At 35.0% G+C, this 144,179-nt stretch overlaps 11 protein-coding genes, 1 long non-coding RNA gene and 1 pseudogene across 15 annotated transcripts; 6 read left to right on the top strand and 7 right to left on the bottom strand.

Moving 5' to 3' along the window:
* Positions 1–3,525: 3,525 nt before the first annotated feature.
* LOC115985000 (F-box/kelch-repeat protein At3g23880-like) lies at positions 3,526–4,722 on the bottom strand. The gene has a single exon (XM_031107976.1). The coding sequence runs from the start codon at positions 4,720–4,722 to the stop codon at positions 3,526–3,528; it is 1,197 nt and encodes a 398-aa protein (XP_030963836.1).
* A 29,658-nt stretch (positions 4,723–34,380) lies between these two features.
* On the bottom strand, positions 34,381–35,535 carry LOC115984999 (annotated as a pseudogene).
* Positions 35,536–38,276: 2,741 nt separating this feature from the next.
* On the bottom strand, positions 38,277–39,470 carry LOC115984998 (F-box protein At3g07870-like). The gene has a single exon (XM_031107974.1). The coding sequence runs from the start codon at positions 39,468–39,470 to the stop codon at positions 38,277–38,279; it is 1,194 nt and encodes a 397-aa protein (XP_030963834.1).
* Positions 39,471–50,405: 10,935 nt separating this feature from the next.
* Positions 50,406–51,239, top strand: LOC115984996 (uncharacterized mitochondrial protein AtMg00310-like). The gene has a single exon (XM_031107972.1). The coding sequence runs from the start codon at positions 50,406–50,408 to the stop codon at positions 51,237–51,239; it is 834 nt and encodes a 277-aa protein (XP_030963832.1).
* A 6,681-nt stretch (positions 51,240–57,920) lies between these two features.
* Positions 57,921–60,002, bottom strand: LOC115983849. The gene is made up of 2 exons (XR_004090273.1): positions 59,776–60,002; positions 57,921–59,681 (listed from the first exon to the last, which is right to left on the bottom strand). It is a non-coding gene; the product is annotated as an uncharacterized LOC115983849 (long non-coding RNA).
* Positions 60,003–63,181: 3,179 nt separating this feature from the next.
* LOC115984995 (F-box/kelch-repeat protein At3g23880-like) lies at positions 63,182–68,852 on the bottom strand. Its single transcript, XM_031107971.1, has 2 exons — positions 67,613–68,852; positions 63,182–63,511 (listed from the first exon to the last, which is right to left on the bottom strand). The coding sequence occupies exon 1, from the start codon at positions 68,850–68,852 to the stop codon at positions 67,659–67,661; it is 1,194 nt and encodes a 397-aa protein (XP_030963831.1). The 3' UTR covers positions 63,182–63,511; positions 67,613–67,658.
* Positions 68,853–78,086: 9,234 nt separating this feature from the next.
* On the bottom strand, positions 78,087–78,662 carry LOC115984994. Its single transcript, XM_031107970.1, has one exon. The coding sequence runs from the start codon at positions 78,660–78,662 to the stop codon at positions 78,087–78,089; it is 576 nt and encodes a 191-aa protein (XP_030963830.1).
* A 206-nt stretch (positions 78,663–78,868) lies between these two features.
* Positions 78,869–83,730, bottom strand: LOC115983304 (F-box/kelch-repeat protein At3g06240-like). Of its 2 annotated transcripts, none has more exons than XM_031105950.1 (2): positions 82,506–83,730; positions 78,869–79,157 (listed from the first exon to the last, which is right to left on the bottom strand). In XM_031105950.1, exon 1 carries the CDS (start codon positions 83,605–83,607, stop codon positions 82,540–82,542), a length of 1,068 nt encoding a protein of 355 aa, XP_030961810.1. In that variant the 5' UTR covers positions 83,608–83,730; the 3' UTR covers positions 78,869–79,157; positions 82,506–82,539. The 2 variants fall into 2 exon arrangements, with proteins under 2 accessions (XP_030961810.1, XP_030961811.1); XM_031105951.1 differs by having other exon boundaries at positions 82,511–83,730.
* A 3,780-nt stretch (positions 83,731–87,510) lies between these two features.
* Positions 87,511–105,462, top strand: LOC115987320 (dol-P-Man:Man(7)GlcNAc(2)-PP-Dol alpha-1,6-mannosyltransferase). Of its 2 annotated transcripts, XM_031110849.1 has the most exons (20): positions 87,512–87,698; positions 88,225–88,266; positions 88,415–88,460; positions 88,899–88,985; positions 90,193–90,248; positions 91,334–91,451; positions 92,687–92,745; positions 93,947–94,018; positions 95,777–95,840; positions 95,967–96,070; positions 96,644–96,715; positions 98,135–98,221; positions 98,581–98,648; positions 100,714–100,782; positions 101,353–101,435; positions 102,179–102,278; positions 102,972–103,037; positions 104,805–104,898; positions 104,989–105,079; positions 105,156–105,462. In XM_031110849.1, the coding sequence occupies exons 1-19, from the start codon at positions 87,570–87,572 to the stop codon at positions 105,067–105,069; spliced, it is 1,497 nt and encodes a 498-aa protein (XP_030966709.1). In that variant the 5' UTR covers positions 87,512–87,569; the 3' UTR covers positions 105,070–105,079; positions 105,156–105,462. The 2 variants fall into 2 exon arrangements, with proteins under 2 accessions (XP_030966710.1, XP_030966709.1); XM_031110850.1 differs by lacking the exon at positions 104,805–104,898 and having other exon boundaries at positions 87,511–87,698.
* Positions 105,463–106,503: 1,041 nt separating this feature from the next.
* LOC115987964 (PRA1 family protein F3-like) lies at positions 106,504–107,359 on the top strand. 2 transcript variants are annotated; one of them, XM_031111580.1, is made up of 2 exons: positions 106,504–106,926; positions 107,089–107,359. In XM_031111580.1, exons 1-2 carry the CDS (start codon positions 106,748–106,750, stop codon positions 107,336–107,338), a joined length of 429 nt encoding a protein of 142 aa, XP_030967440.1. In that variant the 5' UTR covers positions 106,504–106,747; the 3' UTR covers positions 107,339–107,359. The 2 variants fall into 2 exon arrangements, with proteins under 2 accessions (XP_030967440.1, XP_030967438.1); XM_031111578.1 differs by having other exon boundaries at positions 106,507–107,359.
* A 2,096-nt stretch (positions 107,360–109,455) lies between these two features.
* Positions 109,456–110,165, top strand: LOC115983593. The gene has a single exon (XM_031106314.1). The coding sequence runs from the start codon at positions 109,603–109,605 to the stop codon at positions 110,125–110,127; it is 525 nt and encodes a 174-aa protein (XP_030962174.1). The 5' UTR covers positions 109,456–109,602; the 3' UTR covers positions 110,128–110,165.
* A 2,144-nt stretch (positions 110,166–112,309) lies between these two features.
* LOC115986731 (pentatricopeptide repeat-containing protein At1g02150) lies at positions 112,310–116,507 on the top strand. The gene is made up of 2 exons (XM_031109994.1): positions 112,310–112,785; positions 114,719–116,507. The coding sequence occupies exons 1-2, from the start codon at positions 112,408–112,410 to the stop codon at positions 115,976–115,978; spliced, it is 1,638 nt and encodes a 545-aa protein (XP_030965854.1). The 5' UTR covers positions 112,310–112,407; the 3' UTR covers positions 115,979–116,507.
* A 24,120-nt stretch (positions 116,508–140,627) lies between these two features.
* On the top strand, positions 140,628–142,229 carry LOC115987095 (cyclin-U4-1). The gene is made up of 2 exons (XM_031110551.1): positions 140,628–141,040; positions 141,769–142,229. Exons 1-2 carry the CDS (start codon positions 140,706–140,708, stop codon positions 142,043–142,045), a joined length of 612 nt encoding a protein of 203 aa, XP_030966411.1. The 5' UTR covers positions 140,628–140,705; the 3' UTR covers positions 142,046–142,229.
* The last annotated feature ends 1,950 nt before the right edge of the window (positions 142,230–144,179 follow it).

The following is a 144,179-nucleotide window of genomic DNA, read 5'->3' as shown; positions in this document are numbered from 1 at the left end:
CGCCAAAATGTAAGAGTATTTTTTTTTAGCACACAGGCCCAAGGATCCTGGGCCAAATAATTATAGTTTGGTGGACTGGGTTTTGGTTCACCGCAGCTAAAGAGCTATTTAAGAACCAAGTGGTGCACAGAGCATGCTTCCTACAATACACATAAACTAGCAAACAAGAATATTTGTATTAAACAACAATGAAAACAGCAAAAGTAATACAAAGCAATCAGGAAATACACAAAGCAATGGTTAGGGATCCTCAAATTAATAAGAAATACTTCATTAAATTTTCTTTATTATGATTACAGTGTGCTCACTAAGACGTGATACAAGGTTCAAGTAACCTCAAAAATTACAGACTTAGATGGCTATCCAAGCCTCTAAGACTTACAAAATTTGAATCCTTTTGAATCCAAGTACACGCTATAGTGGCTGTTTCTGCGATATCGGGAGATAGTTTTCAACTTTCTTTGAGTTTTTTCGATAGAAGTTTCTTAATGATTCTGTTGTAATTTTCTATTGCTTTCTTCACAAAAAATTCCTCCCTTTTTCCGGCTGCTTTCCCCACTTTTTATAGCGTTATTCTAGAGTCCCGGGGAACTATTGATTCCCATGTTTTGCTCCTTGGGTACCAGAGCCTGTTTTGTGCCCATCGCTTAGAAGGTTGAACCTTTTCCTGTTTCTCATTTTTTTCTTCCTTTTGGTATTGTTTCTTTGAAAGCCCATGGCTGACTTTCCATTCTAGAATGCACTTGTTTCTGATGTCACGTTCCTTATGATTTAGCTTTTGGTCGTCCTTCCTCTTTGTCATTTTTCCCAAGTGGGCGAAATCCAACTATGTTGGTTCAAAAGTTTTTTGCTGCTACTTCCCTTTTTATAGCTCCTTATTCTGGTTCCACGAGGTACTGTTCATTTGCATTGTGAGAGGTCACTCTAGGCTTTCTCCTTTTTCTTGCTGCATCTCTGGTACCTGAGAAGGACGTATCTACCCTTTGTTTCTTGTGTTCTTTTGGCGTTTTCTTTGACCTGTCTAAATCCTGTCTTGGCTATGCTACACGCCTCGAGGATCCTGAGCCTTTGGCAGCCTTTCAGGGATCCCAACTCAGCTCTTTACGCTGGTTCTTCTCCAATCTTTCGATCTGAGCCCTTTTTTTTTCTTTTTCTTCCTTCTTTTCTCGTAGGCTTTAGGGCTTGTCTTTTTTTTTTTTTTTTTTTAAATGGTTTTTGGGCTTCAAGCTTTTTTTGGGCTCACCTCCTCTTTTCATTTTCTATGGCCCTTTGTGCTATTTCCTTGGGCCTGGGTGTTGTGATTTTTTAGACCTCAACAGACCTCAACACCTTGTGAATTAATTTGTTGAGAAACTTTGGAAGTGGAATACATTATTTGTGAGGTTAAATACTAGACTTGCCTAATTAATTGCTTAGTTAGCAATCTCTAATTCATAGCTAGATGCAATGTCAAGCTTTATGCTTATTGTGATAGGTTTGCTTCGTATTGTTTAGGTTTTAGCTAAATTCATTTGGAGCTTGGAAAATTAGGCTTCTGCAGGTTGCGAGGTAAGTAACTTTTTAATGGGATTTTCGAAAACTAACCATGTTGCATAAACATTGTTTTTGGGTTAAACACATTTTGGAAAATTATTTGTGGAACTATGTTTTCTTAAAAAGTATTGTGTTGTGACCCTATTATACATGACTATTTATGAATAGTGCATCATATTTGGTAATGTATATGGGGAAATGCATGATTTGTTAGCATGAAAAAGAATAGTATCTTTGATTAAATTCTTGAGAATGGATTTTATGGATTTATTGCATTATTTGCAAAATATAAAGATGCTTTATCTTGATCTATGTTATTTGGGAAGTTAATACAAAATCTTTTTGACAAGAAATGAGTTGAACGCTTTGAGAACCTTGTGACTATCTTGGGTATCGAAATATTTTATGAAACTACTTGGAAGTGAATTATGTATTTTGAATTAAGGTAATTTGTTATGTTCTACCCATGTGCTGTAACATGTGATTACCCGATGAGTATCTAGTTAGATACTATAGTCTGTGTGACATCGGTATCTTAGCACTCATCTTTGTGATGGTTAATGAGTTCCGTCTTTGTGACGGCAAATTAGTTCCATCTATGTAACAACATTGTCATGTGGCCTTGGATTTGGAATTGTATTGTTATTGCTCACAAAACATAGTATGTAGTTTCATGGGAGCATTTTGAGATGTTTTGTGCCATATCATTATAATCATTATTGTCATATTATTTTTGGAAATGGTTTTGTAGAAATTATTTGGAAATTCTCAAATTATAACATGCTTTGTAAACTATTCATCATCATGAAACTTGCATTTCTCCTTCCCCCATTAATTATTCAACTTATTAGGCTCTGTCTCATCCCATTCTTTTACAAATTTTTTAGACTAGGCAATGACGTTTTAAGAAAGGTTTTTTTTTTTTTTTTTTTGGGTGGCTAGCAGTAGTTAGACCAACTACCAATGGAGGCTGGACTTTTGTAATGGAGATATTTAGATGTACATCCTAGAGTAGGCTAGACTTATTCTTTTGTATCTAATAGTGGTTATGACTTCATTTCCATTGATGGGATAAGTTAATGATATGTAATTACATTTATTCAAACCTCCATTCTTTTGTGGCCAATGGTCATTGTAGTTATTGCATAGAGCTTTGGCTTACTTTGGGAGTATTATAAATGAAATTATTATGATAATTCTTGATATTGGTACTTGACATGAATTATTTGGATTGAATCATCAAAAATGATAAATCTACAGGTACCATTGAGATGTTTTTTTCATGCTTTGGACCTTTTTGGGTTTGGGGCATGACAAGATTGTTTTCCAACTTAGTTAAAGTTGCTACCAAACATTGAAATATGAGATAGTTTTATAGAAAATATTTTTTGTAAAATAACTCATTTTAAATATTAACGTAGAAACAGCCAAAGTATTAAGTATGTAGTTTAAGATATGATAGGCAACAACTCTAGAAAAAGTTAGGATTATTACGAATTAATAAACTAGACTTTTATTAACCAAAAACTTTGTAATATCAAAATCATCTTAAAAAACCAACAACATTGAAATATAAATGTTTCCATAATAGAAATTTCAACTAAAACATTAGATAGTTAACTCAATTGATTAAATTTCTTGTCATCGAACCGAACAATGAATCGGGTTCTAATTGGAAATACGAAGGATGTAACCTCTCCTTCGATATTCGATTAGGAACTTCCTTCCAAGTTCTCTTCCCTACTTTATGGTTCTTCCTTCTCGCTTTCCTTTCATTAACAATTTTTGTTGAATAAGAAATTTGATTTCAAACACCGTTTATATCAAAAACTGATTGTTGCCTTGACCTAGTGATAAAGAGTAATTATCCTCGAGAAGGCCCCATAGGTACTATTCTGCTATCAAATCTGAAAAAAAAAAAAAAAAAAAAAATTATTATTAATATTAAGAGCCTCAAATAACTCTAGATAACCAAAACACTAAGTACTAAGGTTATAAAATACAATACCTTCTGATTATTTTATATCCGTTTCTTTGCCATAATACATGCATAGATGCACCATTTATGTAATCACCTCTTCTACTTGGCTTGTATTGAAAAACTTCCAAAAATCTATTCGGCTTTTCAATTTTAAGATTCTTAAACTTTCCAGTGAAGGGATCCCATAGTACAAGGTGCCCTTCTTTGTTTTCCGTGAACAAATTACCATTCCTCCAAAATCCCAAAGGACGCCCCAAATCCATTGTAGGTCCAATGCTAAAGAGTTTGATCCAAGACTCGTTAACACCAAATTCAAGCAGCACCCATATATCAATGAATGTTGTTTGCTCTTTAGAAGGGAAGAATATCATAGCAAAGCAATGTCTTAACTCCGTAACCAGCCTCCACCACCACCACTTGTGGCGGCAGTTCCCATTGTTCCCGACACAATATTCATTTGGCACCAATGCCGTGCGGAAAGTCTCTTCGCCCATATTGAATGCAACAATCTCGTCATTGAGGACATTGTCGCGACCACCAGAATCTGCATACCAATAAAAAACACCATCTCTATAAAGTGTCGATTTCTTTTGATTTAAAAAGCCATATGGTAGATCTACAAAAAGCTCTTTCAGAGAACTGCAGTTTAAGCTATGCACCTGAACTTCCTGCTTTATCTCCTGATTTGGAAGCCATAACTCGGAAGTGAGAATTCTCACCAACTTAAAGTCATTGGATCTAGCGTCAAAACCGAACCCTACACGGTCACTTGTGATAGACCAAATGGGATAATGGGACACAAATCTTGTTGCCTTGACATCTAATGTGGAAGGATTCCACATAATAATGTCAAAGCCTAAGTCATAGTAAAGACAGAGAAAACCGTTGCAAGAAGCAATGATTTTGACACAAGTATAAGGTAGATATATAGGACTAGGAGTCTGAGTTGGCACACATTCAAGGTTTTCATGAAAGAGAAATGAACAAACTTCTGTTTGAATACGGGATTTATCTATGCCTTTGAAAAGGAGGAGCTGGTTTTGGGGGGTGCTAAGAATCGAGTGGTTGATAAGATTTTTGGAGTGAAAATCTGGGTTCCCAATGAGAGAAAGCCAAGTTTTGCAAACAGTCTTGAATTGTATGAGAGATTTTGGGGGTAGCCATGACAGTATATGCACCAACAACTCCTCAGGAAGATAGGTTGACATTGCTTTCATTCATGAATTATGATGAGCAATATTTCTAGTTTCTGTGTGTGAGAAAGCTTGGTATTCCTACTTCAACTGCAAGTCTTTTTTTTTATAGGGAAGAGAGATTTCATAAAACTAGTAGCTAATTGATTGTTTACCCTATTTCTTATTTTAGAGATTGTACCAAATAAAGACTTTCATAGAGATAAACATTAGAAAGAAAGAAAAAAATTGAAAAAACACTTTTCCTTAATTCACAAGTCTCCTTTAAATTTTATAATTGAATAATTTCTCTCTTTATATTTTGGAAATGAGTAGATTTGACCGAATCTTTTTTATTCTTGGAATATTACATAGTAAAATTACTAAAATACCCCCCTGAGTTAACAAACTTGCCAAAATACCTCCATTTTTCAAATAACTACTCAAAAAACAAAAATTAATTCACCTTCTTAATGAGCATTCCAAAACACATATCTAAATCTCATCCTTCATTCTTTAATTTTATCAATACTTCTCTCTTTTTCATTTTCAATTATTTTTTAAAAAATGTATATCTTGGTTTTGTTAATTTTCTCTCTTAGAGCCCTCAAATAGTTCCTATGATTTTAGGTTTGCTATTACCCAACAAATTACCAAAGTTCTAGAGATCTAGTCAAGGTGCAAAGCAAGAATCTATATTAATAGAGTCTAGTTAATGGGTTCCCTTATGGTATTTGTTAATTAACCATTTTAGTTAGAAAATTTTTTATACTACTTTTACCGAAAATATAAAAAGCTGTCAAAAAAATAATTACTTTTTTCTTTTCCTAGAAAAAAGTTTCTAATAATATTTTATAAACCAATGCCCTTAGGGTATCTGTTAACATTTCCCGTATTAATATTCTTAGTAAAGGCAATGTAGACATTGAGACCATGGTATTTGCCAAAACCTATTAATTACTAGAGGGACAAATATCTACTCACTTGCCACTCTATTGTTTCTCTTTTCTCTCTCTATAATATAGTTCATCTTTGTTTCCTAATTTTATGACCTTCAATTTGTCATGTGATTTATTGGACTTGTGTGTGTGAGAGAGACCGCAAAAGTGCCTCTCAAAAAAAGAGATTTTTGGATGTTTTGAAAAACACCTCTCTTTTTAAGTATGTGGTGTGGAGTTGCCACTTATATTTTTTTTATACAAAAAAAATAAATAAATAAATAAATACAAAATACATGATTGAATTGTTCTATTCTCATTGATTGAATAAAAAAGAATACATGTTTGATAAATTGAGTATTACATGGCTTTGGGTCCTAGTTACAAACTACCAAAAAATTACATGGCTTTTTGTCCTAGTTACAATCTACAAAAAAAAAAAAACAAAACAAAACAAAGATAAAGACTAGATCTACCTATCCAAAGACACTAAATTCGGAGGCTAGGTTATGGAATGAGAAGGTGTTAGGCATCCATTCCACCCAGATAGAGTCTGGTCTTCTAGACTCTTATGACCAGTGTACCCCTTTATGCATGACATGAATGATATGTTGTACACATGAACAAAACTAAATCACATAAGTTTATTTATGAATGCATCACTTTCTTTATTAAAAATTCATATCTGTGTTGTGATAAAAATTGATTTTGGTTTAGAAAAATGAGATATGTCTTTTATGTGTAGAAAAAATAGTTTTTGAAGAGAAAATTTTAGATCTGTGTTTATTAAATAAATCAAAGTCTTTTGGTTTTAAAAAAAAATATCAGATCTATTTTTTAGAACTAAAAAAATGGGTTTTCGGTGAAAGAAAAATCAAATATGTCTTATGATAATAAAAAAAAAAAAAATCAAATTTGTATATATTGAAAAAAAAAATCAGATTTGTTTTTATATGTGTAAAAAAAAATAAGAAAAAGATTTTTTGAGAAGAGGACTGTATTAATGAAATAAATCTATGCTACATGCACTACACAAAACAAACACAACTATTCATGATCCCCTTTTTTATTTCAAAATCTGCTATGCTAAAAAATTAGATCTACATCTAAAGAAAACGTAGATCAATTTTTTAAATAAGAAAAATTTAGATTTGTATCTAAAGAAGATACAAACCAGTTTTTGATTGAGAAAAATTTAGATCTATATCTAAGGAAGATGCAAATCAATTTTTGATTTGAAAAAAATTCAGATCTACATCTTATGAAGATGCAAATAAGTTTTTTTTATTGAGAAATATTCAAATCTGCATCTAATGAAGATGCACATCAGTTTTTTGATTAAGAAAAGATTTTAAAAAAAATAGATCTTAACAATAAAAACATCATAAACATATTATAATAAAGAAAATATTGACAACATATGACATGAGCATTGCAAAATCAAATTAACACATATTTATTGATGCATCACAAAATTAAAAGAAATAAAAGAAGAAGTAAAAAGAAAAAGAAAAAAAGAAGCAACCTCTTGCATGGACGTACTCTTTTTCTCGAAAGAATATTTTAGGGTTCAAAGAAATTTATGCAGTTGTCTTTGAAATCTAAAACTCCTTGCTCACAAAAAAGAAATTCTTAAGACTAAAGCCTTCAAAATCTCTTTAACATAAGAGAGAGAATATCAGAAAGTGGAATCAGAAATATGAGAAATTTGGGAGCATGAAAAAGTGTGCTAAATTTTGAATGCAATCTCTATTAGGAGACTTGAAAAATAGCTTAGACCATAAGAATACAAACCGGGACGCATCCTTCCACTAAAAGTCGAAAAGAATGTGTTTTAATGTCACTTGAAGACCATCGGGCCAAAACCCTAATGTGTGCCATTCGACACTTTGAAAGTGTCGTTCGGCATTCCAAAACGTGTTTTTTAATTCGTATTCTAAAATTTTAACTCTTTTTTGAATAATTCAGGTCTTTTCAACAACAATTATCTTGTAGACTAATACTCTAAAATAAATCTTGATAAAGTCTAGATTATCCACAATTTTATTGTTATCCAACTATCTCCTTTATTCTCATGCAAGCAATCCTATTTTTGACACTAACTATCAACCAATCACAAAATTATTTAATTAATTTTAATTGTTTAACCAATTAGAATTAATTTAAATTAATCATGCATGGTCGACTCTACCTAGACACAATGCAAGCTGACCGTGCAAACTTGATCAAGCGATATCTTTTGATCCAACGGTCTAATTTGGAAACCGGGCATACCGTCGTGACCGTTAGAACCTTGAGATCATTTTTATGATATGCAATGATCAAGTTAATTCATGTAATGCAATCATGATTTTTGGGTACATGGATGGTCATTCTAGTCATTCTCCTTGATTAAATCATGGGTGCAAAATCGAGTGTTTACAGAATACTCCTCATTGATAGAGCTTGGAAAGTGAATGTCAATGTAAAACAAAGACACTAATTTTAGTAGCCATGATTTAATTGATGTTGAATTTTCAAAAATTACTTAGCCTTCGAACCTAAAACTTCGGAACACGGAACTAGTGCATTACCTTTAAAAAAAAAAAAAAATTCTTAACCTACTTGATAGCTAATGAACTTTGAAATGATTCTTGATAATTGAGGTGACCGAAAAGGCTTTTCTATCTCGGTCTTGAATGTGGATGGTAACCAAGGGGTTTTTCTACCTTGAATCTTGATAAAAGGTAACCAAAAGGCTTTTCTACCTTGGAACTGGAGCTGTGGCGACCAAAGGGCTTTTCGACCTCGATCTAAGTTGTTAAAATGTTGATCAAAGGGCTTTTCTACTTCAAGAACTATTGAAATGGCGATCAAAAGGGCTTTTCTACTTCAATTTGGACTGTTGAAATGTTAATGAAAGGGCTTCCCTACTTCGATCTAAACTTGCTAGCATGTCGATCAAAGGGCTTTTCTACTTCGATCTGAGTTGTTGATATACGTTTTTAGACCCCTTAAAACACAAGATGTTTAACCTAGTTATTTAGCCAAGTGATTACTTAGATAAATTATTCAAATCTAGGTTAGCACAATCAAACCATATCATGTAAGTAATGCGGAAATATAAAGAACACACGATATGTTAACCCAGGAAAACCAAACTGGTAAAAAACCAGGGGAGAATTTAACCTAGCTATCCTCATGGTAAAACAGATCCACTATGAAAGAATTGAAGTTTTTACAATAGAATTTAGACCACTAACATCCTATTGCTACCTCGTGTAGAAAATTTACTATCACGACCACGTGACAGCTCCAAGTCCACGGACTACTTCTTTCCTTGATCCACTGCAACCACAAGTACTCCCACTTGTGACTTTGAAACTCCACTTAAAGGTTTTAGATCTGCTTTAAATTCTTTATGCAGCAACTGAAGCAATCACCAAGTTCTTGACATAATCTTGATCTTGATAACCCTAAGTGTGTACAAAAGTAAACACCTCTAGATCTCACAAGAGATTCAACACACAACACATCAAAGACTTCTAAAACGTAGTTAGGGTTTTTCCTTTTATACTTGGAGTAAAATATAAAACCCTACATGTCAAACTGAGCTTGGGCTGAGTTGGAAATTCTGCAAAAAAAATAATTTGCACGTGGTTAGATTGATCGAGCCTAATTTTTGATTGATCAAGCCTTATAGATTTAGACAAATAAATCCTGTAATTACTCGATTCCAACTTTACAAATAAACACACTTTGAGCAACCTAAATCTAGACTTTAAGTTTTGATCATGGTTTGCCAACACATTACACATTGAAGTTCTAATACATTAGTTCCTAAAGTCTTAGAACCTAACAAACTCCCCCTTTGGCAATCCGTGACAAAACACATCACAAAACTGAAATGCTCAAAGTTACAAATACCCATTAAAAATTAAAATGCCCAAAAACAATTCAACCTAACTACTATCTATCAATTGCCAGTGTAAACAGTAGCACAATTGAATAAAATTGTATATTCCTGAAACACTTAACAAACACATAAATGCATGTGTGGAAAATACAAGTAAAAACAAAATAAATTCTTGATTTCACAAAATAGAAAATAAAAGACATATACCATGATAATGTCATAATATAAATCAATAACCAATGTATCACATGTGAAACAAGAAACAATAAAAGAAACATAAAACATAGTGTCTCCCCTTAATAAAACTGAAATGCATCACCAAAAAATACATCATGAGCCAAAATATAAAGAAATACATCAAGAAGATCCTAGATAAAATTTATGTACCCTAAAACAAAAACTACCCCTATCTCCATGCACAATATGTACTCCTCCTTTTTGTGACGAATTACCAAAGGGCAACTAAGGCTCATCATCAAAAGGAGGTGGTGGAGGAGATCGTCGAGCACTCGCTAAATCAACATGTAAAGCCTGAAGCTTTGCAAGCATATCCACCAAAATCTATCCATGCCCTGAACGATCATGACAGTGTCTAGCATACTCCGTAGAGAAGCAACACTCGAAGAAGAAGGTGGAGGATCAACAACGACGGTAGGATCGTCAAACTCCTCAGCAAAAGGCTCAACAAATGGAGGAGGCCGAGATGCATCGCCTGTGGAAGACTCAACTTTGGGGCATTTAGAGCTAGCTTTCATCTAAATTGCTTTTTGCCTAAGGAAGGTGGCACCTGTGGGAGCGATGATATGGATAAGCTTGGATGCAAGAAAATCCTTTAAACCCAAATCTAACAAAATCCTATGAATGAAAACCGAAAAGAAAAGACCATGCCCTATCGAACTACTCCTATGAACCTCAACAAGTGATCGAATGAAAAGAGTAGGAAAACTCATAAGAGCATCAGTGACAAGAGCATACAAAAATGCACATCTCTCAATAGGAATGGTGTGCAAGTGAGAGATAGGTTAAATAGAATGACAAGAAATCCAGAAAAACAAATAGTTAAGCTTAGTAAGCTCATGAAAGGTGACACGAGGATCAGTACCCCACTGAATGGAAGTACCAATGATGTAAGATATAATGTCATCGAGAGGAGGGACCTTGGTGTAAGGATAGACAGGCTACTGTACCAAAGGTACATGAAGAGCAGAGGCCACTACCTCAGGGGTAATGACATACTTTTCACCCATTATTCAACTCGTCACATTCTGGACATTGGAATCATCAGAGTGGACAGAGAAGTTCGAGTAGAACTCTCTAATCAAAATAGACGGAGGAGGATGATCTACATCTAAAAGAGGCAACCAACCCCTACGATCAAAACACCTACGAATCCCTGGATCAACCTCATCTAGAACCACTTTACGCTTAGCCCACACCTTTTTATAAACATTTAGATTCTCATGGGTTTCTTGGTTTTTCGGGGTTAGAAACCTATCACTCTGGAAACCAGGGGTAAAGGGGGTGGTTTTCTTCACTTTAGTCTTTCTAACCATGATGCTAAGGGTTGGAAAGAAAAGATAGAAATAGAAAAAATAGAAAAAGAACCAAGGGCAGATTGCATTACAGTAGGTTAGAGCACAAAAATCTCAATAAATAACAATTTATATGATGCATGTAATGAATGCACAAATGATGCATGCTCTAATGCATTGAAATTTGTTCAATTTTACTTCAAAAACCAGCAATTGACTTGAACATATAGTTTTAGACCAAAAACACCAAATTTTGAAAAACCAAATCTCAAAAATCTCAACAAATTGATCAATATATCATTATACTAGTTAGATAACATCATATAATGACGTAATCAACCAATAACACAAGTCAATTTCATCTATGTTAGCCCAATTGAACAAAATCCCCAATATCTTAAAGTTTCAAGCCCTAGAAATTTCAATTTTTCCCAAATCACAAAATTAATCAAATTAATGCATGGAAAACATGTTAATAGCATCCAAGAACAAAAACCCATAAACCAAAATTGATTACAAACAACTGATTTGAGCAAAAATCCCAAAATCCCTAGGTTTGAAATTTTCAATAAAAAAATGCATGAAAATTGTGATTTTAATGAAAAAGAAAGGGTAATTAGGTCTTACCTGCACTTGAGGACAAAAACCCTTAAGAAATTTGAGGAAGAAAACGACAAAAATGGTTTAGATTGAATCCGTCGAAGAAGAACAGTGAAAAATTGTTTGAAAAGTTTGAAAAAGTATGAAGAATACGTGAGAAAAGAATCTTTAAAACACCTTCTGACCGAAATTTGATTGGTCGAAAATAAGCCTTGATTGATCGAAAAACATATTCGATCGATCCAGCATCAATCGAGTACCAATCGAGCCAGGCAAATTCAAACCTAAATTTTTATCACATTTTCAATCGATCAAGCAACAACTTCGATCGGTCGAAAATCTGGAAAACTCAATTTTTTGAAAAACAGAGCAATTTAATGCAAGAACTCCTCAAAGTATAGTGTTTCATGAATGAGATGCATGAGTATGAGATTAAAATTTTTTTCAAAAACACTTAAATTCAACCCAGATCTTCCAAAAACACATTTTTGAATCAATTTGTCCTCAAAAACTCAAACATAAAACACATTTTGCATTAAAAACAAGTAATATATAATCTTGGATGGCCAAAACAAATTCACACACAATATCATGTACTAAGTTTAGCAAAGAATAACTTGTGAAGTGTGTGTAATTAGTAAAAGCATGAGATACATGTGAGGTGATAAGTAGATAGTGATCAATCAAAATTTATACATTAGTCATCACATAAATTTGAAAGTGGCTATCACCTAAAGAGTTACATCATATAACTCTCACATCTCCTTGAAAACAAGCTTGCAATCATGTAAGTTTCTTGTTTTGCCTCATAATGTACACTCTAATTTTAGCTTTAATCCGAGGCTACACCTTATGTTCTTTTTGTGCATGTGCTACACTTTTTCGAGTACAAGATCTTATGATATGCACTAAGGTGTTCATGATTGGCTATTAAACAGTGGTGAGATAGTTATTTATGCCTTTCTCTTAGGATTTTTTAGTCCTTACAATCAAAAGCATGTACTTCAAAATCAAGATCATGTGATTAAAAACTATAAACAATTCCCACACAACATGCATTACATAGCCAAAACTAGCAAAGTACAGTAAAATTAAGCTCATCCAAGCTAAAAAAGGTACACAAGCATGTTATGTAAAGATAATATGGCCAACCTTGATTACAAGTCCAAGAGAAATAATGCAAAACACATTTTTCCTCCCTTTCCCTTTTTTTTTTTTAAAGGAATAACAAAAACAACCTATCATAAAATGCATGAATGTTATGCAATGCAAATCCTAAAAAACAAAAAAAAAAAAAAAACAAAAAAACAAAAAAAAAACAAAAACAAAAAACAAAAACAAAAACAAAAACAAAAACAAAACAAAACAAAATAGCAAAAGGAGAATGGTCACAAAGAATATAGAGATGAAGCACAAGGACCATTTCAAAAAGACTTAATTAGATTGAGCCTTTTGCAACCAAAACTTAGACACTAACATCCTATTGCTATCTTGTGTAGAAAACTTACTTCCATGACCACGTGACAGCTCCGAGTCCACGGACTACTTCTTTCCTTGATCTACTGCAACCACAAGTACTCCCACTTGTGACTTCCAGACTCCACTCAAAGGTTTTAGATCTTCTTTAAATTCTTTATGCAACAACTGAAGCGATCACCAAATTCTTGACATAATCTTGATCTTGATAACCCTAAGTGTGTATAAAGGTAAAAACCTCTAGATCTCACAAGAGATTCAACACACAGCCCATCAAAGACTTCTAAAACGTAGCTAGGGTTTTTCCTTTTATACTTGGAGTAAAATATAAAACCCTACAAGTCAAACTGGGCTTGGGTTGAGTTGGAAATTCTACAGAAAAACTAATCTGCACGAGGTTCGATTGATTGAGCCTAATTTTCGATCGATCGAGCCTTGCAAATTTAGACAAATAAATCTTACAATCACTCAATTCCAACTTTACAAATAAACACACTTTGAGCAGCCGAAATCTAGACTCTAAGTTTTGATAATGGTTTGCTAACACATTACACATTGAAGTTCTAATAAATTTAGTTTCTAAAGTCTTAGAACCTAACAGTTGAAATGTCGATCAAAGGGCCTTTCCACTTCGATCTAGACTGTTGAAATATCGATCAAAGGGCTTTTCTACTTTGATCTGGACTTTTGAAATGTCAATCAAAGGGCTTCTCTACTTTGATCCTGCTGTTGCCTGCAAAAAGTCAAAATTTGGGATCAGACTTTAAATGATAAAGGCTTTGTGGTCCCACTATTTTTTTTTTTTTTTTTGAGATGCATGATTTTCATTTGTTTGATTCGAATTTTTTCATTCTTATCAAGAAAACTTTGATTTTTGTAGTTCCCTGAAAAAGATTTTATTTTTGAAACTTGAAGCTTGGAATTGGAAATTGGAAATTTTGAATTTGAAACTTTGAAAATTGAAACTTTGGAATTTTGAGACTTGAGATTTTGGGTTGAAATTTGGAACTTGAAATTTGAGATTTTGAAATTTTGCAACTTGAGATTCTGAAAATTGCAACTTGAGATTTTGAAATTTTGATATTTTGAAAATTAGAATTTTAAACTTGGGAATGAAATTTTTAAATTAAAAATTTGGATTTGGAATTTGAAAATTTTGGAATTTGAACTTGAATCTTTTATCCTTAATCCGCTCCAAGAATTTTTTTTTCTCTCTCTCTCTCTCTCTTTTTTTTTTGGAAATCGATTTAACCCTTCTCTTTTCATGATTTGATTTTTGATTTTTGATTTTTTAGAACAAGAAAATAAAATAAAATAAAATAAGAAAAAAAAAATTTACTCAACCTTCCTTTACTCATCTCCCTCAATATTTTTTTAAATCCTTGTGTTCTTGAGCACTTTTGCTACACACCCGTTTTTGGTGAAACCCATTTTCAAACCCATCTTTTCAATGCATCAAAATGTCACTTTCTTCCAATGGACCCTCTTTTCTCACTTCTCATGGCAAGAAATATCATCCATCATTTGAATGGAATGATGAGGAGAGGCCCCTTCAAGACCCCAAGACTCATGCTCCATATTCTCACTTGGACATCAAGGTGAGATTTTCTTTGGTTTCTTTGTTTGTAAAAATGTTGTTTCATGCTTCTTTGAAAGTTTGATAGTGAGACATTGTCATTTTGTTGTGTGATCTTGTTGGAATTTGGGGCATTGTATGATTGATCATGTTGTAATGTTGGCTTTGGAGCATTTTTGAATTGTTGTATTTTTTTTTTTTTTTAGTCATGGTGTAATTTGGACAATGTTGGTGACTTATGGAATTTTGGTAATGTTGATAATTTGTGATGTTGTTGGATGAATTTTGGCTTGGATTTTGAGGGCATGGACATGGTGAAAAATTTGTGTTGTAGGCTTGGATTAATTTATTCATGATGTATGTGGGAAATTTTTGTTGGCATGTGTAAATTTTATTTCATGAATAATGGCGAAATTTTATGGGTATGAGTGTGTATAAATTTGTGGGTCCGGAAAATTTTTGTGGATATGGAATAAATTTATGAGCATGAAATTTTGGCTATGGAAAATTTTTGCTGGATATGTGATGTTAGATCATGGAAAAATTTTGTGGTTATGATTTTGGACATCTTGGGATTTTTTTGGTTGTGCATGGACATGTAGGAATTTTTTATGGTCATGGACATGTAGGAATTTTTTTTTTTTTTTTTGGTGATTTTGGACACGAAAATTTTGTTGTTGTTGGTCATGGTAAAATTTTGATGGGACATTGATTTTATTGGTGGGACAAAATTTTTTAGGCGTATTATTTTTTGGTCATGGGAAATTTTTGTTGGTATGGAATGAGATTTTTTGTTGGCGTGGAATGATGAGCTAAATTTTTGTGTTGCAAAGCCTCAAGAGTCAAGGTAGTCTCCAAATGCTGAAGAGCATATAGGAAGCATTGTCTCCTGACAGTAGGAATATCATCAATGACGCGGGCTTTGGTACTTTCTTTGAACCTTTATTAAATCAGGAGACTCATGAATACAAGGACCTCCAGCTACTCCTTTCCTTGTCAGAGCACTTTTGGGACACCACATGTACTTTCCATTTTCCGGGCATTGGTGAGGTAATGTTGACACCTTACGACTTTTCCATCATCACTAGCTTGAGGTTAGGTGGTGAAAGAATCCATGTCAATGACTCCCTTACTCCAAATGAAATTAAGAAACTTCTAGGTGTAGTGCCTTCCAAAATGAGGAGTAAAAATGTCCCTTTGATGTGGCTATGTGAGAACATTGCAAAATGTGATACTGTGGCAAAGGGTACCCCCATGTTCATGCTTCTTTTCATTTGTACTTTCTTGTGCCCAGATTTAGGTAGTACAGTGAATCTGCGTTATTTATGGAGCTTGAGAAACATTGAGCAAATCAAGAATTATGACTGGGGCAGTATGGCTTATGCTACCCTTTTGCATTTTATGACTCAACTTTCGAGGTGGAGTCTCTCAAGCTTGGGTGGTGCTCCATTCGTGTGGCAGGTGAGGTTTGGAATTTTTGGCTATGTATAGGTTTTGGAAAATTATTTCGGCTATTTTGTAATGGTGTTGTGAAATTTTTTCAGGTTTGGATGTATGAATACTTTGGAGTTGGTCCTGAAATTCGAGGGGAGGTTAATGACATTTTTCCTAGATTTCTCCGTTGGTTTCCCAGATACCGTTTGTCAACGCCCTCTAGGCATTCTTTGGAAATTTGGCATATGGTGATTGACAATTTGACTATTGATGGTATGAGTCCTTTTCTTTTGTGTGGGATCTTTCGTGTTTGATTATGGCTTGGTCTATTTCTCATTCTGGGGTTCTTTTGTGATTTTTCAGATGTCTTTAGATCTTTGGGTTGGATGTGAGGAGTATGATGAGTGTGAGTGGGATTTGGAGCTGAATAGCCGTCAGGCATTGTTTGAATGTTGGCATGGGAGGTATTGGTATCTTGGTGATCGGGTGTTGCCCCAAATTCAACATGTGTACCCTCTTACAACAATTCCAATTCCTCCTTGTCCCTCCATCTAGTTGGCTGACCTTCTGACTAATGAAGAGATTGCTCGGGCTCTTGTTGGCCTTGTTGTTTTAGGGGTACCAGGGACTTATTCTGAATTTATTCGAACTCATTTGCAAGGTTGGTTGGCCGGCATATCGGTATCTCTTTTCCCTTCAGAAGTTAAAGTTTCATCTTGCATATTCCTTTTCCATATTTCTGCTTGGTGACAACATTTGCATGTTGGATTTTCAGGCACCATCTTTTGAAGGAGAGGAAGAAGGAGAGGGAGAGGAAGAGATTCCCTCTCCTCATCATGTTGGTAGCTCTTCTAGTTCTTTCATGGAGACTTATCCTCATTTTCTGGCATGGCAATATGAAGTGATGAATCTTGATGGAACATATAGTTCCATGCCTTTGGATAGGCTAGAGCACACTTCGAATGTCCCTTGGCCCGATCCGGTGTGTTCTTGAATTTTTTAGTTCCTTGCCTTCATTTCTTCTTGGCTCATTGAATGGCTCATGATTTGGTAGATTTGTGCTTCAGGTTGATGTTGATCTTGTGGAGGAAAGTATGCAAATGATTGGAGGCTTGCAACTGTTGGCTTGTACTCAGTCTTCCCAATATATGATCAATGAGATGAGTTGGGTATGCAATAATACTTTCTGAGTCTCTTTTGCTTTATTGGTAATGGACCTAACACTTGACTTTGTTGACTTTTCAAGCAAGTCGAATGGAAACGGCTGATTCCACTAGAAGAACTTTGGAGGAAAGGATTAGAAACTTGAGAACCATCAGTATGATCCTTGATTCTATGCAAGTCAAGAGGGAAATACTGAAGGTGGCTCCTCTAGAGGTGGGTCGAGGAGGTCTTCGCGCTGGCGGACCCGGAGTCTTAATGATGTTTGATTTGAATTTTTTAATTTATCTTGCAAAACAAAAGGAAGTGTTTTTCAAACAATCTTGTATTAATTTCCATATTTAGCGCTTTGTCCTTGGAATGGCCTTGGATCATGTAGAAACTTTAACTGAGACAAGTTTAGAATTCACTTTATGAGGTCTTGTAGCACCAATTTAAACTTATCTTGATTGGTTCTGATGGAATCTGCACTTACTTGAATGAGGCGAAGCCAAATGCCCCTAGTTTAAGGATGGTGATAATCCTGTTTCTTTGATCTTGGCAGAAACTCTTCTAAAATTGGATGTTGTATTTCAGGGTGGAGAATCTCGAAACTTCCTTGGGAGTCCCTTGACTTTGCAGATATGGCTGATGGAGCAGCTGGATATGATTGTCAGGCCTACAACTAGTAATTATGGTCCTAGTAGTTTTCTTAGTAGGACTGTCATCAAAACTGAGTGCCAAACAAAGAGTGACTAGGTGAAATTCTTAAACAAGAAGTCCAGTGCCTTAATTTGATGGAACTGTTATTGGTGGAAGTGCCCACCCCCTCTACTGTTGTCTCCAGGATCGGATCACATCTTCATTGTTAGATTGCAGAAGGCCACCTTCTATAAGGTGGATAGACTCTTGAGGCAATTCCAATATAAGCAAGGACTGCTCGGTGGAAAAAGAAGAATAACTTTCACTCTTGTGGACACAAATCCTACTTCTATAAGGAACATGTTGTTGGGCTTAAAGATGGCTGACCAAGTGGATCAGTCTTTTGTCAAGGTTCACTTTCATAGGATGACTACAAAATACTCTAACTGGTTGGTGGACAAGATTGCTAACAAGGAAGCTAACATGGTTGCTATGAGAAAGTAGTTTCTCAGAGACAACCGGGAAAGACATGATGATGACAACTATGAATTTAAAAGAACAGAAAAAGATGACAAGGTACCTAGCACAGAAGAAATCAACGATCAACTAAAAGAGAAAAAATTGAAGACAAATTGACTTTCTTGTTTTTGGCTTTGAACATGTTTATTTTAAAACTTGATGTGAAACTCTTATGTTTAGGAATTATTTAGGACTTGCAGGTTAAGGATTCTATTTAAGGTTCATGTTCTTGGGGTTTGGTTTTTTATGGTTTGGCTTAGGGTTTGGGTTTTTGAGGTTTTTTTTTTTTATGGTTTGGGTTCTTGGATTTTGTGTAATGACATGGTTTAATGGAATGGTTGAATTTTGGAAAGAAAAAAAAAATTAGTGGGCAAATGGTGGTTTTGGGAAATTGTGACCAGACCAATGCATGGTTGCCAACGTACCCTCTTTGTAGAAGGATCAAGTCATCACGTAGTTCATTGATTTTTTATTTTGCCTTGGCCGCCCTTTCGAGTTTTCAACCTAGCTGACTCTCTCACTCTCTTTTTTTCACTCTCCTTTTGTGTAGATTGCCCATTTGGGTTTTCAACCTACCTCTTTTCTTTTCTTTTCTTTTTGGTCAAGCCTAGGAAGGGAAATAACATGATTTACAACCACTTCAAACGTGGTGCTTTCAAACTACCACCTTAGACGTGGTACTTCTTCAATTGATCCATGTTGGTTGGCTCAATGAAAGGATTTGCATCTAAGTCCATCAAGCTTACTACTCTCCTATAGTATATTTACTTGATAATGTATGGGCCTACCCAATTTTTCTTGAACTTCCCTTTGCATCTTAAATCGGGGCTCGGATTTCTTTCAACACTAAATCGCCCAACTTCAAATCTCTAGCTTTTACTTTCTTGACAAAAGCTTTACTAAGCCTCAGCATACATAACTAGTCATACCTACATTGCAACCAATCTACTTTAGGGATTTCACTTTCCAATACTATCCTTAGTGAACAGACACCCATTTCAATGGGAAGGACTGCTTCCATCCCATACACCAATGAATAAGGAGTGGCTCATGTGGAAGATTGAATTGATGTTTTATACCCCCAGAGTGCATAGGGCAATTACAGGTGCCAGTCCTTCTAATTTTTTGTGCTCTTATTCAAGATTTGCCCTATATTTTTATTAGCAACCTCAACTACTCCATTAGTCTGAGGACGGTAAGGTGAAGATTTATTGTGCTAAATGTTTAACTATTGCAGCAGCTTTTCTGTTTCTCTCTTGAAATGTAGCCCATTGTTAGAGATAATTTCATATGGTACCCCATATCTGCAAATGATATTTGTTTGAATGAATTGAGCAACTTTATTTGAATTTAGAACCTTGTATGAGGCAGCTTCTACCCATTTAGTGAAGTAATCAATGGCTACGAGTATGAATTCATGGCCATTGGATGTTGTTGGGTGAATCTTCCCAATAATGTCTATCCCCCATGTAGAGAATGGCCAGGGTGACGTCATGGTATGTAATGGCATTGGTGGCATGTGCTTCAGATCTCCATGGACTTGGCATTGATGGCATTTTCGAATATGAGCAGCAAAGTCGGCTTCCATAGTAGTCCAGTAATAGCCTTGTCTCATTATCTTCCTTGATAGCATGTGTGCATTCATATGTGGCCCATAACTTGACTCATGAACCTCTTCAATTATTTTTTGTGCTTCCTTGGTGGTTACACAAAGGAGATGAATTGCCTCATTTGATCTTCTGTAAAGCCTTTCACCATAAATAATGTAATTAGTAGATAACCTCCAAATGGTTAATTGATTGTTTTTGTTTGTAGACTTCGGGTACGTCCCATCCTTGAGGTATTGTAGGATGTCTTAATACCATTTACCTTCTCCATTCTTTTCCTCATCCTCTTCTATTGTCATGCAATAGGTTGGTTCTTCTTTCTATTCCACCACTATTGGTCTGGCTACATCTTTTGGCCCATCCATCATGGATGCCATGGTTGCTAAAGTATCAACAATCTAATTCTGCATCCTTGACACATATTGATATTGAATCTTGCTGAATTTTGATGGCCACTTCTGAAGACATTCATGATAAGGCAACAATCTTTCTTCTTTGATCTTCCATTTATTCTAAATCTAGGAGATTATCAAGGCTGAGTTTCCATACACCTCCAATTCTTTCACCCTAGTCTTAGGGTTGCTTGTAACCCCATGATACAAGCTTTATATTCAATGGCATTATTGGTGGCAGGAAAGTTAAGACTGCCAGAAAATGGGATGTGTGTCCCTTTTAGGGAAATTAAGAGAACTCCAATACCACTTCCATTTGATTTATTGCTCCATCAAAGTATATCTTCCATGATTCTACCTCAATCCCCATGATATCTTCATCTAGAAAGTCTCCTTGGATTTCTTCAGCTTCTTCTGGTGAACAATGGGCTAAGTGATCAACAATTGCTCTCCCCTTCACAGATTTCTGGGTCACATACTTAATATCAAATTCTAACAGAAGCAACACCCATTTAGCTGTCTTCCCATCTTGCACAAGCTTTTCCATTAAGTACTTCGTAGGATCTATTCTTGCAATCAACAAAACCTTGTAAGCAAGCATATAATGTCTAAGTTTGCGAGTTGCCCATACAAGTGCTATGCATGTTTTCTCTAGTAGTGAACACTTTTCTTCATAAGGTAGCATCTTCTTGCTAAGCAAGTAGAGCCCCCATTGCTGTATTTATAGTGGTGAGATACAACAATAATGGCTTTTCAGGTATCAGTGGGACGAGTATTGGTGGTTTCATCAGATAATTCTTGATCTTTTCAAAGGCTTCTTGGCATTATTCATTCCATACTGTAGGAACCTCCTTTTTAAGTAGTCGGAAGATTGGTTCACATGTCATGATGAGTTGAGCTATGAACTTGCTAATGTACTGTATCCTCCCCAGAAATCCCCAGATCTCCTTTTCGGTTCTTGAAGGCTTCATCTCTACAATGGCCTTGATTTTGTCAGGATCAACTTCAATTCCTCTCTAGCTTACAATAAACCCCAATAGCTTTCCGGATGTGACCCCGAAAGTGCACTTCTTTGGATTTAACCGCAACTTATAGAACCGGATTCTTTCAAAGAACTTCTTCAAAGCCGGTATATGCCCTTCATGGTCCTTGGACTTGACTATCATATCATCAACATAAACCTCTACTTCTTTGTGGACCAAATCATGCAACAAAGTGGTGGCTACATGTTGGTAAGTAGCACCAGCATTTTGAAGACCAAATGGCATAACCTTGTAGCAATATGTCCCCCATGGAGTAATAAAGGAGGTTTTCTCCATATCTTCTAGAACCATCTTAATTTGATTGTACCTTGAAAATCTATCCATAAATGATAGCAAAGCATGAACTATTGTATTGTCAACCAGAATGTCAATGTGAGGCAAGAAAGTCATCTTTTGGGCTAGCCTTATTCAGATCTAAAAAATCTACACATATTCTGACCTTCCCATCCTTCTTTGGTACTGGAACCACATTGGCTAACCACTTTGGATAGTTGACCACCCTCAGGAATCCAGCATTGTACTGTTTCTCAACCTCTTCCTTGTTCTTAAGAGTCCACTCTAGTTTCATTCTTCTCAATTTCTGCTTGATTGGCTTCATGGTTGGATCTATTGGAATGCAATGCAGTACTATATCTGTATCAATCCTAAGCATGTCTTCGTATGACCACGCAAAAACCTTTTTGAACTCTGTCAGCAGTGCCACTAATGCATCTTTCTCAAAAATGGTTAGGGTATTGCCCACTTGTATCATTTTAGGTTTATCATTAGTTCCCAAGTTAATGGGTTGGGTTTCTTCTTTCATGGGTTCTAGGTGTCCTTATTTTAATTCCTTATTATTAAAAGTTTCTTTACCAATTTCAGAAATAAAAACATTCAAAGCCAACAAATAAGCAGAATCAGAAATCGTATTATAAGGAAAAGAGTTCTCAACAGACTCGATAGACTTAACTAAATCAAACTCAACTGAAATGCTATCACAAATAGACTTAACAGGAATAGAGATACTAGCAAAAAAGACTCAATGGGGACACAAACAATCTTCTTGGTAGGGGTGACTGGCTTGACGGTCTTGATCTTCTTGGCAAGAGTGATTGACTTAACGATCTTGATCTTCCTCACAGAGTTCTCCATGGGGTGAGCGGCTCCCTCCTATGCTCAATTCTTCAACTCAGTTATGGCTTCAGTGTTGGCAAGCATCTCCCAGCAAGTTCCTTCCTCCCTCAGCATCAGTATCAAGGGGTCTTCATCCATATAATATGTGGCTTCATCATCAATTTCCATATCTATGGGCTTGTCAGTCTCCAAATGTGGGGGTTTGAAGTGTCTCCCCCCTTATGATGTGGGCAATTTTTGTTGGGTCATTTAGATCGATGTCTTGGGTTTGAAGTGTCTCCCCCCATTTGTGGATGTTGGGCCATTTGATTGGGTTCAAAGTGTCTTCCCCCGTTGGTAGTTATTAGGTTGTTTAATTGGGCTTCAAAGTGTCTCCCTCCATTTATAAGTATTGGGTTATTTGATTGGGGTTTGAAGTGTCTCCCCCCACTTATGGATGTTGGTTGATTTGGTTGGGGTTTAAAGTGTCTTGTATGTCAAATATGGGACTATGATGTTGCAGCAGTGGAGTATCTTCTATGCTTATGGGCTTCAGTACCATAATGGGAGTGATAGGCTTGGAACTGGAGCTAATGGCTTGAGTGTCAGCCTTAGGTTCTCTTTGCAACCTTCCTTTAGATCTTGACCAAATTCTCCCCTAATGACAAGTTTGGTCGGGTTAATCAAAACTAAGTCCCCATCCACATAAATCAATCAACCAAAAAAACACACACAACATGCAATGCAATTTTAACATGGACCGGCCTAAGGGTATGTTCTAAGTCATTACGTTGTAGGGTGGGTTTGTTGTTTCATTGTTTCCCATAGCTAGGACGTTACACCTCCCAACTTTTAATGTAGTGAACATTGCGTTGGTCCAAACGGCATGGTCTGTCCTTTACAGTCAACAAGAAATGATCCAATGACTTTAGACTATGAGTTGGTGAGTTCGCCAATAGGTACCCGAATCTAATGAAGACCAGTGATCCATGGTTACTACCACCACAAGTTGTTGAAAATGGTGCATACATATTGTTTTGATAGCACACACTATGATAGTTAGGGAAAGCTTTTAACAAACAATACACACAACAAAATATCATACAACAAAGAATCATACAACATCTCAACAAACATGAATAAACAAACAAACAACAATATCATGCAAGACCATGCAAAACAAAGGTACATATTTGCTCACTTAAGTCTAATACAAAGCTTAGCCCTCGACATCCCTAGTGGAGTCACCACAAAAAGACCGCAAAAGTGCCTCTCAAAAAAGAAAATTTTGGTTGCTTTGAAAGACACCTCTCTTTTTGAGTAAATGGTGTGGAGTCACCACTTATTTTTTTAATAAAAAAAAATAATAAGAAAAAAACCTAAATACAAAACACATGACTAAATTTTTCCATTCTCATTGATTGAATAAAAAAAATACATGTTTGATAAATTGAGTATTTCATGGCTTTGGGTCCTATTTACAAACTACCAAATAATTACATGGCTTTTTGTCCTAGTTACAATCTACCCAAAAAATAATAATAATAATAAAAAGATAAAGCCTAGGTCTACCTATCCAAAGACACTAAATTCGGAGGCTAGGTTACGAATAGGAAGATGTCAGGCACCCATTCCGCCCAGACAGAGTCTGGTCTTCTAGACTCTTGTGACCAATGTACCCCTTTATGCATGACATGAATGATATGTTGCACACATGAACAAAACTAAATCACATAAGTTAATTTATGAATGCACCCTTTTCTTTATTAAAAATTCAGATCTGCGTTGTGAGAAAAATTGATTTTGGTTTAGAAAAATGAGATTTGTTTTTTATGTGTAGAAAAAATAGTTTTTGGAGAGAAAAATTTAGATCTGTGTTTATTAAATAAATCAACGTCTTTTTTTTTTTTTTTTTTTTTAAATATCAGGTCTGTTTTTTAGAACTAAAAAAATTGGTTTTTTGGTGAAAGAAAAATCAGATCTGTCTTATGATAATAAAAAAAATCAAATTTGTATATTGAAAAAAAAAGAAAAATCAGATTTGTTTTTATATTTGTAAGGAAAAATAAGAAAAATATTTTTTAAGAAGAGGACTATAGTCATGAAATAAATCTATACTACATGCACTAAATGAAACAAACACAACAATTCATGATCCCTTTTTTTATTTCAAAATCTGCTATGCTAAAAAATCAGATCTACATTTAAAGGAAACGTAGATCAGTTTCTTAAATAAGAAAAATTCAGATTTGTATCTAAGGAAGATACAAACCAGTTTTTTATTAAGAAAAATGCAGATCTACATCTAAGGAATATGCAAATCAATTTTTGATTTGAGAAAAACTCAGATTTGCATCTAATGAAGATGCAAATCAATTTTTGATTTGAGAAAAATTCAGTTCTACATCTAAGGAAGATGCAAATCAGTTTTTTGATTGAGAAAAATCCAGATCTGCATCTAATGAAGATGCAAATAGTTTTTTTTTTTTTTTTTTTTTTTTTTTTTTTTTTTTTTTTTTTTTAAGAAAAGATATGATAACAAGAAGATTTTTGAAATAAAAAAATAGATCTCAACAATAAAAGCAACATAAACATGTTCTAATAAAGAAAATATTGACAACATATGAGATGAACATTGGAAAATTTATTCATGCATCACAAAATTAAAAGAAATAAAAGAAGAAGTAAAGAAAAGCTACCTCTTGCACGGACGTACTCTTTTTTTCTCAAGAGAATATTTTAGGGTTCAAAAAAATTTATGCAATTGTCTTTGAAACCTAAAAACCCTTGCTTACAAAATAGAAATTCTTATGACTACAACCTCCAGAATCTCTTTAACGTTAGAGAGAGAATATCAGAAAGGGGAGTCAGAAATATGAGAAATTTGGGAGCGTGAAAAAGTGTGATGAATTTTGAGATGCAGTGTCTATTTATAGAGGTTGGGAGACTCGAAAAATAGCTTAGACGATTAGAATACAAACCAGGACGCGTCCTTCTTCTAAAAAGTCGAAAAGGATGTGTTTTAACGTCACCCGAAGATTGTCGAGCCAAAACACTAATGCGTGCCATTCAGCACTTTGAAAGTGCCGATCGGCACTCCAAAAGTGCCGAATTGCACTTTTGGATGCCAATCCCGCTTTTGTGTTCGAGTGCATTTTGGACTCCTTTTTTAGGTTTTCTTGAGCTGGGACTTACACTTAGACGTGTTTTTAATCTGTATTCTAAAATTTTAACTCTTTTCTAGATAATTCAGGTCTTTTTAGCAACAATTATCTTGTAGATAAATACTCTAAAAAAAATCTTGATAAAGTCTAGATTATCCACAATTTTATTGTTATCCAACTATCCCCTTTATTCCCATGCAAGCAATCCTATTTTAGAAACTAACTATCAACCAATCACAAAATTATTTAATTAATTTAATTTTTTAACCAATCAAAATTAATTTAAATTAATCATGCGTGGTCGACTCTACCTAGAAACAATGGATGTTGACCGTGCAAACTTGATCATGCGATATCTTTCAATCCAACGGTCCGATTTGGAAACCAGGCATACCGTCACGACCGTTAGAACCTCGAGATCTTTTTTATGATATGCAATGAACAAATTAATGCATGTAATGCAATCATGATTTTTGGGGACATGGATGGTAATTCTAGTCATTCTCCTTGATTAAATTATGGGTGCAAAATCAAGTGTCTACACTATAATAGAGTTCCAAGAATATACTTGAGAAATTGCCTCAAAACACACCGCCTAACAATTTGGAATATAAAAAAAATCCATCAACAATTTGGAATATTAAATGCAAGTACATCTTTTTCTTTTTAGGGATCATTATCAATGGCATTCATTCTTTCTATTTAACAAGGACCTTTACCACTTATCTCAGTGTCACTAAGTTAGTGAGCAGTCTATAGTGCTTGAACCATTAACGATATTCTTTTTTTCTCAATAGTTGAATACAATTGACACTCATCTGGGATTAAACCCATTCTGTCGTAGTGCACAGAAAACACTTTATACCTATTCCTACTACATATAAATGAAAACAAAAGAAAGTAAAAAAATTCATCCATTTGCTAATGAGCTAAATCTAATGAAAAACAATATAAGCATAATTTGATTAACGTTAAAAATAGACCAAACCAAACAAAACAAAACAAAGAAAAACTTTTGTAAAGAGAATGAAACGGAAAAGATTCAGAGACAATGTTATTCAATTCTAACTCCGAGGTTTTTGGTAAGAACAGACTAACAAGAAAAAAGATTATTATATATATATATATATATATAAAATAATAATAATAATAATAATAAAAACATAAAGAAGAAGATTTGGAGGTAGAGGTGTACCGGATCAAAGGAATTGTGGCAAAGATGAGAGATAGTTACCAATGAGACATTCCTTGCCTTTAAACAATGGCACTCATTAATCAACAAAAATAAAATAAAATAAAATAAAAATAAACTTACAGTGAGATCAATCTGATGAAGAAGAAGCAGATGAGTGGGTCGAGATGAGTGGATGAACCAAATTTCAAAACCCAATGGATACCCGACCCGTTGGCAGGAAAGAATGCGAGTAGCGATGGCAATGGCAAGGCAGAAGACTAAACCTGGGCTTGGGCTAGGGCCGGACCTGAAGAGAGTGGTAACGGCGAGGACGCAAGGTGGCGGCAGCGGAGATGGAATTGATGGCGGAAGCTTGGTTATGGCGCCGAAGAGATTTGTGAGTGAAGAGATTTTAAGAGAGTGAAAGAGAGTGTAACAGCACTAAGTGAAAACCTAAGTGGGAAGGGAAAAATAAATAAAATAAAAGCAGAGGGAAATTTTGGGGCAATAGAGGGAAATTTAAAGGTCTATTGTGACGGTCCAACCTGCCGCTATAACTAAGAAAAAGCACCACAAAATAGGTACCTATTGCGGCGGTCATCTCAACGTCGCTACGACTTACATATTGTAGCAATTTCCTATACCGCTACTATAGTATCCCAGTAAAATGCTATATTTATTATGGTAGGTTTTTGGAGTAACACTATATCTAAGTTACCGCCACTAAAACACATATATTGCGGTGGTTCTATGTACCGCCGCTGTAGTACACCACAAAAGACTAGAACTACTGCGGCAGTCCAATGGAACACTGCAATAGATCTCATGTACATAGGCAGTTTGAAAAAATGCCGCAATATGCAACATATAACCGCAGTTTTTGCACCCACCGCAAATAGCTCTTTTTTCTTGTAGTGGGGATCATAATTTGACTCTTTACAACCACTCTAAAAACATACCCGCTTGATGTGATGTTGAAAATCATAAAAGATTTGAGAGTGTCTTCCTCATCACCAATTAGTTTTGAAGTAAAATGGCATAACTCACGGTTCGACACTTTATAATTAAACCTGCTAATAGTCAAGTTATTGATTACCTTTGAGACACAGTAACAAGTGACAATATCAAAACTTGTAAAACAAAATTCACATAAGAATCTAGGAAATGAGCACACACATAAGCTTTATACTATAAACCAGAAACATAAATAAAATAGCTTCTAACTTATGTTTCTATACTTGCACCACTGGATGTCATATCGTGATAGCATCTTCACCTTCCTACACATCTATATGTATGTCTTCCTCGTCAACTTCAATATGGGGATTTTCAAACCAGTGCACGATAACCTAAATGTACAACCTGTCCTCAGTATGAAAGATTAAAATAATTAAAAATAATAATATTTATAAATAAATAAATAAATCTAAGATAGCTATACCAAAAGGAGAAAATTGGTGAGACAGTTCACATAAAATTAGACATCTATTTAAAATCTCGTAACTTTAGATGAGATGTCAATTTAAAATCTAGTTGGATTTTCTCTTCACTTTAGATGAGACGCACTTGATGATGGCTAACTGTCACCTGCAGGAAGTTGTTAGCTGGTATGAGAAACGTGAAGATTAGGGGTTGTGTTTTCCATGTTATGTGATTGTGTGTTCTTTATTTGATTTCAATAAAAGTCATTTTTGAGTCAAATTAGGAGATTTGATTAGAACGTTGTTGTTAACATTAAGGTTGTTATGTAGTAGTCCGAATCTTTAATATTTGAGTTTTAGTGGTTCTTTTATTTTGGGTTAATCAGTTATCCATATTGTATTCAAGTTGCTGAAGTATTTTCAAATAAAGGCATCTGAATTATCTATCAAAGTGAATACTAAGGAGGCCGGATACCTCAAAACAATCCAGTTATTATTTTCATTGTGTTCTCTCAAAATTTGATAGCCACCATAGGTAACGATAAGGAACCATACGTTCCAAAGTGGTATCAGAGCCTAGGGATGGACCAAAGAGTGGAGTAGATGGAACAAAACACCAGTTCTCTGATGAAAGGACAGCAATAATTGGTTGAGAGGATGATAGAAGTATTTGACAAGCTTGCCACACTCTCAGCCAATCGAGACGAAGCTGATGGGTCACATACTGCCTCTGGGAAAAGACCAATGGGACGAGATTATCAAGAGGGAAATCACTTTGGGGGCAGCCACCATTCATATGCTCCCCATTTGGTGAAATTAGATTTCCGCCAAAATTGAACGGAACCGAAGATCCAACCAGTTGGATTTGTAGGGCCGAACAATTTTTTCGTTTCCATGATACTCCAATCGAAAACCAAGTGGCCTTAGCTTCCTTTCATCTGGAAGAAGAGGCTCAACTTTGGTATCAGTTGTTGCAGCAAGATATTGAGATAATTACTCGTGGCTCGCTATGGACCAACCCAATTTTATGACTATTTTGGGGAACTCACTAAGTTACAGCAAACAGGTACAGTGAAGGAATATCAGTCATGTTTTGAGCACCTTTTGGCAAAGGTGGGTCACTTACCGCCCACACGCCAAGTTAGTTGTTTTGTAAGCGGACTGAAAGAGATGATCAAGGCTGATGAGTTAGCGGGACTACCCTAAGATTTGACAACTGCCATTGGGCTGGCGTGCTTGTTTGAGGCTCGAAACCAATCACTTCGACACTCTTCAGAATCAATTTCCACTGTCAACAGAACTACAACACCTTCTACTAAGGAGGAAGGCAGTTCCCGGCCACCATTCATGGTTTGCCGAATGTCACTCGTTGAGCTTAAGGAGCGTAAAGAGAAAGGCCTTTGTTATAATTGCAATGAAAAGTTTGCTCCTGGACATCGGTGCAAGAAGTTGTTCTTAATTGAAGCTTGTACTGCAGAGGAAGATGGAGACATGGTTATGGATGTTGAGTCCAATGATGAACCGAAAACACCAGGCAAATCTTTGCACGCAATCAGTGGTGGTAATTCTCTTAACACCATGAAGGTACTAGGTAGCATTCAAGTGGCCTCTACAATGGTTTTATTGGATTCTAGAAGTTCCCACAACTTCATCAGCGAAGGTCTTGCTCGGAAGCTTGGTTTGCAGCCCACAAAGAATCAAAGCATTCGTGTAATGGTTGCTTCAGGTGATAAACTCACTAGCAAGGGAATTTGTGCTGGAATCGCTATTAAACTCGGTATGTTCCTCACTCATGCAATTTTTTATATATTGCCTTTAGAAGGCTATGATGTGGTTATGGGAACTCAATGGTTGCGTACATTACGGGAGATATTATGGGATTTCTCCAAGCTCATTTTGAAGTTTAATGGTGCTAGAAAAGAGGTTACGCTTATAAGATTGTCGGATAAATTCTTGGAAGGACGAGAAATGGAGAAGGTAGCCAAGAGACAACCTACTACTACAGGGGCATTTATTCAAATTTTGGCTATGAATAGGGGAAAAATCATAAATAGAACAGAGAAGGAAGAGCCTGAAATATAGCAATTGTTGGATATTTTTGTTGGTATTTTCAGGGAACTTACTGGCTTACCACCGTATCGAACTCAAGATCATCACATTCCTCTACAGCCAGGTAGCTCAATGGTTTATTCAAGACCTTACCGTTATCCTTATTATCAAAAGGCAGAGATTGAGCTGTTGGTGATTGAGATACTTTCAACTGGAGTTATACAGCAATAGCCCTTTCTCTTCTCCAGTTATTTTAGTCAGAAAGCAAGACGGGACGTGGGGTATGTGTATTGATTATCAATTCTTGAATCAAATTACAATTAAGGATAAACTTCCGATTCCAGTTATTGAGAGTTATTGGATGAGTTAAATGGAGCTATGTTCTTTTCGAAGTTAGATTTGAGCTTTGGGTACCATCATATTCAAGTCCAAGCTGCTGATGTGCAAAAGACTGCATTCTGAACTTACCATGGGCATTTCGAGTTCCTTGTCATGCCATTTGGCCATACCAATGCTCCATCCACCTTCCAAGCTTTAATGAACAATGTGTTCAAGGAACAATTATGTAAATTTATTCTTGTGTTTTTTGATGATATTTTGGTGTACAATGCAACTTGGGAAGAGTATCTCCAACATCTTCGAATTACCTTGAAAATTTTAGGTCGTCACCATCTCTTTGTTAAGAGAGAAAAATGTCAATTTGGCCAGATTGAGGTTCATTATTTGGGGCATGTTATATCCCAGGAGGGGGTTCATGTTGGTCCTGAAAAAATTTCAGCAATGGTGCAATGGCCAAAACCCCAGACTCCAAAGGCTATGAGAGGTTTTCTTGGTCTAAAGGGTTATTACCGCAAGTTCATACAAGATTATGGTAAGATTGCCGCACCACTAACACACATGCTGAAGAAAAATTCATTTAAATGGACTGCACTTGCAGAGGTGGCATTCCAAAAGCTCAAGGATATATGCCATGACCAAAGCACCGGTATTGGCTCTTCCCAGTTTTAATCACACTTTTGTGGTTGAATGTGATACTTCCAGATCAGGCATAGGGGCTGTTTTGAGACAAGATCGCCCTATCGCATTTCATAGCCAAGCTCTAAATGGGAAGAATTTGCTGATGTCATATGAAAAAGAAATGTTAGCACTTGTAATGGCAGTGCTTAAATGGAGGCATTACCTTTTGGGAAGGAAGTTTGTAGTTCGGACTGACCAGAGAAGCTTAAGGTATCTTTGGTCTCAGAAAATCGCAACAGAGGCTCAACATAATTGGCTATACAAACTCATAGGTTTTGACTTTACTATTGAGTATAAGAAGGGAAGCGAAAACAAAGTAGCTGATGCTTTGTCTCGTCGAGATGAGGTTCAAGAAGAAGAGCAATTGATGGCTGTATCAGCACCATTACCTCAATGGCTGGAAGTAATTCGTGAAGAGCAAGCAGCCAAACCATAAGTACAACAGCCAAATCTAAAGGTTACAGCAGATGAAGATGTGGGTCCTTGGGAATTAAGGAATGGATTCTTTTCTTTAAGGGTCGGATTTATGTAGCTTCAGATTCGCCCATGCGAAGAGACATAATTCATCAGTTCCATGCTAGTTCTCATGAAGGCTTTCACAAAACCTTCCATCAAGTACGTGAAAATTTTTATTGGCATAAGATGATGGAGGGAATTAAGGAATTTATTCGAGAATGTGAAGTATGTCAGCAGCACAAGGTGGAACAAATGTCTCCTGCCGGTCTACTCCAGCCACTGCCAATTCCAACCCAAGTATAGGAGGATATTTCAATGGACTTCATTGATGGATTGCCAATATCACAAGGGAAATCAACTATCATGGTTGTAGTGAATAGACTTTCCACATACTCTCACTTCCTTCCTATTGCACATCCCTACACCGCTGTAAGTGTTGCTCAAATATTTTTTGACTATTTTTAAGCTTCATGGCATGCCCAGGTCAATTGTTTGTGATTGTCATCCAACTTTTACTTGTGGTTTTTGGACTGAGTTATTCTGTCACAATGGCACTTGCTTCAATTTCAGTTCTGCATACCACCCTCAAACTGATGGGTAGAGTGAGGTGGTTAAAAAAAACATTGGAGATGTATTTGCATTGTTTCACTAGTGCTAAACCCAAACAATGGGTAAAATGGTTGTCTTGGGCAAAGTTTTGCTATTATACAAGTTAGCACTCAACTAGTAAGCGGACTCCCTTTGAGGTGGTGTACGGTAGGGAACCTCCATCCTTGCTAGCTTACATTACCAAGAACAGCTAAAGTTGCAGCAGTTGAAGAGGAATTGATAAGAAAAGATCAAGTTCTAGGGGATTTAAAGGAAAATTTGTAGGCTGCCCAAGTTAGAATGAAAAGAAACTATGATTCCAAACACAGGGAAAAGGAATTTGAGGTGGGAGCTTGGGTGTATGAGTCTTCAACCTTATAGACAAGTTTCTGCAGCCCTTAGAAGGAATGCAAAGCTAGCTCCACGGTATTATGGTCCATTTTAAATCCTGCATCGCAAGCATTGGACAGGTAGCTTACAAGTTGGACTTGCCCTTGGATTCTCGAATTCACCCAATTTTTCATGTATCACTATTAAAGGAGAAGTTGGGATCCAAAGTTTCAACACAACCACAACTACCACTTCATATGGAGGGTCAAGATGAATTGCGAGTAAGACCACAGGCTGTTTTGGATAGAAGAACAAGGCAAAATAAGACAGAGGTTTTAGTACATTGGCAGGGGTTACCAGCCACTGATGCTACGTGGGAAGATTTGAACAGCGTGGTACATCAGTTTCCTCAATACACCCTTGCGGACAAGGGTCCTTTCTAAGGAGGGAGGAAAATGTCCCGTGCAGGAAGTTGTTAGCTGGTATGAGAAATGTGAGGAACAGGGGTTGTGTTTTCCATGTTATGTGATTGTTTGTTATTTATTTGATTTCAATAAAAGTCATGTTTGAGTCAAATTATGAGATTTGAGAGATTTGATTAGAACGCTGTTGTTAACGTTAAGATTGTTAAGTTGTAGTCTGAATCTTTAGTAGTTGAGTTGTAGTGATTCTTTTATATTGGGTTGATCAGTTATCCATATTGTATTTACGTTGCTGAAGTATTTTCAAATAAAGGCATCTGAATTATCTATCAGTGAATACTAAGGAGGCCGGATATCTCGAAACAATCCAATTATTATTTTCATTGTGTTCTCTCAAAATTTGACAGCCACCATTGGTAACGATAAGGAACCATACGTTCCACTAACTAAATTTTTTGTTTACGAAAAGTTATGAATTATTTTGAAAAGTCATGTTGTTTAGTGTCATGATTCTGCATTGTCTATAAATTAAGGGCTTGAATCATATTCAAATACACGACTTCTCAAGAAACTTACCCAGTTCCTCAACAATGTTTTGCTTAAGTTCCTTCCAAATTTACACACAAGTGTGTGGATTAAGATAAGACAGCTTTAGAAAAAGTTAAGGAACTCCGAATTAGTATATAAGACAGGCTTCTATCAACCACAAATTTCTTAGTAGTGTCAAAACCTTAAAAGATCTACAAAAAGAAAAACACATAACAGTGAAATCTATCGTTTCAAGAACTGAAATTTCAATTACAGTCATTGAGTGTTGCGCGTCTACGTTTCACGTTTTTTGCCTTTTTTTTTTTTTTTTTTTTTTTTTTTTTATTCTCCCCAGCAGCAATTGTTGACCCGGTCCTCTGTGAGGAGTGCATTTGTACACTGTTCACAGGTCCCACAAACTCCACTTTTTATCAACTTTTTCATTAAAAATGAGTCCCACAGTACTATTCATACATTTAAAAATTATTTTGCTACAGTGTTTTCAGTTTTAAGTTTTCAGTTTCAGCAAAATAAGTTCTATCCAAACAGACCCTAACAATCACAAATTAACTCCAAGTACTTATGCTACAAAATTATATAAATATCTTGTGATCATTCTAAGATCTGTTTCTTCCCCATAATCTTTGCTGCAGGAGTTTTTATGTAACATGAGGCATCACCTCTTCCACATAGTGTATGGAAAGACTTATAATGGTCTGCTCAGCCACATTAAGTTTCTTGATCTCTCCCGTAAAGGGATCCCACAACACCAGGTGCCCCATAGTGTCAGTCAGAAAGAACTTACCGTTCTTCCATAGCCCCAACGGACGTCCCAAAGGCGATGCAGGTATAATGGTAAAGAGTTTGGTCCACGACTCCATAACACCAAATTCAAGCAGCACCCATAAATTAAAGGTTATATTACTCGATTCAGAAGTGTAGCGTATCATAGCAACACGTTTTTTTAACTCCGTAAGAGTCGTCCACCGCCAATAATTGTTACTCTCAACACAGCATTTATCTGGCACCTTCGTCATGCTGAAAGTCTCTTCGCTCATATCAAAAGCAACAATCTCGTTTTTGAGAACAAAATCGTAATCACTAGGAGCATACCAGTAAAAAACCCCATCTATATAAAATGTGAATCTCTTTCTATCTAGAAATTCATATGGTAGATCGACACAAAGCTCAGTCCAAGAACCACGGTTTACGCTATACAGTTGAACATCCTGAACAGGTTTACCTTTACCTGGCATGCGCAGGTAAGTACGAATTCTCACCACCTTCAAGTCATTAGATTTCAAGTCCAAACCGAACCTAACATTTTCTTCTTTTATGATAGATCCAGTGGGACTTTTACAATCAGAGAAGTTCCATGGACCCTTGAATACGTATTTTGTGTAAGGGTTCCATATAACAATATTATCGTAGCATGCATGACAGTTTAGACAGAGAAAGCCATCAAAGGAAGCCACAATTTTGTCGCAGTGAATGCAACATAAGTTATAATCGGGTAAATATAGAGGAGTCTGAGGCGACACGCCTTCGCCTTCGAGAGTGTCATAATAGAGGATCGAGCAAACTTGTCTTGCACCAGTGAATTTATCCCTGCCATCGACAACGAGGAAACGATGATCATCGGGGTTTTCGGGGCTGATGATAATGGAGTGGTTCAGGAGGTTTTTGGAGAAGAAATCTGGGTTTCCAATGAGAGAATCCCAGGTCTTGCAGACAGATCTGAATCGAATAAGAGATTTTGGGGGCTGCAATGACAGTATCTTCACCAACAGCTATTCAGGAACATAGGTCGACATTGCTCTCTTTCGTGAAACGCACGCACGCATAGCTTCAATGGAGGATTGCTCTACTAGTCTCTGTATCTAATAATAAATAAAGGAGCCTAGCTAAGGGTATAAATAAATCCTAGTCCATCTTAAATTCTTAATCCTACTTTAAGCTGACTTAGTATACAAGTAAAGAAATCCTAATTCTACTAGAGGCACAACTTTTGTAGTTCTATCAACCTAGGGTTTGATTTCTTATATAGGAATGGCTCAAGTAACAGGCTTAAAGCCCAATAAATAGGCTTTATTCAATAGTATTTTTTTTATTAAAAAAAGCTCAATCTTGACAAATAAATAAATATAGCCATATTCTATGAGGAAATAATTTGTTTTAGTAAAAACTCAATGCCATTTAAAAAGGAAAAAAAAAAAAGCCTCATCACAATAATTATTTTGGCAAAAATATTTTTTCTAAAATTAAAATTGATAATACGTTATAAAATTTTAAATAGAGAAAAATTAATAAATAATTTTTTATGTCAAGAAGTGAGAATAAAAATTACTAATTAAATAATTATAATAATAATAAACTTCATTAAAATTATCGTCAGAGAACTCAAATTATATTGAGTCAATTATGCGTCTATAAATACCCTACTATGGGTCCATTGCAATACATGGTTTCTATATATAGAAAAAATATATATTTATGAGTATTTCTACATAGACGTAGGTTGTCAAGACTGAACCATATAAATTAATTAACACCCTTTCACTTTCTTTCTAATTAATGAGTCATTTACATTTTAATAGATTTTGACCTAGAGTAAAACAAAAACACTTTAATTTTAGAAAATATAATACATACATATATTGAGTCACTTGTGGGGAATAACATGATTTTTTTAAAATAATTTTTAGTATATTAAAACACAAATTTTTGATATATATAATCAAATGTAGAAAATCTAGTGATAATTTTTTTTTTTAATAATTAACACATTGTGATTGGTATAAAATAAAATTGATGTAAAATGATGTAAGTCACTAAGTTGTCATTGCATATAAATTGGTGCTTTGCACCAAGAAAAATCGACCGCCTTAACCAATTATGAAATTTTGGTGCGTATATATTCACAAGAATAAGAAGATTTTTGATGAATCCAATTTGTTTAAGTTATTACAAAAAAAATTATTAAAAAAATAATGCAATGCACGGGGCCAGTAACTATAGGTGTAACAGAACTTACGTGTGGCTTAACAAGTTTTAATTTGGGCCTAATGATTTCAGTACAGATAATGGGTTATACTTCAAATGGGTCCAATTTTAATCTTCAAGCCCACACTATGAGTCATTTTGAATGTGTGGAATTTTCAGGGGAATAGATTAAAAAAATGGGCTTAGTCTTATTAAGCAGGCCCAGTTCAGTTTGAAATCAAATCCAGTAGCCCCAGTCACAACAACAGTCTTCAAGAAATCACATAATTATTATTATTATTATTATTATTTATAGACATGATAGAAATTCTACTCTAGCATAATTTAAGTGTATGTGTGTGAAATTCTCTCCTAAATACTTGAACCTTAGTTCTTATTCCCCCACCCCCACAAGCACTTATACTTATAGAGTGACCATCGCACTAACGGTGTGCGATGGTCAAATCATAGTAATATTAACTATTCTTTGATGGGATATATAAAATTTTGATTATTAATTTTCCTTTTATGAGAATTATAAAAATTTGATTGTTTAATATATGATATCAATTTGAACGACAAAAATGAAATTTAAGCGTTTGATATTTGCAGTGAAGAGTGCAACAAGAATGACCCAATAGCACTATTCAACATATGATGAATAGTCAATATGTGTTTCACACCTAATCCTTTTTTTTTTTTTTTTTTTTTTTAATGACAAATAACCTTCCAAGGGAACTCCATGCAGCCTGGCACCACTCAAAACCTCATAGAAAGAATTTTGCTAGAAAACAATTTATCCTCCACGCATGTTTGGACCAAGACCTTGAATAAAGAGTTTGGAAGAATTGAGCAAACGTTTTTGGCTCCTAGTCATGAGTGGATAGCACAAAGTGTCTCGTATCAATTGTGAATGTGAAATTGACGCTGTTTGAAGTAAAAATTATTAAACAATTGTTTGAAATCTTTCAAGGTTTAAGTTCTGCTCTAAAACAATTGTTGTGCTATACGGGTCTCCTATGCTAATGTGCATATAATAAGTTTTTTTTTTTTTTTTAATTGAGAAAGATGTGCATATGCTAATGTGAAGCACATGAGAATGAGCATAAAATGAAAAAATAATGAGTGATTATTAATAAATAAATAAATGTTATTAATAATAGGTCTAAATAAAAATAAATAAGAAGTTAGTATAACTGTAACATTATTCATAATTATGTTCAACGTGGCCACAAAAGGATGCTTTACTATCCTTTGACAACATATGTTTGAACAAACAAAGGAGAAAGATGCTCTACTGTCCTTTGAAACAGGAAAATTTTCAAAAACTAGCATATTTCTTATTCTCTATATATTTTACCAATGTTTCAGGCATATCAACCTGGCCTCAAAAAAGAGAACCACGAATTCTTTACTTGTCATCACGTATAAACATCAATCAACCCTTCTCTACATTTCATCAAAATTACGGAGAGAAGACACAGATTCAGCTCACATAAAAAATCCCTTAATGTCATTCAACCATTTAATATCAAAACCTATATAAAAGATGGCAGACACATTGAACAATACCTCAAGCATTGACTAAACTCAGTGTGTAGGGAACAACTCGTACCGATCCCTTATGCCCGTCAAGTTGAACATTTTTGATTGCTTGTGTAAATGGATCGTACAATACCAACTGCCCTTTTGTATTTTCCATTAAAATCTGCCCACTCTTCCAAAACAGCAATGGCCTTTTCAAACCTAACGAGGGATCAATTGTAATAAGCTTAGTCCACGACTCCTTAACACCAAATTCAAGCAAAACCCATATATCAAAACCCGAATTATCCGAAACACTAGAATAAATCACCATAGCAATAAACCCGTTCAACACCAGGAGACTCCGCCACAGGCCAATAACGCTTTTATCAGGAAGCGGCGTCATGTTGAAGACCTCAGTGCTAAAGTCAAAGGCAACAATTCTATTATCGTTGTAATCGACTTCATCTACAGTCAACCAGAAAAAGAGTCCATTCATGTATGCAGTCATATGCCGATAGGGAAGAATACCAGAGATCATTTTTGGATCATGTTCGACCTGTCTCCATGAACCACTGCTTAAGCTATACACTCCCACTCCCTTCCTAATTCCCACTTCGCCAGGGTATAATTTACGTGTGAGTCCGGCCATGCACTCCGCAACACAATCACTATAAATCCTGACGATCTTGAAGTCATTGGATCTTGAGTCAAACCCGAATCCCACGAATTTGTCATTGAGCATGTAATGACCACGGGTCATGGGAGGGAGAACCTCGAGTTCTGTGGGGGTGGCGGCATTAAAGGGGTTCCAAAGGTAGATGTTGCTGTGTCTGGTATAGTCATAGAGACAGAGGAGACCATCACAGGAAGCGACTATGTTCAAATTGAGATATGGAGTTGGATATGGAAGATTCCAGTGGTGTCGAAGGACAGGACGAAGTGGGAGATTAAGCGGGATTCGAAACCCACAGTCGAGTAGTGTGTCGTAGGAGAGGAAAGAGTATGTATGCTTATCACAACGTGGTTGGATCGTGGATTTGACAAGGAGGAGTTGAGGATTAGGGTTTTGGGATTTGGTGGCCAGAATGGAGTGGTTGAGGATGTTTTCAGAGACAAAATCTAGGGTTCCTATGAGAGCAAGCCAAGTTTTGGAGACACACCTGAATCGAATTAGGGTTTTGGGGAGCAAGCGTGAGAGTATATTTACCACCAATTCCTCAGGCAGATAAAAGGTTGACATTGTTGCTTTGGGGCTAAGATAAGCAGATAGATGAGATACAACGTTTTTTTTTTTTTTTCTTTGGTTGGTCGAAGGTAAGAAGACTTGGAATGGTGAAACGGAATTAATAATGGAAAAGAAAATTGAGAGAATAAAAGAAACCTAATTTGTATGGGTTTCTAAACTAAATAGACTTCAATTAATAAGTAAGAGTAGATACGATGGAAAGCTTTTTATTTCTTTTATTTCTTTTATTTTTATTGGTATTAGAAGACCGAAGATGGAGTGGTGTTATTATAGTTAATAAAAATTCTTCGTTTTCTTTCTCAAAAAAAAAAAATAAAAATAAAAAAAATAAAAAATCTTTGTTTTCCTTGTCCCTCCATCTAAAGGCTTGGCAATTGTAAATAAATAGATTGTTGTTTAAGTAGGCCCAATAAGTGTGGAAGTAAGGGGAAACAACAAATAAGGCCCACTATTATACTAGAGGGGTCAAGAAGTGAAGTATCAAATAAGGGGACTATGGGCTTAAGTGAGGGGTCGTGGAAAGAAAGGGCAACACAAAGCCCATTAACTAATGTAGATCCACCATTGGGTGTTGGGATTGGTATGAACAGAAAGCCTGAGAGTTTTAACAAAGACCTAGTTGACGTGAAAATGCATCAAAAAAAGAAGAAGGTGGCTGAGGTAAATAATGTTGCAAGAGCGACGGAGGTTGCTGGGCAACCCTGCCGAGACCAATGAGTCTCCTAAGCTGGAACTACCGGGGGCTTGGGAACCTCCGGATAGTTAAAGCCTTAGAAAAGGCGATTCATAAAGAAGAGCCCAACATTGTTTTCTTGATGGAGACAAAGTCAAACAGAGAGTGGATCGAGAAAGTAAAAGAGTGGTGTAAGTTGAAGCATGGTTTAATCGTTCCTAGTGATGGATGTAAAGGTGGGCTAGCTATGTTGTGGAAGGAAGGTATAACAGTGGAGATTAAAACATATTCTTAGGATCACATTGACGCATGGATTGAAGGTGGATGGGATGGAGGTTGCTGGCATCTTACGAGGTTTTATGGGAACCCCAATACAGCAAAACGATTGGAGTCATGGGCCAAGTTAAAATCCCTTAAGGGCATGTCATCATTGCCTTGGCTCACTATTGGTGACTTTAATGAAATTACAAGTCTCACGGAGAAGGAAGGAGGACAAGCAAGACCAAGGAGGCAGATGGAGAATTTTATAGATGCCATAAATTATTGTGGGTTTAAGGAGGTGGCATTGACAGGGCCGAAATACACTTGATGGTATCAACAGGCAAATGTTACACAAATCCGAGAAAGGCTTGACAGGGCGTTGGCCAATAAGGAATGGATGCATTTGTTCCCCGCAGCAAAACTGTACCATCTCTCTTCATCGGCATTCAACCACTCACCACTCTCACTTCATCTTGTGCCAAAAAAGAGGAAGAAGAAAATAAGGAAGACATTTAGATTTAAATCAATGTGGCTAAAGGATTAGATGTGAGGAGATTGTTAAAGCTGCATGGGAAGAGGGGGTGCATGCAGGTGCGAAGGGTGTTCTGAAGAGTTGCTTAGAACATTGTCGACATGACTTAAATGCATGGAATAAGGAATAATTTGGCCACGTGGGAAGGAAAATTGCCAAGCTCCAGAAGAAACTGGAATGGCTAGAATTACAGCCACCTAGTTCAGACATGACTATGGCAATGAGGTCCACTAGAACTAATCTAAACTGTTGGTTGGAGAAAGAAGACGAGATGTAGTGTTAGAGATCAAGATTGAACTGGTTTCAAGGGGGTGATAGGAACACTAGCTTTTTTCATACAAAAGCTTTGGCTAGATACCAGAAAAATTATATTAAAGGTTTAGTTGATGATCAGGGGAGGTGGCAGGAGGATGAGTTGAAGATTGAAGAAGTGGTTGTGGCCTATTTTGACAAGCTTTTTACTTCAAGCAAGCCAGATGACTTTACCGAAATTTTACATGCAATCCAATCGAAAGTGACAACTTCTATAAATGATGATCTAACCCGAGCTTACACGGCACAAGAAGTTAGAGTGGCTCTGAAGCAGATGTATCCCCTAAAAGCCCTTGGCCCCGACGGTATGCCCCCTATTTTTTTCCAACATTTCTGGAGTACTTGTGGTGAAGTTGTAACAAGCATAGTCTTGGATTTCCTCAATCATGGTATGTCCCCTCCAAATTTTAATGAAACTCATATTGTGCTTATCCCAAAAATAAAAGAACCAAGACATATTTCTAACTATCAGCCGATTAGCCTTTGTAATGTAGCTTATAAGAGTGCTTCTAAAGCATGCAATAGCTAATAGACTGAAAAAATTTCTCTCATCCATTATTAGTGATACCCAAAGTGTCTTTGTGCATGGAAGGTTAATCATAGATAATGTACTAGTAGCTTTTGTGATATGCATCATATTAGTCATAAAAAAGGAGGTAAACTAGGTGACATAGCCATAAAACTTGATATGAGTAAGGCTTATGATAGGGTGGAGTGGGCTTGTTTGGAGAAAATAATAGAGAAATTGGGTTTTGATGTTAAATGGAGGAAGTTGTTCATGCAATGTATCACCACTGTATCCTATGCAATTAAGATCAATGGTTGCCTTAGGGGTCGCATATTCCTTCTAGGGGTATCTGGCAAGGAGACCCCCTATCACCTTATCTGTTTCTGTTGTGTGCAAAAGGGTTATCAGCATTAATTAAAGCTTTAGTGTGTAATGGTAGCATGGAAGGGATTGCTATATGTCGTGGGGGTCCTAAGCTCTCCCATCTAACTTTTTGCAGATGATAGACTCATTTTCTGCAAAGCATCGCTAGCGGAATGTGACTCATTACAAAAAGTTTTGGAGGTCTATGAACGAGCCTCGGGAAAGTAACTGAATAGAGCAAAAAACATCCCTGTTCTTTAGCAGTAACACCCCCAAGGAGATCTAGGAAGAGATTAAAAGAAGATTTGGTGCCCAAGTAATCAAGCAGCATGAGAAGTATCTAGGTTTGCCATCTCTTGTGGGCAAGAACAAATGAAGCACTTTTAATGATATAAAAGAGAAGCTTGGTAGGAAATTGTCTGGATGGAAAGAGAAGATGCTATCCAAAGCGGGAAAAGAAGTTTTGATCAAAGCAGTGGCTTTAGCTATAGCAACCTACACTATGAGTTGCTTTAAATTGCTAGATAATCTCTGTAATGAGTTGACAGCTATGATAGGGAAGTTCTGGTGGGGCTAAAGAAAGGATGAAAACAGAATCCATTGACTAAGTCGGGAAAAGATGTGTGAACCAAAGTCAAATGGAGGTATGGGTTTTAAGAACCTAAAATTTTTTAATTTAGCTTTGTTGGCAAAACAAGGGTGGAGACTCTAAGTAGACCAAGATTCTCTGATCTATAGAGTTTTGAAGGTGAAATACTTCCCAAGGTGTGAGTTTATTCATCCTTCAATTGGCAATAATCCATCATACATGTGGCGTAGCATTATGGCAGCTCAATCACTAGTTAAAGAGGGCTTGAGGTGGAGGGTTGGAAACGAGGCAAGTATTCGCATATGGGAGGATAGGTGATTACCTAATCCATCAGCACATAGAATAATTACCCCTAGACTTTTCCTACATGCAGATACCCGGGTGGAAGAGTTGATCAATGGTGCTAATGCTGAGTGGCGTACTGAGATAATTGACACTTTAATTTGTTCCTACCACATAAGGCTGAAGTTATTAAAAGCATACCTATTAGTTACCCACTGCCACTGATAAACTCATTTGGCTGGAAACAAGAAATGGGTTATTCACGGTGCGAAGTGCATATAAGCTGGCTGTGGCTCGATTCTCATCACCCAATAAAGGTTCCTCTTCGGATGCTAGCAAATTGGGATGTTTCTGGAGAAGGATATGGAGTATCCTAGTGCCACATATAATCCGCCATTTTGTGTGGCGAGAATGTCGCAATGCCCTGCCGATGAAGGATAATCTGTTGAGTCGTAAAATAACCCAGGATGAGCTATGCGATGACTGTAAAGGGGCCTCGGAGTCAATGGGTCATGTCCTTTGGGGATGTCCAAAAGCGAAGGAGGCCTGGGAGTGCTCCAAGTTGGTGTTATCAAGTTCTGTTGAAGCAAACTTGTCCTTCCAGGACGTTATGTAGAAGTTGCTCATGCATGAGGACGTGGGTGAGGAACACGTGGCACAAGTAGTCACTACTGCATGGGCACTGTGGCACAACCATAATGAGGTAAGGTGCGGCAGAGTAAAGGAAGTCAGGGAAGCAAATTTTCAGATGGGCGTCAGACTACCTTAGGGAGTATAGGTCGGTGGTGTCGCAAGACAGCCCAGTAGCCTCCATGCCTCATCAAGGGGTGACATGGGCTCCTCCACGGGGTGGACACTTCAAAATCAACGTTGATGGGGCAGTTTTTATGAAGTAGAAAGTAGTTGGAGTTGGTGTAGTAATTCGAGATAGTGACGGTAGGCTCGAAGCAACTCTAAGCAAGAAAATCCTGTTACCATTAGGCGCAGTTGAGGCAGAAGCAAAGGCTTTCGAAGTGGGTCTGCTTTTTGCCAAGGAGGTTGGCGTACGTGATGTTTTACTAGAAGGTGATTCTATGATAGTTTATAATGCTCTCTGTAACTATTCTCTGGCCCCATCTTCAATTGCTGTTGTGGTCCAAGGTATTCAAGACATCAGTGGTGACTTTCGAAGTGAAGGTTATTCTCATGTTAGGAGACAAGGAAACTTACCTGCCCATATTTTAGCAAAGTATGCATCTAGCATAACTGATTCTGTTGCATAAATTGAAGAGAACCCTTACTGTATTATGCAGGCTCTTGTTCATGATGTAAACTCTATTTCACAGTTGCCATAAAAGTATATCTATCTTTCCCATAAAAAAAAAAATAAAAATAAAAAAAAAATATATATATATATAGACTGTTGTTTTTAAAATTTAAAAAAAAAAAATACTATTATTTGTGGATCTTAAATAGTACCTTTACATGATAGAAACAAAGAGATAAGATAATCACCTATCCTAAACTAATGCTCTATTTTGAAAATACAAAACAGAAGATAATTATTTAAAAACAAAACCTATCAACTAATAATCCTAATTTGTAGCAAATGTCCCCTGTCCCCAGTACCCACGTAACATTCTAGTTCTAGAAGAACGAAGTCGGTGAGCTAAAAGTCGAAAATTTCCTTCCTGGTTCGTGGTCAATATCCTTGCTTCGGTTCTAGTTCTAAAAGGAGTAGGTCCACGCGTTAAGATTAGGAAATTTCCTTCCTGGTTCGTGATAAGATGTGCAATTGAGGAAAAATTGTACAGTAATTGCTTTATTTATAATTGTCTTTTACCTCTCTTTCTTTTCCACCAAAGAAGCATACACCATACAATACACTTCCTCTTATCTTCTTACGTCGCTTTACTTTCTATTCTCTTCAGTTTCCTTATCTAATTTCTAGGCTTCACTGCTATTTTAGTTTACTTGTACTTTGTTTCTCAATTGGGTTTACAAATACTATATTGGATATAGAATATTTGAAGCAAAGTAATGGCAGGAGGAGCAGCTCTTGGGGCAGTATTTGGAGAGGGCTTTGCGGTGTTTCATTACACAGTTAAGGATGTGGGAAGCAAAGCCCTTATGTTACACAACCCTTTCTCAAAGGCCTCGAATCCCAGCTAGGTGGTTTGGCACCAACGGTCAATGATATAAATCGATTAAGCGAACAACTTGATCTCCCACAAGTGGAAACAAAGAGCTTGATTGAACAGATGAAAAAGGGCAAGAAGCTGGTTCACAAGTGGATTCAATCAGGAAGACAATCCTTGAAAACCGGCTTGCAATGGAAGAATGCCCAAGAGCTTAGCCTCTAGGTCACCCTCTCTAAGATCTAACTACAAGTTACAACTCTTTTGATCCGCAAGAGGAGGATGTCCAAGAGCTTAACTCCTTTCGAGATCCGACCACACAATCACAACTCATTTGATCCCATACTCAATGAGTTACGTTCGATTACTCGACATGGTGATTGGTTCTAATACTAAATGTTACATACTCATGAGTAGAACTCACCTTTAAAATTCAACTTGAAAGAGAATGATGCTCAAATCTTGGAATATGGGACACGAGGTATATGTAAAGTCCAATCTTGGAAATGCAGTTCTTGATTTCCAAGATTTTGGTCACTTCAAGAACTGTATTGCCAAGATTTGACTTTGCTGGAAGTACTTCAATCTTGATTTCTAAGCGCGATTTGGCTCTGCTAGATTTTCATGTTTAAATGCTGTGTGCTTTTTTGTGTGCCACATGGCAGGGGAATATTTATTTTGTGGGGTGAAAGATTTGAACTCTATTAAGTAATTAATTATTGTTGGTTTACTCAAAAAAAAAAAAAAAATTTATTATTGTTGGGCAAGATCCAGTATCTTTTGATTTGTACATATGTACCCTTAAGATAAGAGGATTAAAAATCCCATTCATGGAAAAAGATTTTCCACCAAATTTTTTTCCTTTTTAACTGATCCTAATCTTATTTACCCAAAACCTACTATTAACTATGCCAAAAGCTAAAGAGACATATAGTTTAAAATGGGTTTGACTTACGTTTAGTACTTTTTTAACTAGAATTTCTTTTTGTTTTAATGAGAAACTGACATATTATTCACTAATTAAATAAAATGTGGAAATTAAAACTTACTACTACTTGTAATTGTGTACTAAAAAAGTATTTAAAATAAACCAAACCTGTTTAAAATAATATTTTATCTTCCACTTTGTTAGTACCTAACAACCTAATCAATGCATGCCTGACTTCTGGTCTAACAGATGGCCAACTGATGAGTTAATAAGTGACTGTTGGTACCAATCAAGCGAAGGTTCCTTCCGCCAACCCAAGCCTCCCCCAAAGTAAAAAAACAAAAAAGGTCAGTTCCATGACTTCTATCTTTCATTTACGCGGCATAACATGGAGGTGTTGCAGGGTTGATCACTTTATCTTAATTCTCGTGGACACAAAAATGACCCATATGATTAATCAACACTATTGTGAACATAATAATTTTCGTACTTAATTTTACAATTTATTAATTTGTGTGATTATGTATAATCGAAAAAAAAAAAAAAGTAAATCGCACAAGTTGATAGTGGACAAAAAAAAAAAAAAAAAAAAAATCAGCGCGCGAATCATAAAAGTGTGAATTTAAATATTCGATTGAAACGTCTCTTAAGATTATTCGTAATCAAGTGACATAATTTGACCAGCCTGCCACCGTCAATATAATTCGGTCTCAGTGGGGAGCCCCAAGCCAGGAAAAGACTTTGGGCAGTTAAAGTAAGTCAACTGAGCATGTAAAATGTTCCTTTATAGTTTACCAAAAAAAAAAAAAAAATGCTCCTTTATACTGATATATTAATAAGTAGCAATAAACCGAAAATAACTAAGCATATAAACCGATATTCGAAACTCCCAGCAATAAAAATAAAAATAATTACTGTATGAAAAAAAAATTTACCGCACTTGGAGAAGGATTATACCAGTTCAAATTTTCCATTGAGAGCCAAATGAAATGGGTCCTTGATAATGGCCCATGGAGTTTTGAGAACCAGCTCTTGGTGTTGAGAAGATGGGAGAAAGGGATGACGCCAAGATCAGTAAAGTTCACAACGGTTCCAATGTGGGTGCAAGTATGGGGTTTACCCTTCGCCCTCATTAATGAAGATGTAGGGAGAGATATTGGAAGCAGATTAGGCCGAGTGGTGGATGTAGACTCAAAAGCTCTCACGGCAGACCAAGCAAGATTCCTCAGGATTCGGGTGGAGGTTCCATTAAACACACCTCTACGTCGAGGCAGTCCGGTGATAAGTCCGGAGGGGGATAAAGCACTAGTGGCATTTAGATATGAGAGATTGGTTGGGTTGTGCTACAAGTGCGGTATGTTGGGCCATGAAGAAAAATTTTGCATGGTTTCACCGGAGTTGGTGGAAGGGGAGAATCCTTACGGAGAATGGATGAAAGCAGGGTACAGAGGTAGCCAGGGGAACATGGGGAGACGTCCACAGGGATTTCAACAGCAAAATGAAAAGAATGGCAGGGCGAACCGTCGCAGAGGTCCGGCACAGGGGGCGGCAAATTCAAATTCAAATTCTGGAGTAATAATCATTTATGAGAATGCCGAAATATCAGGGATTAATGATGAGGCAAATAAAATCCCATCCGTTTTGGAAGCAACTTCAACAGAAACAGAGTTGATGATGGTTGACCCTACAATTAAGGACTCTGTTTTAGATGAGGGGAACAGAGTATCCTTTGAAGCCGCAAATCAAGGTATTAACCTTTATAATGTCCCTCTTAATTACGGCACTAACTCTATTCCTTTTAGAACAGAAACAAAGGCTAAACAGAGTACATCTGGGCCACGTGACTCACCACATGCTGAAATTCTGCCCATGCACCCAATCGGCCCAATAAACCAAAAAGCCACAAGGAAGAAAGGTTTACGTAAAAGTGAGGCGGCCAAACAGGAGGAAGGGAGTGTTGATAAAAAAATAGGTTTGAAGAGGGAGCATAGAGCTTGGGAAGATGTCGCAGAGCCTGAAAAAACAGAGTGCAAGAAGGCAAGGATTGAGATGCAGATGGAAAAAACAATTAATCCAACGGTGGAGGCTGGATGCCAACCCCTCCGATCGCAACGAATGCCCTCAGCTGGAACTGCTAGGGGCTTGGGAACCAACATGCAGTTAATGTCCTCTCCAATTTGGTGAGGGAGAAGAGACCCAAAATTATATTTCTCATGGAAACTAAGCAAACGGTTGATGAAATGAGAAAGTTGAAGGAGGAATTACACTATCAAGCGGGGTTGGTAGTACCATGTGACAGAAGCTGGGGAGGAAGACTGGGTGGCCTAGCGATGCTTTGGAAAGATGATGTTGAATTGCATATACAAACTTACTCTCCGCATCATATTGATGCTATCATTCAAACACACTCAGGTTCTCCGTGGAGGATTACTGGATTTTATGGGTACCCTGAGGAATGTCACAAACATGAGTCTTGGATTTTGTTGCGCCATCTCCATTCTAGGATGTCTTTGCCATGGGTGTGCATAGGAGACTACAACGAAATCCTATCCTCTGATGAGAAGCAAGAACGGCTTGAGAAGGCTTTTTCACCAATGTTAGCTTTCCGGAATACACTAGCTCATTGTGAATTGATCGACATGGGATTTCAAGGAGGTAAATTCACATGGAATAATGGCAGGCCTGGAGTGGAGTTTGTCCAGGAGAGGATTGATAAGGCCTATGCAAATCAAGCTTGGAGAGACTTATTCCCAAGGAGTCAAGTATTTCATCTCTCTGTTTCTTATTCGGACCATATCCCAATTATGTTGACTATACAAGCAAGCAGCGAAGTGAAGAGAAAAAAGAATATTCCCAGGAGATTTGAGGAAAAATGGGCTTCCCACCCGAAGTGTAGACTGGTTGTTGAAGAAGGATGGCGACAAAGGGTAGAAGGAGGCAGTCCAATGTTTTGTCTTTTTCAGAGGATAAGAAATACACGGCTGGCTTTGATTAAATGGGAAAAGAGGGCATTTGGAAATACCAAAGTCATCCTTCAACAAAAGCAACGTTTGCTGGAAGAGCTGACTTGTAGGAATGATCCAACACTGTTAGAAAGGATAAGGGAAACGAAGGCAGAAATTAATAACATTCTGCACCATGAAGAGTTGGCGTGGAAACAGAGATCTAGAGCAATATGGTTACCTGCTGGGGATAAAAACATTAAGTTTTTTCACCAGAGAGCCACCTAAAGGAAACGTAAGAATCAAATTTTGGGAGTTTTTAATGCAACAGGGGAATGGTGTACGGATGATGAACAGATTGCGGACACAGCTGTGGGGTACTTCCAAAATTTATTTACATCAAGCCAACCTGGAGATGAAGAGATTGGCCATGTCCTTGAAGCAATGGATAAACGGGTTACAGATGACATGAACAATGCATTGTTTGAGCCTTACACAGGGGAGGAGGTACGGAGAGCTTTATTTCAAATGCACCCCTCAAAGGCGCCAGGGCCAGATGGTATGTCTCCTTTCTTTTTCCAAAAATTTTGGAATATAGTTGGGCATGATGTTACTGATGCTATCCTGTCTGCTCTTAATTCGAGTCGCTTACTTCGTAAAATGAACTATACTCACATTGTTCTGGTGCCCAAAAAGAATGATCCGCAAAGTCTAGGTGATTTTCGGCCCATCAGCCTAGGCAATGTGATCTCTCGCCTTTTCTCAAAGATCCTAGCCAACCGTTTGAAGCAAATTCTACCAGGAGTGATCTCTGAGGCTCAGAGTGCTTTTATACCGGAAAGAATTATTACGGACAACACTACCGTTGCCTTTGAAGTACTTCACAGAATGAGGAATAGAAGGAGGGGAAAGGATGGTCAGATGGCAATCAAATTGGACATAAGCAAGGCTTATGACCGTGTAGAGTGGCTGTTTTTAAGGAAGATGATGATTAGATTGGGGTTTAATGAGAGATGGGTGACACTTGCAATGGAGACTATTCATACAGCCTCTTATTCGGTCCTTATAAATGGTGAACCTAAAGGTTATGTACAACCCACAAGAGGAATTAAGCAAGGCGATCCATTATCACCATACTTGTTCCTCTTATGCGCTAAGGGTCTTTCAGCCATGATAAAGAGAGCCGAGGAGCAGAAAAGGATACAAGGAATACTTTCTTGCTGAGGGGGAGTTTATGTATCTCATCTCCTTTTCGCCGACGATTGCCTGCTATTCTGTCAAGCCAAGATTGAGGAATGTTGTAACCTTCTACGCATATTACACAGTTATGAAATAGCATCCGGTCAGGCCATTAACAGAGGGAAGACAGCCCTATTTTTTAGCAAAAACACAAGGGCAAATATCAAGTTGGCCATGCAAAACATGTTGGGAGCACAAGTTTTTCATGACTGTGAGCAGTACCTTGGTTTACCCATGATTGCCGGAAAGTCTAAGACAAACACCTTTAAAGGTGTGAGGGAAAAAATTTCAAAGAAGGTAACCGGGTGGAAAGAGAAGTTTATCTCAAAGGCGGGGAGAGAAATACTCATAAAAACTGTTGCCCTGGCGGTACCAACGTATACAATGAGTATTTTCAAAATACCGAAGCAAGTATGTGAGGATATCAATTCTATCTTGGCTCGATATTGGTGGGGTCAGCTAAAGAATGAGAAGAAGGTTCATTGGATGAGTTGGAGCAAGCTGTGCAAGTCGAAGAAGATGGGCGGAATGTGTTTTCGGGATTTACACGCTTTTAATTTAGCCTTACTCGCTAAACAAGCATGGAAACTGGTCCAGAAAACGGACTCTCTGTTTTACCGTATTTATAAAGCCAGATACTTTCCAACCACTACGTTTTTGGATGCTGAGATGGGCCACAATCCATCGTATGTTTGGCGCAGTCTACTCTCGGCGAGGGAGGTAATCTTGGCTGGTTCAAAGTGGCAGGTGGGCAATGGTGAAACCATAAAAATTTTGTCCCATGAATGGCTCCCTCAACCCCCGGAACTGATTGGAGATATACTGGAAGATATGTGCGTGAAGGAGCTTATTGATCAACAAACGAAGCAATGGGATCGAGGTAAAGCGAATACTCTGTTTTCTGAAGCTACTCGCCAAGAAATTTTGGCGATACCTCTCACACGGGTAGAGGAAGAGGATAGAGTGATTTGGAAGGCAAATAAGGTCCATGACTTCTTTGTTAAGTCTGCTTACTAGGTGGTGTTAAGGCTAGCACATCAGCAAATTGGAGAAAGCTCTCATAATCAGAGTAATGAAAAGGTGTGGAAACATATTTGGACTTTGAATGTACCCCCAAAAGTCAGGAACTTTCTGTGGCGAGCATGCTCCAACATATTACCCACCAGAGAGAATCTGCATAGGCGGAAGGTAGCAGTGGATCCACTGTGTCAATTCTGTAAGAAACAACCCGAGACAGTTTGTCATGTGCTGTGGGAATATCCATTTGCTCGCAATACATGGGCTGTTGTAAGGGGTAGATTGCATAAATGTCCAAATGAGTTTACAGATTTTTTCGTACTGCTTAGAATGCTACAGGATAGACTTGATCATAGTGACATAGAAGTCTGGGCTATCACGGCTTGGGCCCTATGGAATGCTAGAAACAAGTTCTATTTTGAAAGAGTACAGATGCACCCAAAGGTCATTGCGGATGGAGCCTTAGCCTTGCTAACGGAGTATCAGAAACTTATGGAAGCACGAACCAGCCACTGAATTCTTGCCTCAGTATTGTATTGTTTTTTATTTTACTTTGTATTGTTTTTCTTTTACAATCCCAGCTAAGCCCCACGGGCGGCTTTTTGGACTGGGTATGCATGTCTGCTGCACTGGAAATATGTCTCCAGTTTACTATTTTCTTTATGTTTCTTTTATTCAGTCTTAAGCAATAAAATCTATCGTATCTTTCTCAAAGATACCCATTACTGGAAATCTAAAAAGTAAAGTTAGAAAATGAAGTATCTGTCTACAAACTTCTTCCCAAAATTTGGTAAAGCAATCCCTATGAAACAAAAACAAAAATCTTAAAGCTCGTCTCTTTATCTATATTTCTTACCGTATGTGTTTATCTTGCTTTGTGTCTTGCACCCTTGAAATTATAATGGCGCCCTTTTTGGAGTCACATATTTGTGATTCAACCCCACCTCTTCACTACACTACTATCTACCCATTAAAAATAAAAATAAAAATAAAAATAAAAAATTACTACATTCATAACGTTTTTAAAACAAATCTTAATTGGTATATTATTACAAATTTTTAATTTGAATCTACTATTGAAATTACTTCCTTACCCACCAATAACAATAAATAACAACCTCCCATATAAAATTTGTTTTTTCATAAAAAATAAATAAATAAATAAAAACCCACAATTATCCCAACACACTTATCACCACATCCGGTTATTGCCACTTCACTTAAAGCAAAAGAGCACTTGATATCAAAAACTAAAAAAAAAAAAAAAAAAAAAACTTTTTTTTTAAAACTCTAAAAAAATCATTGAAACCTAGTGTGTCCAGAACTGAAAACCCAATTACAATTATTAATATTTACATTCTCAGACCATCTCCTAGATAACCAAAATTCTACAATCTTGACTATTAACTATTGGGCCATTTGGGTTCTTTATGTTAGAGATATTGATACCCAATCCTTAATGAAAACCATATCATATACTATATTAATTTTTTTTTTTTTTTTTTAGAAAGCTATATAATAAAAGTTGGACTTAGAAGTTGTAGTTATGCAAAGTGATTCCACCAAATTGCATATATTTTTTAAAATTTTTAGAAAAAATAGATAAAATTTTTCCTCCCCTATAATTTCTAAGTTAATAAAAATCTTAATTTGATTACAATCTAAATTCTATCTTAATTTGATTATAATCTAAATTCTTCATCTAATCCTTTATTAAAAACCAAAAAAAGAAGTAAATACGATAGAATTAGTCGTATCAAACTATCAGCCTACATTTGAGTTTTCTTTTTCTTTTTATTATTTTTAGATAAAAATAAATATATATTGTGTATCACAAAACATAAAAGCAATAAGATAAAATAAAAAAATAAAAAAAAAATAAAAACGAAACAAAAGACAAAAAAGAAGTAAATAAGAAAGAATTAGTCTATTGCATATCAAACTATCAACCTACGTTCAAGTTTTCTTTTTCTTTTTTCTTTTTTTAGATAAAAACAACAGTATATTTGTTTTTATCAATTTCTTTGGATAGAATAACTATAACTGTTTTAACAAAATATGCCACCTACGTTTTGTTTATATCAACTTCTTCTTTGTTTATTTGGATAAAATAACAAAACATGCATAACTTCCTCACAATTGAAAATTCTCTATATATACTATTTTTTATATATTCCTATGCACAACTCTTTTTTCTTTTTATGGCTTTTTTGTGTTTTTTTTTTTTTTTTTTTTTTTTTTTTTTAATAGAAACACTACTTATTGTTCTAACCAATTTTTTTTCTCTCCTCCATTATCAATAATTTTCCTTCTTTTATAATTTCTATATGTTGATTAGAAATCTAACTCTCTTTTTTTTCTTTTTTTTTTCTTTTTTTTTTTCCTTATAAATTAGGCAATTCGACATTTGAGAAATCCATAGTAGAATGCTCTTCAAACATGCCATCCACACTATTACAAGTAGGTATGACTCTATTAAGGATCCATTATATAGGGTTTCATACTTATTTATGGGTTGTATTTGTGTTATGTTTATATATGCGTTATTAGATTAAATTAATTTTTTGAATAGTAAAATTTTTTATGTTATTATTTCCCTTTTTTTTTTTTGTTATTAGTTAATATATGTGTAGAAGTGATTGTCTAACATTATGAGCATGTAAAATTTCACTGTAATTATTATTATTATTATTTTGGTTTTTACAATATGTCAATATACATACCTATATTTAGCACCCACAAGACATTTGAAAAAAAAAAAAAAAAAAAAACTAATACACAGCATGTTATGAATATCAACAACACATTCCTTCACAAGATTGCTATAACCAAGTAATATTAAATCCACAACTCAATATGATCTTGCATTTTTCCTTGAACTAATAATTTTTTTTAACAATTGTCTATATCCTTTTTCTTCCTTAGGAGTACTCCTTTAATATTAAATTTTCACAACTCTCCACTCATCTTTAAGGAGATCCCATTTAGATAAAAGAGGTCATTAGTGTATCAAACCGTAAGTATAAATAAATGTTTGAAAAAAATACCATATAGGCTATGCACACAATTTAGATGTAATTAACTACAAATGTCATATAAGACAATCAATAAGTTAGAAGAGAATATGTTTTTTTCTCCTTATATAAATATGCTATGAGATTGCTTGAGACCTTTAATAACAGTACTTTATATACAATTTATATGATCTAGACTCAAGTGATTATTAATTTATTATTTCTCAATAAAATTGTTATAAAATTTTATAGCCAAAACTGTGCAACTTAACGCATGGGAATAATACTAGTGTAAGTGTATTATATAACTATAGTCTATTTAGATTCATTATATCAAAACTTATTTGGAGTACAAGTAAAGTATTTGTATTCTTATTTGGAGTGCAAGCAAAATAATCATAATCATAATCATAATCCTACTTCTAATTCAAGTACTATAATCATGGTTTATTTAGGATTTAACTTACTATAAACACCCTTCAATGGAAATGGCCATCCAACCCCTAATGGCAGCAGGTTGCCAAATTTTTTTTTTTTTAAGGAGAAAAAAATAAAAATAAAAAAATAACTAAGTTCTCTCTGCAGTCTCTAAGCAAAAGTAACAACAAAGAAACTAGGCTAAAAAGAATAGTGAAAGGAATTCCAACAAAACATAAAAAAACAACTGGGATAGACCAGTTTTTTGAAGCGTCTGGATAGACCAGTTTTTTATAGTGTGGGGACCATAAACAATGCTCAAGACTAGTATCAACAATGTAAGGATTAGGATATATTTACAAGGGTGCCATCTTCAGATGTAAACGGAAGCAGTAACAAAAATACAACCAGGAACACAGCACCAAACTAGTTCTAACTTTTTCTGTTTTTTTTTTTTTTTTAATAGGTAAACTAGTTCTAACTTCTAACGAGCACTTTAGTATTTCACAAAAGTATAATGCTTGAATCAAAATATAATATCACCATGTTGACGACCATAACACTCCTCACACACCTGTTGAACCAAAGATGCAGGGTAAGAAGTGATCATCTTGAAAAAAAAATAATGCCCATGCCAGCAAGTGTTGGGAAAAAAAAATATTATGATGCTTGTTTCAGGTAAATGGAAATGAAAATTCTCAAAAGAGAATGTTGTCAACTCCAAAGATGTAACAGTATCTAAACAGCGTTTTTCAGGTTTTGTAGGCAGCATTGAGAGTATATTTACCACCATTTCCTCTAGCAATAGCTTGTCACTATTGGTCCTTGTAGTTCTGCTATGCTCTACTGACTCTCTGCTTTGCTTAATTGTTTTATGAAAGGAAAGATATTATTGACAAAGCCAAGCCAAGCCTGAAGGAAACTTTCCAAATCAAAAGAACCTACAAAATTACAAATGCAAGGACCAACTGGCCAGCATATGAGCAGCATTGTTATTGTTTGGCTCTCTGACAACCCAGCTGAATGAACAATTACCAACCTGCTCAGTTAGGATAGGAAGGAAAACTCCAAATCCGTGTATTCTTGATCCTCCACGGCACTCCAGAGCTTCATTTAGCACTGCTTTATGTTAAATTTTTACACTTGCAACCGGAGCAAGTGACTAGACCCTCAAATACTTCTAATGTGGAACCTGAAATTGGTCTCTATGAAAATCGTACCTAGAAAGATTGGGATAGCATCATAGCACTGAAAGTAGTTGTTGTTGAACCACATAACCCATCATTCATTTGTCTCTTTTTTTCTTGATTTCCTTATAAAAGCCATAAATGTCTTCCCTTAGCTCCACTATACTAATCAGAACTTAAGTGGTACAAGATCATAGCAATCCACAGCCATTTCCAGCACATACTTTTTGACAACATCCAATAGCTCATGGAAAAATGGAGGTGGGTCTGGTCCTAGTCTTGGTGACTATGCTCTGGGCAGGAGCTATGGCTCAGTCAAGTTGTACATATGTGAATATGTGATCATCAGTATGTCAACGTGCCTTAACTACATTACCGGCGACCCCTCAACCCCATCTTCAGGATGCTGCTCACACCTATTAAAATTCTCATTTTAACTTTTTATCCAAGTAATTTTCCCATCAAAAACTGCTTTTATAGTCTTGTGGATGGATGCAAGATTCTCCCTTTTGGAGAAACAGTATGTTACAGAATCTAAGGTGATCGTTGTACTCAACATCATTTTCATCTCTGCTAACTTACTTCCTGTATTCAGCAGCTGCTTCACCTGCCGACTCTCCCTCGGGATCACCAGAATCTTCAAATACGGTTCCTTCAGGTACAAACTGCTTCATCATTTGTTCAATTGCATGCAAAATTTCATAATCAATCAAATTTTGACTTATGCAGACCACATTCTGGGTTTAAGAAGTTCAGTCCTTTCAATGAACCTTAAGAAATAATTGGCACAAAACAAGTTTTATTTATCTTTTACTTATCAATGTAACATCAAAGAATTTATTTATCTACTTTTTTCGTTGCTGTTGATGTTTACTTGTGTAGGAAGTAGATCTAAAACTGTGCCGTCAGCAAAAGGGAGTACATCAACTGAAAGCTCCATCAAGTTTTCAATTTCTCATATCTTCTTCCTTATATGTGCTGCAACAGTGGCTTCAACCTTCACAACATATTGATCTTCTCATTTGTTATCCTGCTTCACAGCACTGCATTCCTACCTATTCTTGATGATTATTACTGTATTCCCCATTTATTATACAAGTTCTCTTAGGCTGTGGGGTTATTGTATATTTATTTATTTCTTGCTATCTTCCTTTCTTAATAAAGACGATTTCTGGCTTATAAGTAATACAATGGACAATCCAACATATTACCCTGAACTCATACAGTATCACCTTGAGATTAAACAATTATCAATTCAACAATGAGATGGTAACACTTACCAAAATGAAAGGCAAAGATTCTAGAAGTTCTTCACTGAGAAGATTAACTTTAGCAATCTTTTGGTACTAAAGCGTGCATTACCACAAGAAAAACCAAATTTATATACTTATCAAAGTTCATTATTTCCCACTCTAGTCGGTATTCTGAACATTTTCCATATATCAAAATGATTAACAGCTGAGACAAACCTCTAAAACACTAAAGTATAACAAACTAAAATCAAAACCGAAAATGAATGACCCTGTATATGCTGCAAATGCATCCCTATTATTGTTCAATGTTGCCTACCAAAATAAGTTGTTTTCGTCATCACACATATTCCATCATCACGTCTATGCAAAAGGTAAAATAATTGATTAGCTACTAGTACGAACAAGAAGCTGCTTTCTCTAAACACAGTGCCAAACAGACGAAAAAGTGGGACCAGCACCCTGGCCAAGGAGCTCACCCCCTTGATTAGTTAGGAAATGAAACATCCACAGATTCTTTGCCAACCAGAGATAAATGTACTTCCCAATTTCGTCACAAAAGACTACTCATCATTGGTGAAAGACTTCCATAAACACAAAGGCTCCTTAGGAAGGCATACTGGCAAGAGAACAAATGTCTTTTCCTTGATAAGTACAGGAAAGATTTTGCTTTTTTTCTTTTTTTTCTTTTTTCCTCTGATAAGTACCAGAGATTAAAAAAGGATTCAAAGTGACTATTCATATATGCATAACAAGTAGAAAGTCAAAGAAGCTGCTGCAATTAAAGTAAACCTTGATATGGATAATTGGAGATAAATAGAACTACAATCCTACACATGGGATAATAGTACAAGTAGGCCATCTGAGAACAAAAGTTATGTGACATATCAGCAGCAAGAAGAGTTTTGATCCCCACAGATGGGTCGTTGAAGATTACAGTCGATTCCTTTCAAGTTTCACCTATGTTCAAGCAAGTACACACATATTTGCACTCATCTGATCTAAGATAATTTTTGGTCCAAGTTCGAACCGGTATGAAAGTCATGTCAGGAATCATTGATCCGAATTCTAATGTGATGGTTCAGGAAAAATTGATCAGAGATCTTTTACCAATTGTTTCCAAGTCAGTTTGAACTAAAATTTAACAACCAGTTATTAGTGAAATGAGAAGGCCAGTTGTACTTGATACCGTGACAAAATTTCTTTTAAAACCAAAAATACATCTTGCCGGACCAGCAGGCAAAATTTCATACAACATGAGAAGGCTTTTTTATAGCAAGTGTTAGGTGTAAAAAGGTAATAGTAGGAAGGTTCAAAAGATCATCTCATATCAATCACCCTTGCCTGCCTACCCCATTAACATCAAACATCTGTCTAGAACTATTTGGCAACTATAGCTATGCTTTTCTACTCAATGATCAAAGATGAATGCAGTCTTCCCAGTCAATCAGCTTATTAGTGTAAGGAACGGAGTTCTATTTCGGACTGCTCAATTATATTTTTCTTTCCTTACAGTTCAAATTAATTTGAAACACAGCTAATAACGTTGCAGATCATTTAGAGTTGAATTATCTTTTACTTTGAGCCACACCAGATAACAAAAAGAAAGAGCAGGGGATATTTAAATATGCTTAGCTTTTTTCTTTTTTCTTTTTGATGATTCAATTGTTACAACCAGTGAAGGGAGGATTCAAACTCTTGCCTCAGATCAAATGACAACACCTTAAAATGAAGGGTCTATTCTAATAATACCTATTTTCCCATCACCTTATAAGCTACGCATCAATATTCTCATAACCTCAACTAATGACTTATTCGCTGATTTTCACTCTTTGGTAGTGTTTTATCAAAGGTCCGGAAAATATCAGCTGACATAGTTTGGTGAAGTTCCCAGCTACTCAATTACAGATCTAAGTTGAGCTTGGCTTTGCTTCAAATTGGTTTGTTAAGAGCATATTGAAATATACCACTACCAAGCTGTACACAAGTTGTACGTGAAAAGTTTGCGATTTAACTTATCATCCCTAGTCTCTAATATGTGTATGAAATGAATTCCACAACATTGACAACCATAACCAAAGTATACTTGGTGAATTAGGCTTAGCTAATGAGAACATAAACTAATCTGTTGAGACTTGCTAATGAGAAAATAAACTAATATGTTGAGGATCTATACCCAATCCCAAAATTTTGGGACTAAGGCTTTGTTGTTGTTGTTGTTGTTGTTGTTGTTGTTGTTAGCACAGGAACTAGGATTGTGCTCAACCTTTTTCATTTGGCAAATAAGCTTGAACTAACTCTCATGAAACCAAGCAGGAAAATCTTAAGATATTCTTTTTGCAAATGTAATCAATCTATTCCAATACCAGAACTACTAAAAAAAAAAAACAGAGTTGCATTGTGTACAAGGGTCGAAAAAGCACAGAAACATTACAAATATTCACGCAACTTATCTAAAAAATCGGTGCACATCAAGAATATGGTGACGGAACAAATTGTTCAAGTATACCCCACACTTCCCTCGCTGCAGTTTTACCTTGGTGTCACTTATTGTTGCTAATTTGTTCATTCAAACTGTACATTCGCATCAAATGTTAATAATACATTGAAAGAAATCAAAGCGGCAAACACAGATTTTAAAAACCCACTCAAGCAAAACAATACTCACCGAAATGATCATTAGATTCCACTGCTTCAAAATTTTTGCTGACTTGGAATTGTCATCCTCAAAATGCATAAAATAGTTTTACAATGCTTTTTTTCTTTGGACCCAGCCTTGTGGAGTAAACCATATAGACATGACCTCACCTGCGTCCATTGTCTAATGGATAAGATAGACGTCTTCTAAACCTTTAGTATAGGTTCAAATCTTATTGGACGCGACGGATTTCCACATATTTCTTTTCTACTAACTAGGAATTTTGAATGATTTAAACAAGAGACCCTTATACTTATTTATGTATTTATTTTGATTATTTATTCTTAATAATAATTTTTTATTACTATAAAATTATTAATATAAAAATATATAATAAAATAAAAGATTAGATTATAGAAATAATTATTTCTAAAAAATTAGAAAGTTATTTAAAGGATTTTCTTTATACTTGTTCCTAAAGTAAAAAGCGTTCTATTTGTTCTAGAATAGCATCGAATCGTGGGGAATTGCTGATGGAAATCAAACCTAGGATGTTTGGTCTATAGCTCATTCTAAGCCTCCAACCACCAAGCTGCACCTTGATAGGTCGCTTTATAATTCTTGTGTTTCTAATTTATATGTCAAGAAAAGAATAAATAATGGACGAAAAATGGATCAAAATCTATTAAATGAACCTTTTGTTATAGATCCACGTAAAATATTTTTACTAATTCTTACCTCTTATTTCACAAGGCATGTCCAAGTGTATCAAATCCAAAGAATATAATAAGTAGCAAAGGAACAAAACAAAAAGAATATAATAAAAGTCTCAAAGGAGCATAAACAACTTGTGGTGATGATAGCGCACAACTTAATTAATTGACAAATCAATTTTAAATGGCATGATCTTGTAGATGGGGGAGGGTTCTCACTGGAAAACCCAGCTCATAAGAATTAAGAGAAAGGCAGTGAAGAAGGTTACTTATTATTTACCACATGGTCCACATCATAATAAAACAATTAAATTGCATCTACAAGAGTTTCTTTTTTAGGATTCCCACAACTTGTCACAACAATCACAATAATTAGCCTCAGAGATAAAAACAGGAAATGGAAACACATATAAGGAAGAGCAACAAATTTTTTTAATAATGCCACTTGGAAAAGCTCCAAAAAACCCAAACATAAGAGACCACTTCTAAAACTAAATGTCCATTTGAGAAAAGTTTATTTAGCTAAAACTAAAATAAATAAATAAATAAAAATTTGCTGAAAATATGCTAAAATATGCTTGAATCTTGAAAAAAAATTGAAAATGTGAGAAAAGGTGGAAAAGAATGAGATTTTAAAAAACTATATATAAAAGCAAAAAAAGCTAAAAACTAAAAACTAAGTTTATAAGCTCGTGCAAAACACACTCCAAATGTCTCCTCAACCAAACACTTTGAATCTTTTATGTTGTTGCATACCACAAAGTCATTCCCTATTTCCAATACACCTATCTAGAATATAATCTTCCTAAGGCCAAAGCCTACAGATCCAACACCTCCTTACAGTGGTAAGCTGCTAATTGACATGGCAGTATTAAGCCTAATATATAGCCTATGGTTCATATTGCTGGAATATTTTGTTACATACAAAAAAATATATATGTTTAACCACAAATGTATAAAGAAACTAGGGTAAAGATGCTTTAATCACTACAAAAAACGCGGGCTATAGCCGCGTTTTTTTTAGCCGCGTTTACAAAAAACGCGGCTATAGCTTACCTATAGCCGCGTTTCCAAGAAACGCCGCTAAAGCCTCAAGCTATAGCCGCGTTTTCCAAAAACGCGGCCATAGCTAACCTATAGCTGCGTTTTAAAAACGCGGCTATAGATCCAGTCAAATAAATTTTTTACAGAGTGACCTATAGCTGCGTTTTTTCAAAAACGTGGCTATAGCTAACTTTAAAACGCAGCAAAAGGTTTTCTATAGCTGCGTTTTTTAGAAAAACGCGGCTATAGGTTCAAGCAAATAATTTTTTAGAGGAACCTATAGCTTCGTTTTAAAAAACGCGGCTATAGGTCCAGTTGTAATAAATTTTTAAAACGGTTGCCAATAGCCGCGTTTTTCCAAAAACGCGGCTATATGTAACAGCCAAAAAAAAAAAAAAAAGGTTTTTCTGCAACTCCCCACGTGCCAACCCTTTCACACCTACATCCCCACCTACCCCACTTTCATCTTTTATTTCTTTACTCTTTCTTTCATTTTCTTTCTTCATTCTTCACTCACTCCACCGTCTTCACTCTTTAGGTTCTTCTTCTCTCTTTTTTTTTTTTTTTTTTCCTTCCTTCTTCACATTTGGGTAGCACTTTTTTTTTTCCCTTATTCTTTCTTCCTTCTTCACATCTAGGTAACTCTTTTTTTTTGTTTTTTTGTTTTTCTTTCTTTCTTTCTTTCTTTACATCTGTGTAACTCTTTTTTTTTTCTTTGATTCTTTGGAGCTACTGCTTCTTTTTTTCCTCTTTCTTTTTTTTTTTCTCCGTTATTCACTCTAGCACAACTCTTTTTTTTTCTTTGATTCTTTCCAGCTACGTACTTTTTTTTTTCTTCATCTCAAGCACACTGATTTGTCTACAGATCTAGTTTTTTTTTTTTTTTTTTTCTTATTTTATGTTTAGTTATAAGAAAATGGAGGAGATGTTGAAAATTTTGATGAAGTGGATAGCCCGCATATTTTGAATTTTCTGGGTATGTTTGTATTGTGAGAATGTTGTGTTTAATTTTGAATTTTTTGAGTGTGTTTGTATTTTGAGTATGTTATGTTTGATTTTGAATTTTCTGGGTGTGTGTTTGATTTTGAATTTTTTTTATTTGTTCAATTTTGAATTTTTTTATTGGAATTTTGAATTTTCTGGGGAAAAAAAACCCAGAATTTTTTTCTTTTTTTTTGTTTTTTAAAAAACCTATAGCCGCGTTTCAGACGCGGCTTAAAGCTGGTCTATAGCCGCGTTTCCAAAAACGCGGCTATAGGCCGAATCCTATAGCCGCGGTTAGAAAACGCGGCTATAGGTCAGACCTTTAGCCGCGTTTTTCAAAAACGCGGCTATAGTCTTTGAGCTGCGGTCTTTAAGCCGCGTTATAAACGCGGCCATAGGAAACGCGGCTCAAAGCCTATAGCCGCGTTTTTGGGGTCTTAAGCTGCGTTTTTCAAACGCAGCTTTAGACCCATTTTTTTGTAGTGAATGTCCCTTGAAATAGGAAAATTCCAAAAACTAGCATTTCTATTTACACTTTTACTAATGCTACAGCCGTATCAACCAGATCACAAAAAGTGAGCCATAAATTCTTTACTTGTCTTCTCATATATCAATCAGAATTTTTTTATTAAAAAAAAAATGGAAAAGTAGAGAACTTCATTGAAAAACGAAGAAATAATACGGTGAACCAAGTCCAAAGCACACAGGTAGTGTAATATGGAACCAGCAAAATGCCTAAACTAAACTGCAATGAGAGTTCAACAATCAAGAGAATCAGGGAACTAATTAAAAGAAAAACACCTGCACCATTTGTCCATTTAAACAAAGCCTAGAAGAAAGAAAGCTTCAATTCACAAATCGATCTCTCATTCCCTTCAAATTCGTAGTTCTATGTTTGTTGAACTTGCCCAACCAGCTAGTTACAAGCTCCACAACACCATTTGGCTATGAACCCCAAATTGTGAAACACCATGTTCTGTAGTTCTGTGTTTGGTAGAATAACATGTCTCCTTGTGAGTCCATCCCTAAAATAGATAAAATAGTGAATGACAAGGCAGAAATTTTAGAAACTATTTGGCTCCTGTTTTGATAGGTAAAACTATGTGGTTCTATTACTAGGATGTACTTATCACTATGTACATGTTAATCAAAATGAATTACGCAAATAAGAAAAAGGCAATCATCCAGTAAATATAGAAATAATACCAACAAGCAGAGTTACAAACTAAGCAATCAATGTCAAAGCTATAACAGGATTAAAACAAGTCAGATCTATGACAGAATTTCGAGTCCAAAAAACCTATGCAATTTTTTTTCCCTAATAGGAAACCTATGCAATGTTATAGCTTTGACAAACAGTATTGCCAAGCTATAATAGAATTAAGCTGTGTCAAAGCTATTGGGTAACAGCTTCAAAGCTATATAGTTTCGTGGTTTCATAGTTTCATAGCTTCATGGCTTCAGATTAATAATATTTATAGCATAGCTTTGGTATTACTCAGTGTCCCTCAATTTCAAACCTGTAACAAAATCTCAAGTCCAAAAAATCTATTCTTTGATTGCATATACAAGTTCTCCTTCTATAATAGAATTACGCTGTGTCAAAGCTATATAGCTTCGTGGTTTCATAGTTTCATAGCTTTATGGCTTCAGATTAATAATATTTATAGCATAGCTTTGATATTACTCAGTGTCCCTCAATTTCAAAGCTATAACAGAATCTCAAGTCCAAAAGATCTATTCTTTGATTGCATATACAACTTCCCCTTCTACAAGAAAACAACTTTTCAATAAAAAATGCACCAAAGCTGAAGTAATTCCAATTTTCAAGCCCAAAAATGCAGAGGCAATTGTTTCTCAAACGTGCCTTAAACTTCCCTAAGAAACTCTCAAACACCTCCACTTCCTCTTCACTTCTCCACTCTTAGTCTCACCCTTTCAAACTCTCTTGAGGATCTCAAGCTAGAGTCTTACAGATAGCAGAGTTCCATTATGAGACTAAATTTCAGAGCCCTATAATTTCTTGCGCTAGCTCAGTGTCCACAAATACCACCAAAATAGCATTCCAAAGGAAATCCATGGAACTAGAACCTCTCAAAACCTCATAGATAAAAATGACACTAAAACATCCATTCTTCCTCAAACTTCAAGACAATTTTCATCCACACCTATTCGGATCTAGATTGAATAGAGAGTTTGGAAGAGTTGAGCAAATATTTCTGGCTCCTAATCATGAGCACATCTCACAAATGTAGGATTCCAATGATTGCTCCATTAATGATTTATCAACTCAGTGGAATCTAACACCATAGTCTTTTTATTAATAGCTAAACCAAAGCCCACAAATCTAGAGAAAGATTCCCTTTCCTGCTTGAATTTCCTTCCAAATACCACAACTATAAGAAAGCCATACAGGACTATGAAGTTAAACCCCTGGCCCATGCTAACTCACCATATTTAATCCACCTCCTCCATTAAAGATCACCTTCCAAACCAAAACACCAATGCCAATGCCAATGCCACTTCCCTTATAAGACCTGATTAAAAATGGTCAACTTTTGAATCCCTAATAAATGTCCAAAATTGAGAAACTATAGACGATAACATAGAAAATAAGATGGAGCTCCACAATTAACTCTTAAAAGTCACTAACAGTTCATAGATTTTTACATAACCCAATTTAGGGTTTGTTTGGATACCGCTTATTGTTAAAAACTGAAAACATTGTAGTAAAATAATTTTTAAATGTATGAATAGTATCGTGGGACCCAATTTTAAAGAAAATTTTGCTGAAATCCTTACTTACGGGTCCCATGAACAGTGCACAGGACCCACACAAAAAATGCAGCCGCCAGACACAACCTATTTTCAGTGCAATCCAAACATACACTTACACTGAACAAGCTTAAAACTAAGGACAACAGTTGTAGCTGTCTAATAATGAAGAAAAAGATGATCAGTTGATTCTCCATAAGATTTGCACACGCAACACCAATCGTAAACTTTAGTGTGATGTTTCCTCAGATTGTCTATAGATAGAATTTAACCCTTTGTAGCTGTCCTACTCCTAGTAAAGAAAGCTACCCATGTTGGATCTCTAACACACCAAATAGATCTCCGTGGGAAATCGTTGTCACCTCCTTTTCTCAAAGCCTAATAATAATTATTAACACTAAAACCATGGCTATTGAAAGAGACCAGACCAGATTATCATCTTCTCCCAGATTAACTTTAGTAGAATCTACATCATTCCAAAATTATTCCATGGACTCTAGCTCCCAATCTTCTTGAAAATATTGTAGTAAACCAAGCTCAATTTCAAGCTTCAGTTTCATGTCTCTTGCTCTTTTAAGACCTCACTCTCCCTTATTCTGAACGACATTTCACTTCATAGTTCATTCTCATCTTGTAGATATGGGAAGCAATAAATATACGTATATTCTGGTACTTTTTTTTAGGTGAGTGTGCTCTAGAAGTTGAGAAAAATATTAGAACATACAACAAAACAAAAGGAAAAATCAGATAGAGAACTAAAAGAAGTTGGAGGCACTCACTATAAAAAACCATGAAATGAATAATAATCTCATTGAAAGTGATATATGATCAACATAAAATCTGAAACACAGTAATCCTTTCCCTTAACTTTTCTCATATTCAATTACAAAAAACAGTCAAAGTTTTTAATGGAAATTACAGTCCAAATTGTCCTACTCTGAATTGTTTTTAAAGCCAGTCACTATTGATAAGTGCAAAAGAACATAATTGACTTGTTGTCATAATTGATATGGAGAAATCAATTTTACATGTCATGGTCTTGTGGATGAGGGAAGGTTCCTCACCAGAAAACTCAGCTCCCAAGAATCAAAGAAAGGAAACAAAGCTACGACACGGATACGACACAAATATGACACCCCAAATGAAGTGTCCATGCACCCTAGCTTATTACTTACCACTTCGTGATAAACAATTAAATTGCTTCAAATTCAGCAAAGAGTTCCTTTTTAGGATTCCAACATCTTGTCTCAGTGACAGTGATTAATCTCAGAGAAAAAATAGATGGAAACACAGTGACAGGGAAAGAACAATGAAATGTTTTAATAATGCCACCAGGAAAAGCTCCGGAAAATCCAAACATAAGAGACAGTTTCTTGCACAACAAAGTCATTCCTTAGTTCCTATACAGTTATGTAATATATAATCTTCCCCTGGCCAAAGCCGACAAGTTCAACACCTTCTTAGTTCTTACAGTGCTAAACCACTAACTGACATAGCATTGTAAAACCTATTATAGTCTATGGTAGTGCTGGAATATCATGTAAACTATATGTCAAAACAGAATTATGTATAACCACACACGTTTGAAGAAACTAAGGAAAATATGCTACTGTACCTGTCCAAATTCCAAAAACTAGTTGCATCTATACATTTTTAACTAATGTTTCAGCCATATCACAAAAATAAAGAGACTCAAATTCTTCATTTGCCTTCTCATATATCAATCAGTCTTTCTCATTATGGGGATCTGATTCAAATTCAGCTCACAATATCAAATCCTTATGTCATTCCACCAAACTGATTTCAGCCTAGGAACATCCAATACGAAAATAAATGCCAACAAATACCAAAACATGTTTTTTTTTTAATAAGTAAGAAGAAAGTATTATTAAAAAAGGAGTAGCAAGAAAAATACAAAGAGTTCACGGTAGTGAACAAAGAAATAAGAAACAGGAAGACACAAACAGCAACTAAGCTATTCTAATAAACAAAAGAAAATCCATAAGAGTAGAACAATCCAAGAGACCCAGCATCGAGACCAATCAAAGAGGGTCCGTTGGCATAAATCTACTAACTGAATCACAGTTTTCCATTATCCTCAAAAGAACGCCGATTCCGTTTAGTCCAAATAGTTCACATTAAACAACCTAGAACCAAATTCCAAATATCATAACTATACTTCTCAAGCCAATGATACCAACAAAAGAACAAGTCAACAACTGATCCTAGCATGACCCAATAGAAACCCAAAACAACCAAAGCATATATATCCTCAAAAAATGAGCTGCCGGACAAAAAAGTAAAACAAATACCAAAACATGTATAAAAGAATAAGACACATTATACCATACCTCAAGGATTGACCTCCTTTTTGAGCTCAATATCTTCTTTCTGCGTCTATGGAACAACCTGGAAGTTATTTGGAAACAAACAAAAATACTCTTCAATACCAAAATACTCTTTAATCCCATTAAGTTGAAGATTCTTCTCTATCTTTGTAAAAGGGTCATACAAAACCAGCTGACTGTTGCCATTCTCTATGAATAGCTCCCCGTTCTTCCAGAACCCCAATGGCCTTCTCCAAGTTGATGGGGCTGTAATTGTAAAAAGTTTATTCCATGACTCCTTAACACCGAATTCAATCAAAACCCATATATCAAGAAAATGAGGCCATATTTCAAAACAACTCCTCATCACCTCCTGATCGTGAGGTATAACCAAAATAGCAACAAAGCTGTTCAACACCGTAAGTTTACAGGAATAATTGTCAGCATTACCCATCTCTGGTAATGACGTAGTTTTGAAAATCTCGTCACTGAAGTCGAATGCAATAATTTTCTCACCAACCTCCTGATTTGTCCACCAGAAAAAGACTCCATTCACGTAAGTTGTGTAGACCCATTGAAAACCTTTCATGTAAGTTGTGGAGACCCATGGAATACCAAAAATGACAGGTCCGATGTCGATCTGTCTCCACGAACCACTGCTTACCCTATAAACCTCCGCTTCGATTTCTTTCCTAAAACTATTAACAGCAAACCTTTCCACAACCCTGACAACCTTGAAGTCATTGGATATAGGGTCGAATCCAAACCCAACAATTTTGACGTACCAGTTGCGACGAGGGCTCACAGGAGTAAGACGGCTGAGTCCCGATGACGATGATGATGACGATGAAGACGAGGACGACGTGGTGGGGTTCCATAGGTAGACAACTTGGTACTGTCTGTCGTAGAGACAGATAAGACCATGACAGGAAGCGACTATTTGAAGGTCGAGACGACCTGGACTGCGGAAGTCAAGCTGGAACTGGATATGGAATAAACAGTCAAGGGTGTCATAAGAAAGGAAGTTGCAGATATGTTTTCTGTTGTTAAAGGCTTTCACGAGGAGGAAGGGAGGATTAGGGTTTTGCGCGGTGTTGTTGGGGACAAGAATGGAGTGATTGAGGATGTTTTTGGAGAGGAAGTCGGGGGTTCCAATGAGAGCAAGCCAGGTTTTAGAGACGCATCTGAAACGAATTAGGGTTTTAGGTGGGAGGCGTGAGAGTATGTTTTCTACAATTGCCTCAGGCAAAAAGCTTGTTGACATTGTTCGTAACGTTGTTCGTACTTCGTAATGGTCGATGTAGATCTTCTACGATAATAATATACAGTACTTAGGTATAGGTTTTAGTTTTTTATTTGGGTGGAAATATTATTTTTGTCCTTAATTTTTCAGTCCATTCCCATTTTGATCCCTTTTTTTAATTTTATCGTTTTTAGTCCCTATTTTGAAAAACGCATTTTGTTGTGGTCTCTACCGTTATCTCAGTGATAGAATTTTCCTAGGTGACAAACGGCGAAATAAAATATTGTTTTCTTTATTGCAACATGTTAATGCACTCTCTCTACCTCAGTTTCCTGCCATTAACAGACCCACATGAGCCTCACATGACTTCCTCTCACGTGTGTAAGGCTCCTCTCCCACATAAAAGCTCCCAAATCAGTTGAAATCCCTAACCCCTAAATTCACAACCCCAACTCCTCTCACACAGCACTGCCCAAACATCATCCTCATGATTTGAGCTCAAGGAATCAAGCTCTATATCAACTGGTGGAAGCTTGAAGAAAAGAGGCCCAACCACATGCTTCTACTCTAAAAGACCTGTGCTAGTGGTATCATGGACACCTGACAACCTTGGTAGAAAGTTCTACGGGTGTCCAAATTTCTGGGTAAGTGTATTTAATTGATGTGTATTTGAGTAATGTGTATTTAATTTTTGACTTTCAATGTAATAGGTTGAAGATATAGAGGGCGTTTGGCTACTGTGTTTTCCTGCGTCTACGTTTCCGTTCTGCGTTTTCTTTGTTTTTTTTTTTTTTTTTTTTTTTTTTTTTTCTTTTGCCCACATATGTTGACTTTGGTGCACAAAAATTACTGTTTTGCACTGTAGTATTCATGTACTGTAGCAACACTGTTCAAACATTAAAAAATATTAAAAATGGGTCCCACGGTACTTTTCACACATTTAAAAATTATTTTGCTACAGTGTTTTCAGTTTTCAGTTTTCAGTTTCAGCAACAATAAGCTCAATCCAAACGGAAGATATAATGGGTTGAAAGTGATGCTTTTTTTTAGGTTGAAAGTGACTTCCAATTAAGTTTTCTGATTTAACCTGTTATAGTGATTCCATTGTGCTTTTGGATGTAAGCTGGACGTAAGTGTAAATTTTTCCAATGGCATGATGATGAAATCTGTGAGCGTGGTAAGGTGCTGATCCTAAAGCAGAAGCAATGGATACTAACACTTGAAGCTGAGGTTACAAGCTACAAGAAGAGAGAGAGGAGGTTGCTCATCTGTTTAGTGTTGTCTCTAGTGATAAGTGGGATGATGCTCTGTGTGATCCTATCTTTGGTTGGTTAGATGGGCAGGGTGAACATGGTTAGATAGGTGGGTAGGAATTAGTGTTGGGATTTAGTAGAAAAAGCCAAAATTTTTAGGGTCCTTTTATAGGTTTTGGCAGTTTGTTAGGAAGTGGTATGTGCTGGAAAGTGATGCTCTGTTTTGATATGGTTTGGTATGTGGTTGTATGTTTTGGCAGTGTGATTCCAATTAGCATTGGAACACCTAATTATCCCTATAATTTGAACTATTTATCAATGGAACATCTATATAATATTTATGGCAATGTTGCCAATTTCTGTTGATAATTGATGTGTTTTGAGGGTAATATTTATTAAGATAATATTATGATGATTATGTCTGCTGAGTATGCATTTTTTGACATGTAATGTTTGAAAATTTGGACCTAACATCACCAAAATTACTTTCAAATTTTGGTTGGACCAACATTACTTTCAACATTAATTCACCACTTTGAAGTGTTGTTGTACCTGTTATGTATGCATTTTTGACTTGCTATGGTTGAAAATGTGAACCAAACATCACAATAAAGTTCTATTGTACCAAATCATGAATTCATCACATCTGATTAGATGTTGTACCTATTATGCATGCATTTTTGACATGTTATTTGCCCTAATTGTGGACTTAAAAATTGGACCTGACATCACTTTTAAAACAATTATAAAACAAGCACATGACATCACTTTATGAGCTTAACTTCACTTTGATTACTCAACAATGTCAAGTTTTGGTGCACCACAACAATTACAAAACAAAATTCAGATGTTTACCCATAAACAACGTACACCAAAACAGCCAATTAGTTCAAGCTTTACATATATGTACCAAAAAGCCATATTTCAGGCAGTAAAAAAAACAACAAAATATTTCCCTCAACACAGAGCACACAAAAAAGAGGTCATCATTAGTTTGATTATCTCCCAGGATCATGGACAGAGGACTGGCTCCCAGCAAACCTTACTACCTCCATATATCTTGTTGCATTCCTAGCTAGTTGCATTAAGTGTCTCAGAGGTGACTACCCTCCTCCTCTTCTTCCTTGGATTGGGTTGGATATCAGTTGAGGGTGGAGGTACACTTGTGAACACATTAGCATCGAAGGTTAGTGGTGCACTATATATTGTTGGCTCAACATTAGAGGTTGGTGATCCAACAGTTGGGTTGTTTGCATTACCTTTCTTCATAGGCTGCAAACAGTCAAATCATAACTAATCAACACATAGACCAAATAACAATAACCATCATTGAGCAAGCCACATAGTAAGTAATCAACCCACAAATCAAATTTACCTTCCTAGTGGTCCTTCTGGCTTGGTTTGTATTCCCAGGTAGGGAGGAGTTCCCTCCTACTTCTTCCTTGCAACTTCTTCTATTATGCCCTAACTTCCCACATGTCTTGCACTGCTTGGAAATGCCTATTCCTCTATTCTTTCTATGATTTCTAAATTCATCAAGCTCCTAAACCCTCTTCTTCTTAGGCCTGCCAAGAGGTCTTTTTTTGATAAGAGACTACACAGGTAGCAAACCACTGGGTGTCCACATATTTTGGCCATTGATGGGATCTATAATGGGCTCATAGCAAGCAATGTATGCAATCCTCTTATAACAAGGATGGACATACTTTTTAGCATCTTCCTTGTTGAAAAAGATGCAAGAAATGGCATAGGCACATGGTATGCCAGTTATGTCCCACTTCCTACAAGCTACAACTGCACTTGGATTCAACGAAATCCACAGTGAAACTTTCCAGGTCATTCTTCACTTCAAACTTGCTATGACCAGCCCAACATACTAGCCACCTGATGCAGGCCATCTTCTCCTTATACAATCTTTTCCTTATCTTAGGACACAGCTCTGATTCTACCTTCAAAATCATATCCTGGTTTGCTTGAAATCTAGTCATTAAATACAACCTAATGCACTCAAGTTGCAACCACATAAAGAGAAAGGGGGAATTTATCACAAAGCACATTTAGAAATCACGATTCACACTTCACATTTAGAAATCACAAAGAACATTTTAGCACATTTATATAAAGTACATTTATAAATCACAAATTATAATCAAACTGTATAGATGGCCTACCATGGTGATTGTAGGTTTATTCCTAAATTTAACTATCCTATTGTTGAAGTTTTCACACATGTTGTACAGGACTGTGTCACTCTGACCATCACTTCTGAACATATGCCGAGCCCAAATAATTATTGAGTAAGACTACAACCACTTGTATGCATCTTCATCAACTTCCTTTAGTTCATTCATTGCCCTCACATGTTCTTGTTGATAAGTAGCTTTGGTTGCTTTCCAAAAGAGGTCTCAATAAGTATACCAGGGTGATTCTTCCTCAAATTATTGTATAGATGCCTACAGCAAATTCTGTGCTCCGTATTGTGGCCAATTGTCAACAAAGGTCTGCACTAATCCCTGCAAAGAACAAACATTTATTACATATCTGCTAAAGCTTCTAACCACCAACATTAAAAATCAAATGCCTGTAAAAGGGCAATACACACCTTCCATTGATAAGATATGAATACCCATCTTTGGCCATCCCCTATGTCAGCAAATATTAAATTCAAAGTCCATGAGTCCTTGGTTTCAGCAAGTCCATGAGTCCTTGATTTTAGCCTCAACAACTGCATAGGCAAAGGGGAAGTATTCATCATTGGGATCTCTGCCAACAACACACATCAGCTAGCCACCTGTCTTGGTCTGCAAATGGCATGCATCTAATTCATTGATTGGCCTGCATCCAATCAAGAAGCCCTTCTTGCAACCATCCAGGTAAATGAATAATCTTTCAAAATATGGTAGCCCAACTACCAAGCCCTGTTTAGCCGCCAAATCACCATCATTGTGCAAATGAACAATCTTTCAAAATATGGTAGCCCAACTACCAAGCCCTGTTAGCCGCCAAATCACCATCATTGAAGGTATGCACCTTTATCAGCACTGTGCTCTTAGGGCTACACCTCCTCAACTCTTCATAGTACTCCCAAAGCTGGTTAAACTGTGCTATGTGACCTCCATCAACAACATTTTGAGCCTTCTCTCTAGCCCTACTTGCTTTGCCTGTACTTATATCCACCGCAAACTTCTCATGCATAGCATCCTGAATATCTTTGAGTTTTATATCTGGTTGTTTCCTAAACTTCTTCACTAACTTCTTCCCAATGTATGATGCTATACACCTTGAATTTTTATAATTTCCTGGTGCATGTGTGTTCCATGTTGAGTGTTTTCAATCTGTAGCTTTTTTTCCTTGACACCTTTGCAAAGTAGGCAACAAATTTACACCTTGGCTAGCATGTGGCTCTTACCCTTACCAAATCATTTTTCACAAACCTTACACCCCAACCTCCATGGACTGCATAATCAATTATAGCCTCTTTAAATTGCTTAGGTGAGATAAACAATATATCCTTCTCAAAACTAATATGCTCAACTTTGGCTACTGGCTTGAATATTGTAAATCTACTCCTCCTAATAGAGTTGTCTACCTCAGCAGTAGGGTTTTCATCATCACTTAAAGCATCACCATGATCACTGTCAGATGGTGATTCATCAAGACTCAACAGTTCCTTATTCTCATAAACAGAATTTATTACACTAGCACCCATTTGGCCTGGTTCAACCTCAACCTTATCAGCTTCATTATCCCAACTATCAGTACTTTCTTCACCAATATTCATTGGTTGCATTTATGGTTCATCCTTTAGGTCACTTCCCTCAGTCTCATTACTCTCCTCTCTTTGTTCATCAACTGGGTCCTGTTGTTGGTCCTCAGCCACTGGTTCTTTGCTAAGCCTCCTAACATAAACCTATTCAGCATCTACCTCATTTAGTACACCATGGTTAGCATCTACCTCATTATCATGGCCTTAAAACTATGAAAAATCAGGTCTGTAATCATCACTAGCATTTCCACCAAAATTTGAAAAATCATCTCTGTACTCACCATCAACACGTCCATCAAATTGTGAAAAATCATCTCTACAATCATCATTATCATGTCCATACTCATAATCGTTATCATTATCATTATCATCTTCATACTTTGCATTACCATAATAATGATCACTCTCACTCTCACTACGAACACAATAAACCACATCTTCATTTAGTTGATCATTAGCAACAACCTTTAAGGCTTGAGAATCCACACCTTCTGGTTCCTCACTAGGTTGTCTAACATCTAACGATTCAAAATCCTCCACTGGTAACTTAAGTGGCTCATCCACTAGACGTTCAACAAACACATAATCCCTTCATAACCCTTCACCAAGTCTGTCGTGAACACAACAACATCATCATCAACTACCTAGTGGAAATTTGCATGCTCTAGGTTCACACCAAGGATCTTAAACCAGAGCCTATCAACTACAGTGTATCTTAAGTCCCTACAGACACTCTCAATTTCTACTTTTGACCACCTATCTGGGTCACAATTTTCTACTTGATTTATTGTCCCTCCCATATACTTTTGAGGGTCCCAAGTGAAAATGCCCACCATGGTGGACATATAGAGTAAAAAATTCATTCATCCTGCATGCAATTTTTAGTGAAAATAGATATCCACTTTTGAAATTAAAAATATTTTTTTAGTCTAATAAAGTAATAAACAAATAAAAATCAACCACATAAAATAGCATCATAGGAATACATGGACCCGAGCATTTTTCAAAAAGGAACACACAATACAAACAAACAATACAAATACCAACAAAAATATTTTATTTTTTATCACAGTTAACGTTGTGATCCCTAAAAAAGGTGTCCACTACACAAAGCTATAAAGATACAGAGGCAAAGAGAGAGAGAAAGAGAACATACCTTTACAATCTAGCTTTCACAATCGCAAAGTGTCTTCTTTAGGTTTCTAATGATAAATTGGGTATGGTGTGTGTCTAATGGTTTTTCAAACAATCATTTTTAGCTCTCAGTGGGTATGGTGTGTGATTGTTGAGCGAGTGAGAGCAAGTGAGAAAGGATTTTCAGAAATTTAGGTTTCTAAAAGGCTGATTTAGGGTTTTCCAAAGCTTTCACATGCATGGGTGGTTAAAAACAAAGTCCCGTGAGAATCACATGACTTCTTAATGGCAGGAAGCTGCCACGTGGAGCAACGGTTGACACGTTACAATAAAGAAAACAATATTTTATTTTATCATCTACCACCTAGGAAAATTTCGTCTCTGAGGTAACGGTAGGGACCACAACGAAACGCGTTTTCTAGAATAGGGACTAAAAGTAGTAAAAATAAAAAGTAGGGACCAAAATGAGAATGAGCTGAAAAAGTAGGGACGAAAATAGTATTTTCGCCTTTTATTTATAAACAATATATTAGGTAAACTACATATTTAATCTCTAATCTTTACACCATATGTCAATTCGGTCCCTAATGTTTCACTTGTATCAGTTTAGTCCATCTTTTGGTATTGTGTCAAAATAGTCTCTGCCATTAAGTAATGGATGAAAAATAATGATGTTGTTAACGCCTAAAATAAAAAAATTTATTTTTTATGCCACGTGGATGCGAAATGTGCTGATATGATTAAAAATCCAATTAGTCAACACCCCCTCATCCAATGGCTAACAAAAACCTAAAAATTAGTCTTTTTCTCCATTAACACTCTTCTTTGTGTAAGCTTAAATCTCCAGTGGTAGAAGGGCAACAGTGAAGGCCTACCCAAATACACTATCTTAGTCCCTCTTCTTCCCAACACTCATCACTCTACCTTGCTTTACATCCATCCATATCTTTCCCTGCTTCTACTAAGGTGTTTAATTTTCTTTAAGGCATTTGGTCAAGCATATAGCAAACACAGACAGCATTAATAATTAGTTAACCATGGCCACGAGCATATACCACACACAAATAACACTAACGCCACTCTCTCTGCCTTTGGGTTTTCACCTACAATCTCCAATTATTATCATCAATGCTTCTTAGTTAGTAGTTGTTGGTTGAAATTGTAATTGAAGTTGTTGATCTAATCATATGGTTGAAATTGCTCTTTTGAATTTTGAGTTCTCATTTTGAATTGAACCTTAGACACAAATATAAATGACTTAATGAAGTTTATGATCGGGTGGAGCTGGACATTGTTCTCTCTCTCTCTCTCTCTCTAGAGTTGAAATCGGAAAATAGGTTTTTTTTTTTTCTATGTCAATACACTTAGCATCCCATATGGCATAATTTTTTTTTTTTTTTTCATTTTTTTTAGTTAGCTACGTTAGCATTTTCCATTTATTACTTAATGGAAAAGACTATTTTCATACAATAACAAAATATTGGAGACTAAAATAACACAAATGAAACATTAGGGACTAAATTGACATATGATGCAAAGGTTAGGGGCTAAATATATAATTTATCCCAATATATTTCTATTTGAAGGAAAATTAAATTCAATATAAATATGTTTTTAAATATAAATATGAACAACATGCATCTTAAGAACTTAACAAAGTTACGTTTGTTTTAAAATAAAATATTTTCTGAAAAATATTTTTTTCATTTGGAGGTGATCATTTGAATATAAAATATGGTCAAATTAAACTTATAAAATATTTTTTTGTTTACAATAAAATCTATTATAAAAAGTTGTAAAACTTTTTACTTTTTAAAACTTGAAACACACTAAAAACATTGTGAATATAAAGAATTTGGTTGAAAACACAAGTGGCATAATTTTTATTTTTTTATTTTTTTGTTGAGAAAGCCGACCAAATCAAATATATTAAATCAACAGTAGTGGATCGGATCTGCAGTAGTGCTGGTAATTTGCTGCAGGAATTTTTGGCTGTACAAGAAAAGGAGTCGGCCATTCCCAGTCCTCCATCCGAGCAACGTTGGTGTCCTCCAACGACAGATGGAGCGCTATCTGTTCCTATCTCTCTTGGAAGCTCGGTGGCTGAGTTGGAGGCTTTAGCATGTCTGAGGGCAGTGCAGTTTGCTTCAGAAATAGGCCTTACCCAAGTGGTGTTTGAAGGAGACTCTGCCGCTGTGATTAACGCTCTTAGACAGGGATTGGGCGAGTTGACCTGCTATGGGAACATGCTGGATGATATCCGAGTTCTTGTTTCTGCTTTTCAGTATTGCGATTTTAATTTAGTTAAGCGTTTGTGTAATTAGGTTGCTGATGCTATAGCTAAGAAAGCTAATTCCGTTGTGGGCTCGCAGGTTTGATTGGGTGACCTCCCTGCTGACATTGCTACTCTCTTATTTCGTGATGTTCATTAACTTTTTTTTTTTGAATAAATTCCCAGGCTTGTGGTCTGGTTTCTCAAAAGAAAAAAAAAAAACAGATGAAGTCTGTCATGAGAAACAAAGGGAGAGACATTCTCAGAGATGTCCTCAATACAAACCAAAGGCGCAAACAAAAATTTAGAGTTTTTAGCTAACTTGGCAGCAACTCTATTACAATCTCTACGGACATGAGAGAAAAAACAAGTTCAAAACTTAGAGGCAGCAGTGCAAGAGTCGTCCACCAGATGGCCAAAGAAAGAAAAACAGATGCCATCCGAGTGATTGAGGCAAAAAAAAACAGCTGGTTTAACCATGGAGTCAACAGCCAAGTGAAATTCATGCAGTCTTGCAACAGAATCAGAGTAAATTTGGGAGTAAGGGAAAGGAAATTGCTTCAAACAGACAGCATTACACTTAAACCATATGCCCCAGCAAACCATGGCAAAGCAGTCAACAATAGTAGAGTCTAATTGCCCCAACTGCCTATTCAAATGGCAGAGGTTAATTTTAATAAGTATTGTCCATGACTCCATGACACCAAATTCGAGCAAAACCCATCTATCTAAAAAATCACCCTCCTATGCATAAGGGATATCTGTGTTGTCCTCTGAATAAGGGTAACGGCTATTTATCCCCTGGGAAATTAATCTCGTCTCCAAAAGGGTTAACCAGCACCGCAAAAAGACTTGTTCAACACTGTGAGTTGGCTGAAACACGGGTAAGCAGAAAGGTCCAGGAGCGTCATCAGTATGAAAACCTCCTTGCTGAAGTCGAAAGCAACAATACTCTCAACGCCCGCATCAATTGTCCACCAGAAAAAGAATCCACCCATGTACACTGTGTTCCAAAAATCAGGACAAAAAGAGTGGGGAAGGCCCTCTACAATCTTCAAGCAGTCTCCACGAACCAGTACTTTGGTATACACTTCTGCTTTGAGGTTTTCATTGTACATAACATTCAGAAGCCTGAGGACCTTGAAGTCAATGGATATTGGGTCAAAGACGACCCCAACACTATATGGCTCGACATCGAACTTTTCACGAGGGGTAACAGGAGGAAGAGGCTTGAGTCCTGATGATGACAACGACGGGGTGGTGGGGTTCCGTAGGTAGATGTCACCATGTTGGGAACGGTAGTAGAGACAGATGAAACCATGACAGGAAACGACTATGTCAAGATCGTATTGGTAAAATTTTGGATCAGAAAGTGGTGAGAGATCAAGAGGGATTTGGTTTAGCATTACTGGAAATCATACAAGTGAAAGATACCCATTGCTGGAAATCAGGATTATTTTAGATGAAATTAAAGTGTTTGGCTATAAACTTCTTCCTAGTGTATATGTGAATCAGAAAATTCAGCTAGTGGAGACCCAAATCATCCCTCCACTAATCAGAGGCCAACATTTCAAAGTGAAATTCGGTTAAAGTAATCCCCACAAAATACAAAAATAATAAAGCTCCTCCCTCTGTCTGTATTTCTCACTGTATTTGTTTATCTGGCTTATATAGTCTTGTACCCTTGAAAGTTGAAACAACTGGGGACACAGCACCAAACTAGTAACCTGTCTCTAAGTAGCTAACCAGAAAACATCCATACAAATATACAGCAAACACCATATACTAAGCTAATATTATACTTCTGTGACAGTGTGACTAGCTCTAACAAGCACTTAAATATTTCACTTGAATCAAAATATAATTTCACCATGTTGACATCCATAACACTCCTCGCACACCTGTTGAACCAAAGATATGCAGTAAGTAAGTCAGAAAAAAAAAAAATTAATGCCTATCCAATGATAGCAAGTGTGGAAAAAAAAAAACATTTATGATGCTTGTTTCAGGTAAATGGAAATGAAAATTCCCAAGAGAGATTCTTTTCCACTCCGAAGATGTAGCAGTGAATACAGTGTTTTTCTTTTTATTGGTTTTACATTTACATAATCAGGGGTGGAACTAGAACTTTAAGAATGAGGGGGCCAAAGTAATAACAAAAAAAATTTATCCAAATAGCATATCTATTCTGTAATAGCTCGTCACTAGAAACTGAATATAAAACAAAACAAGATCATCATGTATTAATACGAATGTTGAAGGAGCATATCTATTTTTAGATATTGTAATGTTTTTATGCCACTTGATCATGTCTTTGTGATTTGAGAGACCACCTCAGAAGAGAATTCTAGTTCCTTATTCCCTTAAAAATAAAAATAAAAAGTTGTTCTATTAAGAAGGTTTATGTGGAGATGAAATTCTAAAATCTAGAAGATTGAAAAATTTTGAAACAGAAGAAGTAAGGATACTACTAAAAGAAAATATCAACTCATAAAATGATATACTAGAATAAAGATTTGGGCTAAACATAAAAATCTCAACACTATTGGCTTAATTCCTAAACCTAGACAAAAAATAAATAATAATAATTCTCTGGAATTATTTTCTTCAGAATAAGTGAATAACTGTTTCTTCCTAAAACTTGTTTTTCAACTCTTGCATTTTTCACCTACTCCGTCACCTCCAAAGATGTCATATTTTCACTCCCATTACAGTTTAACAATAAATTGAATATCCAACTTGAGTTCCAGAAACAAGGCAGGAATTAATTATAAAGTCCTACTGCAGATATTATAATAAAGCAGAGAAACAGCTTTTAGGTCCAATAGGAATAACAAGTTATGCCAACAGAAACAACTATGTTCAAAATATTGCAGAGATAATGATTCATGATATCAAGTTTCAAAAGTTATTTTTTTTTTATAAGTACAAGTTTCAAAAGTTATACCTATTATAAGAGCTTCATGAAACATTTTTGCTATTCTCAATGATATAACATACAGTACAAAATTTTAGTTTAAAACATAGAAATTAAGATGGAGCTCCACAATTAAGAATCACTATAAGTTCCCCTTAATGTCAATGACTAATCTAATCATACTTATTTGGCTGTTTGGCTAATCTACAGATAGCCCAACTTTTCAAGGTACAGTTTATTTTACCAAACTTGTTTTTAAAGCAAGATAAGCTAACAAAAACTAGCTCATTCAAATGCACATTAATGCCTAAAGGCTCTGTTGTACCAACTTGACACAACAACATGTATAAAAGGTACATTTTATGATTTTTGCGAATTACATGCCAGCCATAAGATTGAAGAGGGTTTTTCTTTTGGAAGTAAATGAACTTTATTAAAAAGCACAAAAAGAGGAACAAGCCTAGTACACATGGTGTATACAAAGGCGAAACCAAAAGGCAAAAAAAAAAAAAAAAAAAAAAACAAAAGAAACATAGCATCTAAAATTCATCATAGCTAAAAAATCACTAAAAACAGGTACTTCAACTATAGGAGCTCTTTTCCTTTAAACCTGTGCATATACTTTTCCCTCCAACTGCTAGATCAAACACAAAGGCATGAACTTTCATATTCCATCATTAACCTTCTTTCAAAGTTCTCTTGCCAACAAGCCAATAGTTTCATCATATATTTTGGCATAACACAACTTACACTGAACAATCTTAAAACCAAGGACATAACTCTAGCAGTCTCATAATGAAGAACAAGATGATCAGTTCATTCTCCATTGGATTTGCACACACAACACCAATCAGAAATTATAATGCCCCATTTCCTCAAATTGTCGGCAGCTAGAATTGAGCCTTTCACAGCTATTCTAGTAAAGAAAGTTACGTGTGGTGGAGCTCCAACACACCAAATAGATATCTATGGGAAATTGATGTTGGCCCCTTTCCTCAAAGCCTTATAATAATTATTAACACAAAAACCATGGCTCTTGGAGAGAGACCAGACCAGACCAGCTTGTCCTCTTCTCCCGGATTAACTTTAGGAGTATATAGATCATCTTGAAATGACTGTATGAACTCTAGCTCCCAATCTTGGACTGCACGATTAAATTGCGTATTCCACCAACAATTTCCATTCAAACAAGATGTGTGAAGTGCAACAGTAGCATCTCTATTTCAGGTAATGAGAAACAACTCCAACTAGCTTCCGAACATCTCCTAGGACAAGGACTCAAACACAAAATAAGACTTATGGGCCTTTGGTAAAGCCAAGGACAGCCCATTCCAGAAAATCTTGTATTTTGTTATTTAATCTTTTTTATCCTCAAAATTTTTACAAACCACATCATAACCCCAAGTATTTCAAGAAGAGATGAGGGAAATTGCACATAATAAGTCTGGCCAATTCTTCTAGGTTCCGAACAATACATCTCCTACCAGAACCATCTCCTAGGGTTAAGGTCAATAGATACTCAAAAATGTCTATCCAAATGTAGTTTTTATAAAAAATTTGAAAATGGGCTCTAAGGATTTCTTAAATTTGGACTCTATTTTCACGTTTCGCCAATTGATTTTGCATGAAAATTGACAGTTTGAGCTGTTCTACATCACTTGGCTTTCTTGAAAATATTGAAGCTAACCATGTTCAATTTCAAGCCTCAGTTTCATGTCTATTGCTCTTTTAAAACCTCACTTTCCTTTTTCATACCCATCTTGGAGATAAAAGACACTTATATTCTGGTACGCTTTCAACTCTAACTATGGGAAGCTACAAAATTAATATTTAAGTACCATTACTGAATGAACATTGAATTGAATCACATTTTTCTTCCCTCTTTTGTCATAGTGGTTTAGTTTGCTTTCATCATTGACTCTATGTTAACATGTTTCTTCATAAAAGACATTTCAAGTTTCCTTTCTTTTCCCCATTTTATTACAGACTCAGCTTACCGCTTTTGAGAAATATTGATCTGGTTTATGAAAGAGGGAGGGAGTGCTGGTTGAATGGTTTGATTTTTTCAGCTGTCTACAACGGAGGTCAACATGTAATTCGCTAAGCACCCTCCTCTTTCTTTACATAGTAATTATCAAATGCATCAATTGCTAAACACAAAAAAGTATTACTAACACCAATGTTCAGGAAAATTTATATAAAAGGAGTGAACCACATCTCACCTCCTCTTATCAGCTCAACATATTTGTCAACTGGTGTTTTTTAGCACTCAAAACCAATGTTTAGGACAATTTATATAAAAGGAAAAGGCACATTGAAGACTATATCATACCTTACCTCCTCTTAGATCAGCTCAATATATATGTCTATTGTGCCTGAACTCCTGAACTTTGCGTGTTAAGGAACGATTTAGTAAACCCGTTAAGTTGAACATTCTTGGTTGTCTGTGTAAAAGGATCATACAAGACCAGCTCCCCTTCTCTGTTCTCCATAAGCAACTCCCCATTCTTGCAAAAGCACAATGGCCACTCCAAATCGAAATAGTGCCCAATTCTAAACAGCTTAGTCCATGATTCCTTCACACCAAATTCAAGCAAAACCCATATAGAAAACGACACCTTCTTCTTCCTTCTGAAAGGATGAACCGCCATAGCAACAAACCCATTCAACACCATGAGACTCCGCCATACTTCGTTACAATCCCCAATAACACTTCTATCCGGAAGCGGCGTCATTCTGAACACCTCATTCCTACAATCGAATGAAACAATTCTCTCATCATAATCTTCATTGGGCCCTACCCACCAGTAAAAGAACCCATTGTCGTACACTTTCGCCCTTTCATAGGGAACGAAAATATTGAGCATGTTTAAATCAAGAATAGTGTCGAACTGTTTCCCTAAACCAGGGCCCAAACTGTACACTTCCAGCTCGACATCCACAAAATCCGTGTCGGCCATGAAACTGGTATTGAGAGTGTCTAGAAATCCCACCACCTTGAAGTCATCAGCTATGTAATCGAACCCGAACTCCAACCCCAGAACGTAGTCGAAGTCTTTCGTGCGAGGACAGTAGATGCGACGAGATAAAGCCATGAGTTGCAATGAGGAGGAAGGATTCCAGAGGTAGACATCGCCTTGGAAATGGTCGTGGAGACAGAGGATGCCATTAGAGGAAGAGACTATGCCGCCAAGTCCGAGAAAAGGAGGTGGTGAGTTGGATTCTTCTCTGGCTTTGACGAAGAGGAAGGGTGGATATGGGTGTTGGGATTTGGTGTTGAGAATGGAGTTGTTGATGAGGTTTTTGGATACGAAATCAGGAGTTCCAATGAGAGCAAGCCAAGTTTTGGAGACACACCTGAATCGAAGTAGAGATTTAGGAGGGAGGTGTGAGAGTATATTTACTACCACTTCCTCAGGCAGATAGCTTGACATTATTGCTTCTTCGAGCTTGCTGAACACCCGTATCAGTAGAGATCAGACCTTATAATCACTTTCTAATGTGGAACCTTGAATGACACTTGAAAGGCGTACCCGGGAAGGAAGTTACAAATCACAACTGGTCTTCCTGTGAAATGATATCTTGGGTATGATGGAACTGAAAACTGAAACACTGTATCAAAATAATTTTTAAATATGTAAATAGTATTATGGGACCTATTTTTAATAAAAAAGTTGATAAAAAGTAGAGTTTGTGGGATCTATGAACAGTGCATAAGTGCACTGTTCACACAAGACCGGGTCAATAGTTGCGGCTGAAAAGAAAAAAAAAAATTTTGAGAAAACGCAAACACAGCACTTTAAGTGCTATCCAAACGAGCACTTTGTATAATGATGTTTTTCTGTTTGAAAAATATTAGAATAAAATAAATAGAAGATATATAGTTTCAATTGATTTTTTTTCAAAATAATACCATTTTTCAAACAATTTCGTTAGTTAACACAGTTTCCAAACTATTTAGGAAATTAACATTTCGAGTTTGTTAGACTCGATATTGCTGTAGTAACTCGAGCACAGAAGACTCAAGGTCCTTGATCTGGTCACATTGAAATCGAGCTCAAGAGATTTGAGTTTCACACAAAATTCCTTTCATTGCCTTTAACCAACCCCAGCAAATTCTTCCTCCTCATAGGTCCGATCCAATCCAATCAACTCCAACAAAACCTTCCTCACAGTTCCAATCCGATCCAACAAAACCCAAGTACGATCTGTTCTGATCAAAACCTTCCTCACAAACCTAAACCCAACACCTCATACCGATCAAAGCCAATCAGAACCTTGCAAACTCAAACCCAAACCCAACAAACATGCCACCATCTCATACTGATCAGAACTCACAAACCCAAAACCAACAATCACACCACAACTTGTCTCGATCAAAACCTACTAACCAAAACCCAACAAACGCTATTCATACCCACGGAGAAGAAGAGAAGACTCATACCCACCTATTCTCATCTCAGTGGCGAATCAACGATGGCTCTCTTGAATAGGAAGGTGCTCGTTCTTCTTGGTGCAAGTTTGTCTCTGCTTTCTCTCTTTTTCTCCAATTCTTCCTTCTTATTTTTTTTTAATTCCAAGAGCCACTCTGATGCCGATGCTGAGATCGTCATTTTTGAGTTGGAGAAGAAGGAAGAAGGAAGTAGAGAGTGGAGTCTTTGGTTTTTTAGAGCAAGAACTTGAGATTTACAAACTCAAGATGTTAGTTTCCTAAATAGTTTGAAAACTGTGTTAACTAATGAAATTGTTTAAAAATTGTGTTATTTTGAAAAAAAAATCCTAGTTTCAATCATGGTTTTAAAAATCAGGACAAAGAACCGAAAAAGAGACTGATAATCGGTTTTCTTGTCCATCTAGGATTGAGTCGATAGTTGAATTGATGATGTCATGATTAATATAATTAGAATATTTAAATAAATTTTATATGAATTTTGATTTTTCATAACTTATATTATGAAAATATATAAACATTTTTTTAGCTTATTCTTTCTTTTTCTAGTTAGTAATTATTTTGAGAAAGTATAATTTGCTAAGTTTGTAATTTTATTTTTATAAATAATAGTTTAATGGTTTAACTTTAACTATTTATTTATTAAAAAAAAATAAAACTCAATGTCATTATGACAAGACAAGTCATTGACTTAGGGTTAGTTTGGATACTGCTTATTTGTTAAAAACTGAAAACTTATTGCTCAAAAAACTATAGCAAAATAATTTTTAAATGTGTGAACAGTATTGTGGGGCCCAAATTTACCTAGAAATTTGCATTTTGCTAAGTTTGGTGGTCCATGGGACCCAAAAAAATGCAAAATGCAACTTAAATATATATTTTCAGTGTTGGGCAAATGCACGCTTGCTAACCTAACTTTCCCATTTCCTAGCCACACACGTTTACATTGGTTTGCTTCTTCTTTTTTTACCCCCAAAATCTAGCACCACACTTACCATTTACTACCATTATATCAGTTAATACTTTTAAGTTTTAAGTCTTATCATATTCCTAATTACACACATTTACATTGGTTTGCTGTTTCTTTTTTTACCCCCAAAATCTAGCACTACACTTTACCACTTACTAGTTACTGTCATTATATTAATCAGTACTTTTAAGTTTTAAGTCTTACAATATTCAAAGTTTCAACCTTTCAAAGTTCAAATTCTTTTCATTTTTCATTTTTCTTTCCTCCTCATGGCCACTCTACTAGTTACTGTCATTATATTAATCAGTACTTTTAAGTTTTAAGTCTTACAATATTCAAAGTTTCAACCTTTCAAAGTTCAAATTCTTTTCATTTTTCATTTTTCTTTCCTCCTCATGGCATAGGACTCTCTCTCTCTCTCTCTCTCTCTCTCTCTCTCTCTCTCTCTCTCTCTCTCTCTCTCTCTCTCTCTCTCTCTCTCTCTCTCTCTCTCTCTCTCTCTCTCTCTCTCAAGACAAGTTCTTCAACATCTAATTTCAGTCAAAGGCTAAATGCATAAATTTTTCATACATTTCATCCAACATAAGTATCTCTTTCATTTTATTTTCACCAACAAATCTAAGATTTTCCTCAAATTTAAGAAGTTTGGTTCTATTTTTATTTTTCCTTTCAGTTACAAGAATCAATTTAATTGCATTGGTTCCAGGTTGAACTTGCAGTTTCCAATTTTCTTCTTTTTTCTTCAATTTTTGGTTTTTGATTATAATTGGACCAGATTAAGGTTCGATTTTCGATTGAACCGATCGGTCCAGTTCGGTTTTTACAACCATAATTTCAACTATCTTCTTGTACTTGTACTTGCTTTTGAAGGGTTTGGGTCCCTTGTCGAGGGCCCTACTCAGTAGTCAGTAGTGGTAGTCAATTTTGTATATAGTAATTATTGCATTGGTAGCAAAAAGATGCACATGACTAGGTGAACCCTTAAACGCTTTTTTTTTTTTCGCTACCACATAACCTGGTATGCAGCAATTCCTGCATATAAGAATGCAACAAAACAATTTTTTTTTAATTTAAATTTTTTATATTTTACATTTTTTGCCAAATATATTAGTTATGTGACTAAAATTGAAACATATTAGTTATATGACCAATTTTGAAACTTTGAGTTCTAAATCTAATGTGAAGAAGTGAAGTTACTAAAACTTGAGTTCCACTAAAACTTAGAAAAAAAATATTGTTTCTTGATTTTCTTCATAAAACTCAAGATTTTGAGTCCCCTTTTGGAACTTAGAGAGGGACTCAAATTCCAAAAGTGGTGGCCTAACAAAATTGTTTCAAAATCGATAACCTAATTTATATGTTTAGGAAATTAGGCTAATGGGGAAAAATTGCCATCCAGGAGCTCCTGCAGTCTTGAAATATCTATTTCAAATTGTGCAAATAGCTAGTAGTTACTATCCAAAAAAAAAATAAAAAAATAAAATAAAATCTAGTAGTTGTTAATCACCTTCCTCTTCTGCAGATTTTTGCAATTGCAAGTGTTCTTTTAATGATATTCCTCGTTTTTTATTTTTATTTTTTTTATTTTACTTTTTGATATATATATTTATATAAGATAGAATTTCTACTCTAGCCTAATCTAAGTGTATATAAGTGTGAGTGTGAACCTCCCTTCTGAGGACTTGAATTTCGGCTCTTACACCCACAAGCACTTATACTTGTGAAGTGACTACCGCACCTTTGGTGCGCTTGATAATTTTTGATATATTTAATAGTCTTTTTGTTGTTTTTTATTATTTATTTATAAGTTTTTGGACTGAGCTCATGAGCACAACATGGGCTGTAACGTAATGGGCTATTACAAGAATGTCCCAGGCCTTTTCCCTAAACGACATAACTAAATCCGAAGCCCAATAACTCAACCAGCACCTAATTAATCAAGTGCTCTCTCTCTCTCTCCCTCTCTGTGTGTGACAATGGCTTCCAATTCCAAATCTTCAACACCTATGGAGCGTTACGGCTATGATGTACTGTTGGGATCAATCGCTGCGTTCTACGTGATCATGATTCCGTACACCAAGGTTGAAGAAAGCTTTAACGTTCAGGTACTCCTCTCCTCTTCTTCTTCACTCGAATTTTCCATTTCATTCAACTCAAAAAACATTCAATTTATCAATTCCTGTTAAATTTCCTAGAAACTAACAAAAAATCTTAACTTTCTGAGCTAGCAAGATTGATTATACCCTGTTTGGTTTAGAACATTGACAAATTTTAGAAATTAAAAAAAAAAATTGATATTTCAGTTCAAAATTCTTACTCAAAATTTCATATATATATATATATATATTCGAGGCTAAATCATTGACTTTATGAGTCCATTATTTCAAAATCAACTTGTAATGCCCGGTTTGGTTTAGAACATTGACAAATTTTAGAAATTTGAAAAAAAATTTATATTTCAGTTCAAAATTCTTACTCAAAATTTCATATATATATATATATATGTATGTATATATATTGTGGCTTCTATAGCATTTGAGGCTAAATCATTGAATATATGAGTCCATTATTCCAAAATCAACTTGTTATTGCATATATACTTGCTAAGTATCTCGGGTTTTGTTTACTTAGGCAATGCACGATATTCTCTATCATCGGCATCACTTGGATAATGTAAGTTTACTTGTCTGTATCTTCAATATCTTTTGTATGTTCTATTTACCTAGGAACTTAAAGGATGGCTTTCGATATAATTGTTTGGTTTGGTTTTTTTGTTTTTTGTTTTGTTTTCTTTCTTTTTTTTTTTTTTTTTGGTAATCAGTATGATCATTTGGAGTTCCCTGGAGTGGTTCCTCGCACTTTTATTGGTAAGTTTTTTGATTCTTCTAAGGTTTGGTTAGTGATTTTTTGTGTTTGTTAATAAATTTTTTAATATATTTAAATATTGCTAAAACTCATGATATAGGCCCGTAATGTAGTTTAATACAATTCCATATCTGTTGCAATTATTTTTGTTTAAAATTGAGGTGGATTCTTCGTGGTTTATTTTATGATTTATATTTCATATGATTATTCAGCATTATACATTTTGTGCTTTGATCTCTCTCTAGCGATTTTCCTGTGCTTAGATTCTTATGTGTATACACTAGTTTTTGTTTTTATTTTTTGAGATAAATGAAACCCATTAGTTAGAGTTTACTAGATTTTTAATGAATTTTGCTAAATGTATGAACAAGTCCATGAAAATTAAATCTTTCTTCCAGTAGATTAAGTTTACTTCTTACAAAGTACTGTTGTTCCTGTAGGTGCCTTGCTTGCATCAATTTTGGCGTCTCCATTTATATTAGCAATGAATTTGCTACACTTGCCAAAGCTTTATGGTCTTATTGCAGGTTAGTTCTTCGGATACTTTGGCACCCATTGAATGTCTGTGTGTGTAACTATAAGATTCAAGTCAAATTTCAAATTTGGTCCTATTGAGGTTCTGGTCCATATGTCATTTGAAACATGAAATTAAACAAAACATATTTGCTTCTTTTTTCTTTGACTTTTCTTAGTGGTGTATTACTTAGTCTCTCTTCACATGTATAAAGCATCTTAAGTGACTCTCACTCATCATTTTCTTAATAAGGGCTACCCTACCTTGAATGTATGGTTTCATTCCGTATCTTATCCTTCGTAACACTCTCACATCCATCTTAACATTCTCATTGTATGAACTTGTTGCTTATTAACAGCCCAACATCCTCTAGGATGGAGCATAGCTGGTCTTGTAGTACTCTTATGCAAAATTTCCTTCAACTTAATAGGTGCATTATAACTTTTCTGATTACCACAAATTTAAAACTACAAAGAAAATCAAAATCACGCAAAGATGAAGAAGAAGGAAAAAAAGAAAAAAGAAAAAGAGAAAGAGAATTACATCGCAAAGTGTTTAAAGCATGTATTCGAAAATTTTAAGCTAGAAGGTGGAGATACTCAATTAGTACATAAACATGTATCTAATTGAAGTTGGACACTTTATTTAACACTTCTTTGTCACATACTGGCTTAATTGGAAATTGAAGAAATCCACTATAATTAGCTCAACGGAGCTTGCAACAAATGCAAATATGCCATGCATGCATGTGAAGTCCAAGAGCAAAGAAATCGACTATGATATCATGTTGAAGCATTCCTCCCAAAAAGCATAAGCTAGTAGATGGAGAAACCCTAGTAGTACATAAATTCATAGTCAAGAGTCATGACCATGCACCAACTGATGTGAGGCACTTTCTTTAACATGGCCCTTTCTTCATTTTTCTACCATATATGATATATGTCATCATTTCTTTTGGTTTTGTTTCTTTCAACAGTATAATATAAATAGTGTAATTGCTTTTATATGCTTCCTAAAATTAGTTTATTGAATGCTTGGCATTGAAAATTCCTCCTTTTTCACTTTATTTTTATATTTTTATACCTGGATTTTAGTGAAAAACCCTTTCACCCCCCCCCCTCCAAAAAGAAAAAAAAAAAAATTCTATCTATTTCATTATGTTATATGGTTCATTTGTTACATTAAAGTAGGCTAACCTTTTTTCAATTTCTTTTGTCTAGTTCGCTTGGCATTAGGTTGCATCATATTAAACACTCTGCGATTTTTCCGTCTCCAGGTATGTTCGTGTTGTTTCTCCATTTGGGCACCAGTATTCATTTGTATCTACTTATTATGGGAAATCCACTCTTTTGCTGGAATCATGAAATTAAAACTTGTTGCTGGATAATTTTTATGGTCAAATCTATTATGCCTGGAAGGTTCAATAGTTAATGACTGAAGAATAAGGTCTTGCACGAAGCCTCTGCCATTTACATGTCTTGATTTAAATAAAAATTTAGGTTGGAAATAACAAAATCATGCTGCATGTTCTAGATAAGTTACCCCTCTTGGAACTGAAAAGTGATTCTCATCTTGCATGGCCAGTATACCTGATAAACATGATTGAATTGAAGATGCTTGTTTTAGCCGTACAAAATAACTGTCCTTCAATCTTAAGTACACCCAGTGGTTGCTGTCACCAGGGAAAAACAAGAAAAGTAATCTGGCCATTATGACATTCAATAACATGTAATAAACTATTCCAAATCTCTTAATGTTGGTATGAATAAACAATCAAAACTTTTCAACCGGAAAAAAAAAAAGGACAACAATCCATGGACCATCAGAATTACCCTTGGTAGACTTGGTTATAAGGATCTGGCTGCAGTTGATACACACAACCTTGAATTTTGTTTTTCAATCTTAAGTACACCCAGTGGTTGCTGTCACCAGGGAAAAACAAGAAAAGTAATCTGGCCATTATGACATTCAATAACATGTAATAAACTATTCCAAATCTCTTAATGTTGGTATGAATAAACAATCAAAACTTTTCAACCGGAAAAAAAAAAAGGACAACAATCCATGGACCATCAGAATTACCCTTGGTAGACTTGGTTATAAGGATCTGGCTGCAGTTGATACACACAACCTTGAATTTTGTTTTTCAACAAATAAAATTGCCTTATACATAGATAATATTCAATTTCATTATTTACCCAAGAATTATCAAATGTGTAACTAACCCCGCATCTCCTTTTTAAGACAAATAAGATGCAAAACCACGTATTTTGTATTCATTTTTTTTCTTCACTCTAAAGGTTTACCCTCTTGATATTTAATTTTTATTGAAGTTGAAGTTATTTTTTTTTCTTGGATCAGGTCAGAGATAAGTTTGGAAAGCACGTAGAAGCTTTCTTTGTAATACTAACTGCAATCCAGTTTCACGTGCTGTTCTACTGTACACGTCCTCTTCCTAATATACTAGCTTTTGGTGTAGGTAATTACTTATTGCAGTATCTCTTCTATGCTCCTTGTCTTCCTTGTAAAAGTAGTTGGTTTCTGTTGCTGGCTGCTCCAAAGGAGAGTTGTGTTTGCTTTAACAACATGCTATCTAGCTAACACTTGCACAAGTGGTTCATATGCTCTTTGTAACAGAAGCCAGTACTATGTTGGAGGAATTTAGATCAGTAGATTTAATTAATTTTTTAATTAAGTTGCTGAGCTTAAATGACTATATGGAATTTGCTGATTCCTATCATATATATAATTTTAGTTAACTTTTGGCTCACGTATGATGCTGTTAAAGAAGTGTAATGGACGAAAAGCTCAGAGTTTTGCTTGAGTATGTGGCAAATTTGGAGGGAGAGGAATAGGAGGTTCAATGAGGGGCAAGAGTTGGGATGTCTTTTGACAGGGTAGACCAGAAGATATGCGTGGCTTTATAGACTATTGTATCCATGCCATAGTAGATGAATATCGGGGCATATTGCTAATATACCCAGTTCTCTTTGTACCTTTGTATTTTAGTTACAATTAAATTTCTTTTACTTATCGAGAAAAAGAATTTTGCTTGAAGTTGAGGTGGATAAAATTGCTGTGTCTGATACTCTGATTAATTCTATATTAGTCATTTTGTGATTGGAACCATAGTTGTTAATTCTGTTCTTTTTTGGCTGCAAGAAGTCAAATCTTTAGCAAACAATTATTTGGGTAACTGGAACCATTTTGCTTTATACACCATTACACTCTCTTCTATTTGTTTGTCTCTAAGCCACAAGTGAAACATCTTGTATGTTTGACTTGAACCCTCATGTTATGCATCTTTGAGACAGGGGGACACCTTAATTATAAGGTTTTTTAGTACTTTTCTTCATCTTCTCTCTCTCTTTTAATTTCCCCTGCCGGGCATTGTGCATCATGCAATTGCTTTTTTTAGGATTTGTTACGTTGGTGTCCTAATTGGAAAGATTAGAGAAAGACTGAGATTATCACTGTACTTCTTTTATATGTTTTCTGCATTATTATATCACAAATAGGGATGGTATGCCTGGCATGTGATGCATTACCATGTTCTCATTGTAAAGTAAAGCTGACTGTTGCTCTTACAAGAGGATGTTTGTTGCTGATAAAGGGTTTTTGATTTTAATATTATTTTTAAGTTTAAATTTTAAAATACTGATGAGTATGTCATGTGAGGTGGCTCTAATTTTCTTTTATACTTATCTGTTGTAGTCAACTTGGCATATGGAAATTGGCTAAAGGGGAATTTTTTCGCAGCTTTGAACTGTTTGGTATGTGCCCTATTTACTATCAATTCAGATTACACAGTTCTAATCGCACTAAATGTCACTAGCTCTTACATACTTAGCTCTATTATACTTAACAAAATCTTGTGCATTGAGGTTTATAGTTAGATTAAATGCAAGCCATTCTGAAATTCATTGCCTATTTCAGTATGCTTTCTGTGTCCTTCATAATTGAAAAACTATACATATCCTATTGCTGCATTTCATGAACTTTGGAGAACAATGCCATCATCATACCACTTTGCAAAATAAATTAGGGTTATTGTTTGTCTCTTTGGCAATGTCTAATTGTGATGGCATGCACTAAGAAATAATCAAGTTGTAATAGACCTTGTCAAATAGTTGAATAAAGCCCAAGTGATCTCCAGGAATTTTTCAAAATTTAGCAAAGGTGAGTGAAGAAATCAAAGAGTGATTGTTGGCTGGAAGTTATCCCTTTTATGTTTTACAAAGGTTGCGGTTATGGCAGGCTAAAGGGGTAATTATCTTTTCATATTTTTTGATAAGCAAATGGCTAAAGAGGCCTTTATGGAAGAGTAAATATGTTTTTGCCCTGAAAGGGGGAGTGGGGTTTTAGCATTGTACAAAGACATCAAGTATTTAAATACACACACACACACACACACACACACACACACATATATATTGTATAAAAATAAAGCCATCAATTGAAATGCCTTGGAAACATAAAAAAAATAAGTGAAAAAGGATAAACACTAAAAGTTTAAAAGTGCCATGAGACTATTTTTTAGCTAAATAAGTGCTGTGATTCTGTGAATATTTAAAAGCTAAAATCCTTGGACCAAAACAAAACATAAGTGTTGGGTGTGTTACTGTGCATCAGAGAAGCTTTTTCCCTTTTTCTTTTTTTTGGGTGGTGCCAGAGTAATTTTCTTCTCATTGGCACTGCCTTTCTTTTTCCCTATGTCGGGGGCAGAGCTTTTAAGAGGGGCTCCTAAATACTAGAGCAACAGTACCTATAAGAAATTTTGGGAGGAGTCAGGGGGAGCAATAGCCCCCTCCCCCCTGGATCCACCCCTGATATTATATATTTATATATATACACACTGATATTTCTGTTCTGACATTTAATTCAATATTTTTTCTTTTATTTCTTACGAGTAGAATCCTTTTATGATCTAAATTGCATAAATCTTATTATGATTCTCTATTTTTTAATGATCAGATTTTTGCTACTGTCATCTTTAGATGTGATATGCTGCTACTTCTTGCCCCTCTTGGCCTGACGCTTCTGTTGGTAGGTTGCTTGTGACAATATTTCTTATTTTTGTTTTCATTCCTCCACCCTCCCCCCCCCCCCCCCCCCCCCCCCCCGCCCCCCCTTTTTATCTTGTTAAGCTGGATAATCTTCTTAGGATCTTGTTAGATTGTGACTTTGAATTCTTACGATTATACCTGTTTTGTTTCTTGGTTAAACATTTCTTTCCCTACAATTTTTATGCGAATGTATGTAATTGGAAGAACTTGGCTGAGTTACTTCATTAAATTCAGTTACTAGTAAAAGTTTTTCATTTGAAACTTTACAATTGATACACTATATTACCTATTAAAAAAAAAAAAACAATTGATACACTATATATATGTATATATAAGGAATGCATGAGAAAATGTGAAAAACATGCAAATGAAGATGCTCAAGGACTATAAAAGTGACCATGTAGGATCATTTTAGATTCCTTTGATCTTTTGCATCAGGAGGCCACCTAATTTATAATGTTGGAATTCACAACAGCAGGCGCCAACTCTCCTAATTCAAGATTCTTACATGGCAATTATGGACGTGTTCAGTAGAATAAGTACTTTGACATCCAAAGCTCTTGAGCTTCTGCCCACCACTTAACAAAGAATCCATATATATATATTGGATAAGTTAACAACGAAGCCGTTATTCATATAGCAATCATGATCTGAAAGATGGTTCAAGTAGAATAAGCACTTTTACATCCAAAGCTGTAGAACTTATGCTCACCAGTTAACAGAGAAGCTGTTACCCATATTGAAATCATGTTCAGAACAATAGTGCAAACGTAATTACAAAATCGAATATGGACCAAAAATTTGTTGCGGACAGTAAATATATGTGTGTGTTGTAGTGTTTAAAGACTAGTCATAAAAATGATGGCTGAGCTCTAATTCTAAACTCAACTTTCTATGGTAGAACTGATTTATATTCTTTAATTGATTTGGAGGATATTATTTTAATTGTTGGTGTATCAAATCACTCTCTGAATGCTCTGGTTTTTTTTAATTTTTTTTTAAATAATTATTTTCTTAAAATTCAAGCCTCTTGCATTATATAATGAGATTTTTATCCTTTTATTGCACAGATTGGGAAGATTTTTTATGCTGCTTAATTTTTTTCCTGGAGCTATTGTTTTTTGTTTCAGTGATTTGTATTAGGATTGTGAATTCATTTTTATATGATTCTCAACTTTAATTAGATTAAGAGGTTAGTCTATGATGAGGAGCACAGTGAAGTTTCCTTAAGTTTATAATTTTTTTTTTTAATAAATTGTGTTACTGTTGCATGTCTGAAACTTCAAGGTCAGATATTAAAGGATACCTGATGAAAACTGCCTATGATATGGTCACTGGTTGCTTCTTGGCTCTCACTCACAACATAAATAGAAATAAAAATCTCATGTAGAGTCTAACTAATCACTAACCATACCCTAGTCATGCTATGTCTCTATTGGTGTTGCATTGATTACATGCTTAACATAGCATGAGACAATCTTCCATTAAGATACAATTAGAATGGGGTTTAAAACTTAGCTATTTTCAGGCTGTATATTGGTATGTCACATTTCCAGCTGGTGGATAATCTCCTAGCTTGAACTGATTTCTGTAAGTGCTCCAAGGAGCAGATTCTATCACTAACATCGGCACATATAGTTTTAACTAAGCTTTCTTCTCCACAAACTTTACCATAGCTTCCTGTATTTCTTTCAATCCATATATGGTATATAAGAGAATTTCATTTCATCAATGACAGATGAAATCAATTTCATTATGGGAGGCATTAATACGCTGCATTGGGATAGCTTTGTTGTGCATAGGTTGGTTAATTGTTCATTCATTTTTATTGCAATTTGACTTGATTTAGCCTTCCTATCTAATTAGAATTGGCCATTTGATGAGAACTCCTGATCTAATATCTACTTTTGAAATTCTCCTCAGTGCAGGTCTCACTGTGTTGGTTGATTCCATTATGTGGAAGAGGATACTGTGGCCTGAATTTGAAGTTTTTTGGTTCAACTCTGTTCTGAATCGAAGTTCTGAGTGGGGTGTATCCTTTCTAAAAGAATTTTCTATTGCACCTTCGATGTGTTGTACAATTGAAAATGTGTGTTATGAATGCTTTATTGGAAATTTTAATTATCCATCTGGGTCTATGATTTATTTATATTCTTACTCTTATACTTGTTTTCCTCTTATGGATCCATTTGAGTATGACATGCAGGTAAGGCTACTTTTCTGTTTGCAGCTTCATTTGGCATATTGTTGAAATAAACACTGCAGAGTTGCATGCAGCGTCGTTTCACATATTGTTAAGATTAAACAGTGGTGAGTTGGTTGGCTCATAGGCATTCTGAATACTGTTTAATGAGGTAAAAAGACAAGGCCTGCTTCTTTTTGGAAGAGACTGAAGCATGGCAGTACAATGCTAACTGCAATTTCTTAATGGTTTGGTGCTATCCTACTATTGTGTGATAACTGCACTCAGGTAGCTACTTTTTGGTGCCTACACAATAGGAGTCTCATCTGATGTTTTCATGGTTGATTCTGAAAATGCAGTAATAAAGAAACTATATATTTATTTGAATTTTACTCTGTATTCCTTAACATCTCTTATTTTTAGACACATTCCTTTCACTGGTACTTTACTTCAGCATTGCCACGCTCATTGCTTGTTGCATATCCTCTTTTTCTGGTGAGTTTTGCAACTAGTAAAAATTTTTCTTTATGCATTTGTTAAGGTTTCTGCTAAGCATCATATAACTGCTGAAAATGGTTGCCTAACTTCATTTGGATGGTGGCTTATAGTTCTTGTCATTAACTCTGTAATGATGTGCATTTGATATGGTCTCTGATGTAGGAAGGTCCTCTGGATTGGATATTAGAGTTGCCTAACCTCAATATAAGTAGGCCAAAAGGCTCTCGATTTTGTGGTTTGTTGAACCTTTTTTTTCCCCTGATGAGTAAGAAAATTTTAGTAAATACAAACACCTCCGAGTACACAAGAAGTGTACTTAGAAAGCTGTTGGGGTTTGTTGATCTGAAGGCTCTTTGGGGATTATGGAGGTTATGGAGTTAGAATAATTCAAGAAAACAAAGGAACACCGGTGATGTCCAGTATCTGTGAACAGTAGCAAGAATAATAACCTTCGTGTTTAGGAATTTTTGGTGTTGATTGGTGGTGGGCTTTCTTTGGGTTCATGGAATAGGATTTTGGGATTGATTGGGCTTGAAAGGGGGTTGGTTGAGATATGGTTGTGGCTACTTAGAAAGTAGATGAAGGAGCAAGTCTCATCTAGAAAAATTTCAATGGAGCCTCACCATTAATAGAAAGCAAAATAGCCAAATTTTTTCAATCAAGCTGTTCAATTGTTGCAAGACCACCATCGTATATATTATATAGTGGTGAATCTAAGATAAGCTGGAACATTTAATGTCCTATTAGGAAAAGGATTGACTAACCATTAAGACTCAACTAAACCTAAAAAATAATTAAAATAAATTATTGTCAAGGCCTACCCTTTGCAGTTTTTATTGTCAAAGCTTACCTTTTGAAAGGAAGACCATTATTACATCTAGCAAATTAGATGTAAAACACTGTGGAATCAATAAAAGAAGCTGGAAAAAAAAAAAAAAAAAATCCCTCAACAGTCGCACTTTTGAGGATGTTTAGAGACCTATTGACCATCTAAAGTCCTGGCTAATCCAGACTTTGTTTGATTGATCTCAGTTTTGGGTTTTACACATTGTACTTCTGTTTATGATTTCCAACATTCTGTTAGATTTTCTATCTGATTTGTTTGTAACTGTTTTAGTACTATGTGTTCATCATCATGGCATAGAGTACATTTTCTATTTTATTAAAATTCTTATTACCTTAAAAAAAAAAAAAAAAAAAAAAAAACGTATACTCAATAAAATGAAATTCATGCTTTCAGTTGGGTCGGTTAAATGGTAAAAGAAATAAATGCATGTTTTTGGAACAAACAGAGAAATTTTGGACACTGAATAATTGTCCTGCTCAAGTATATTGATGTCTATTCTTCTTAAGTTACTGGTTCTATTATTTCTCTCACTTCAATTACTTTATCTGAAAAAGCTATCCTTCTTGCAGCTTGGGATCTTACTCGACAGAAGGATTTTGCCCTTTGTTCTTCCAGTTTTATTTTTTATCATACTTTACTCAAAGCTTCCCCATAAGGTATTGGATATTCAATGTAGCTTCATTGACTTTCATTATTTTTTATTTACTCCCTTCATCCCTAAATACATGAAATGTTTGAAATGTCACAATTGTTAAAGAAAAGGTAAAAGTATGGTGATCTTCCCCAAAATTTCATTAACTTTCTATTAGAGGTGACACGACTCTTGATAAATATTCTGTTTGTTCTTTTGAACAAAATGTGAGTGTAGTTTTGGATATTGGACTTCCACTTTTTGAAATTTTCATATATTCTGGAATAACCCAAAGAGAAATGTTATCATTTATTTTGGGATGGAGGGAATATCTTTTTACTTCTTAAGAATACATATGTGACACCATTTCATTTGTTGATGCAGGAGCTTCGTTTTATAATTAGTTCTGTTCCAATCTTCAACTTATCTGCGGCAATTGCAGCTACTAGAATGTATGTTGCAGATGTTTAATATTCATCATTATCTGAAGTAATATGTTAGAAATTTCTATGGATTGTGGTAATATTTTTTGAACAGTTGTTTAACTCCACTGAAGTTATTACCTATTGTTTAAGAAATAACATGACACTTTAAGCTAAAGGAAATCAATGGATAAGATCATCAAGGCTTTTGAAGCTCTAAAGCTTGGTTTGCTTTACCTTTACCATTATGTGTCTTGTGGACCATTTGGTAAGAGCGAAACAGTAGAATGTTTGATGGTGCTGAGCATCCAATTCGTGTTATCAAGCAATACTTTTTAAGATGTCTATTTGAGTAAATGGTTGTTTTAGGCAACAACCACTCTTGTTTTTTCCAAGATTTTTTAGATAGCTGGCATTTGAGTGTGTGCATTACGTGTGAAAGGTCTTATAAATATATTTTCTCTTGTTTGATAGAAATTATTTTTAATTATATAGAAATAGAGATCAATTCAATGCCCTTCAGTTTACTGGAACTAATAAGCTAAGGTCGGATGAAGCAAGAGTTTGAGCCTTCTTCCTAACTTAAGCGTCCAACCTTCATTTATCTGCTAGGAGTCATCCACTTAAGGAAAAATTGTGAGCGATAAAACAGTGTTTTAAGACTGGTGATTCTTCTGTATCTTATTCGTCTTTCTTTTCTTATCTACCCATCCTCTATATTTGCTATTTCTTCCTCATTTTAATGGCTGGTTGGGGGATTGGAAAACTTCTCTGTCCGGTATCTTGTATGTTACTTTTCCTGTGATTTGTTGGTGATGGGCCAAATGTATGATTTCTCCATCTCTCTCTTTCTGAGTCTGCCTTCTGTGTAGTCTTTTGCTGCCTGTTGTTTGCAGATTTTCTGCATACTTGTTCTGGTCAAGCCCCAATCCATCTTTATTTTCCTCTCCTATTGATTGACAGCTATGTTGATTTTTTGAACTTACATGCAATAAACCTAGCCTTTGATTTCCATGTTTCTTATTGTTGATTTTTCTTTTTTATTTACCTCATTTGTGTTGGGATTAGATAAAGTTTCATGTAAAAATTGTTTGCAATTGAATTAATTTTGCAAGTTTTAATCACCTGAAATCTGATTGAGTTCCTCCATGTCCCGTTCGGGAATGTCAGCCTGCTAAATTAAATGCTAGGACCTGATTTTAGTTACTTATAGTTGTCCAAAGTACCTTAGAATCAATTCAGTAGTCATAGGGCTGCATTATTAGAAATCAATATCATATTATGGGGTTTTGCTAATGGTAATTCCGCGGCAACATTTATAGAGTTGTTTCCTTTTTGTTCAACTTTTTAAAAAAAAAAAAAAAAAATTAAATTAAATTATTATTGTTAATCTTTAGGCTTCTTTGTGTCCATTGTACATGAAGTCGTCTTTCTTTAATAAAAGTATTTTTACCTACCCCAAAAAAGAAAAGAAATATGGGTATCTTTTAAATTTTGTCCTATGATAAAAGTTGGTGGAATGCTATAACATTTTAACAGTTGAGTGACTTTGGCCTAAATATATATTGGTCTGAACCATTCAATTGGTTATTCTAAACAAGATTGCAGGGTTGAAATCATATTTGCCTGAGGTAGCTTGCCTTATATTCTATTAGTGCCACTTGTAAGAGACATTGTTTGGAATTTCATTTAATTTTTGTAATAGTACAATAGCAATGGAATTGGCTTGCTGAAAGGATTAAAACATTAATATATTTTAATGGCCTAGTGTGATGACTTCATGCTTACCCAGAAAAAGAAAATTTTAGTGGGTTCATAAATGCGAACATGCCCTCTCTTGAAATATGTGTAAGAAATGCATATAAATGTCACTACCTCTAGACTATATAAAGCTTTACATTGATGATAAGATATCTGTGCTTGTGTGTGTCTGTACAAAAACATAATTGTATTCTTACAATTCTCAACTTGTTTTAATAGCTTTCAAGTCTCAACTTCAATCATTTTATCTTTTTTTGTATGGTTTGCTTTTGTAATCCTTTCTGAGCTTTCAATTGCTGATACATTTTCTAATATTTATCCCAACTTCTTACAGTTACAACAATAGGAAGAAGACTTTCTGGAAGTTGCTTAATTTCATTATGCTGGGATTATTATTAATCAGGTTGGATGACAAACCCTTCTGTATAACAGCCACAACAAAATTAGTGTAATTTAACTAGGGCAAATGTGTAGGCCAGTAATATACTCAGATACTCATTAGATACGGTTGTCTTTACTTATAAATAGTGTGTTTTACATAGTCCTCTAGTTTTTCTTATGCATTTTCACTGCTTCCATGATGTTTCTGAAACAATTTTGAAACATGAAACAATTTTGAAACATTTCCGTTTCTGAACTACTAAAACAGTGCACTAAAATTTTGTTCCCTGGATAGCAATTCAGTCTTATGTCTCAAATTTTATTTTTCCACTACCATTCATGGATGTCGTATTTTGGAAGGTTGATGTACAGGATTCTATCATTTTACTTAATTTCCCTTTCTTATATTATGCAAGAAAATATCTTCCCTTTCATTACAAATTTTTGAGAAACTGCAACTTACTGAGGGCGTTTTTGAAAACTTATATTTTTAAATGTGAATTTTAATGTGGGAGTTTCATTTCTGAAGGTGGACAAACAATTTGGGTGAAAAATTAAGTTTCACCGCTTGTGCTCATTTTCTATTTTGTAGTCTAGGGTGCACCATCATAACGTTCATGGCTTCCTACAACAATTACCCAAGTGGTCATGCTTTGAAAGATTTGCACCAGATTGGTATGTTCTCTCTCTCTTAAAATTAACATGACAGTGGGCTTGGAGTTGCACTTTTGTTTTGATAAGGAATCAACTAATTAACACCAAAAGGAATGCAGCTGAGGTACACAAGAATTATATGAAAAAATGAGCAGTTTAAAGAGACAGCTAGGATTACCTCTTGCAATACAGAGCATCTAAAAACTTAGAGAAATGTTATGTGTACAACATTTTCATAACAAATCCTAAGTAGCAGGTTGTTACAGGGTTTTTATTGGTGGGACAAAAAAGTCATTTTAGTGGTAAGTTCAAATTAAAATCAATAACAACTAACCATTTATGATTCGTTGTAAAAATGTTGTGGACGTAGTACTTCTCAAAAACTTATGAAAAGAAATAGGAGAGAACACCAACCTGGAAAAGGAACTATGAATAAATTTAGTAGAAGTGCATAAAATGCACATAAAAATGCCTTAAATGAAACTCACACTGCTTGATGTTGGTATAACAATTCTTGCATAAAAACACAAGGTGCATTTATTGGCCATCCCAAATTGGGTGCTAATATGTATAAATATTGTTTGATTATCGGATTTGATAGCAAGTATGACATGTATTCTTGTTTGAGATTCAGGCTTTATAATCTGTTTGATTAGTTTCTCGAGCTAAAATATTTGGGATGTTTTCTATATTCCCTCTGAATAAAAAGAGAAGAATAGATTATGCTTTTCTGGAAAAATTTTGAGCATTGATTTTTTTGGTAGGTCATCTTCCCAACAATACAAATGAGCAGTGGGTTCATATTGACCCCTTTTCAGCCATGAATGGAATCTCTCGCTTTTGTGAAACTGAGTATCCCTGGAGGTATATCTGATTATTGCTTATTGTAGACTAATTATAACTTTTGACTGCAGTTGTCTATTTCTTCTTTTATTTAAAAATGCTGATATTTTGGGAACCAATGATAATTCCATGGATGCAGCACTTAGATGGTGTGCGGTGACCTATTGAGTGACTATATTCTTAATAATTGCCTTGCCACAAACAAAATGATTCTTTTTTAGGATGGGAGTTTTTACTTATTTAAACATCTATTCAGGACGGGGCTGAGATAACTCTCCTATATATAATTATTCTGTATAATTTTATCATAATCAGTTTATTTTGGCCTTTAACAAAATGGTCCTAGGAAAAATAAGCATTGTGCCAGAGTCTTTATTTTTTGAAATTAAACTCATCTTTAGACCATTTGATATTGAACAAGGATGGTGAAACATTTCAGTTTTTAATTCCGAGTTTGTTGATATTTTCCTGTTAATCATCATTTTGTCCATTACATGTAAATTTTCTGTTTGTGTAAGTGATCCTGAATAACATAGATAACTGTTCCAAGCAATGCAGCCTTTTTTAAATTAAAAAAAAAAAAAAAATTGGTAATTGAGTTCTATTGGCATATTTCTTACATTGGAAATTCTATTTCATGTTTAAGTATATTTACTGTTATCTAAGTTGCAAAGTTTTTGTGTTAATTTATGACTAGACTATTATGTAATGCAGGTATTCTAAAGAAGAAGAAATCCCTCTAGAAGAATTTTGCCACAGAAATTTCACCTTTCTTATAAAGTAAGTTTTCCATCATCTTCTCTTTTTCTCATTCCTAAAAGCATCCTGGGCCAATTAATGGCAATAAAAGTATCTGTGCAGGAGAGCAATCTGTTTTTGGATGTGTCTTGGTCCTTATTTTTAGTTAATGCCTTGTATTTTTTTCCTCTATTTTTTTCTTTGATGACGTGAAACCTCACCAAGGCAGAGCCCTTTGAGCCCACCCTTGGGAAGTAAACCACAGATATATGACCCCACCCACCAGAATTATGCATCAAATAATCCAGGGAAACTCCTAGTGGGGATTAAAACTAGGAAGTCTGGGTCTATAGATCATCCCAAGCCTCAAACCACTAGGCTGCACTCAGACAGGTGTTTTTTTCCCTCTCTTTTTTCCTTTACACTGGCAGATAGGACCGGATGAGCATTTAAATTCAAAAATTTCAAATTTTAAACTATCCTTAAGATATATAGGCAGTTCAATCTGAACTGGTGAATATTTGCCGTGTTCTGGAAAACGTGAATATTGAAGAGTACAGATAGTTCAGATAATGGGATAGATGTTTCCTCCTAATACATTGTATTCTATGTTTCTTATGCATTTTAATATAGATTCTGTTCATTTGGCAGAGTTAATATATACTTCCTTGCCAAGCTAGCTTGATTTTGTATTAAGAGTGAGTTTTTGCATGGTAGTTAGTCTGGAGATAAATTAGGTGAAGTGTTCATTCTGTACTAAAGGGCAATTAAAAATAAAAAGAAATTTTTAGAGATGATGAACTTCCTTACTTGTCATGCTTTCTGGATGTACATATTTTTTTCTTCACTTATATCCTTATAGGTGATTTATGTTATAAATTAACGGAATTGGTAGAGAAAATCATGGTTGTTGTAGGATAATTGGTGACGATCTTTTAGCCATTTTTAATAGATTTTATTTTATTTTATTTTTTTTGGTATACTTGCACTATTTTTGGAGGGATTAGTAGGAGGACGGGTTGGAAGAGATGGAGATGAAAATCCCATCATTTTGAAGGAGGGAAAGAGAAGAGAGGTGGAGGGAGGGGGAGGCAGAGGAAAATCCCTCCTGGGCCCAGCAAGCTCAATCTGCCAAAAAGTGGGCTGATTGAAAGGAGGAAAGTGCGACATGTCAGTTTTGCCCACACCTTAAACCATTTAAATGGGGGCATAATGGTAGAATTATATCTTTATTTTCTTATTCGTTTGATTTTTCATCGCTTCTATTGCCAAGAGCCGCTTAATGGCATTGTTTGGTCTCCTTTATGATGAGAACCGGGGTTTAAATCCCCCCTCCCCCACTTGTAACAATTCAATATATATATATGTGTGTATGTATGTATGTATGTATATCACCCCTTCAACAAAACAACATGAGGGGGAATGGACGCCCTTCACTTATCCTTCCTTCCCCTTTCAACTCCACTCTTAATCCCTCCTACCAAACATAGTGGTCATGCATTTTAGTAGCTGTTGTTCTATTCTGCAAGCCTTTTTGGTTCTTCTAGTAACCAAAAGAAAAATTAAACTAAATACATAATGCTTACTATTGTATTATTCTTAGATAAGGTTGATCAGGATTTATCAGCCTAGATTGCCTATACTTCTATCATCCTTATGGATGGGTTGCATTTGAGGTGAATTTGAGAACGCATGCTGTTTTATTTTGTGTTTTTAAGGTGTTTATTTATGGTTAGAGATTAGTGTCCCCCCTCCTCCCCTTTTTTATTTTTGGTATCTTTTGTCTCATTCTTGTTCTCATCGTTACAGTGAACATCACTATATTGATGGATTCAAGTGTCTATTCTCTATAAACGGGTTCTCAAGAACTCGTCTTCAAATAGGCTTCCCACCGCTTTTACTGGTAGAGAATGAACACTACCTTGCACTTTCACACATGCAAATGCTTGATATGCTTAACATAATAATAATTTCTTTCTTATTTCTTCTGCAGCTTAAAGAGCCCAAAGTTTTCATTCATGGAAATACAAAAAATAAGGATGTTATGAATAAACATTGGCCAGGCTGCTCGTAATTATCGTGAGGTTTGGTCTAATTCTCATAAATGAAACTTAAATTTTGTATAAATTCCACTTGCACCTAACAGTTCATTTTGAGCAGGTACAATCTTTTGTCTGAGGTGTGCATTAGACCTGATGGCCCAAGACCCAAGACCAACTGGACTTGATGGTTTACAAACCATGTTGAAACCTAAACAGCGGTGTCATTTGCCTAAGATTATTAACCCATTTCCGTTTATTTGTAATACTTGATGTATGGTCTTAAAATGACTACGAGCATACTCAATGTACAGACTCCCATGAATGAGAAGGGAACAGATTTTGACCCAACATTTGGCTTGTCAGTGAAGGAGATTTGACATAGTTTAGCATATATATATACAGCAAGCTTAGGGCTTGTTTGGTAAGGTAGTTCAAACAATAGTTTTTAGTATTTAAATACTGAAAATTGTGGGAAAAAAAAAAAAAAAAACGCGTTTGGTAGGAGATTTCTTTTAGGAGTGTTTGAGTTACGTTTCTCATTTTAGAGAGTTTAAATACTGAATTTAGAAAACTCCTCTAACTAGTTTTCAGTTTTGGAATAACATTGTTCAATGACACTTTTGTAAATATGTTAAAAACCATAGGTCCCACTTGATTAGACCACACTCAACAGAACTTCTCTTTCTCTCTCTCATGCCTCCTGGACTTCTTTTCTCTCTCTGTCTCCGATCATTCACGCCTGGCTTTCCTCTAACGCCTCAAACACCTATCTCCCCCTCTTTCACAACAGATTGGATACTATCTCATAAATTCTTCAGATTCACATTTACTCCTCTATCTACTTATGGCTCTATTCTCATAAATCCTTCACAGCTTTCAGATCCTACTTTAGTTCTCCTAACAAATCCTTCCGGACTTTCTTTCGAATCCTTCCTCATTTTCTCTTAAATCACATATATCCTATATCTTTTCTTCAACTGCTTCTGTAAACCTCATTAATCCTTATATATGGAATCAGATACAGCATCTTCTTCTGCCTCAATCCTGCTTGTCACAGTCAATGTGAGCTGTTTCTCTCTTCAACTTGTTCATTGAGTTTTAAGTAGTTTATAACAGTGTCAATTATTTTTGTGTTTATTAATTCCTCTACAATTTAATGGTTGTTGTATTAAAATTTCTTGGGTTTTATGGGTTGCTGATGAACTATACTTCTTGTGTGACATTCATACAAATTTGGACTTCTTGGGTCTCAATCCTATGGCTCAATGATGCCTTCAAGAAAAGTAGAATCAATTTACATCATGCACAAAGTCTTTTGACATAAACAACAGGAATCTTGGCAAAGGAGCTCCAAAACTTCGTTGTGCTCATATTGTTTGGCATTGCATAGAAATTAATTATGCATTGTGGACCTGGACCGTGTGATTCTTTCTGCTTATAATAACAAAGACATGATCGGTGATAACAATGTTCAAAGTCAATAATTTGGCAAAAAATATAATGTTCAAAGTCAATAATTTAGCAAAAAATATAATGCTCGAAGTCAATAAAATGACGCCTGACTTTTCTTCATAGTGTTTGGATTAGAACTCTTCCTTCACATACAAGGAGAGATCTATTTTTATCAAATTTTCATCTCTCACACTCGAAGATCATTCAAGAGCATTATTTCTGTAGTCCCTACAAGTCTATAACTCCAATCCAAGCATCATGGCTTCTTATGGAACTATGCAACGGCCAGGTACCTCCTCAACTTCACCTCCATTGACTCAGACTGACGACTCCAAAGACTCAGCACGTAAGAAGCGCAATGACTTCAAGCTCCTTTGCCCCTTCAACATCCCCATAAGCCCAGAAGCCGCCGCTGTCCGAATTATCAGAAACTTAAGGTATTTCGGATTATACTACACTCTCTTTGTATGGATTATACTCTTCATAAGCCTTGTTCCCAGGCGCAAAGTTTCCTTAATTCTCTTGGTGGTCATGACAATTGTGACATCCTTGTACCTAACATTACTGCGTGCACTGCCTAATTCTGTTGTCCTACATAGAATTATTGACAAAAGACTAGTACTGACTTTGCTAGCCATTGGGACTGCGGTTGAGCTCATTTTGACAAGGGCAGCTATACATCTTCTTGTTAGCTTAGCTTGTGGAATACCAATAGTTTTGGTTCATGCAGTTTTAAGGGTTAGTGATGATCTTTTTGTGGGTGAGGAGGCTTGTGCTGCTGGGGAATTGGTTCCTCTTGTACATGGGAAAACTGGTGATGTTGATATTGAATCTCCAGCTTCTGTTTGATTGAATTTTTTTTTTTTTTTTTGGGCCCATTAGATTTTGATTGTCATTTGAGAAAGCAATAAAATAAAAATAACTGACCTGCTATTTTTAAATTATTAGAAATTTTAATTCCAAAAAATCCCCATACATTAGAATTTTGAAAGGTGTGTTTTGTTTTGATTCACTATTATTGATGGAAAAAAAGGGTGTTTGGACCTATGGTTGATAGCTGAGTCACAATTTATTTATTTTGCCTTTGTTTTTTTTTTTTTTCTTCCCTTTTTAATGATAGGAAAATGAAAAAAAGAAAAAGAAAAATCAAAGTCAAAGTCAAGTCACTGATTTGCAAACTTGACCAAAACAATATAAAAAGAAAAGAAAATTTCTTTTACCAGAAAAGAAAAGAAAAGTGAAATACCTTGGTAAAGTACTAAAGTTTATCCACTTTCAATTTCTTAGAACATCAATTTTAGCTGTACTAAACAAATTCTATTTTTGCATATCAAAAACTTATTTTATCTATTTTAAAACACTATGTTACAATTCACCTATATCAGATATTTTCCACACAACAAATTAAAATAATATATACAACATATTAAAATAATCTAAGAAATCATACAATACAAAAAAAAAATAAAAAATAATAATAATAAATACAAAACCTAGAGTACCACCACCACCACCACCCATAGCCCACACCACTAGATTGGCCATAGCCACCATTATCAGCCCACAACCACCGAATCATAGAAATATCAACCCACCACCATCTCCTCCAAATCAAACAACCACAAAAAACTCACAACCCAAAAAAACCACAACAACACTACAATAACTGCTGATTGAAAGAGATTTGAAGCTCTCGGAGGTGTGGATGAGGAAGACGGTGAGAATGGAGCTCCAAACCTAAAATTCTACTGTAGCAAATTGCAAATTCTTTTGGCATTTAACACATCTCATGAAGCAGGATTTTTGGTGTGTTGGTGTGCCAATGCTCTTACCTTAACTTTCAAAAGTATCTAATTTCACCCATATGTCAATATTGGTGCTAATGCCTTATTTGAGAGAGTTTATTTTCATTGATTTATTGAGTTTAAAAATATATTGGATAAAAGTATAGTTGTATCTTAAAAAATAATAAAAATTTTTAAAGGTTGTAAATAAATTAAATGAGTTAAATAAACAACTTTTTTTTACTGTAGAAAAAGTTAAATAAAAAACTTAATTCAACCAAGCGCTATCCAATTGAATTCTACCAACATATAATCATCATGATTTCTCACAATTACCACATGACCCAAAAAAAAAATATTTTTTATAAATACTATTACCACATGATCCAGAAAATATATATTTTTCATAAATATGATAGAATTTCAATCTATGATGTCCATTTTAGAATAAATTTTTTCATAAATCCAAGATACCAATTGGTTTAGGCAGTATTTGATGACAAGGCTTTGGTAAAAATTGACTAACAATAAAGAAATTGAAACACGTAAAGCATATTAATTTCTACTCAATAAACTGTAACACATATGACATTTTCTCTTTTATAAGTACTAGGTGGATTGTGAGGTCACGATTTCAAAACCCATTAGATATATGTATAACTTAGATAGTAGTAAATAAGAAGAAAAAAGAAAAAGAAAAAAAAAGAGCAAAGGATATTGACCTTATTAAGCTAAATATAGAACATTTTAAAAATAAGTAGGAACTCTAATAATGAAAGTTAGAGTATTTAAAATTATTTAAAGATCAATTTATTACTTTTAAAATTTAGAGACTAAATTTAAAAATTGACAAATTTTAATAACAAATGTTGTGCCTATCTAAATAAAATTCAATAATTACTTTATCAAGAGAACTCCACAAACTCCACGCCTGACTTTCTTCATAGTGTTTGCATTAGAACTCTTCCTACACATAAATACGGAATAGAACATTTAAAAATAATTAGGAACTCTGATAATGAAAGTTAGAGTATTTAAAATTATTTAAAGATCAATTTGTTACTTTTAAAATTTAGAGACTAAATTTAAAAATTGACAAATTTTAATAACAAATGTTGTGCCTATCTAAATAAAATTCAATAATTACTTTATCAAGAGAAACTCCACAAACTCCACGCCTGACTTTCTTCATAGTGTTTGCATTAGAACTCTTCCTTCACATGCAAGAAGAGATCTATTTCTATCAAATTTTCATCTCTCTACTTTGAAGATCATTCAAGAACATTATTTCTGTAGTCCCTACAAGTCTGCAACTCCAGTCCAAGCATCATGGCATCTTATGGAACTCAGCCTGATGACTCAAAGGACTCAACACAAAAGATGCGCAACGACTCAATGCCCAGGTACCTCCTCCGATTTGTCAGAAACCTCAGGTATTTCGGATTATACTACGCGCTCATTCTGTGGAATATACTCTTCATAAGCTTTGTTCCCTGGAGCAAAGTTTCCTTAATTCTCTTGGTGATCATCACAATTGTGACATCCTTGCACCTAACATTACTGCTGCGTGCACTGCCTATTTCTGTTGTGCTACATAGAATTATTGACAAAAGACTAGTAGTATTACTGTCCTTGCTAGCCATTGTAAGTGGGGTTGAGCTCATTTTGACAAGGGCAGCTATACAACTTCTTATTATTTTAACTTGTGGAATTCAAATCCTTTGGGTTCATGCGTTTTTAAGGATTAGTGATGATCCTTCTGTGGACGAGGAGGCTTTTGCTGCTGGGGAATTGGTTCCTCTTGTACATGGGAAAACTGGTGATGTTGATATTGAGTCTCAAGCTTCTGTTTGATTGAATGTTTTTTACCATAGATTTTGATTGTCATTAGAGAAAGCAATAAATAATTGACCTGCTATTTTTGAATTAATAGAAATTTTATTTCCAGAAATCCCCATCCATCAGAATTTTGAAATGTATGTTTTATTTTGAATACTATTTTGAGTCACTATTTATTTATTTATTTATTATTTTGAATACTATTTTGAGTCACTATTTATTTATTTATTTATTTTTCTTTTTTAATGATAGGAAAAAGAAAAGAAAAAAGAAAAATCAAAGTCAAAGTCAAGTCACTGATATGCAAACTTGACTAGAACAACAAGGAAAGAAAAGAAAATTTCTTTTACCAGAAAGAAAAGAAAAAGTAAAGTGAAATACGTTTGTAAAGTTTATCCCACTTCAATTTCTTACCTTAAGTTTCAAAAGTATCTAACTTCGTCCATATGTGAATACTGGTGCTGATGCTTTATTTGAGAGGCCAGGGTTTATTTTTTTTGAATTTAAAAATACATTGGATAAAAGTATAGTTGCATCTAAAAATAAAAACTAGGGGGTTGTAAATAAATTAAATGAGTTAAATAAACAGCCTTTTTTTATTATAGAAAAAGTTAAATAAAAAACTTTATTCAACCAAGTGCTATGCAATCGAATTCTACCAACATACTTATAATCATCATGATTTTCTCACTATTATTGCATGACCCATTTTTTTTTTTTTTTTTTTTTTAAATATGATAGAATTTCAACCTATGATGCCTAGCTTTTTTATAATGACTATTTATTATAAGGGCAAGATAACAATTGATTTAGGCAGTATTTGATGAGAAGATTTGACAAAAATTGACTAACAATAAAGAAATTGAAACACGTAAAACATATTAATTTTTACTTAATAAGCTATAACACATATGTTATTTTCTCTTTTATAAGTGCTAGATAGATTGTGAAGTCGCGGTTTCAAAACCATTTGGTATGTATGTATAACTTAGAGAGTAATAAATAAGGAAAAAAAAAGAAAAAAAGAAAAGAGCAAAGGATATTGACCATATTAAGCTAGATATGGAATAGAATATATATATATATATATATATATTTTATAAAATTGTGAACCCTCATAACGAAAGTTAGAGAGAATTTAAAATTATTTAAAGATCAAATTGTTACTTTTAAAATTTAGAGACTAAATTTAAAAAATTGAAAAATTTTAATAACAAATGTTGTTCCTGTCTAAATAAAATTCAATAATTACTTTATTAAGAGAAGATTTGAACTTTCTATATCTCTATTGAAAATTCTAATACCAATTTAGAGATGACTCTCGACAACAAAATATGGTGTATATTTCAAAGAAATAAAAAATAAAGTAATAAGAGTAACACTAGAAAGGGCATAATATTTTTTACAACAAATTTCACAAATTTTAAATTATCAAGATTTTATTCATTTTTATTTGGATCGATCACAAAAATTGCACAATTGTCAGCAATTTACAACTTGTCATCTCAAATTGTTAAATAATTTTTGAATTTTTTTATATTTTTTATGAATTATGATTCTAGACTTTTATTCTATGAAGCATTTGTGCGTTTCAGGATTCGGGTGCGGGTGCGGGTGTGGGTGTGGGATTCCGCAATTTTTGAAAAAGAAGGGTGCGGATGCGACAATTAAAAAATTATTAAAAATATTTTTATTTATATTTTCTATATATTTTTATTGTTAAAATATTCTTAAAAAACACATTATATGTCCTTGGTTCACAAAACAAAGAAAGAAGAAGGCAAGAAACAAAAAACAAAACACAAAACAAAAAGGAAAACACAAAAGAAGCAACGAATATTCAAAATAAAATAGAGAAAGGACAGATTTAGGATGTTTGGACCTCATTCAAAGCTGATTTTAGTTGTTCCGACATGATTCAAGGCCGATACGATCCAATTCGGCTGATACGGCTCGATTCTGGCCAAATCGGAGCCGAGTCAATGCGAATCCCCCCCCAAAAAAAAAAAAAAAAAAAAACCTTAGACTTGGCATTGACACGCAAGTAGCTACGTCGATGGCCACATCCCGCATCGGACTCCGGTGCAGCACCCTCCCAGTCACGTCGGTGCTTCCTAGCTTTTATTTGAAGTGGAAATCAAGAACTAAGCCCTAGGGACCATGAGGTAATTTCAGAAACTTATCTACAAGGGCAAGACCAAAAAAAAAAAAAACCCTCTGAGAAGTGAGAATTGCATAGCAAAACCACACTCATTCCCAGTACACGAACACTCTCTAAAAGCCTCTACCAAAAAAATGCTTCTCCAACCCTCTCTTCACCACCACAACGCTTCTCTCACATCCTCATCCCTCTCCTACTCCTTGCCTCTACCATGCAGAAGCACAGTTCCCAATCTAACACTCCCAAAGACTGCAAATTACAGAGGAGTCCCAATCACAGTCACTTGCTCTATCTCACAAATCCACAGCTATGGCACCATGGACTATGAGCGTAGACCCATTGTGAAATGGAATGCTATATACAAGAGAATATCTATGATGGAAAACCCTGAGTTGGGTTCTGGGAGTGTGTTGGACCAGTGGGAGAAACAGGGTAGGAGGCTCTCAAAATGGGAGCTTTGTAGGGTGGTCAAGGAGCTCAGGAAGTACAAGAGGTTCAAGCCAGCTCTTGAGGTAAAAGAAAACGTAGTTTTGGGTACCTTTTTGATGTTTTAGGTCTTTTTTGGTTAATGGGTATGTGCTGTTTTTGGCAGAAATATCAAGCTCTTTTTGGTTCTTTGGCTTAACTGGTATGTGTTACATGTGTTAGAAATTGGTTAAATTGACTGGTTGGGTTAACGGGGTTGTGATATTGTGTATCATTTTTGTTCTGTATGTTGCTGTGAACTTTCTGTTGAGCGAGATGCTGAATTTGGGTCTTGTAGTGGTGTTGCTGTTTTCAGCATGTTTTGCTTAAAAGGGTATTTGTTCTTATTTATTTTGGTGGTTTGATGGGATGGGGAGTTTGTATACCATTGCTGTTTGTGTTTCTTGGTATGATCTCACTCTTTAGATGTTAAAGAAGTCTGAGTAGCTGAAGGAAGGCAATTTGACAGGGTGATAAAGGTTATAGTGTTTAAACCCTGAATTCCTAGTGCAAGTTACGGCGAATAGTTGAAAACAGAAACCTTTTGACGAAGATAATTGTATAACGATATAGTAACAGTAATTGTAGGTTAGAAGGGCCGGGGAGGAATCTGGGGATGAAAGTGGTATCTCAAATAAAATTATGGTACAATGAAACATGTATTGAAACCTTGTAGTGTAGCTTACTGGCTGTAAGGAAATTGAAGAAGAGTTAGAAGTTTGACATCAAATTTGAATACCAAAAATGGGCTTGGTTTGCAGTAGCATCTTCACTTGTTGTGATAAAAGTTGCAAATGTGATTAGTTTAAAGCCAAGGATGATCATAGATAATGTGAGTAGAATGATGGAATGAACTATGAGAAGGGGAAAAGGGCTTAAAGATTAAGATTTTGTCACTGCAATTACTATAATTCTAAAGTTAAGGGATCCTTGGGAATCCACATTTTTTTAATCTGAATCATTATCTTGTGCTCTTCTAAATAATCCACTTTAAGACTGTTAATTCTCTTTACCCATTATTATTTCAAGGCATAATGGCCTTTAAATGTGTAGCAAGTGTGATGATATCATGGATTTAAAAATAAATAAAAAATTTTAATGAGGATAGCATGGCATGCATTAGTTGTATACTAGTATTATTCCACCAATATCAGTACAACTTGGTTAAGCATATCAGAATGCAGGGCTGCAACTAAGAAAAAAAGACATTTTACAATTATTATAAATTTGTCTGGTAAAGCCACACAAACATCATCCTTTTTTGGATTCATTGTTATAATATAGTGTTGAGTTTTTCAGTTTAATGATAAATAGTGTTGGTTGTGAGGTCAAATAGCATTCTTATGTACTTACTGTCTAAAATCATATTTAGTTGAAAAAAAAAAAAAAAAAATCCATGGTAGGTTTTGGATGCCTTTATCTGGTTTTCCTATATCTTGAAGAATGAAGAGCATATTCTGTGCTGGATTCTGCTGTTCGTAAGCTTCTCTTTGTTGGATGAGGGTAAAATATTTCTGACATGACTTGAAGCCAGGGTTACAATAAATGAGTGATTCCCGATTGAAAAAAATTCATTCTGTGCACCTGCATGCTAAAATTTTCATTAATTTTGCTTGGGTTTTTTCTGTTCACAAGATCCTCTTTATTAAATGAGGGCATAAATTTCTCGGACAGATGGTAAGCATATTGTGAATATGGGGTTATAATGAATGGTAGATGCTGAAGTTATCATGAATAAAATAGTCCATTCTGTGTAATTAAACATGACCTTTTGTAATAATCTGTTAACTGGAAGCTCAAGGGTATTTCCATTCTAATTAGCATTTTGGCACTATAGATTTCAGCATAAATTGATGTATTGTGTTATAGCTCTATAATTCTTTCATTGATTAGCCATTTCTTACTTTTTATATTTATTCATTTGGATGAAAAGCCTTGGCTTGCATTATTATTAGGTTTCAAATTTTATGCATTTTACAGGTTTATGATTGGATGAACAACAGAGGAGAGAGGTTTAGAGTAGCGGCTAGTGATGCTGCAATTCAATTAGATCTAATTGGCAAGGTTCATGGAATTTCTAGAGCTGAAGATTACTTCCTGGAGCTACCAGATAGGTTGAAAGACAGGAGGATATATGGGGCTCTTCTCAATGCTTATGTGAGAGCCAAAATGAGAGGAAAGGCAGAATCTTTACTTGAAAAAATGAGAAGTAAAGGTTATGCCATGCACTCACTTCCTTTCAATGTGATGATGACTCTCTATATGAATCTCAAGGAGTATGATAAAGTTGATTTGATGATCTCAGAAATGACTGAGAAAAATATAAAACTAGATATATATTCCTATAATATCTGGTTATCATCTCGTGGATTACAAGGATCTGCAGAAAAGATGGAACAAGTATTTGAACAGATGAAACAGGACAGGACCATTAATCCCAATTGGACTACATTCAGCACAATGGCTACAATGTACACTAAGATGGGGCAGATTGAAAGGGCTGAAGATTGCTTAAAGAATGTTGAGAGTAGGATCACAGGCCGGGATCGGATACCTTATCATTATCTAATAAGTCTTTATGGAAATGTTGGTAACAAAGAAGAGGCTTATCGGGTGTGGAAAATTTACAAAACTATTTTTCCTGGTATTCCAAATTTGGCTTATCATGCTATAATCTCTTCTCTTGTTAGGCTAGGTGATATTGAAGGGGCAGAAAAAATTTATGAGGAATGGTTGCAAGTAAAATCATCTTTTGACCCTAGGATAACAAATCTTCTCATGGGTTGGTATGTTAAAGAGGGAAATTTGGATAAAGCTGAGAGTTTTTTCAACCATATGGTTGAAGTTGGAGGAAAACCAAATTCAAGTTCATGGGAAACTCTTGCTGAGGGGCATATTGGAGAAAGGAGGATTTCTGAGGCTTTATCCTGCTGGAAAGAAGCCTTTATGGCTGAGGGATCATGGAGTTGGAGGCCAAAGCCAGTTAATGTGTCTGCCTTCTTTAAGCTGTGTGAGGAAAACAATGACATGGAGAGCAAGGAAGTTTTCGTTGGACTGTTGAGGCAATCAGGATCTCTTGAAAATAAAGCATATGCATCACTCATCGGCTTGTCTGATGGAGACATCGGTAGAAATGAACTTTCAGTGGGGAAAGATAAAACTGATGATAACAATGACAACGATGAGGATGAGAACAATGGGTCTGAAGTGCTTCTTAACCAACTACAGGGTAGCCTGTGATACTTCTGTTGTATACATTGCACATTCAGTTGTTAGACTTAAAGGTGTGAGTTCTTGCTGAAGTGGGTCTCTTGCAATTTTCAAAGAGCTCTTACAAAAATGGCAGTCTAGTATTACAAAGTTCTGCTAATAGGGCCATCATAGGGATTGTGGAATTTCTCTGTGGAGCTGTTATATCCATATAAGTGTTAATACATGGAGCTTTACTCAGCAGATGAATATATCAGATGTTTATATCCAAAATCTCATCTCTGTTCGTCGGCTGTGGAAGTCCTTTTTCTATTTCAGTTTAGCTTTTGGACCATACAAGTCTCAAATTTTATGGCTTTTTTACAGTTTGCAGAAGCTATGTGAGTCTTGTTACCATTTGTAGCTTCAACTTCAAAATTCGATCTAATGTATTGTGATTCTCTGTTTTCCAAAGGCGGTTCATTGTTTTAATTTCCGAAATGCTTTCTCTTTGTATAATAGCATTTCTTCTGTTACTGTTCTGAAGCTGTATTAAATTGAGGTCATCTAACTTCTGTGAGGTTTCTTTTTACACAGTTGGATATTAGGTGCAGTGAAATTCTTACAAACCACTAATATGGTTTTATCTGAACTACAGGAGGTTTACTTTGGGACTTCATTTACATGCTAGCCTAGTTCTGGTTCCCAATGAGTTTTTCTTTCGTGTCCAAGAAAAACTGCAAAAAAGAAAAAAAGAAAAAAGAAAAGAAAAAGAAGAGTACACTGCTAATTCTCTTTTTATAAAAGGACTTGACATTCAAATGTGTGTAGCAATGTGGCCAACTCTTAATTATTTGTTAAAGCCTTTATTTTTCATAAATGAACTCTCTTTGGACGTGTTTTTTGTATGAAGGTGTGTGAGATCACGAAAAAAGAATTCAGGGAGCTCCAGGAATCCAATGGTCGAGGTAGGCTTAATCATGTTTCACCCCTCTTCTCTGAAAGGCTTGTTGAGGTGTCCGAAAGGCCAAGACAATGAGAGCTCTGTGCGCTCTAAATTGGGACTGTTGATCTGGTTTTATGGGGACACAGTTCGCACAGTTTTTGAAAATGGCTAATATGGCACATCATTTCTTGTTGTTTAGGTCAATCTTCTTCTTCCTTATTTTTATTGTTTCTGGGGTCATTTGGAATACTACTTTCCTTTTCTTTTTCTGTTTTCTTTTTTATGAGAAGTTTGTAACTTTAATTCTTTTATTTTGTAGAAGATAAAAAACAATATATCTTGAGTCACAACCAACTCGATCCTCTAACCAAGTTACAAAGTTACTCAATCCTCTAACCAAGTTACAAAGTTATGAATGCCTTTGGGATGCAGATCAAGCTAGAATATGAACTGGCTTCTTTGCTTGTCTTCTCAATTTAAGGTGGAATGGAGTCAATGGACTACTCTAAGCAACATGACGTTTTAGTTTCAATAGAGCACCAATAATAATTAGATATGTTTATGTTGCAGTAAATTTCTACTACAAGAATTAAATCATCTATATATCAGTGAGCACGAAATGTAGTAATTCTTAACTCATTAGTTAATCTTTTAAACTATATTTTTTATTTGATAGTTTGATAATTACAACAAAGGAGGGGAATTTGATTCATTTGAACCTTGGATGCACCAAGAGTTGCAAATAGGTTGGGCTACAATACTCTAGCCTCTAGAAATCTTTTAAAGTATATTAGTTAGTATTAAAATAAATAATTGACACTAATTAAGTTCTCTCTTAAACTCAAACGGAACAAATGGGTTCCAAATTAACTCATTAACAAATGTGGGTTTGAATCTCCCTATACCAAAAATCAATTAGTGTCTTAATCTGATAATAAAGAACAATTATCATAGAGCAGATGTTATAGGTTAAAATATTATCCTATCTATTAAAAAAAGAAATCAAAGGGATTGAAAAAAGATTACTCTTCTTCTTAGACATATAAGTAAATTATCATAGTAGTTTTACCAATTCTAGCGACAAATCCTCCTAGCACTGCATTGTTCATGGGTGGAGCTACACTTAGCCATGGGGGGCCATGGCGCCCCCCCCCCCCCCCCAAATTTTAAAAAACACTTTGTAAGGTGTATATATATTTTGTAATTTTTTTAGATACTAGACCTTAAAATTGATAGTTGACCCTCCAAAAAATAAGAGTTGGCCTCTGCAAAAAAGGTATTGAATAACTAATTAAACGTTGGGTTCTAAAAAATAACTGTTAAGAACAACAAGCTATCTGCATTGTAACCAAAAAAATAAAAAAAGAACTTTTTAGTTTTTTCCCCTCTTAATTGGTAAATTTTGGTTGTTGAGTTCAAATAGTAAGTTTTGGATAAAATAAATTTCTTGGTAGAGTTATTTTATTTTATTTTATTTGGGACTAAGTCTTTAGTTGTTGTTAATTTTTGAATTGTTTGTCAATACTTCATTTAGTCACAAAATGTTTTTTTTTTTTGAGAAGGTAGTCACAAAATGTTAAATGAAAAAAACTATGTTGAGGATATATAAGTGACAATGCTTAAATAGAAATTTTCTCTTGGACATAAATATATAGTTTTTATTTCCTTTTCAATTTGGGACCAAGTCTTTTGTTGTTATTGCTATTGTTGTTAAGTTTCCAGTTTTTGTTGTTATTGCTATTGTTGTTAAGTTTCCAATTGTTTGTCAATGCTTGATATAGACTAAAAATGTTGAATGAAAAAAATAGCGGATATTTAATGTTGGGGTCTGATAACACTCCAAAAATAAAAGATTTTAAAAATTTATAATCAAATAATGGTAAAATGTTTTGTACATATTGGTAGCAAAGTAGACAATTTTTGTATATGCATTAAAGTTTATATAAAAGTATGTATGTATCAATATATATAGTTGCGTAAATTATGTATTTATGAATATGTAACTCGGCCCTCCCAGTTAAACCAAAATTCTTAGCTCCGTTCTGGCTTTGTTAATCATCCAATGACAACATTTCTTTCCCAAAGAGCAGTAGTTTTAACTGCGCATGGCGGGGAGCGTAGCTTTCTAATCTTCTCTAGCTTTAAAGTACAACCCACATTTTTTCTCGCACTCCTTGCCGCAATACATACCTACAGCAAGCGCAAGGTTAAAGGGCGAAGGGATAGAGTCATGGAAATGTGTAAGTGTTTTAAAGGTAAGAGAGGAAGTAGGATAGGGAGGAATAAGACCTGGAGATAGAGCATGATAAGCTTGAACTACAATTAGCATGAGCATAATACATGCCATTATAAATAAATTGAGATTCATCATACTATTATCAATATAATTTGGAAGTTTAAAATGAAATCAAAATCCATACAAGGTTGAGCCTTATATAATGATTTTACGTATGATTCTCTCTCTCTCTTTAAATAAAGACAACTTTATAATTTGAAAATCAGTTCAACCTTGAAATATGTTTTTATTTAATGAATAAAATTATCATGTTTTGAATTGGTTAAGAGTCATGAATTATTGAATATAGTTTTGTAATTAGTTGCTTGGAAGAGAGGGGTTGCTCGATTTTACACTTGCTCTGTTAAATATAAAACCAATAGAGGGCTCCTTGAATAAAGATTTCTTAATTTGAAAAGGAAAAAACTTAAGTACAATACTTTAGGTGTTGTTCTTTAAGTTTTCCATTTAAGATTGAGTCATGTGATTACTTAACAAAAAAATACACTTTCATTCCATGAGAAAAAAATCCACATGGCAGAATTATAAGAGGGGAACTTAAGGAACAACATCTAAGTACTATACCTAAATCTTGCCCATTCGAAAATCAGTTCATCCTTGAAATATATTTTTGTTTAATGGATTTAATTATCATTTAGACAAAGGGTTGTTTTAAAATGACAACTTTTGGAAAACTTGAAACTAAACGAAATATGGTTATATAATGTTTTTAATTGTTTTGAAGTTTAGACCAATGAGATTTTGACATGTAATTAATCTTAATTAGCTATACATGAGAACCAACTATAATTAATTATCCACAATCACATGTAGGTGCTAACTCTAATTTTAAATGTATTTTGTTTGTTGAAACTTGTGTGGTTCGATCTTGTGATTTGGTGATTTGATTTCCAATATTAAGGCATGGTTTTTATTGTTAGGAATTATGATATTGTTTGTAATTAGCTTTTGTCTAACATTGCAAAATTACCCTTTTATCCTTGATTTTAGGTTAAAGAACAAGTGCAAAATAGGGTATATACTAATAATAATAATATGTACTATATAGATTCTTATGACCAATATAGGAATTTTCTGTTGTCACAAGAAAAATGTGTCAAGAATACTTGAGAGATAAATCATGCTAAGCTAGTTTACCCCTATCTTTTGGTGGTCATTTCAACCTGAGTAGGAGATCTTTTCCCATATAATCAGGAAAGCGAAAGAAGACCTAGAAATGATTCCTTACATCTTTGCAATCGGTAATTTGATGTATGCTATGGTTTCCATAGGCCCTTATATTGCTCATGCGATGAGGATAGGATATTTATGGTCAATCTTGGCAAATATCAATGGCAAGTGGATCTCCAAATGTTTGAGAGTGATCCAAGATGTGCTTGAGTTTTGGTGAACCTAATCCAAATTTTAAATGATTATATAAGACACATAAATATAGTTAAGTGAGCTTTTGTTCACTTTTATAGTGGGGGTTGTATTATGAAAATCGTAACTACTAAAGTTAGTTTTCTTATCTACAAATGATGCTGATGAAACTGTTTCTCTAAGACTTGGGTTTGAAGCAAAACAAATATATAGTTTATTATGACAATTAGAGGACACTAGACTTGAGTAAGAATGCTATGTATCAATCTCATAAGAACTATATTGATTTCGTATACTATTGGCTATGGCTAGTTTTTGAGAAACAAATGATGTTATGGAGAGAAGTATTGAACGACAAAAATCCGTTTGATATGTAGTCTAAGGTTATGTCTAGTAAGAAACTTGAGCTCTGGGCTGTGTTGGTCAGCATGGATATTATTTGAAGATTTGGATTGTTAATCTACTTTCTCAGTGGGTTTGAGTGTGAGATTGTTTTGAGTACACCACAACTTGGTGTCTAGACCAGACATGGAACCTAGGCTACTTAAGGTACTCATGTCGTCGGTGGCTAGTAGGTCACATCTCACATCAACTCTCCTTATTCTTATTGAATCAAGAGAACACAGGTGGACTGGTTGGTTCAAAACCAACGGTCCAACGTGTTTATGTGTTTAGATAGTAGCATGCAGCGAAAGAGTTAGTGCTAGAGAAGCTGTGATTTGGGGGGGGGGGGGGGGGGTTGTGGGTGGGGGGTGTGGTGAAGAAGGAGATGCTTTTTATTTGGCAAGACACACAAAGAAGACAACTTATGGGTTTTCTCTAGGAGGAGATCTTGTGTTACTGGTTTCACAGGATTCTAGTTTTTTGTAATGTGATTGTATTTATTTATAGAGATTGAATATTCTTCTACATAAAATTGAGTATTATAATCTCAATTTTATTATACTGTATTTGTTAAAATTAAAGGATCAATAAAAAATTGATGTTGTAGAGATGATAAGAGTAGTAGAAGCAAGAGAGAGAGAGAGAGAGAGAGTTCCATGGTTCGGCCTAATGGGCAGGAATGAAGCCAGAAGTTCAATTGATTGGGGGGGGGGGGGAATCAAGCAAAAATCTAAATTAACTTTCATTTAGTACTACAACAAAAAAGACAACCTGCAAGTTGCTAAATCGCGCGCACTTGGTGGGGAGGTGGGGGGACCTTTATGTATTAGAGCATATTGAAGATGTTACTCTTTACCTTAGTAATGGACTTAGAGAAAGTTTCCAATTTATTGGGGGATTCTTGTGTTACTTGACCTTGGAATCTCTTCACATGGAAAGCTAATAGTGTCATGTGGCTTTTGAAATGTCTTTTATTGCTTCTTTTGGCTCCATATGAATATGTTTGAATGACTTCACATGTGAAGTTACTTCATAAACAGATGTGTCTATCTCAATGTGTGTGCATGCATGCTTATGTAGTAATCTTCAACAAATCAACCAAAACTTGGGGATTGTGAGTTGTGGACTCATCCTCATATTTAATCACAATTGGATTTTTCAAAATATTCTCAATAATTACCATCTCTTTATATTTTTCATTATCCACAATCAACTCAACCTTCTTTTCTTTGACATATTCATCAAATTTTTGACAAGTGGTATCTTCAATCTTCAATTCAATAACTTATTGCAGGTCTTGATTTTTTTAACCACTTCAAAATTTTCTTTATAAATAGGTTGCTTCTTGTCAACCCTCAAACCCTTTTCTTTTCTTGACACATGGACTTGGCTGTGATAATTTTGGTTTTGTGGTTGACCTTTCATGTTTTGAACATAATTCTTTTCATATGAATGTACAGATTTATAATCAACACTTGTATAATCTAGTATATCATAATAGTCATTAGGAAACCATAAATCAATTAATACATTTTTCATTCTTTGCCAAGAGTAGATCGGATGCTTACCTTGCCACTTTCTATCGATTTGAATGTCTTCACGACATTCCTTTGCTTCATCACAAATTTTCCAAAAATTAAAATACTCCTCCAAATCAAGAAGCTAGTCAATAAAATCTAACTTACACATATCTCCATCAAAGAATGGAATTTTCTTGTAATTAGGAGTGCGTCTTTGAATATATTGAACATTGTTGTAGTGAGATGATTTCCTAGCAAGAAGAGTAGCAATCTTTTGCTGGATTTCGCCTATAATTTGCTGACTCTTTTAACAAAATTGTTGATTCTCATCACAAGCCTCTTCATGAAACTTGAGGAACTCAGCCCTAGAGAGGATTGTGTTGTCGACGTTGTTGCCACCGTCGTTGTGGTGGTCATCGTCTTAATGGTTAGCCATCAAACTAGGGTATGTCAAGACTTTGATACCAACTAATGTTGTGGATAAATTGGAATCTACAAGGGGTTCCCTAAATCCACAAGGAAATAAATTGGAATCCTCCAAAGAAAGAATTCGACAAAAAGTTTGTGTTTTATTAATCATAATCTATGGAAAACGTTAACAGATTTAGAGCTATTTTTAAGGGTTCCAAAAAACTTGACTAATAAAAAAATATGTTCTAAAATAACTCCTAATTAATAGCTAACCATGACAGGAATCAAATTTGACCTAAAAAGCATGAAAAACACCTAAAAACAAGGAAATAAAATGCCCTAAACCTAAAATAACGAAAATTACATAAAAATACAAAAATTACTCTGCTTCCTAGTTTTCCTTCCTATCCCACACCTTGTCTCACTTTTGGTACACTTGCTCATTACCTTGATAATTCTCCATTGTACAAAAAAGAACAGAAAAGCATTGAAGAAAATACAGCTAAAATAAATTTTATGAAATCATATCCCGATGCCTATAAAATTTGTTATGAAATTTGTATATCCTCATGCATACTTCGTAGGATCCATTTTGTATACCCAAACAATTGGCGCAAATGATTCGGTGGCAAGACAAATTTTAGGAATTTTAGAAGTAAATTCTAGATTTTGAAAAGCTTCATCTTTGTTCCCTCTCCATCCTCTTTGTCTCTCTACATGGAAGCATAAGAAAATAATCCTCGTCCCCTCTCCATCTTAGAATTTTTTTTTCCTCCATTTTTTATTTTTTGGTTGAAGGAATTCTTATGTGTGTTTAAGAAGAATAAGGGTTCTCTTAATATTCAAGAATTTTATAGTTTAATTAGTTGACACTTTATGGTGTTTCCAACGGCAATATCCAAGGTTAAAATCTCCTCTCCCTTATTGTAACTATTGAATTATAAATTAAAATAAATAAATAAATAATTTTTTCCTTTTTTCATTGAGGTAGCAAGAAAGGTTTCTTATGAATTCATTATTTTACCCACTAACTTTATTTAAGATAATCTTTCTTACAGAATTTCTATATATATATATATATATAAAATATTAAAGGAATATATTCTTTAAGGCTGTGTTTGAATCGTGTAAAAGCATTTCCGAAAAATATTCAATTTTCCGGAAATGCTATTTTTCGGAAAGGAAAATGTTTTCATGTGTTTGGTTGCATTTCAAAAAAGTTTCCGAATAATATTTTCTGGTGTTTGGAAAAGAAGAAGGAAAAGACAAACCCAGAAAAACACGGACAAAACCCAAAAAAAAAATCATCAATGATCGACGCTCGACTGGCTAGTTCGATGAGGGGCGAGATTGCGATCGACGCTCGAGTGGGTTCGACGGCGTGGTGCTTCACGAGATCGCGATCGACGGCGCGATCTCGCGAAGGCAAGATCGCGATCGACGGCGCGATCTCGCGTAGGCGAGATCACGATCGACGGCACGGTCGGACTGGACTGGAGCTCGGGGTTCGCCGGCGATCGTCGGACTGGACTGGACTGGAGCTCGGTCTTCTTCCTCTCGCGCTCTCTCTCTCTCTCCGGAATTCATTTGAAGTGAAAATAGGAACGGAAATTCATTTCCGTAGTCAAAGCCTTTTTTTTTAGGTCAACGGAAATCAATTTCCGGAAAATTCTATTTTCTGGACTAACCAAACACCCGCATTTCCGGAAAAGAATTTCCGGAAGTGATTTTCACCCAAAACAAACACACCCTAAGTCACAAATTATTATGTAGTTTACGATGCACTGCATGGTTATACTAATGTGTTACTAGTTTAATCACTAGATAAACAATGGTACTTTTTTTGATACAACTTACTCATTTAACATCTAGTAATAATATAATAAATTAGGGAAGGATATTTAATGATAATTAACATATTAATAACATGTATTATTCAAATTATGATTGCTTTAAGAGAGAGAGGAAGTGAGGGAGAGTAATGCTACAAGCATAAGATATTGGGTAAGTGAATGTTGTGTGGGAAATAAAGTTGGCATGGGCTGGTTGGTGCTGGCCTAGTGTGTGAGGCTAAAGCCTACGGGCAAGTCAGTGTCAGGTTGATTGAATGGTCCAACAGCTTGGGATGAAAGTTAGCAAGTGCCCAAGTAAAATCAAAATAGTGAACTCAGAGGCAAAGCTTCCTAAGTATGTAGTTGGATGACTTTGATGTTATTTTGGGTGATGAATTCTTTGTGGCATCAAAGGCAGCTTTGTTGCCTTTCATTGGTGGCCCATGGGTGGGCAAGGGTGCATGAGCAAGTGTTCAACAACATATGGTACTAACACACACATGGTGGTTCATGACATTAACTGTAATTTTAAATGTCTATAAATGAAAAATAAAATTAGGATGCTGGCATTTTTAACTTTGTTAATCATCTTAAAGCACTTTAATGGGTTCTTGTTAAACTAAGTCACATCTCTTTTGCATTCATTAATATAACAAAGGCAAGTCAAAGTTTAAGTTATAATTCCCCCCACAAACATGTACACTGAATTGAAGGGGTTGTACAATCAAAATTTCAGATAAACAATGAAGAGAATAAACTTATACAATCTCAAAAATGGTAAAGTTCCCTCAAATCAACATTTTCAATAAACTCTATATGCTATATTCTTAAGCTGCATAAAAGTTGTCCTAGGAAGAAAATATGCTAGACAATTAACCATTAACTGGCTAAGCAGTTCCAGAATCATCTAAAAAATGAAAGAGGCAGTAGAAATTGATTCAATGAATGGCATATCAAATTCAAGAAAATTTTTGAGTCCTATTTGAAATGTAGCTGCATGGTATGAACAATGAGAACACTGTGAAGGCAGGAAAAGTAAGAATGAGCTAAAAAGGAAAGTTTTGGTGCATTTTAATATTAATTATAAATAAATTGTTAAATTCATATCAAGCTATGTCACATTGTGGTTTCGTCACATAAAATGAGTCCTAACACTTTCCTTTTTCCTTTTGTTTCATTCTCAACACCAGTCCCCAAGGCCTAAGTTTAACCAATAACTTAGCTCTCAAAATACCAATAGCTGAAAATAAAGGCTAGATCTTGAGTCTAAGACTTTAGCCTTATGCTGAAAAGCTGGTCCATGATCATTTAAGTATCTCACTTTAGTTCACTGACTTGAAATATTTTGGTGCAAGCACCAATTGCTTGAGGCTATGACCATTCCCAGTCAGAAAGTTGAACGGTAATATGATTGCATAAACATAAAAAGTACATGAAACATGGCAATGATGTCTAGGTAATTAATTGAAGCTGAGCCTTCTCTTTTTCTTTGCAATTCATTTGGCAAAAATGTACAAATTATAAACAGAATACAATTCATTTTCATTGTCTCAACAAATTTAAAAGGATATTTTAGGAGAGTCATATTGGTGGTTTGACTACAGGACTGTTAGTGATATAGCAGAAGAACGAAGCTTCACACCAACATCCTCCCATTTAGAACGTGGGGCAGTTGCTCCAGCAATAATTACCTAAATATGAAAGGGAGACATTGATTTACTTGATGAAATCATTAAAAGCTGAAATGAAAACAAAATCACTGGCGTCATGGTTTTCTTGTGCAAATCAAAATCCTAATTTTTTATCAAAAAGTTCTTGGGCCTATCAGTAGAATTCTTTTGAGTTGATCAACTAATGGTGATGTAGGACAACCACACTATTTCAATGGAGCAATTAAACAACAATAGAACAAAACGGTAAACCCTAGGAGTCAGCACCAAGCAAAACTGGAGTCAACATTAGTGTAAAGAAAACACACGTTTTTAATAATTCTCAAAAGGTGTCTTACAATAATCAGAAAAAGTGCTTAAATAGCTAACAGTAAAATGCATAAAGAAACCCTAATTATTAAATGCTCAGGCTTACTTAATCTCAAGCCCAATAACTAATAGGCTCCATCTATAAGGCCACAGGTTGGGCCGCCTTCTTTTTGCTCTTCCTTTTATACATGCGTATAATTGAGGGCTTGTACCTCGTATTTGCACCAACTCCCCCTGGGTGAGAAGAACTTGACCCCTTCAAGTGGAAATCTGAAGAGCTCTAATAGTACTCCAGCAAGTCAGGATCCAGTCACTGTAGCTCATCTCGAATAATCCATACGCAATCAGAATCTGGTCACCCTTGCCATCGAACTAGGAAACGGTGAACTCCTCCATCCCTGGTAGAAACAATCTGCTCATCTAAAATAGCATCAATAGATTCTATATGTGCATAGGGCAGATTTAAGGGTAAATGGGTAGGAATAGGGGCATCAATAGGATCAAGTAAATGCTCATCAAAAGGGGTATTAGGAATAGTTGTGGGGCTTTTATAAGCAACTAAATTCTCAATATTAAAGGAGGAGCTAATACCATAATCATGAAGAAGGTCAATGACATATGCATTTGGACCTATTCGTTTCAATACCTTGAATGGACCAACACTATGAGCCTGCAATTTCTTAACGGTCCCAAAGGGAAACCATTCAGGTTGAATCCAAATCATGACATAATCCCCTACCTGAAACTCTGCATGATGCCGATGAGTGTTAGCATGAATTTTATATTGAGAATTACTTACCTGAATTTTTTTGCGAATCTCATTATACAAATCATGAATATGTCGTTTAAATGCCTCAGCAGATTCAAAAATCCTAACATGTGGGGACATGGGCAAAAGATCTAAGGGCTTCCTACGTGTATATCCATGCACATCGAAGGAGGTTGCCTAGACTACGATTAACCACCCCAATTTGACCATCAGTTTGAGGATGAAATGCCGTGGAAAATTTCAATTTGGTGCCTACTAAATGTCACAAGGTCTTCCAAAAATAACTCATGAAGCGAACATCCCTATCAGACATTATGGTTTTGGGAAGACCATAAAGTTTGACAATCTCATCAAAGTAGAGCTTTGCAATCTTAGAAGCATCAGAGGTCTTAGAACATGGTAGGAAATGAGCCATCTTAGAGAAGCGATGAACAACTACTAGAATAGAATCATGCTTCCTAAAGGTGTGGGGCAAACCTAAGACAAAGTCCATACTCACATCCTGCCACGGGCGATCTGGCATAGGTAGAGGCGTGTACAGGCCAGTGTTTTGCTTGCGATGTTTGGCTAGTTGACATGTATGACACTGACCAACTATCTTAGCAACGCCTCTCTTAAGACCAGGCCAACAGAATTGACGTTCCACTTCCTCAATTGTTTTGTCTCGGCCAAAGTGACCTGCAAGGCTTCTCGCATGTATCTCCCAAACTAGAAAATCTCTCACTAAAAACCGAGGGATACATAACTTGTTGGTTTTGAACGAGTAACCATTTTGAAGGGTATAATCATCCAGGATTGGTCGTGGAGTATTACTTAGGCTAGTGTAGAGCTCCCCAAAATTTGGGCATGACTCATAGTCATCCTTGAGTCGTTCAAACCCAGTAACCTTAACACTCATGATGGATAGCAAAGACACCCTTCGACTTAGTGCATTAGCAGCCTTATTCTCAACCCCCGCCCTATGTTTCACCACAAAGTAGTAGTTGCAGAAAGTCAACCCAACTACCATGCGTAAAATTCAGCTTCTTTTGGGAATGGAGATAGCACAAAGCTTTATGATTAGAGTAGATAACAAATTCTGGAGACAACAGGTAATGGCGCCAATGCCAAAGAGCTTGAATAATGGCATAAAATTCTTTGCCATATATGTAGTACTTTTGCTTAGCACCATTAAATTTCTCACTAAAATAAGCAATTGGGTGGAGCTCTTGACTAAGTACTCCCCCTATACCTATACCTAAGTCATCACATTCCACTTCAAAAGGCTTGGTAAGATCAAGGAGACGCATGATAGGTGCCTCAGTTATCTTTTGTTTTACCTCATTGAAAGCCTTAGCGGCAGCTTTAGTCCAAACAAACTCCCCTTGTTTCATGCAATCAGTGATGGGGAACATAATGGTACTAAACCCCTTGATGAATTGGCGATAAAAGGAAGTGAGCCCATGAAAGTTTCAAATTTCATGGATATTTTTGGGCTCGGACCAATCCACAATCGCTTGAACCTTTTGGGGGTCGGTAAAAACTCCTTTAGAGGATACTATGAAGCCTAGGAAAGACGACTTTATCGGTGAAGAAAGAGTACTTCTTGAGGTTGCCATATAAACTTTGCTTCCTAAGGGTAGTACAAACTTGAGTTAGGTGGTCTAAGTATTGTTCCCTAGACTTACTATAGATGAGGATGTCATCAAAGTACACAACCAAGAATTTCCCCATAAAAAGCTTGAGCACTTGAGTCATCACTTTCATAAAGGTACTAGGAGCATTGGACAATCCAAAAGGTATGACCATCCACTCATATAAACCATCCTTCGTCTTGAAGGTAGTTTTCCACTTATCATTAGAACGAACCCTAATTTGATGATAGCCACTTTACAAGTCTATTTTGGAGAAGATCGTTGCTCTAGCCATCATATCCAACATGTCATCCAACCGAGGGATAGGAAAATGATATTTCACAGTGATCTTGTTGATGGCACGACTATCAACACAAATCCTCCAAGTTCCGTCTTTCTTTGGAGTTAAGAGTGCAGGGACTGCACAATAACTCATGCTTTCACGAACAAAACCCTTTCTAAGTAGTTCTTCTACTTGCCTTTGCAACTCGTCATGCTCTACAGGGCTTATCCTATAGTGAGGCAAGTTAGGTAGGGTCACTATGGGTACAAAATCTATGGCGTGTTGTATGTCATGCATGGGCGGTAAATGATTGGGGAGTTCCTTAGGGAAAGCACCCTTAAATTCCTAGAGCACTGACTTCACTTCTTCAGGTTGCCCTTCATGGGTCTCTCCATGAAGTTCCCTGGCAACTAAAACAAACACAATGGATTCTTGAACTGCTACCCTTTCAAATGCCTTTGGGTTTATGATGTTTAGGCCTTTCACCTCTGGTGCTTTTGTCTTCTTGCTCATGTTGATTGGCTTGGGTTTTAAAGGATTGAGCACAATCTTCTTACCTTCAAACATAAATGAGCAAGAATTGGATTGCCCATGAAGGGTGACATCCAAATCATAGAGCCAAAGTCTACCTAAGGTAATATGCCCTACATCCATGGGAATTACCTCACACCATATTTCAGCCTTGTAGGTAAGGAATTGAAGTGAGACAACACATTTTTCTTTTATGGCTATGGAGGAAGTATCCACCCAAGAAACTTTATATAGGTTAGGGTGTGGGGTCAATTTCAAGCCTAGGCGGGAAACAACGTTAGAGGACACCGCATTAATGCAACTCCCACTATCTTAATAACCTTGCAAGTTTTGTCTCCACACTTAGTGTAAGTTTGGAAGATGGCACTCCTTCACCAATCATCAATGTCTCTCTGCTCTACCAAAGCACACCTTACCACATTCTCTCTAGGGACACCAAAGTCTTTGAAGTCATCAACCTGGGGAGAGATGGCCCTAATGCATGCGAGGTAGCTAGGATCATCTTCCCATTCTGCCTTAACATCTTGGGTTTCTTCAACATTTGGATCATACACCTGCTCCTCATCATCCTCTACCTTTTCATCATCCTCTTGAATGACAAGGGTCCTAGAGGGTCATCTAGCTGTGATGTGTCCAACCCCATTGCATTTGAAGCATTGGAGGCAAGAGCCTAATCTTGAAGGCTCATTGATCACACCTTTTCCCTTGTCCTCTTTTTCTATTGGGGTGCTATTGGGGTTGGCCTTAGGGGGTAAGACAAGTTTAGATTTACTACTAAATGGTTGAGGGTTGGTGGGAACACTCTGGAGTTCAAAACATTGCCAAAAGATAGATTTGGATGCTAATTCACAATTCCTAGCAAGGTCATATGCTTCTCCTAAGGTAGTGACTCATCGAGTGATAATCTCGTCTAGTAGGTTAGCATTTAAACCTTTCTTGAACCTATTGAGTGTGACAACCTCTTCCTCGACTATTTGAATTCGCCTCTTGAACTCCTTGAACTTCTCTACATATTCAGCCACAGGAGCAGTGCCTTGCTTTAGGCGATCCCATTCCTCAAGGAGGGAGCTCCTATAATTTGAAGGAAGATAATTCCTTAAGAGTGCATCCTTTATCTCAAGCCAATCAGTAATTAGGGGCTTATGTCGTCACCTAAGGGTATCCTTAAAGTCCTCCCAGAAAAGGTCAGCTCTTCCAATTAATTTCATCCTAGCATACCTCACTTTCTTCTTCTCAGCCCAATGGTAACAATCAAAGAATTTCTCCATCTAACGTAACCAATTAGTGAAAATCCATGGGTCTAGGCAGCCATCAAAGGTGGGTGCTTCTATCTTTTCCTTGGACATCCTATCATCATAATCCCTAGGACCACTATGATTATAGAGATCATGTTCAAAGTTTGGAGCCCTATTAAAGTAACCGTAGTTATTTTGCCAAAGCATGGTATCTCCTTCATGGTTAATGGTCTCTTTTTGATATACTTCAATTCGCTCTACCCTCTCCAGTTGATTATGGACACTTTTTGCCAGGTCTTCTATGGTTTGCTCTAAGGAGGACTTAGGCTCGAAAGTGGATTGATGTTCAGGGTTTGACATGATGTGACCACTACGTAGATACATGCAACACTATATTTATGAATGCAGTTGAGATTCCCAAAAATTCAATTAATCAATTCTCAATGTAAAATTAAGGTCAAGCAAGAGTGCATGTAGAGACTAGATCAATGAATCAAAGGAATAAATTGCAGTCAAGTAGTGACAGTGTTCACAATATTGAGAGATAGCTTAAATAAAAGTCAAATTCCAATAAGCTCCACAATTAATAATGAGAATTAGATATTTCAAAGAAAATGTTTTTTTTTTTTTTTTTTTTTTTTTGGGAATTTTAGAATGGGTACTGAAAGAAAGCACAAATAATAAAATAGCTAACTTGAGCACAAAATGGGTAGGCCAGTGGGGTATGGTGGGATATGCACATAAAAAATATAAAGATAATATTTTTCAATGAGGCAAATTGAACCCACCAAAAAGAGAGTAAGAGTTGTACCCTTAGTCAGTGGCCAACTTATTGCACTAGATAGTCACGAGCTTGGCTCCTTAAGTGAATGGATCTTACTTGGACAAGTGGACCTGTGGATGAACAATTTGTCATAGCAACAATACTTTCTTTCTTTTCCTTTCTTTGTTTTTTTTTGTTTTTTTGTTTTTTTGGTGTGAAATACAATAAAGAAAGAACTACAATTTAAAACTAAAGTCTGCTACTGTTTAAAGTTAAGGTCTGCTAAGTCCAAACATTAAAAACACTGAAGCTAAAGAAATTAGAAGCAAAGAAAACTAAAAGAGAAAAGAAGCGGCGGAGCAGTCACAAAGCGACGCTGGAGTCAACGGTTGAGAGGCAGTATGGGCTCACCGACGTTCACTGTCGGCGGTGCCCGATCGTGCAGATCGGAGCTCGCACGTCAGATCACAGTGACGGAACCTGTGAAGCATGAAGCGACATGGTTGGAGAGGTGTTGACGGCGAGTTGGCGTAGGTGGTTCTCGGCAGCGTGATTCCAGTATGGACATCGGCAGCTCTCGTTGACTTTCAAACTCGTTTGTTTCTAGACTGGTAGCTGATGGGCTTACGTGGTATATACGGATTATAGGGGCTGGTTTGGGCTTTTTCAAGATCTCATGGGGCAAAAACTTGAAAGGTACTGTCATATTTGGTTGGCTTGCTCTTTTGATGGTTTTGCTTTCAAGTGGTTGTCTACGATTGTGTTGTGTGGACCAGAAGTCTGCTTTGATACCAGAACTGACGTAGGATGACCACCCTATTTCAATGGAGCAATTAAAAAATAATAGAACAAAAGGCTAAACCCTAGGAGTCAGCACCTAATGGTTGCTTGGAGTCAGCACCAAGCAAAACTGGAGTCAGCACCAGTGTAAAGAAAACACACGTTTTTAATAATTCTCAAAAGCTATTTTACAATAATCAGAAAAAGTGCTTAAATAGCTAACAATAAAATGCATAAAGAAACCCTAATTATTAAATGCTTGGGCTTGCTTAATTTCAAGTCCAATAACTAATAGACTCCATCCATAAGGCCATAGGTTGGGCTGTCTTCTTTTTACTCTTCTTCCCATATATGCGTATAGTTGGGAGCTTATACCTCGTGTCCACACCAAATGGGCTATAGGCACTTGCAATATCAATCATAGGCACAAAATATATATAAGAAATTGACTACATCAACATTTTGTAAAAATGTTGTAAAATAGTTTGTGATTGTAGTATTACTCAAATATATATAACTGAAAAAAGCCACCTCACACTTTTTTTAGATCTATTAAGCACAACTTCATCCATTACTATTTATAAGTTTGCATTTATATCAAAATATTAGTTCGTTGGATTAGCCAATGGATTAAATACATATAATAATTATTTATATTAGAGAAATTTATATGATTACTTTTATAAATTTTATATAATAAACTAGTTTGATTTGGGATTAATTACTAATAGGATAAATACATTTATTTTGTTATATTAATTATGTTAAATGAAACATTGATTTTTTAAATATAATGAAATTTTAATGTCATTTTCTAAAATTTATATGAGAAACAATTAGTTTGAAATATGTACTCCCACTTAAATGTAGTTACTTTTACAACAATTTAAACAAGTCCAACAAAAAAATATATAAACACACCATCAAGAACATAAAGAAAGTAACAAAAGGATATTTGCATTTTGATTTTATCCAATCAACATTTTCATTTTTTTTTTCTTTTTTTGAAAATGATATTTGCATTCTTGGGTAGGTATGAAACTTGTGTATCTATATTAACCATTATATCATGTAATTTTCAAATTTATAAAATAGAACGCAAATGATTATATTTTTTGTAAGGAAAATTATTGAAATATTGGAAAAAACCTAATAACATAATGCAAGTTTATTGTAAGGAGTGCGTAGCTAAGAAGTGCTTTAAAACTGAAGATCAAGCTCAAAGCCATTATCAATAGGAGGGGAGTCTCAAATTGATTATATTGGAATGAATTATGCTTATACTTTTTGTTGCTGTTGTTTTAGTACAAGGAGATGATCAACCTCGACTTCCTAGTTTTCCTTTCTATCACACTCCTTGTCTCACTCTCGGTACACTTGCTCATTCACAGTGAAAATAAATGTTACGAAATCCTATCCTGTTATCTATAAACTTTGTTATGAAATTTGTATACCCTCATGCGTATTTCATAGGATCCCTTTTGTATACCCAAACAATTGACGCAAATGGCTCGGTGGCAAGGCAAATTTTAGGAATTTTGAAAATAAATTCTAGATTTTAAAAAGCTTCATCTTTATACCCTCTTCATCACCTGTCTCTCTGCATGAAAACATAAAAAATAATCTTCGTTCCCTCTCCATCTTAGATTTTTTATTTTATTGTTATTTATTTATTTTTATTTTTTTTCGATGGAATACTTATGTGTTTAAGAAGAATTATAGTTTTGTCAATAGTCAAGAGTCTTATAGTAAGGGTGGCAATTTGTGTTTGCGTGTTGGATTTGTGTTGGGTTAAGCTGTAAGTATTATTTTATATAAGTCAAATATCCAAGGTTAAATTCTCATCTCTCCTGTTGTAACTATTGAATTATAAATAATAATAAAATAATGACTTTTTTCCTTTTTTTCACTAACTTAGAGGCATATATTCCTTAAGTCACAACTTATTTTGTAGTTTACCATGCATTGCATGGTTATACTAATGTGTTACTAGTTTAATCACTAAATAAACAATGGTATTTTTTCTGATACAACTTACTCATTTAACATCTAATAATAATATAATAAATTAGAGAAGGATATTTAATGATAATTAACATATTAATAACATTCCCCTAAAAAAAAACACATTAATAACATGTATTATTCATATTATGATTGCTTCAAACAAGAGGAAATGAGGGAGAGTAATACTATACCAACACAAATTATTTTACAATATTTTTACAAACCGTTAAAGTGGCAAATTCTTATTAGTTTTCCAGGTCCATCACTAATATCATCAAATTTTTATTTACCAATAATCACATGGTCCGTTTGGATTGAGGAGGAGGGAGAGGGAGTAGAGTAGAGTAGAGTAAAACTGGTCCAAAATCAGCTTATTTTTAGCTAACTTTACTCCCTTTCACTCCTCCTCCCTCCCCCTCAATCCAAACGGGCCCTTAAAGATGGCTTTTTGATAACGGTCACATTGATTGTAGATGATAATTTAACTATTTCTTTTTTCCTTGCAAATATAATTCCATCTAGGTACAAATAAATATTCTATGATCTAAGATAGTTTCTTCTCTTATTGAGTCCCTCCCTCCTCAATCCAAACAGACCCTTAAAGATGGCTTGTTGATAATGGTCACATTGATTGTAGATGATAATTTAACAATTTCTTTTTTCCTTGCAACTATAATTCCATCTAGGTACAAATAAATATTCTAAGACAGTTTCTTCTCTTATTGAGTTCTTATTTGAAAATCAGGACAAAAAACCAAAACCCTAAACCCACCTGTATATATCTTAAATTCGGTTGCAATGATTTGAAAATTATATAAACATATATGTAACTTTTGAATTAGGTTTAATTAAGTTACATATATGTAATTTTTGAATGCAATGTCACTCAATATATATATATATATATATATATATTTTACCCGATATTACCTGAGTTTGGAGAAAAATATATTGAATAACATTCAGTTGCTAAGGATTTAGCATCCGTGTTAAGCTTAGAAAGAACAGGATGTCCAATTGTAAGATTAAAAAACTATTAATTAAATTAAAAAATATTTAAGCTGTATAACTCAATAAAAAATTAATACAAAATTTAACTTAGTTATGTTAAAAACATGAAATTAACATTTCCATACTATGGTTTTGGTGGCTCAATTTGCATTGAACCACATCTTTGTTAACAGACATCTCGGCTTAATAGCAAATTCAGATGGATGATTTAAACAACAACGTATTTCACTCATCGCATTAAATATTTGCTGCATGCATGTGAAATTCGTGCTAAATACAATGGTGACCTGAATATATATATATATATATATATAAAGAAAGTGAATTTTCGAAAGAACACATTGTTATATAGCATGTAAGAAGAAAATGACGTCTTGAATGTAAAGTCACTTCTTTCTCTCCCTTCACTCCTCCCCCTGTTCTCCTATATTAATTATTAGGTTTTAGGTCAACAAATCTCATGAAATAGTAATCTAAATTGAGTTAAAAGTGGGTGTCAAATGTAGGGAATTTAACCAAAAATTCCTAACCTGTGAGAAACAAAACAAATAGAGAAAACACACGTCAAAGAAAATAATCACACGCACAAGACAATATTTACGTGGTTCGGCAATTTGCCTACGTCCACGGAGTTGCAGGGATTTCACTATTATCAAGGAAAATACAATAGTGCACAAGAACACTCTCAAGAAACCCAAATCCCAATTACACCCTAGCACTCTCTCACAGAAAAAAATAAGAATAGAAATTGGCTGCCTCTCTTTTCTCTATTTTCTCTCATGCGGCTGCTCACTAGGTTAATTGGAATTTTTTCTATACACTCACACGGCTGCACTTTTTAATCTCAAACCTAATATATATATATATATATTTATGTATATATATCAAAGTCGGCTACACTAGGAATTAAATTCCTAGTTGAATTCGGTCAACTTGGGCTTGTAGACATTCAAGCCACACGAGCCCACTTCAACATCAAATGCTCAAGATTTAAAGGTTCAAGATATAGATAAAAGAAGTCCTTCATTCAAGAGTTGGATTGCCTTTTGATTGATATTCGATCGGTTGAATCTAGACTTTCGAATACCTTTCACTTACTGTTCAATCGATGAAAAAAGGATTTTTGACTTACGTTCGACTACTACTCGATCAATTGAAAATCTTGAAATTACAATGTAACGTGATTTCATTGAAGTCAGTTGCTACCTAGGTTTCGTGCCCTACATACAATTTAAAAGACATCTTATGAGCATTCATTCATAGATCGACTGTTCTTGTGCACTACATTGAAGGAAAACCGAAACCTAAATTGATCAACTCACGAGTTCAATAGTCGATATTCACAACGGAGTTGCTACCTTTCGGTGATCAAGAGCTGAAACCACAAAACCTACAATCCTAATGTACTGTTGTGGAGTTCAAATCTTCAAGAAGAGTCCTTACTCCTTAGGGTCAATCAAAGGGTCTAATTTTAATAGCAGATGAGGTTTTTGAAAAAGGATTCATGCTTGAAGAATTTAGAAGTTCTAGAGATATTGTTGGGTCACTTCAGTAAATTAAGCTATTGAGTAGTGACTAGGGCCAATGGTTTGAGCTACATTGTAAAGCTTCTCTTCTATAGTTGATTGCATTATTTGGGAGAGGTACACTTGTAGTGGTTTTTTCTTTACCGTGTTCTCCATCAATTTTTCACATTTTCGTCAAATTCGTGTGTTCATGTACTTGTTTTTTTAATTCCAAATTTGGTATTCATTGCGGTTGTAATTAACTATTTTAAGTTGTAATCACATAACCGGCTTAACTTAATTAATTATTAATTAATTAGTATAATTAACAAAGGGATCTAAAGATCTTTTTCCATTAATCTTAAGTTTGCTAGAGGTAAATTTATGTCCTTAAAGTGTTGACACGTGCATTTAACTTTCCTTTTGCCCATAACTGCTATATATATACATTTTTTTTAGAATGATATATATATATATACACACATATTTAATTCCCATTCAAGGTATATAATCTTTTAAAACGGTTACCAACCATGTATCTCTATATATTAGGAGGATTTAGAAAGTTAATTATGACTTCAAAAAATGTTTAAAATACCCCTAATCTAATTAGATAATTCTTATTCTTAAAAAATAAAAAATAGGGTTAAAAACTTAAAATTGTAATTCAACAAAATTCCAAAAAAAAAAACTACCAGAAAAAATATTCTCCTAAAAATTAGTACACTCTCTATTTAAATATATTTCACGCACGTTTAATACATTTTTTTTTTCCCTAAAAGCTAGCACATACTAAACCAGCAGTTTACTCTATTTCAATTTCTAAATTTTAGTGGGTTCTAGTTAGCTCAACTGGTAAAGTCTTTGATGGTTGTATAAGAGATTTGGGGTTCAATCCCCGCCTACACCAAAAAACTGATTAGTGTCTTGGTCTGATGATAAATAGCTATCATCAGGAGTGGATGCCATATGTTGAAAACTCTCTAAAAAAAAAAAATTTCTAAATTTTAGTTTCTTAAAAATCCATTTCTGTGTAATCTCACTAACAGTAGATAAATTCAAATTGAAAAATTAAATTATACTCAAAATAAAAAAAGAAACTTATTGCATGTGCGGAGCGCATGTGATGTATTAATTATTCAGCAAAAAAAAAAAAAAAAAACCATGAATATTAATTAGAAAATATGTCACAATTATTAATAATACGTGAGTGGTCATATAGGTGTATCTCTTATATAAATCACAAACCTTAGGAGTAAAGTGTCAATTTATTTATTTATTTATTTTTATGAAAAATATAATTCTACTCTAACTTAATTTAAGTATATATGTGTGTGAATCTCATTCCTAAAGACCTAAACCTTAACTCTTTACTCTTACCTCCCATTCCACAAAAAATTTGTATTTGTGGAGTGACCATCATGCCAATGGTGCGCGGTAGTATAAAGTGTCAAATATTAATCTTGTGATGCACCATCCTTTTTGATATGCCAATATTGACAGGACTATTTTGTTGGGTCTTTACTAAGATCATATGCATGTGTAGGTTTTATGGGCATGTTTTGTTCGATGCAATGTGGACTTCAATACATGCACCTTGTCTTTAATCCAACTACGAAAGAGACGTTGGTAATATTATCACCTTGCTATACATCACCATAGACCTTGTTACCACTTGTTTGGGAGACAACACTATAGGGAGACCCTAATTGAGCCCTTAATATAAGATGAATTCTATTTCCACAACATTTTTATAACAAATCCTAAGTAGTAAGGTGTTATTAGTTATAGTAGGTGTCCACCATTGATATCATTTTTTTATCCCACCAACAATAGCCTGCCACTTAAGATTTGTAGTGAAAATATTGTGAGTCTAACATTTCTTCTAATACAATATATATATAAGACCACTTAATCCAAAAGATTAAACTTATGGGATTAGGACCAATGATATTTTGTTTTCCTCATCTCTTTTACTTTTCCTCTATCTGAGGTTCGTATACCCCACCGTTACCCAATGCAAAATATGTAATCACAAATTCTTTTAGCAATCTTACACGAATTCCGATCCCAAAATAGTGGGCTTTACTGATCAAACCTAAATCATTGGTCCGTCACAATAAGTACCTTTCTTAGTCCCATCTTGATTATACACACAAAAATGGTGATCGTGGTGAGAAAATATTTTCTTTCTAGTGCTTTCTTTTTCTTGATGAAATTATTTATATACATGTGAAGGTTCCTATGCGTGAGTAAGACAATTCATATATAAAAATGCCATTTATTCCACATGGAGGACTTTGATAATTGATAGCACTTGTTAGAGAGTGCTACACTTTGGAAAAGTTCTTTCATTGAAAACAAGATGCATATAATATGACAGAATTTCATTAAATAAATATAAGTTAATGGGCTTGAGTTGTCCAACAAAATTATAAACACATTGCTTTTGTTGTACTATTCTTCTACTCCTCATGGGAATTAGTCACACATGAATGAAACTCCCATAACTCATAAAATCCAACCCGAATCCAAGCCCACAATAGCCTACAGGTAGGTGCATGCTGAGTGGTCCATAATATTTGAAAGAGAATTATTATGTCCATAACATTTTTCTCAACAAACTTTAAGTGACAGATTATTTCTCCTTGTTATTAGAAGGCAATAAAGAAATTTCAGTGGTGAGTTCAAATTAAAATTAATAATAACTTATTACCTAAGATTTATTATTAAAATATTATAAAAATATTGTGGATTTAAAACTTTTCTACTTGAAATTCTAGATCTGATTTTGTTTGCTCTTAAATTTTAGACAAATCTATGCAGTCACAGTTGTTCATTTACAACTTCTAAAAAGCTGGATTATTCCTCAGATTACCATTCTTTCCTATCCAAACTTTATTAGTCAAGTTTGTTGTTAATGATCCTTAATTACATGTCTCAAACTTGAATCCAACCCATCAGTACTCTTAAATTCATTGTTTTTTCTGTATGCTTGGAACAATAGCAGCATATACCAATGCTATAAATCAACATAGCAAATCCATGTTATGTCACCCAATTTTTTGGAATCAAAACACATGCTAGATCTCCCAAAAAGTGGGCCCTTCAATTAAAATCACAAATTTCCCACATGTAATCACATGATGGGTATGGCATGCCACCATCACCATAATGTTACAATAAATAGCCAGAAAACCCCAAATTTTTATCAACAAAAAGATACTGATCCACATTGTTCCACCTATGTTCCCTCTTACACAAGTTAAGTTTTTGAAATTAATAATAATAATAACAATGATTACCCAACTCAAAATCACAAACTTTTAATCAAAAAGAACTCAAACCCACTGAAAGAGACTTGTCGGTCATTATTTAAATTTCTGAGGGTGTTTTGGTCAATCAAAATACCAACCAATTAACGACCACTGTACCTGTTTTTTATTTTTATTTTTATTTTTATATATAGACTAGTGCTAATAAAACCTTTTATAGCCCAAAATATTCAACAGCAAAATTCAAACACAGAGAGCACTAAAAGTTGCAAAACAATGGCTGAGTTAGAGAACCCAAATCTGATGCCAAAGCTCATAACTTTCCTCTCTTCTCTTCTCCAAAAAGTGGCTGATTCGAACGATCTCAATCGTCAATTCCAACCCCAGAAAATCTCTGTTTTCCATGGCCTATCTCGACCAACCATCTCAATTCAAAGCTACCTAGAGAGAATTTTCAAGTATGCAAATTGTAGCCCTTCCTGTTACATTGTTGCATATGTTTATCTTGATCGATTTGCTCAAAGCCAACCCGCTTTGCCCGTCAATTCCTTCAACGTTCATCGTCTGCTAATCACAAGTGTCATGGTGGCTGCAAAATTCATGGATGATATGTAAGTGTTATAGTTTTGAAGTCAATAATATTGGATGCAGAATTTCAATTCCTTGCTTTTAATTTTCTTGAAACTTAATATTGTATGTAAATTAACGTTTGAAATGAAGTGACAACTTTAAATTCTTGCCTTTTCTTATTTGGCTTTCAAGTTTGTTTTTGTGTTAATATAAGTTCTACTAGCTAGTTTTAGAGCATGTTTCATAGAGGTATAAAATTTTGAAATTCAGGATTTCCTTTATCTGTATTAGAGCATGTTTTGTTTTCTGGGTTTTCTGTATTTGAATGTTTTTCTTCGCAAATAATTGAAACTCTGAAAAGTCTCTGATATTAAATTTTGGTTTTCTATATCCTGCAAAGCTTGTATTCACTTTTTTTGTAACATCATAATCACTGGATATTCTTTGTCGAAGATTAATGCTTCCACGTGTAGATACAAATGGGTACAGCCATGTGAAACCCTGGTTCTTTTACATATTGCCAGCCAAGAAGCATGTGATTCCAGCGAAGTTATATAAATAATTTGATTTGAGGTCAATGAACCAATATTAAAAAAAAAAAAGAAAAAAAGAAAAAAAAGAAAAAAAAAGGCCTTGCTTAGTTTCCTATTTTCACTTAATTAAAATGCCTATACTGTGAAATTCATTTTGGTAATTATGTAACTAGTTATTTTTCTTCCCCAATCATATACTGATGTTCTGTTTTTGTTTATGGTTTTGAAATTTTCAGTTACTACAACAATGCATACTATGCAAAAGTTGGAGGAATCAGCACAATAGAAATGAACTTTCTTGAAGTAGATTTCCTATTTGGTTTGGGCTTCAGATTAAATGTGACCCCCAACACCTTCCACATCTACTGCTCCTACCTCCAAAGAGAGATGATGATGCAACAACCTCCTCTTAATCTAGCAGAGTCTTCTATAAATCTAGGAAAATCACTCAAACTCCATTTGTGCTTCAATGAGGATGAGCCCTCTCATCAACAGCAACAATTAGCTGTGTAATTAAGCTTTAAATGCACATCTCAAAAATGCAGTTAGATATAGAAGTAGTAACATTGTCCTCTATCTCATTAAGCTTATGATTTTTGTGTACCAAACTTGCTTTTGATGTTTTTTGGTTTTTCCTTTATTGGACTTTGGAATTGAAGTTATTTTGGAATGTACATATGGAAGTTTCTTCTTTACAGTCTGGCTATCAAAGTCTCATGGGTCATTAAATTTTTTTAAAATTGTTATGTGGTGGATACTTGCTCTTATCTACGCTAGGATTCTCTTACTTTTTGGGTTGTCACTCTAAGTTCAGAGGATGCATAATAGGCTTATTCTTGGAGACAACTTGGATTTTGTGTAGGAAAAATGTGTGGTGAGTGGTGAGTGTAGAAGCTAGTTTGGTGGTATGGGTGGGTCATGGGATGAGAACAAAGTAATGTACGCAAAGAGGACTATTTTGTTGGGGTCATATTTTTTTGCAGTGAAGACAGTTGTTCTGTTTCACAGTTGTACAGATTCTTGAAAAGGGAACAAAGAGCATGTGTAATCATGGACAGCTAGGAGAGAGAGAGAGAGAGAGAGAGAGAGAGAGAGAGAGAGAATGGTTAACTTGGATTGGCCTTGCCTATCTGGACCTTTATAATTTGACCCAAAGTTTCTATCAAACTACGCCAAGTTTTGGGCTGGCAGATTAATTCTAGGCCCAAATCCTAAAAGACAGAAATGCTATGGGAAAAAAGCCCTTTCACTAAACTCATGATCTTTTGAAAAAGAGCCTTCATTTTTTAAAGATGAATTCTACAATGCACACTTTTTTCCCCTCTCTTTTTATATATATATATATATATATATACTTTTTTTTAATAATAAACAAACAATTAAGATTAGACATCTATGGTACTATATACCACAAAATAGGTGTCTACCATAGAATGATCTTATATTTTAGCATGGAAAACAAAATATTAGGCAGTAGTAAGAGCATCATCCTTCTATTTATACGATTATCCTTTCATATGTAGAATATATATATATATATATATATATATATATATAATAGTGATCCTTCTAAAATATCATTTTATATAGTAATAGTGATACAACTTTTTTATAGAATTTTCTTTTCTTTTTATTTTTTCAATTTTATAAAAGCTAAGGATAATATAGGAAATTGAATTTTCTCTATTGAAAATTTTCATATGTTTTAGAATAAATATATATATATATATATTTATATTTAAGTTATCGTTTTTATAGGATGGAATGAGTCCATCTTTTGTGTAAAACACACTAATAGTCGATATCTTCTTCTTTTCTCCCAAAAAGATGCAAGACTTACTAAAGATTTTGGCCACTTTAGGTGACATTTTCCTGATATTGGCTCAATTCCCTTACATTTTGATAGTTTGAGGCAAATTCAAACAACTATGTGAACTTTCCTTTTCATTTTTGAGGAAAATATGGAACTGATACAATTCTAGATTTGTCAACTAGTTTTCCTAATGCCTCCTTTTAACCCAAGAAAAAAAACACTCCTGCCACACACCCCCCCCCCCCCCCCCCCCAAAAAAAAAAAAGCAACATATTCAGATCTTGAACTTATGATCTTACCCCCACCTCGTACTTATTTTAGAAAGAAATGTTATATGTGAATAGCTTTACAACTTAATAGCACTGCCTAATCTTTTTATAAAGAGAATTAAGGTTCATTTTTTTTTTCTTCCTACTTGTAATAATTAAATTATCAAAAAAAAAAAAGCAGCATTTGATTTAAAACTCATTGGTCAAATGCACATACCACCCTGACAATCACAAATTAGGGTACATATGACACTGGATTTATACTTTTTTTTTTTTTTTTTTCTATGTAAAGTCCATGCGGAGACTGGATCAGATCACCATCTTTTCTTTTTGTAAATCTACTTTGAAGTTTGAACAGCTATAATCCTTTAATTAATAAACCTATTAGGAATTATATATATTTTTTTCCTATAGATTTTCTTCTTTGGTCAATAATAAACAAGGACCTCATTGGGGTTGGCTTTATAGGCCCACTCAAAATAGTAAACTCTTCAGGCAAATATCTTTATCTAAATGCCCGGGAAATCATTACAAAAAATCCTCAGACAAATTCCTTTTATTGGTA

The sequence above is a fragment of the Quercus lobata genome, chromosome 4 (assembly GCF_001633185.2).
Source record: "Quercus lobata isolate SW786 chromosome 4, ValleyOak3.0 Primary Assembly, whole genome shotgun sequence".
NCBI lineage: Eukaryota > Viridiplantae > Streptophyta > Magnoliopsida > Fagales > Fagaceae > Quercus > Quercus lobata.
This window is presented reverse-complemented; position numbering and strand designations above follow the sequence as displayed.

Bases quoted from the DNA above. Each gene is read 5' to 3' on its own strand.
- LOC115985000 (XM_031107976.1), bottom strand. From the start codon at position 4,722: ATGTCAACCTATCTTCCTGAGGAGTTGTTGGTGCATATACTGTCATGG.
- LOC115984998 (XM_031107974.1), bottom strand. From the start codon at position 39,470: ATGTCAACCTTTTATCTGCCTGAGGAATTGGTGGTAAATATACTCTCA.
- LOC115984996 (XM_031107972.1), top strand. From the start codon at position 50,406: ATGTTGGGAGCACAAGTTTTTCATGACTGTGAGCAGTACCTTGGTTTA.
- LOC115984995 (XM_031107971.1), bottom strand. From the start codon at position 68,852: ATGTCAACAAGCTTTTTGCCTGAGGCAATTGTAGAAAACATACTCTCA.
- LOC115984994 (XM_031107970.1), bottom strand. From the start codon at position 78,662: ATGCTAAACCAAATCCCTCTTGATCTCTCACCACTTTCTGATCCAAAA.
- LOC115983304 (XM_031105950.1), bottom strand. From the start codon at position 83,607: ATGTCAAGCTATCTGCCTGAGGAAGTGGTAGTAAATATACTCTCACAC.
- LOC115987320 (XM_031110849.1), top strand. From the start codon at position 87,570: ATGGCTTCCAATTCCAAATCTTCAACACCTATGGAGCGTTACGGCTAT. The intron at 90,249-91,333 runs GTATGTTCGTGT...TTCTTGGATCAG, and splicing joins TGCGATTTTTCCGTCTCCAG to GTCAGAGATAAGTTTGGAAA. The intron at 98,649-100,713 runs GTATGTTGCAGA...AACTTCTTACAG, and splicing joins GCAATTGCAGCTACTAGAAT to TTACAACAATAGGAAGAAGA.
- LOC115987964 (XM_031111578.1), top strand. From the start codon at position 106,748: ATGGCTTCTTATGGAACTATGCAACGGCCAGGTACCTCCTCAACTTCA.
- LOC115983593 (XM_031106314.1), top strand. From the start codon at position 109,603: ATGGCATCTTATGGAACTCAGCCTGATGACTCAAAGGACTCAACACAA.
- LOC115986731 (XM_031109994.1), top strand. From the start codon at position 112,408: ATGCTTCTCCAACCCTCTCTTCACCACCACAACGCTTCTCTCACATCC. The intron at 112,786-114,718 runs GTAAAAGAAAAC...TGCATTTTACAG, and splicing joins GGTTCAAGCCAGCTCTTGAG to GTTTATGATTGGATGAACAA.
- LOC115987095 (XM_031110551.1), top strand. From the start codon at position 140,706: ATGGCTGAGTTAGAGAACCCAAATCTGATGCCAAAGCTCATAACTTTC. The intron at 141,041-141,768 runs GTAAGTGTTATA...TGAAATTTTCAG, and splicing joins GCAAAATTCATGGATGATAT to TTACTACAACAATGCATACT.